The 143,628-nt window shown below is 47.0% G+C and overlaps 2 protein-coding genes across 5 annotated transcripts; one reads left to right on the top strand and one right to left on the bottom strand.

Annotated features, from left to right (window-relative positions):
- Positions 1–24,220: 24,220 nt before the first annotated feature.
- On the bottom strand, positions 24,221–33,116 carry Pnma2 (PNMA family member 2). Of its 3 annotated transcripts, XM_063274291.1 has the most exons (4): positions 32,995–33,086; positions 31,581–31,692; positions 28,811–28,939; positions 24,221–28,532 (listed from the first exon to the last, which is right to left on the bottom strand). In XM_063274291.1, exon 4 carries the CDS (start codon positions 28,187–28,189, stop codon positions 27,095–27,097), a length of 1,095 nt encoding a protein of 364 aa, XP_063130361.1. In that variant the 5' UTR covers positions 28,190–28,532; positions 28,811–28,939; positions 31,581–31,692; positions 32,995–33,086; the 3' UTR covers positions 24,221–27,094. The 3 variants fall into 3 exon arrangements, with proteins under 3 accessions (XP_063130361.1, XP_038949265.1, NP_001100742.1); NM_001107272.1 differs by lacking the exon at positions 31,581–31,692 and having other exon boundaries at positions 25,422–28,532; positions 32,995–33,081; XM_039093337.2 differs by lacking the exons at positions 28,811–28,939; positions 31,581–31,692 and having other exon boundaries at positions 32,995–33,116.
- A 379-nt stretch (positions 33,117–33,495) lies between these two features.
- On the top strand, positions 33,496–139,520 carry Dpysl2 (dihydropyrimidinase-like 2). Of its 2 annotated transcripts, none has more exons than XM_006252097.5 (14): positions 33,496–33,837; positions 75,546–75,634; positions 78,021–78,205; positions 108,536–108,700; positions 113,078–113,139; positions 113,591–113,671; positions 114,190–114,258; positions 118,877–118,997; positions 127,613–127,769; positions 128,097–128,238; positions 129,644–129,814; positions 134,360–134,539; positions 135,314–135,479; positions 137,002–139,518. In XM_006252097.5, exons 1-14 carry the CDS (start codon positions 33,496–33,498, stop codon positions 137,091–137,093), a joined length of 2,022 nt encoding a protein of 673 aa, XP_006252159.1. In that variant the 3' UTR covers positions 137,094–139,518. The 2 variants fall into 2 exon arrangements, with proteins under 2 accessions (XP_006252159.1, NP_001099187.1); NM_001105717.2 differs by lacking the exon at positions 33,496–33,837 and adding an exon at positions 72,208–72,470 and having other exon boundaries at positions 137,002–139,520.
- Positions 139,521–143,628: the final 4,108 nt, after the last annotated feature.

The following is a 143,628-nucleotide window of genomic DNA, read 5'->3' as shown; positions in this document are numbered from 1 at the left end:
TCGATCACTCATTCCTTCCTCCCTCCTTCCTTCCCTTCCTTTCTTTTTAAAAAATATTTGTTTCTTTATTTCGTATGAGGACAGGCGTTGTGAGAGCCAGAGGACAGCTTTCAAGAGTCCGCTCCCCTTCCACCCTGTGGGTTCTGGGGGGTCAAGCTCAGGTAAGCAGCCTTGGGGGCCACTGCCCTTACCTGATGACCGCAGCTGACCTTGCCAGCTCCTCGTTTTTATTTTCTTTTAAGACTGGATCTTGCCCAGGTGCTCCTCAAGCTCTATCCTCCTGCCTCCGGCCACTGCATGCTGGTATTACAGGCTTAGGCCTCCACACCTGGCTTGTGTTGCAAAGGCCTTTAACTTGTCTGAGCTGTGCACACAGTCAGGAAGTAGGAGCAGGGTCTCACTGCATCTAGGAGCTTGGTTCCAGGCAGAGCTGGAGTCTGGGGTCTCCCCAGTCTCTCTGGTGGGGCTCTGGAAAGATTTGGCATCCAGCAGTTCAGGAAGACTCAGCATCCGCCAGCCATGTGTGATTGTCAGACACTGAACCACCGCAGATAGCAGATTTTAAAACTTCTCACGTTTTGACAACTTGAGTCCGTGATGCCCTCCATGTGTGGGCCAGCTGCCGTCAGATAATAACACCCCCTGAGGAGAGTGCCCTCCCCATACACATCAGCCATGCCTGCCCTTCCTCTATGGAGCTCTTACACTTGAGGCCACCATTCTTCTAGCCTAACCACTCATTCACATGTGCCAAGCCTGCCCCATGCCTGCCTGCCTCTCCAAGTTTCCCCTCTGCCTCCCAACCCACCTCATGGCTGCTCTGCGTGGCAGTGGGGGGCACCTTCTTGCTGGGGACTGCAAATAGCAACCAGATCCCTATCTGTTGACCCACTCCTGGTTATTTTTGTTTGTTTTTATTTTTGTTTTTAAAGGTGATCTCATATAGCACAGGCTGGCCTCAAACTTGTGGGATAGTGAGAATGACTTTGAACTTCTGATCCTCCTGCTTCCACCTCCAGGTGTTGGAATTAGATGTGTGCACTACCATGTCTAGTTTACATGGTTCTGGGGCTCAAACCAGGGCCTTGTATGCTAGGCAGTACTCTACCACTGAGCTATATCCTAGCCCAAATCAACATATCTTAGAACAGCGAGCGTGGTGTATTTAACCCTCACCCAGGCGGGCAATTTCCAGAAATACGGCAGTGTGACCCTTACTGGAGGCTGTGACCTGGGTTATGCCATAGGCCCTTGTGCTGAAAGGCAGACTGTGAAGACCAGAAGACCAGTATGTCTTCTGTGAGATAATTTTTGGGATCTCCAAGATATCCTTTTTCCACTTCTGAAATTCCATAAAGAATTCATGCCACCTTATGCAGTGCTTGGCAGAAGTGAACATACCCCAGCAATCTACCTAAAGATGGGTCCAGACAAAGCCTAGAATCTGAGCCAAAATTTCCCCTAGAGCCCCAGGAGAATCTAGGGAGGCAAGTCAAGACATGAAGACACCATCATCTGCATTGGAGTGAGGACCAGAAGGTGCTTAGTTCTCATGCCTTGCAGGGAAAGCTGTGGGGCTCTTGTGGACATGGATAGACAACAGCCAAGTTTACACTTGGACTCCACAGTGAAATTCACTCTTATTCACTGTTGACAATGCAGCCCTCTCCCTTTCAGCTTTTTTCCTATTCAGATCCTCCAAGAATAGAATGCGGTGGTGCCTCGTGCCTCTGTGTGTGTGTGTGTCTGTCTGTCTGAGTATCTGTGTTTCTTTAATATGTGGTCTTCTGTTACCTGTTCATGTCTCTTACCCTTACTTGGGCCCCCCATCCATCTGGCCTGCTTAATGCTGCATATATAACCATGCCAAGCTCCTGACAGTGCTAAACCCCACAGCCTGTGTAGGCTCCAGTCTCTGCAGCAACAGTCTAGCTCTGCCACTCCAGCAATCGCCATTGTGGACAACACATTGGCATTGAGCAGCCCTGGTCCAATAAAACTTTATAGGGTACTGAAGTCGCTCAGTGCTAAGGCACTTGCCCGGCAGATGCTAAGACCCCGAGTTCAGTCCTTAACACCACAAAATAAACAAAGCTTTACTTACGGACATCGAAAGCCAAACTTCATAAAATTTCCACAGACCACAAAATATTCTTTTGTATTCTAGCAATTCAGAAATGTGGAAAACTTCCTTAGCCCATGGGATGGGCAAAGGGGCAGTCGGTTGGGTTGGACTGCACGACCCCTTGACTTTCTGCCAACTCTTTGGTTTCTAACCCTCTCCTATTTCTTCTCTTCTCCCCTCCCCCTGCCTTGGAGAGCTGATCTCACTGAGGCGAGAGATACAAGAGAATCAATAAGCCAGTGCTACTGTGTGGTGGGAGCTTGCAGAACAAGCCCTCAAGTGGAGGCTGGGAAGGCATGGTCCATACCCTGCAGCCATGGTGGGTGTTCTGGGTTCACATGGCTGAGCTAGAGGAACCCGCAGACTCCTGCTTGGTCTGCTTTCCTTCCCAAGAGCAGGCCTTTATTTCCTGACTAGTTTTCCTGGAAATACTTCATAATAAACCACTTAAAAAGTCCTTCTCCTCATGGTCTCTGTTATGGTTTGAGTGTGCAGTATCCCCCATAGACTCGTGTGCTTGGACACTTGGTTCTTGGCTGGTCTGGAGAGGTTGTGAAACCTCACTGCACAAAGTGGGGCACCTGTTGGGGCCTGCAGTGTTTATCGCTGGGGCTTACTTCCTGCCCTATTTTCTGATGGTGACAAGATGTGACCTGTTGTCCCATGGTCTTGCTGCCATCCCTTCCCTCCAGAATGGCTCAGTGTGTCTTCCTTTTTCATTTGCGTCAAGGTGCTGGAGAAATGACTCAGTGGTCATGAGCATGTACTGCTCTTGCAAAGGACCCAAGTTCAGGTCCCAGCATCCACATTTGGCAGCCTGTACTCCCAACTGCCTATACTCCAGTTCCAGGGGAATATGATCGCTCTGGCCTTTGTGGACCCCTGCATTTATGTGCACATATACATGGTTAAAAATAAATCTATAAAAAGAATTAAAACAAAACTTGAAATAGTAAACAAAAACATCCCCCTTTCCTCATTAATTTATTTATTTACTTTTCATTCAAATTGCTGTCCCCTCTCCTCCTGCCCCGCCCCCCCCACAGAGTCCCTACTTCTGTCCCCACCATCCCTTCTCCTATGAGAGAGTAGAAGCCTTCACTGGGTATCCCCCACTCCCGCCATATCAAGTCTCTTCAGGACTAGGTGCATCCTCTCCCATTGAGGTCAGACAAGACAGCCGAAGTTAGGGGAGTAGATGCTACAGACAGACAACAGCCTTAGTCTCTGCTCCAGTTGCTGGGGGCCCCATATGAAGATCCAGCTACCCATCTGTTACATATATGATGGTAGGGTAGGGTAGGTTTAGCCCGTGATCCCTCTTTGGTGATTCAGTCTCTGAGAGCCCCCAAGGGTTCATGATAGTTGATTCTCTCAGTATTCTGTGGAGCCCCTATCCCGTTTGGGGTCCTTAGTCATTCCCCCAACTCTTCCATAAGTCCCCAAGCTCCATCCGGTGTCTGGCTGTGAGTCTCTGCATCTGTTTTAGTCAGCTGCTGGAGCCTCTCAGAGGGCAGTCATGCTAGGCTGTCTGCAAGCATAACCGAGTATCATTAATAGTGTCAGAGATTGGTGCTTGCCCATGGGATGGGTCTCAAGTTGGGCTGGTGATTGTTGGCCATTCCCTTAGTTTCTGCTGCATCTTTTTCCCTGCATTTTTTTTTGTAGACAAGAAAAATGCATCTATTAAAAAATAAACAGGGGGTTGGGGATTTAGCTCAGTGGTAGAGCGCTTGCCTAGGAAGCACAAGGGCCTGAGTTCGGTCCCCAGCTCCGAAAAAAAAGAACCAAAAAAAATAAATAAAATAAACAGGATTATGAATTTTGCAGGCAAATGGATGGAACTAGAAAATATTTCTGAGTGAGGTAACCCAGAGCTAAAAGTATATACATGGTATGTATTTACTTATAAGTGGATATTAGCTCTAACTTTAGAGCTAATACTCTTATACTTTAAGAGACCCACGTGACACTCCACCTACCTGAAGGGGATAAACAATAAGGAAGGCCCAAAAGAGGGCTAGAATCTCACTTTAGAAGGGGGAATAAAACAGTCATAGGAGGCAGGTGGAGGGAGGAAACTGGGTGGGAGAGGGGAAGGGAGGGGGGTTGCTCAGGATCAGGTGTAGGGAGAGACAGGACAGAGGGCCAGAAGAGTGAATGGAGAGCTCCAGACAGCAGGCGTGTGTGTGTGTGTGTGTGTGTGTGTGTGTGTTGGTGTGTGTGTGTATGTATGTATGTGTGTGTGTTGGTGTGTGTGTGTGTGTGTGTGTGTGTGTGTGTGTGTGTGTGTGTGTGTGTTGGAGTGGCGGTGTCTCTAGGATATGTCAGGACCTGGATGAGGGAGGCCCCCAGGAGTCTGAGGCGACTTTAGCTGAGACTTACAGCAGTGGTGATTTGGAACCTTCTGTAGCCAGGCAGGAGCCCCAGGGAGAAATAAGGACACCAACCCATCCATAAAAACTTTCTACCCCCAAATATTCCCCCTTTTAAAGTTTTTGTCACACCAACAAGAAAGAGAACTAACATAGTCCCCATGGGGAATCCAACATGAAACAGATCTGAAGGGGTGACTGTGTCTCTGTGTTGTGGCAGTTTGAATGCCATGTGGACACACGAAACATCCCTGGATCCTGAAGGGGTGGAAAACTAGGACTTAGCCTCACAAGTTAGGACGGCTGCGCAGTCTAAGACACTGCATTCAGGAGTGAGACCTGGACCTTTAGGGAAAGACGGGGGGAGCAATGCAGAGGTGCTGGACTAGTCAGGGTTTCAGAACCAACAGAGTGTGTGCATGTCATAAAAGGTGATTTATTAGATTGGTTTATGTCCTCAATGGTCCCAATCTGATACTGAAGGCCTGGCAGTTCCCTGAGAGGTGGTGCTATGTTGGAATATTGAAGAAACTGGAGGCCAGTGTTAGTTGACTACCCCAGCCATTGTCATACTCAGAAGATGGGGCCTTGCATACTGTCTGTGGATACTGCCATCCTCCCATGTCTCCACGATGCCAGCCTGTTGAAGGATGCCACTCACAATTGGGGGGAGTGTCTTTTCTTCCAATTACTGTCCCATGTGTCAGTTGTCTCCAGAAACACCCCTAGAGACAGACATTCAAAAGTGAATGTCCATCGTGTTAGATATTAATTCAGTCACATTGGCATCCAAGACCAACCAAGCAATGTCAGGGAAAAAAGTGGGCATGAGGAGGAAGAGACGATCCCAGAGGCTCTGACAGCAGTTTCTAAGGGTGTTGGTCTCTGGGTGATGTGGGGACACCAGAATGGGAAGAATGTGAAGCTAGACGGTGGTATGAAAGGCTTTCTTGACTACGATAGTGGGAATAAATATGGGAGTGGAGGTAGACACAGGAAGAGGCTGACACCAATATTGTAAAAGGAAACAGGTTAATGAGCCTCCATAGAGGGGATGGAAGATGGCCGGATGCTGCACACGTAGAAGTGACAGGGCTCCTGAAGACGGATATGGAATGTGAAGAAAGACGGGTCTTGGGTGACAACCAGAAGATGTAACAGGAGACAGCATGGTGACAGTGGTTCATTTTACGTGTAGGTCTGGCCGGGCCATGAGATGCCTAGGTGGCTGGTCAGACATCATCTCTAGAGCTTCTGTGGAGAACCTCAGGAAGAGATTAGGATTTGAATCAGTAGACAGCAAAGGTTCAAGTCACCCATGGGGGGACACCATCCACTAAGCCAAGAGACCCAAACAGAACACAAAGGCAGAGGAAGGGTGGATTCACACTCTGCTGGAGCTGAGATGTCCATTTTCCCTTGTCCTCTGACTTCTGTTGACTGACACCATTGGCTCTTCTGGGTCTCTGTCTCTCAGGAGTCCTTCCTGCCACATGGGTCACATCTTTCAGATGATGAGACCTTTCCTACATGTTGACATGTCTGATACGGTTTCTATGTATCCCCTAAACGGCTCGCACTGAAAGCTGAGCTACCTACCGGTGATGGTGCTACTGAAAGATGGTTGGATCCTGAGGTCCATCGACAAGTTCAGAGCAAAATGGGCTCTTAGAAGGTTAAGGTTGGAAGGAATGACTCAATGAGGCCCCAACTCTAAGGTTGTGTCTGGTTCCTAGAGCCTTCCCCTAGCATTCTCCCTGGCCCCTGTAGCTGTGACACAAACAACTCACTCTAGCTTTCCTGCTGAGGCTCTGCCTCACAAAGGCCAGAAACAAAGAAGCCAAGTGACTTCAGACTGAAACCATGAATCAAAATAATTTCTCCTCAAAATTGATTTCTCCAAGGATTTTTTTTTTCCTCAGTAAGAAAAAACTGTGACAATGCCCCAAACCAAAGCCATGCCTTTCACCCCAGTCCTGGTCCTCACTAACCACCAGCAGCACTGGTGGGATCCTGTGGCTGCCCTTCAGTCTCCTGTCCCTCAGCCCCATACCCACTTGACCCGCATGTCCTGTCAGTGGGAGCTCACAAGTCTTCGCAGTTCATTTGCATCTCCCTACAGCCACCGCCCACAAAGAGCAGTCATCTAGTCATCCTCATGACCTGAGCGGCTTGTGGAAAGTGGGACCTCATCATGCTGTTGTGGTCTGTTCCTTCCAGAGCAGGCAACACCCCATCATGGTCTCTGCCCCTTTACGCTGAGTTGACTGGTGCCCCCTGCTTTTCCAGTCTCTGATACCACAGGCCTTGTGCACATTCTGGATCCTCCTGCTGCATCCTGTCCAGGTCTCCATTCTCGGGAAGCTCAATATTCATACATGGGCCCCAACATGGCTTATCAAGGAAGCTGACTCTGACAGGGAGAAAGCCCCCAGCCCAGCTTCTTCCTCCCATTGGGGCACAGGCCATAGTCATAGTTCCATGTGGCGTGTGGCACTTCTTCAGTGCACATGTCAGCATTAGCCTGCATTCCTGCAACTGCGTGGCAGTTCATACACTGTCAGCCTGTCCTAGGTGTTGAGAAGTCTGTAGATGAGTGAGTGAATGCCTGCCCAAACCACTTCCTGGAAGGACCTCCCACAAGGTGGGTGCTTCCGGCTGCCTTGTTCTTACACTGGCAGTAAGATGCAGAAGATGAACAATGGGAAAACACGAGTAACCCTGAAGTCAGATGAATCCTGCTCAGCTCTGCGGCAGAGCATGGCTTTTGGCTTTCTGTCTCCAGCACGCAGCTGCATCTCTAGCAAGCTGTGTCTTAACATTTTCCTGAGAAAGCTCTGGGTCTTCCACATGCCACGTGGACAGTCTTTCAGTTTGAATTTCTGCACTAGACCACATGACTGACAGAAAGTCCCTGAATTTGGCTCTGCCAGCCTTCCTTCACATATGGATGATGTGGGCATTTGACAACTCCGATGGGAATCCGGGTCCTCCAGGAACTGGCAGCAGTGTCCTTCAGGACTGGACCTATGGGCCAGTAAACCGCCTGCTAAGTACTCCAAAGACTTTGGGGCAAGTCCATCAAGGTGGGTTGGGGAATTAAGAAAGATGAAACTTAGGTGCTTCTGGTCTGTGGCCTCTCCTCTGAGAATCCCTTGTTAAAGAAGCGTCTAGCTTTAGTACCATCTCCATAAGAGCTCAGTAGAACAGGAGCACCTCACGAGATACGGCTAAGTAAGATGGCCTTCTTGGAACTGGCTGCCTGCCGCAGAGAATATCTAGTACATAACGAACAGGTCAATTTGGAGGCCGAGTGCAGTGAGAGCTGACCTGATCGTGGCTTCTCGATGCACACAGAGGCACAGCAAGCTGACATGCCACAGGGGACAGGCTAAAGTATAGAAGGCAAGAAGCCATGTGACCCTGATAAGGTAGGGTTCTTAGCCTCAGTCCATATTTCCTTCCAGTAGATTGTAATTTATCCCTAAGCTTGTTCCTTCTGCAGAGGCAGAGATGGGGGAGGGGGGTACGACAAGAGATAGTCTAAAGGGTAAAACAAACATCAGATCTCTCCACTGGCCAGAAGTCAGTATGAGAATGGAAAGGAGGAAAAACTGTGATTGGCTGGGTGTTAATTCTAGCCCCTTGCTGGAGACTGCTTACATGTCACCTGTTCTTTGAAAGAAAAGAACATTTATGCAGCAAATTTTATTATCTCCATCCACTGGATAAGGAAACAGGCTCAGAGAGGTACCTTGTCACTGACAGGTAGGTGCTGCAGAAGTGGGTATAGGATTACCAGAGGGAGCAAAGATGGCAGCCACACTGCCTCTCGCCTTCAACACCTACCTGCAGTGAGCCATTGTCTCCCTAGCCAAGAAAGCAGCAGCATGTGGTCTGCCTAGTTTAAGCCCGTTCACCACGTGTCCACACTGCAAAATGCATCATAGATGTCACCCCCGAGGAAAATTCCTCCTGTGCCTTCAGCCATGTCTTATTTCCCCCTGTGACATGACAGGGTGAAATTAACATTGTAACCTTTCTAGGTAGATGTCTATCTCACCCATCACCAAGGCCGGGAAGTCTGTGCTCAGGGTCACAGGGGGCTGGCACATTTCCCAGGAAGGGGAAGTGGCAGCTAATGGAGTATGGGGAGAAAGAAGATGTGTTTTCTGGCTGTGAGGCAGCAGATGTTTTGTGCCCCTGCCCTTTCCTTATTTGCAGGCTCCTACTTTGGGCACCACATTGTCTCAGGAGCCACGCCAGGCGGATGGTGCTTGAAGCTGCCCTTCTGTATGCATAGCACATGCATGGTTTCCATGGGAACATCTCAGAAGGAGGATGCTACATTTCCAGCTCTTGGTGGCCTTGGATAAACAATGGTGTTGGATGTTGCTGAGAAGTCCAGAACCTTCCTTCTGCCTCCTCTAGCAATATCTCTAAGCACCCCCTGAACCATACGAAAATCAGCTGAAATGGAAAATCAGGTCCATTAACCTCTTACTAGGTAGGATAAAACTTCATGTTTATTTAATAGCTTCCTCCCTGCACCCCCGTGTGTGTGTGTGTGTGTGTGTGTGTGTGTGTGTGTGTGTGTGTCTGTGTCTAAACCATGTCCATCAAGCTGGTTTATGAATACAAAGGATCTGAGGACCTTCATCCTGGTGAGGGGCTGCTGAGGTTTTTCTCGGTATTGGGGGGGGGGCCCTGCCTCTCTCTGGTGTGTCATCTCTGCAGGTGCCGTAGCATTGTTAATGCCAGAGCTTGATCAGTTTGGTCCTCAGCTCTCCAGCCCGCTCACTCGCTCACTGTCTCTCGCTCACACAGCCCTCTATTCGTGAGACACATCCATTCCGTGCTAGGTGCTGTAAGGCCACCTGAGAACACAGAGGACACACATGGACACGCTACGGCTGCCTTTCTTGTTGGAAGCAGTCAGTCCAGGAAAACCAGCTGAAAGCATGGGTGTAAGAATCTAGGGGCGCAGGGGCTGTGGGTACAGGACAGATATTCTCTAACGTAAGGAAACTAGTTAGAGACCATGGCGATGTTTGACCCTAAGGCCAGGAGGGTGACCTGTGCTCTGTGGAAGCAGTTCACAAAGGACTTGAGAGTAAGTGCCTTACTTACTTTTCCTACTGGGACAGAGTATCTGTCAAAAGAGTCTATTTTGGATCACACTTTGAGGGGACATCATGGTAGTGGGGCCTGAGGTAGCTGGTCACATTGTATGTGTGGAGGAAGCAGACAGAGATGACTGTTCAGCCTACTTTCTCCTTTATTTATTAGGGAACATAACCCATGCAACAGTGTAGCCTATATTTAGAGTGGATCTCCCCACCATAGCTAACTGAGTTTAGGTAATTCCATATCATAACTGTTCTGGCTAATAATGTCTTGAGAAGGAATGCTGTGCTCTCTCTGGCCCACAACCTTAATTTCCTTTGGGTATCACCCAGTAGTGGGGTCTGATGGGTGGGTGGATTGTGTGCATATTTGTTTTGGTATTAGGGATAGAACCCAGGCTTTATGCATGCTAGGCAAGTACTCAACCAGTGAGCCATATCCCCAGCGTGGAGGCCCCGCCAGTCTGTTTGCCATGATGGTTTTCAGTCCCGCATACATGCATTTTCTCCACGTTCTTACCCAGAATTATTTTTCCAATAATAGGCCATCCTTACAATTACAGGCCAGTATTTCGTTGTGTTTGCTTTTAGACTTTCTTAACTTTCTAATCATGTGCACAGATGCTTTCCGAGTCCAAAGGGGACTCAGATCCTTGGAGTTGGACTTTCAGGTGGTTATGAGCTACCAGCACATGGTGCTGGGAGTGAACAGGGTTTTCTGGAAGAGCAGTGCCTGGTCTTTACTGCTGAGCCATCTTTCAACCCCTTCATTTCCCTGAGGACGAATGATATAGAACACCCTTTATCTGTTGGTTCACCATTTGCCTCTCTTTTAAAGAACATCTGCTCCCATTTTAAAATCAGGTAGAATCCTCCCCCTTTTTCTTTTTCTGAGTCCCTTATATATTTTTATTATCAACCCTGGACCAATCTTTTCTCAAAGGGATATGTGAACAATGAGTGCCCAGATCTGCTGTCCTAATCTGATCCCAGGTAAAGTCCTAGGCCCTCAGTGATGAATGTCTGGGGTCTCAGAGTCTGTCCATTTAGAATGCATGTGCACACCAAAGAGGGCCTCTGCATGGGGCTCAGCCAACACTGCACACTGGCTTCTGTGGTCTCTCATTTCCTGAGTGTTTGCCTGCTTCCCCAGTCAGCTTGCTGGCCCTCCAAGGCTACAGAGCTCGCCTGACTTTAGCATAGCAACAGAGTCTAGCACAGGGCTGAGAACGGAGGTGGGCCTTGGGAACACTTTCTAGTTTAGAGAGGAGGCCTCCTTTGCTCTTTCATCATGGGTGCTGTGTGCCCCCCCCGCACCCCACAAGCCCCTGAGCATTGCAGTTGGAAGGGACCAGCTCACCCTCAGGGTGACTTCCATCAGATGAGAGCTTTCCTCCCCTCCCCCATCACCCATCACTGTTCATGTCACAAACTGAAGACAAAGCCACGTTTAGCAAATCCCCGCAGCAGTCCCACTCTGACACCTCCCGCACAGAAAAGCATTTGACAACTGGTTCCTATGGCAACGGGCTTTCTTTGAAATAATTTCTTGTTCACTGTGTGAACCCCCCCACTTGCTCTTCTTGAGAGTAAATGGCCAGTGTTGAAAATGTGACAAGGAGAGAATATTCTGCTAGCAAAGCTAGTGGTGAAGGTGGGGGGGTGGGGACTCTGACTGGCCTAGAGAAAGGGCTCATACAGGTTACTGTCCTTGGAGCTACGCTGGTGCTCAGCAACCGGGTTAAAGTCTACCAAAAGCGAAGTCTCCAGAAAGCTGACAGCAGCATTAACAGGCGCTATTTAGAGCAACACTGAAGTGTGGCGCACTCTAATTTTGGAGAAGAGCCATTTTCACACGTTCTGAGCAACAGTGCCTGTCCTGGAAGCTAATGGCTCCCCTTCCTGTTGCTTGCCAACCTCAGCACACAGGTGAGGTTCTGTTCTTCACAGGGGAGTTGACCTTGCCCCTCATCTTTGTCCCTATGGTGCCAAGCAGCAGAAGACCAAACTTCAGTTCTGTTATGGACTGAACTGCATAAACCCCATCCTGTGTTCAAACCCTGGCCACCCAGTACAACTGCGTATAACCGTGTGTGGTGAGCTGCCGGGGTTTTGAAGAGGCGATTAAGATACACTGAAACTGATAGGATGAGCCCTGATCCAGTATGACCAGGGACCTCAGAAGAGAAGATCAGAACACACAGAGACCCTGGGGACATATGTGCACAGCGAATGACCAAGCAAGCACAGAGGGGAGGACAGCTGTCTTAGAAGAGATCCTGTAACATCGTGTTTCAGGTCAGGCAGGGGCTACAGCTTACCTAGCACGCTTGCTTTGATCTCCAGCACTACATAAAAGCAGGCGTGGGATGCACACCAGTAATCCCAGCACTTGGAAGATGGAGGCAGGGGGAATCAGAGGTCCAAGGTCATTCCTAGGTTATATAGCAAGTTTGAGGCCAGCATGGGCTGCAGGAATGCTATCTAGTTGTTTTTTTAAAGCTAGACTGTCATAAACCACTAACATTTATTTCTCAAGCTTTTATAGGCTGCAAAATCCAAGATCAAGGTGCTAGCTGATTCAGCTATCAGTGAAGGTGCACTTTCTGGTTCATAGATGGCATCATCCCATGGTGTCCCCAGAGGACAGAAGGGCCAAGGGTGCTCTCCAGGGTTTCTTTTATAAAAGCCACTAATCCAATCCACGATGCTTCTACCTTCCTGACTTTGTTACCTCCTAAGGACCCCACATTCAAATTAATGCCACTATACTGAACGTTTGAATGGAAGAGTAAGTGAATGAATTTTTTTTCCTCCTCCTCCCCTTCCTCCTCCCCCCCCCCCCGCCCTCTTCTTTTGGGAAATGATCCTAAGTAGCCTGGGGCTGGCCTTTAACTTGCTACATACCCTAGGCCCTTGAATTCCTGGTCCTTCTTCCTCCAGCTCCCAGTGTTGAGATTACAGGCATGTGCCACCATACTGATCCTTGGAATTTCAACATAGAAGTTTGGGCAGAGGCTCAAACGTTTAGTCTTTGATAGTGCACAGTAAAGAGAGTAGGCTCAGCAGAAAGCGACTCTGCTGACCCCTTATCTTAGGCTTCCACCCTCCAGAATTGTAGGAGAATAAATGCTTCGTGTGGAAGCCCCTCTGTGGTGTTTCGTTACATCTGTCTAAGGGAAATAATGCAGCTTCCCCAGAAGCCACAGTCTCCATTTTCCAGACCAGCGTGTGGGACCATGTCTGTGGTCATTTTTACTTTTGAGTCCCTCTCAGGAATGGACAGTTTCTACCAGGCACTGGGAAAACCCATGGCCTTTGCCTCCTGATGTTCTGTGGCTTGATGTACTGAAAGGCCTTGTCCCATGAGATGCTCACTGTATTTAATGAAGCCACTTGCAGTCACCCTGCTGCTGACTACAATTTCATGATGCCTCTTAGTGATACGGGGCCGTGTGCTTGAGCACCTTCTACACACCTACCTCGCCACACTGTTATCATTATCTATCCCACACTGTTATCATTATCTATCCCATGTGGGGTCCCCTGAGACTGCGAACCACCTTGGTTTTCTTTGTATCTCAATCACCGGCTGATGTTGAATAAATATTTCTGAATAAATCAATATATTTCAACTAAGGGATGTTTTAAAAAGAAGACAAAGGCTTATTTGGTGAATTTGCCCAGCTAGGGTCATAGACCATGAACATTCAGGGCATATCCTTTTGTGGAGAGAAACCAAAGGTGAACTCCTAGGTGTTCCAGAGGCCATCACAGCACAGGGCTCATTTGCATTTGCAAGTATTCACCTCTTTCTTTCTTTACCCCAGTCTCCCCCTTTTTATTCACTTCTTTCCTCCCTTCCTTCTCTCCAGCAGGAATCTCTGCAGGTCCCACTGTCTGCAGCTTTGAGCCCAGAGCCGACATAGCATCAGCATTCAGCACATTTTTAGAAATGAAGTAATGAATAAATGAAAGCAGAAACCATTCTTAATTCCTACTTCTGGCGCTCAAAGCCTTCCACAATCTGGTCTCTTCGTCTCCACTGCTCTGAGATGTAACCCTTTACGGCTCATCTCTGACGTGTTTACAAAGACATAGGTAGCTTGGAGCTCAGCTCGGGCCCAGGGTCTGCTGCTCCACCCCCACTGTTTTATGTGCTGAGGTTGAACCCAAGCCTCATGCGTACTGAGCGCATACTGTGTCCCAGCTCCACTCCAGTCCACTTGCTCCCCTGTTGCCCATCATCTTTGAGTTTAATCAACCCTCCCTCTCTTGAGGCTGGAAGGAGTAGGCAACAGAAGAGATTGGAAAGAGCCTTCAGTGTGGGCTTCATGTTAGAAAGAAAACCTGGAGAGAAAGAAACAGAGGTTCGCTCCTTTGCCAACCACCATAGCCATGACTTAAGGTGAATCCCACAGCTTGAAATCCCTCCAGTTTTGTGCTGGGATTTCAGAGTAGATAGTAAGTTGCTTTCTGACCCGAACACTGAACATACATTAGCCCATGGTCTGCTGTCAATTTGTGTAGAGCACCCAATCCCTCTTCTTTCCTTCTGGTGCAGGAGCCAGAAACACAGTTCACCTTGTATATCCTCTGCTTTCCTCTCCAGTGTTCTTACCTGTCAGCTTTTAATGTGTTATTTATTTACCGAGAGACAGAGTCCTGTGAATCCCAGGCTGACCTCAAATTTACTGTGTAGGAGAGGCTGACCCAGAATATCTGATCCTCCTGCTTCTGTCTTCAGAGTGTCAGGACCACAGGCTCTGCCACTCTGATCGGTTTCTGTGCTACTGGGGACCAAGCCCAGAGCTCCTGCATGCTGGGTAAGCACTTACCAACATGGCCAGCCCAGTACTATTTTTATGCTTTCAAACCTGAAGGGTGGACTTTTACTTTGCCTATAATGGATTTAGAAGTAAGACTTGTCTTATTTCTGTAAACATGAACATACTGGGCAAAAGACAGGGGAAGGTGTTTTCTGGCCCAAGACAGCAGGCAGTGTTGGATTGTGACTCCTGATAGGAAGGAACACAAGCCTCATCTGTGCATTCGCTGTGGCCTGAAGACCCCCATCTTGACCATGGTGAAGGCTGGAGGTATCCAGTACAGACAATGGTATCTATTTCTGACTTAAAGGAGCACCCAGGGCACTGGATTTCCCAGGAAAGTGTAGGAGAACAGGAAGCTATGTAGGAAACAGAGCTTGGAGCATCCACTCAGGAGCTATGCACGTTCTGAGAGAACAATCAAGACTCTGAAAATGGTCATTCGTGCATAGGATAAATTTTCTTTACCAGACAAACCAGGGGAACTGAGGAGGGTTTCCCACTGAAAGCTGAGTGTGGGACTGGAGCTCACATGGGCTGATGATATTTGAAATGTGACTGGCCAGAAGAGGGAAACCTCTTCAAACATCTTCATTGCTCAGTTGAGACTATACAAGGATCATGTACAAATAGTAGACTAGTACTATATTAGCAGTGAGACTATTACTGTTAGTAGTAAGACGACTACTACTATTACTGCTACTACTATTACCATAATGATTAGTAATTAATCCCGTTTATCTCATTCTAATTCACCTTAAAAACAAACCACAAAAGGTTGAAGCTGTTTCACAAATAATTTAACCGTAAACTAGAACTAACCTCAACATTCTTTAGAGGAAGAAAACAACCCAAACACGTAACCTAGCGTTTACAGTGACCAGTGTCACTCCCAGGCCAGTCAGGGTTCAAAAATGGAAGTACATAGAAAATGAGAATTGACTTACGTAAATGTGAGAGGCTCACTAAGCAAACTCAAAGTCTATAGGGTAAAAAGTCATGGATCAGTCATGAGTGTGCTGCAAAGACAAGTGAGAGAAGAGACTCAGCACTCAGGAGAGGTCTGAATTATCTTTCCTTTCCCTTTTTCTTTCTCCTCCCTCCTCCTTTCCTCCATTCCTCCTCCCTTTCTCTCTCTCTCTCTCTCTCTCTCTCTCTCTCTCTCTCTCTCTCTCTCTCTCTTCCTCTCTTCAGGCTCTCACTGTGTATCCCTGGCTGGCCTTGAACTCACAGAGATCCACATGTCTCTGCCTTCCAAGTGCCCAGATCCTCCTTTAAAGACTTTCAACTGTGGCTGGATAGTAAGCCAAATTGTTAAGGTTGTGTACTGCTCTTCCAAAGGACCACAGTTCAGTTCCTAGCACCTTACAACAATTTATCACTCCCATTCTGGGGACGGAGGTCCTTCTCTGGGGTCACATACAGACATGCATATGCACATAATTAAAAATAAAAAGTTAAAATCATTGGAAAGACTGCCAGCTGATTAAGTCAGGCAGGCATACTTTAAATAAACTTCATTTCAGTAACTTGAAAACTGACATGTGTGAGGTTCTGAATTTGATCCCAACACTGCAAAAACAATCAGACTAAAATGAACTTAACTGGGAACAGTGAATTATGGACGTCGATGACACATGAAACAATCTCCAAATCTGCACATCAGCTTGTATCTGTTCACTACTGGGAAGGGACCCGTGCTGCAGAATGGCTTCTCCCTCCTCCTGTGCTTAGCTCAGACAGAGTAACTTTTGTACTTCACCTGTGATGGTTTGCCTGTGCTTGGCCCAGGGAGTGGCACTTTTAGAAGGTGTGGCCTTGTTGGAGGAAGTGTGTCACTGTCCGGGTGGGCTTGGAGACCTCCTCCTAGCTGCCTGGGGATAATCAGTCCGCTCTGGCTTCCTTCTGGTGATGATGGAGAACTCAGCTCCTCCCACACCATGCCTGCCTGGATGCTGCCATGCTTCCGCCTTGATAATGGACTGAACCTCTGAACCTGTAAGTCAGCCCCAATTAAATGTTGTCCTTTATAAAACTTACATTGGTCATGGTGTCTGTTCACAGCAATAAGGCCCTAACTAAGACATCACCCAAACCAGAAACACACTAGAAAGGGAATTCTGGGCTGCGGCGGGGCTCAGTGGTACAACATTGCCCGTGCATGCTCAGGCCCTGGGTTTGACCTAAGATTGTGGCGACAACCTAGAAAAGGAATCTGGGGCCACAGTTAGTGCAAGCGACACATCACCAAGTCAGCGCATCCCACATCTCACAGAAGACCATGCAGACATACAATAGAGCTGAGAAATGGAACCAGGGTCGGGAGCAAAGGGGAATAGACCGAGACTTGCATTAGCAGGGAAGAGTGTTAGAGGGGCATCAGAGTATGTTCTAGAATCCAGAGGAAACTGTGAGGATAGTAAGTGGATAGTGGGGAGCATGATGAGTAGCCGAGAGCGATGTTGGAGTGGGAACAGAATATCAGGACCAAGAAGTTCTCTAGGCTTCATTTCAGATTATGTTCCACAGCATAGCAACAACAGAAGCAAGGTCAGTGAGGTGGAAGACCCAGCAATAGCAACTGCCCAGGGCACACACAGAGAACGGGAGAGGAAGAAAGGAGCACTTCCCCTCGGGGATACTAGAACAGTGTCAAGCTGCAGGAACTGGGCATGACTGGCATCTCCTAACAAGGGCAACATCAGATAGTTATCTAAAGAGGAAAATATTTTCCAAACTTGATGAAAACTACAATCTTGATGTTCAAGAAACCAGTGAACACTAAGCAAGCTGTTAAAAGTCACACCAAGGTGTGTCTAACTTAGTGAAAACAAGTTAGGAAAAGAAATTCTAGAAAAATTTCAACTAGATAAAGACACAAGGTGTACAAAAGGATAAAAACTAGAACTGCACATATTTTTTCAGAAACAGTACAAGCAGAAGGATAAAACAATCTTTGGTGTTCAGAATTTTAAAAATTTTTGGTTGTAGCTGGGCATGGTGGCACATGCCTTTAAGCCCAGCAGTTGGGAGGCAGAGGCAGGCGGCAGATCTCTGAGTTTGAGGCCAGCCTAGTCTACAGAGCAAGTTTCAGGACAGCCAGGGCTACACAGAGAAACCCCATGTCTAAAAATTTTTAAAGGACAAAAAAAGAGAAAGTTTTAATTAATTTTAATTAATTAAATTTGTGGGATGAGGTATGTCTTTTGCCTTAGCATACATGTAGAGGGCAGGAAACTGCTTGCAGCAGTTCACTCTGTCCTTCCATCATATGCAAGTTGGGGACCAAACTCTGGCCACCAGGCTTGGCTGCAAGCACCTGCGGAGGTCTGACCTGTTGCTATGCATCATTGAGGAGGTCTGACCTGTTGCTATGCGTCATGATGCTAAGTGCATCCACCTCCGCCCCCTTCCCAGACCTGGTTGCCCTATCTGCACATAAGCCCAAGTGACATTTTGTGACCTTGTCCCCAAGTTATTTCTGGTTGGCGAATAAAGATGTCTACAGCCTATAGCTGGGCATAATTGAGATAGGCGAGGTTTGGTGTTCCAGGCGTTGGGGTGGGAGGAGAGGAGACAGCGGAGAGAGGAGAAAGAGATACCATGGGTTAGGAATCAAGAAAGCATGGCCAAGAGGGATTCGGTGTTCAGAGCAGCCCGGAAAAAACATAGTAAGTAATAAATAACTTGGCGTTATTGTTCGGAAAGTAGATTCTAATAGCATAGAGGGTGGATATCTGCCCAGCTCCAGTGCTGATTAAGGCTTATTGTAAATAATAAAAGATGTGTGTCTTTTATCCAGGGACTGGATTTAAAAAAAAGCCCCAGACTGAGATGAAATATTTTCTACAATAAGTAACCCGACCTGCTGAGTCATGTTACCAGCCCACACAGAGAACTTTCAAAAAGCCAACCTGGAACAACTCTGTATCCGGGGAAAATATCCTTAAACAATGGAGAGAAGTCAGATTCCACACAAACAGGCTGTGCTGAATCTTCGCCACAGTCTGTGAGGAGTTATCGAAAGAGTCTCTTGGCAGAGAGAACTGGAAATATTAAAGTAAGGGTAAATCTGAGGCACATTTGCTCGCATTTTCCAAGTCCTCAGAAAAAATCAACAACGCCAGAACACTTCCATTTCCAGCTATGGAGTCTGGTAGATTTACAGGCACACACGGATGGGCAAGTGTGGGAAAAGCATATTAAGGAATTCAGTATGAAGATACTGAACAATAGGCAAAAAAGCCTGTGATCTCCCAGACGGGATAACAGCGATAAGAGCCCTCCCCGGCTACTCCAGATTAGCGACTGGAGGGAACTTCAGCCACAGTGATGAGGAGGGGCTGGCACAGGCTGGCAATCCTGGCACTTGGGAGGTGGAGGCAGGGTAAAAGCAAAGTGCATGGAGGATAGAGATGATTTTTCAAAGCACATGAGATAGTTATAAAAATGAAGCAACAAAATATTAAAAACAAAATATTTATGTTTGCCAGATGTGGCGGTGCAGAAGGATTTCTATGCTTGGGGCCATCCAGGGCTGTATAGTGAGGTCCTGTCTCAAACAAGAAAACGTATCCATTCACTGCATTGCAACTACTTAGAACTATCTTAAATGATGAGGTGTAATACTGTTCTGTCCCCCCACTGAACACATATTTAATAAAGAAGACTACACAATATTTAACAGGCTAGAGAGACAGCTCAGCATTCAAGAGGGTTTGCAGCTCTTGCAAAGAACACAAGTTCAGTTCCCAGCACCCATTTTGACCACCTGTCAAACTGTAGCTCCAGTTCCGGGGTGTCTGGTGCCCTCTTCTGGCTTCTGCGGGCACTGCACTCACATGCATATGCCTGTTCACACAGACAAAGACAAACAAGTACAGACAAGAATTTTAAAACACATACAAATATATAAAAAATACACACATTATTTGATTACACACACCTCTAATGAGAAACTGGAGAGTGTTGCTCAGTAATAGAGTGCTTGCCTAGCAGCTGTGATATCCCAGGTTCCATCTTCAGTATTGCCAAGGAATTAAAAGGGAGATATAACAAATCCTGGTACCTCGACATACATTTCTGTGCTTAAATATATTCATGAAAGACAGATGATAAAGCCCAGGGTTGTGATGAAGCTCAGTGTTGTGAAACCCTGGGTCACTGTGATGGTGTGTATATGCTTGGCTGAGGGAGTGGCACTGTTTGCAGGTGTGACCTTGTTGAAGTAGGTATAGTCTTGTTGAAGGAAGTGTGTCACTGTGGGTGTGAGCTTTAAGACCCTCATCCTAGCTGCCTGGAAGCCAGTCTGCTCCTGTTTGCCTTTGGAACAAGATGTTGAACTCTTAGCCTGCCTGGGCACTGCCATGCTCCCTCCTTGATGATACTGGACTGAGCCTCTGACCCTGTAAGCCAGCCCCAATTAAATGCTGTCCTTTATAAGAGTTGTCTTGGTCATGGCGTCTGTTCACAGCAGTAAGACCCTAACTAAGTCAGTCTTATACCCAGCATTTAAAAATAAAAAGACAAGGAATTGTCCTAAAAAAGCTAGAAATGAAGTAGTGTGTTAATTATAAGCCTGATGAAAGGAAAGACAGAATAAAACTCAGAGTGGAAGTTAGTGCAGGGAAGATGATGATGAGACCGAAAGGGCTGGTTCTCCACAAAACATCAACAAAATAGCTAAACTTATGGAAAATGAAGAGAGAGGAGGGGTGGAGCGGGGAAGAGACTCAGAATGGAAACAAAGCTGTAGCCATAAAGTATTAACATTTTAAAACAAGAAAAGGAGACTGACAAGTGTATGTCTTTCCATTTGGAAACCTGTAAAAATGGTAAAACAAAAATCTGAATGATCAAAATTGGTCCTGAAGGACATGGAAAATCCTGAATGGTCCAGTAGCCATTAAAGAATCCATTCTGTAGGCCTCCTCCCAGTGTTAGATTGCTCCCCTGGCAAGCACCTCCGTGTCTCTCCCAGCTTCAGATGACTCTGAAGGCACATTTCACTGAATCCTCTGAGCTAATAGTCTTCCTTACCCGATGTCTTAATAGCATTATTGCCTGTCTTTTGCCTGCATGTGCTGTTATTATGTGATATTAGCAGTTGTTTCTACTATCATCCTTCTGTGTAAATACCATTTCCCCATGGCTGCTTCGAGGGTTCTTTATGTGCTTATGTGGATGGATGGGTGAGTGCCACAGCCTGCAGTGGGCATCGGAGGACAGCTGGAGAAGTGGGCTCTCTCTTTCTAGCACATGGATTCTGGGGCTTGGACTCGGGTCTTCTGGCTTGTTGGCAAACCACCCTTCCTTGCTGAGCAGTCTCATTGACCCTGTTCTTACGTTTTCTTGTGGTCTCTGGCTCTCTTCCGTTTTAAACTTGTTATTTGAGTTGTTCTTAATGTGTGTGCAGGATGTGTGTAGGAGTCCTTATGCCACAGTACATGTGTGGAGTTCAGAGGACAGCTTTGTAGAGTCAGTGCTCTTTTCCCATCATGAGTTCTCTGGATGGAGCTCAGGCTGTCACACTTGTGTGGTTGTCACTTTACCCACAGAGACATCTCCATGATCCCTGCCTCTCCCCTCATTCTTCAACGCATATCAAGTCCCATTCCTATCCCTGGGCTGGGCCTGGGTGCCTTTTCCACTGGAGACACTTAGCTTAGGTCTGTATAACCTGCTCACTCCAGAAAAACAGTCCAGCCCCTCCTGGGGAAGAGGAAGCAGCTGTGTCAACCTCCCTCCTTAAACAGAAGCTTCTAAATTGATCCAAATTATGAGCCACTGGAATGTTTTTTTTTTCTCAAAGATTAATTTGTTTTCATTTGATGTGCGTGGTTATCTTTCCTACATGTTTGTATGCCGTGTGTGTGCAGTGATCTCCAAGACCAGAAGAGGGGCATCAGATCTGATGGCACTGGAGTTAAGAGATGGCTGTGAGCCACCACGTGAATGCTGGAAACTGAACCTGAGTCCCCTGCTACTCTAGTTGGTCCTCTTAAGTGTCGAGCATCTCTCCCGTCACTGGAATACATTTTAGATTATTTCATCTATAACTTTGAAGCATGAAAGGACTTGGGAACTGTGATGGTTTGCATATGCTTGGCCCAGGGAGTGGCATTATTAGAAGGTGTGGCCTTTTTGGAGAAGTGTGTCACTGTGGGGGTGGGCTTGAAGACCCTCCTCCTAGATGCCTAAGGATGCTCAGTCTGTTCCTGGCTTCCTTCGGGTGAAGATGTAGAACTCAGCTCCTCCTGTACCATGCCTGCCCGGATGCTGTGATGCTGCCATGCTCCCGCCTTGATGATAATGGACTGAACCTCTGAACCTGTAAGCCAGCCCCAATTAAATATTGTCCTTTATAAAACTCATGTTGATCATGGTGTCTGTTCACAGCAATAAGAGCCCAAGACAGGGACCGGCTCAGACTCCATGATACATTATCCTGATTCCATTGTCTTTCTTTTGTTTAGTAACAATACAAAATGGGCTTTTGTGACAATGTCTGTTCAAGAAAGCTTTTGTTTCGGTAATAAAGTTTGTTTGGAAAGACCCATGAACACTGCTAGAGATTTGCACTGGGCAGACTTTCTGGAGGAGGGACAGGTCTGAGCAGGATGGGGTGGGGGGTGTACAACCTTCCCTTCCCTTTCTGTGGTGCCTCTCACAGTGACTTCCAGCCCAGCCCAGCTCATCCCACTGCATAGTTCGTAGCCTTTGCCACCCCTCCCCCTTAATAAGTATGATCTTTAAGGGGAGGAGTGTGGCTGGGGGAGTCTCAGCTGCTGTTGAAAAAAGTCCAGACAACTAATAGGCACTCCCAGCTGGTGTATTGAAAGCAAGATGGAAACCCTACACCTTTCCTTACAGGGACATTGATTTGGGTTTGTGCTCCTGAAGTTTCACTAATCTTTATAAAGATGACCATCTGCAATGTCAAGGAGTATTTGGACATGGAAAGGAACGATGTCACAGAGTCAGAGAGGCCTGGACCAGGGCAACACTCTCTCTCTCTCTCTCTCTCTCTCTCTCTCTCTCTCTCTCTCTCTCTGTGTGTGTGTGTTCGTGCACATGCACGCAAGATAGGTATTTACAGTATCCAACAATTCTGTGGGTGGAGTCCTTTTAATAATACTTGTCTGTGTCAGATCCTCTTTCTTCACTCCTGTTTCAAGCTCTACCTGTTCCCAGCAGCAGCTTCTGACCCCCCTGCCTTACCCAGGCTTACAGAACTGTCTTAGACACAGCTTAAAGTAATTTTTATTTTCTTTTTGCTTTGGATAACACCCATCCAGATAATTAGGTCTAAGTGGATAGTGGGTGGTGAGGGAGAGAGATGAACACATACTAGAAAGAAATGAGTATCTTTTTTGAGTAGAGCCTAGATGATACGGCATGGGCCCACGGGAATGCTGCTAACCTTCTAGTCTCTTTTGGAGTAGAAGGGACAGAGCAGCTTTTTACTGGGGCTACAAGGTCTGTAGAATCCTGGGAACAAGACAAGGGTTCAGTTAAAGATATGGTGACAGGCATTCAGTCAAGACTCTGCTGGTCTTGGCCACTTGTCTAGCAAACCATGGGATATCCAGAAGATCTGCTGAACATACTAGATATTTGATAAAATTGATAGGCTGATAACTCCAGTCTTGCGTGGAGTTAGGGAAGCAGAAGCCTGCAGGATACACAAGCCTGATGTGGTTGTGGGCGACAGATGACATCAGTGTTCTGAAGCATTCAGGAAGCCGATGGGCTGGTCTGCAGTTTGCATCAGGAACACCTACTCAAAAGGAAAGTGATCTCGAAATCAATGGTTCCGGAATCTTGGAATGCTCCATCCTTAAGGGTTAGGCGTGGGGATAGGACATGAGATGGAGGAATTTGCTCAAATGATGGGAGCAGAGAACCTCTCGGGGCGCTCACCACTCATGGACTGCTCCCCGTGTATCTAGCACAAAATGGGATGCTCTCCCAATGCACCTCAGAGAGGTGAAGCAACTTTAAGGCCTCCAAAGGCAAGAGCCGATTTCTCTGTATAGATCTACATGGAAAAGCTGATTCCATCTCCAAATGAGAGAGTCCACCTCTAGTTATCTCACCCATGGCCGAGCTCAGGCTGAAGAGCTAGTCTGAGACTTTACTTTCCTGAGCAAGTGAGTTGATCCATTTCTGGTCCTGTGCATTGATAAGGAAATCAATGGTGGGTGGGCAGAGCTGTTTTGTTCCTGGAGACAGCACACGAGTACTTACTTTAGGTCCCTGTGCTCAGGTTTTCTTGCCTAGAAGAGTTAAAGACCTTTTCTTTTACTTAACGATTTATTGATTTATTTAAGTTTTATTTATTATGTTTTTATTTGGTTTTTCAAGACGAGAGCTTCTCTGTGTAGCTGTCCCAGAACTCACTCTGCAGACCAGGCTGGCCTCAAACTCAGAGCACTGTCTCTGCCTCCCGAGTTTTGGGATCAAAGGCATGCGCCACCACCTCCTGGCTTAAAGATTCATTTTTAAGTGCGTGTGAATACCGTGTACATGCTGGTACCCTGAGAGGCCAGAAGAAGGTGTTAGATCCTTTGGAATTGGAGTTACAGGTACTTATGAGCCACCCTATGTAGGTGCTAGAAACTGAGCTCAGGTTCTCTGGAAGATCAGCAAGTGCCCTAAACCACAGTCACCTCTCCAGCCCCTTCAGTCTGCTTTGGTTTTGTTTTTTAGTAACGAAGCTCCTTCGATCACTCAGACATAGAGGAATCAGAAAATAACTCAGGATCTCACTCACTCAGATTTATTTGGTAACTTCACAGTGGTAACATTTAACTCTGAAGTCTGTTGGTAAATACAACGGCAAAGCCATTCCCAGGAACACAAGACCACACGGCATCAGCATAGAATGGTCAGGGACAATCACAGTGCTGTGGCTGGACAGTGTTGAGAAATATAGTTTCGAGAGATAAACCATCACAGATGATGACTTTAAAAAAAATACCACTCTTACAACTTCTTATTCTTCAATTAAACTCACCCACAACCCAGAAGAACAGGTCATTGTTTCAAAGTTAAGTCAACTAATTACCAACCACTTCTGGAACACTTACCAAAAGTATGGACAACCAGCTGTTGCACACTGATTTCCAAAAAGAACCAACATGCTTTCTGACTGCAGGAGCATCATGACTGCAACAGAAGTCTGTTACATTGTGACCTGTTTCCACCCGAGAACAGTCAGGAGACCATGCATTGAGCTGACAACTATCACAAAAATACCATTTGATCCTAATGGCAGCCCATTTTTTAGATAAGGAAACTGACGTTCAAAGAAGCTAAACAACTTGCTTATGGTGCACAGGGATCTACCACAGGCTGTACATTAGCTGTGCCTGAGCTCTGTCTGGCATGTTAACTAAGCAGCATTTGTGTATGGTGCCCTAGTGCACTTGACTTGGCACACACGTGCTCACGATGCTAGCTGTTCAAGGCTGTGCACAGCCACAGGCTGGTTGGAATGTGCACACCATTGCCAGCAGGCAGCTTTGTTCTGCAGCCATGGGTGAGTCTGGAAACAAAAGCAAGCCTGGTGAACACTGACATCCTGAGACCTGATACTAGCGCACTTGATACTGCCTGCTGGGTGTTCGAGACTTAAGGAGTTTAAAATACACTTGCCTAAAAATCAATCCTCTACAGAACTGAGAAAACACACTGGAGTGACACACAACGAAGGGTGGATTCCTAAAGTCTTGTTCGGGTATCACTTCTGAGCACTTTTGGTGCTGAGACCATTTAACTCAGTAGAGCTTTGCTTCTTTCTTGTTGTGAGGTGTGTCACAAGCACTGCCCCTCCTCCACACACACACACATGCATGCAAGCACACACACACACCCTATAACGAGTAGATTGCTGCACACAGGATATATGTGTTTCACGTAAGTTGTTGTTGTTGTTTTAAATAAGGTCAGTTTATCCTTCTGTGGTATGAGTAAACATTGGTCTACTTGGCGTGGTTTTAAAAAATTACATGGGGCTGGGGATTTAGCTCAATGGTAGAGCGCTTACCTAGGAAGCGCAAGGCCCTGGGTTCGGTCCCCAGCTCCGAAAAAAAGAACCAAAAAAAAAAAAAAAATTACATGAATGTGTGTGTGTGTATGTGTGTGTGTGTGTGTGTGTGTGTGTGTGTGTGTGTGGTGTGTAATGACAGCTTGCAGGAAGTGGTTTTCTTCTTCTACCCCATGGGTTATGGGGATCAAAACTGCCCGGAAGAAGGAATAGAGAAAAGGAAGAGAGAAGCCACTGTTTTTGAGTAGGTAGAAGGTAAGCATGTAGCCACATGGAGAAAGAGAAACAGCCCAGAATACTAGAGAGTGTGTACTTAAACCTGGGCCAGTGCCAAAGCAGAAAACGAAAAGGAAAAAGTGAAAATGACATTTCATGGTGGTTCTGTAGTGGCTGTATAGATAGCAGGGATTCTGGGAAGGAAAAGTATATGACCTCATTAAAGGGATAGTTATTCTTCCCATCTCATTAGCATAGAGAAGGTGAATCTGCCTTCCTGATGGGCAGTCCACTAGCCAGGCGATGAACCTGTCCAACTGGATTAACTCATGCTGTGGTTAGCCTGCAATGGTATGTCTCTGCTTAGACCATTCTTCTGACCAGAAGGCAACGGTTTTCTCTGAATGAGATTCAGAAGAGCCCTGACTAAGGCTACTGTAAATTCTCCCCTCTGATGAGGTAACCCTAAAATCATTTAGGAGATGGGCTAAAATTGGGGAACAGATATAAGCCATTTTATCATGAAAAAATCTATGGACCTAATTCTACAGCTATCCACAAATGGATTAGTGTCTGGCTAAAGGTCCCACCCTCAAGTGTAACCCTTAGGAAGGGGACAGGACCAGAGAACCAGGGATACATTGGGAATGCCTAGAAACTGCCCGGCCTGTTTCTTTCCTTCCTAAGGTTTTGTTTTTATTTTATGTGTCTGGTCTGCATGTATGTGTATGTGCCACATGTGTGCAGTGCTTAAAGAGACCAGAAGAAGAGGTTGAATCCCCTGAAACAAGAGTTATTGATAGTTGGGAACCACCGCATGGGTACTGGGATCCCTTCAAAAGAGTAGCAAGTGTGTTTAGTTGCTGACGAGTAGCTCTTCAGCCCCTGCCTGGCCAGTTTCTATCTCCTGTTCACATTATCACTCCGTCTGAAGAGACTGACAAGCAACTTGACCAACCAAGCTGTCTGGCCAACCCTTGTGTAGGAAACTAAGATTCAGGAGTTTTAGGTATTGGAACTTAGTCTTGTATTTTTTTTTTTTTTTAACAATCTAGTTAGAGTCCCTCAAACTCCAGGTTTTTTTTTTTTTTTTTACCTCAGAAAGAAAAACAAGATGGAGCTCTAGTGGTAGTATATTCCTCTAATCCCAGAACTCCAAACTTGGAAGGCTGAGGCAGGAAGAATACCAGTTCAAGGCCAGCCTGGGCTATAAGGTGAGAACCTATCAAAACCAAAGAAAAAGGAAAAACAAAAAACCCCAAAACCTTCATTCCTAATGCTTGACTTCAGTCCTGCACTTTAAAGCAAAGTGCACTAGAATGGGATTAGCCTTGTCAAGCATTACCAGATCAGAAATGGAGTAGGGATGTCTGTCAGTTGTTCCTTGAATTGTCCCAGCGGCCAGAGCCCTCCCTTTCCCCTGGCTCCTCTCTGCTCTCGTGTTCAAAGTAGGCCTCTTCTTCTTCCTCCTCACGGACCACCTTCATCAGCTGCAAAAACGTGGGCAGTGGGCCCTGATCCTTCAGCTCCCGTAGCCTGCACCAAAGAACGTTGCTAAGGTTGGCTCCAGCCATGACCTGCTCCAGACGTACCTGGTCAGCAATGTTCCGGGGGATGGCCCTTTTTTCCACAGCTCTCCGGAGCAGAGTCTCCAGCCGGAGCACATAGGCTGAGATTTTCTCTCCTTCTTGCTGATAGGTTTTTAGGTATTTGACCTGTGAGGTTCTACGGCTCTCCATGCTCCCAAACACCTGCTTAAAGGCCTCCAGACATTCTTCTGCACTGATAGAAGGGTTGTCTGCTTGTACTATGTGCATGAGGTCCAGGGCAGGGCCACGGAGGCTCTCTGTCACCCACCTTTTCTTTTCTGTCTCAGGGATGGGCCACTCTTTGGCTATCTCAGTGGCCTGTTCCAACCAAACCTCAAAGGGCTCCTCCTCTGGGGCAGCTACTGTGCTCCCAGAGAATACTCTCAGCTTACAGTACCTCACAGGCAACAGAGGCCTCTGGGCGTGAACCATTGCCTGCCCTACCAAGTGGGCCAATAACTCGGGGGATGTGCAGGGTGTGGTGGCTGGAGACACTCCCTCATGCTTCAGGGCTCGGAACATCCCTGCGACCGTCTGCCCTTCTTTTTCTAGAAAGAGGTTCAGTCTTTGGAGAAACTCAGTGTCCTGATTAGGGGTCTTGAAGATCACTTTCCAGACACCTCCCTTTCCCTGCACCTCACTGGGAACCACAGACATATCCGTGTCCTCCATAAGTTCTAGTAAGACAGCACTGGTATTGTCTTGCTTCTGGAGTATTTTGCCCAGTAGCCGGTAGCTGCCCACACACTTCAGCGCCTCCTGTAGGACTGTCTGGACCTCAAGCTCACCACAGTTCACAGGAATGCCAATCACCAGCAGGGACTTCTGGACATCCACACCCATGATCTTGCACCACTCCTCCAGCAGGGCCACTGCCATTGTCCCAGGGTGTGCTTTTGCACTTGGTCTCCAAGCCGCTCAAAGTCTTGTGGACCAAATGCCTTGTCTCTTCACCCAGTAGCAAGAACCAGACGCTCCCTGTCTGTCTTCAGACCCACAGCAAGGCTGATGGTAGGTAAGGTGGGCTGTTGCTCTGCAGTACGTTTGCTGCTGTTTCCGAGGGTTTGTTGTAGCTGTGTGGTGTTGACTCTGGTCACTGTGAGGCACCTGGAACAACAGTCTCCTGGTTTCTGTCACCTCACCTCTCTCTCTAATCAGTGGGTAGGTGGTGTCCACTCTAGCACCCGACGCTGGGGACTCACACAGCAGGAAGCAAGGACTCCTAGGGAAACAGAGACTCACTTTATACATAGCCCTCTATGTCCCAGGGTACACCCACACTCTAGTGTGGGGTGAAACTAGGAGTGGACCAAGGGCTCTAACTCCCACTGTGCTTGTGCCTACCCCACTCTGGTGAATCCCCTTTTTTGCCGACTGTACTTTTTCCCTGTGTGGACCAGATAAAATCCAGTCTTTCCACCCTGAAAACCCCGTCAGTGAGCAGGATTCAAGACCTTCACCCTTCATCAAAAGGATGAATTAGCAGATGTAGTAAAATACCTGTTTATGTGTTCCAGAATGTTCTTCAAGAGTCAAGGAGCCACGTACTCAGCTTCCAGATCAGGAAGATGTCACACACCTCTATACAGTAGTATACATGTGTCTTACCTTCAGCCAAGTCAAGCTGTCCTGTTATACAAACATGAATAACATGTTTTTAGGCCTAAAATCTAGTAACAAAGATTAATGCCCTTATTAAAGACGTAACAGTTCAGTAAAGGATGAAAGAAATGACCGTCCTCTGAATTTAAAGGAGCAACCTAAACAGGACAGTGTCACTACACTTCTTTGAAGAAAGAGTTGTTCAGGGGATGCTCCTCAGTTAGCAGAGTGCTTGCCTGGAAGAAGCCTTTAGGCAGCCTAGAGTCCAATTTCAGCACCATACAAATTGAGCAATCATTGGTAATACATCCCTGTAATCCCCACACTGGAAAGCTGGAGACAGGAGGATCAGGAGTTTCAGATCATTCTTAGCCACAGGGAGTGTGAGCCAGTGTGGGCTACATGAGAACCATCTTTAAAAACAAATCCAACCGAATTGTGTTTGGTGGCACTCCCAGCATTTGTGAAGTTGAGGCAGGAGGATTGCAAGTTTGAAGTGAATCTGGGCTACATAGAGACATCATGTCTCAAAAGAAGACACAAACAAAACTAAACAGAATCCATTCAAACACTTAAGACTAACTAAACATGGGTATAGCAGAGAAAATTCAAATCTCAGAAAAAGAAGTACACTTTGGAGTTACAAGTCAGTCCTCTTCAGGTTTTGTGTCTAGCCAGACTTTTTCAAGGGCCACACATGGAAAGTCACCCATCCAACTCCCCCTGTGGTGCTTTGAATGAGAATGGGCCCCATGAGCTCATGTATTCAAATGCTTGGTCCTTAGCTTGTGGAACTGTTTGAGAAGGATTTCGGAGGCGGTGCATCACTGACAGTGGGCTTTAAGATTTCAAAAGTCCATACCATTCCCATGGTCAATCTCTGTCCCATGCTTGTGGATCAGATATAAGCTCTCAGCTACTGCTCCAGCACTGTACCTCCCTGTCTGCCATACTCCTGGCCAGCATGGATATGAATTTCCCCTCCGAGACTGGAAGCCCCCATTAAACGCTTTCTTCTATAAGTTGCCTTGGTCATGGTGCTTTAGCAAAGAAATAGAAAGGTAACTAAGATGTTTAAATTTAACATTGTCATTTAAATTTGACTGGGCCATTGAGAAAAAGACAAAAGGCAGAAAACATATTCACCACTAAGTGATGTGTGCCCCATGCTTGCTTTGAAGGGCTGGGGAGAACTAGAAGTGTAAAAGGGGATGCTCCCAGTGACAGTGTGACCCCTTAGCCACGAGGATGCCTTCAGAGAAGCAGCTTCCTAATTGGCTAAAAGTCACAGAGTGCCAACACTAGACTGTGCGTTCTTATGGGGCCCATGTGGTATGCTACCTGATATGTTGTAATTTGGAGCTTGGCCGTGCCTCTCAGACACTTGTAGAGGGTATGTTAGGGTGCTACAACCATCCCCCTTTGGCCTGGACATTTCCCATGACTCTGAAGGAGGCCATATGCCATAGATGCTGGCCTTAACTATGGCAGCAGTAGGAGCAGATCCACTCTTCCTGGAAGGTGCTGAAGACTGGGCCTCTGTGCCAAAACCGGGAGAGCAAGGTGCTACCTCACCCTGTGTCTGACAGAATGGGGGCCCAGAACTTCAGACCAACCCAGGCCTGAGATCTCCTTGTAAAATATGGGAATGAACTTCCTCCCCATATTCATTCGCTTGGAGTCACTTGGAGGAATGAGAGATGAAATGAGCACTGCAGGGGTAAGACTGTAGCTCAGTTGGTCGAGTGCTTGTCACTATGCACAAAGCCTTGAGTCGGATCCCCAGCACTGTGCAAACCAGACATCGTGGCGTATGCCCATTACCCCAGCACTTAGGTAGTGAAGGTAGGTGGATCAGAAGTTTAACTCACTAGGCTACATAGGGAGTTTGAGGCCAGCCTGGGGTTACATAAAGGACCTTTTCTCAGAAAGAGCAAAAACAAAAGAGACATACCAGGCAATGGTGTCATGTGCCTTTAATCCTAGCATTTGGAAGGCAGAGGCAGGTAGAACTCCGTGAGTGAGTTCCAGGCTAGCCTGGTCTACAGGGTAAGTTCCAGGACAGCCAGGGTTTTTACACAGAGAAATCCTATCTTGAAAAACTGAAACAAAACAGAAAACGAACAAACAAGAAAGAAAAACACAGCCAACCAATGGCACTGGATGCCCAGATCCAGAAAAAAATTGTCACGTGAAAATCCACTAGTCTTAAAGGCCCCACGTGTCTGGAGAGACTGCTCAGTGGTTAAAAGCACAGGTTTGGTTCCTAGCACCCACATGTTGGCTTACTCTGTGACTTCAATCCCAGGGCATCTGGCACTTTCGTCTGGCCTTCAACAGCCCCGGGCATGTACACGGTGCATGTGCATATATTCCAGCAAGATACATACATACATAAAATGAAAGTTAATCAAAAATAATTTTAAAACCATAAGTGAAACACCCTTAATGTACAAAGAGCCACTAAGGAAATATTCGGGTATGGAGGAAGAATGCAAGGATTTTGTATTTTTCTCACTAAAGGGGCCTACAGGATAACCTGTTGAAGGAACCAGGCTGGGGGGGGGGGCAGAATTACCGGGTAGTTCAATTAGACACATGACCATAGGCATAAGGCCTCCTACACTGGTGTTCTAACTTGGAAGGCAGAGAGGTTGAAAGACCTCACCTCAGGACTTTAGTGCAGCATTGACAATTCCAGTGGAAAATTTCTATTAAAATGTCAAGCACATCTGGTGCTAAGGTCCATCGGCTCTCCTCCCATGGAGTCCTTTCAGCTCCTACAGGATGGTGTGGGGCGTGTGTGTGGTGTGTGTGTGTGTGTGTGTGTGTGTGTGTGTGTGTGTGTGTGTGTGTGTGTGAGAGAGAGAGAGAGAGAGAAGAGAGAGAGAAGAGAGAGAGACTCCATCCATCAAGCTATCTCCAGCAACAGGGGGCGTTGGTATCCGCATGCAATCGTTCCCTAAGCTAAGGCTGACAATGGGTCTGATTTCTTGGTCACAACGCCCTGTGAGAACATGCTGCAGTAAACTGCCTCTCCTAGACCAAACCCATCCATCTTCGTGAGCATGCTCAGATCTCCATCCAGAACCCCTAAAGGATGGGCAACACTTCTTCAGGTTTCAGCCACTCGGGAAAAACGGGAGGGGCTTTAAAGCACTCCAGGAGATGGGACTAAGCCTCGAACCTGGCGGCTGTGGCTGAACCGTGTGCATGCACACACACTCCGAATCCCCACACTTTGGCTGCCCCACAATTCACAACATGTAACCTTCCCCAAAACAGCGGTCTACCTCTACCCTCCATACAGACCACTGCGGCCCCTAGAGAAGGATCATCGGGCAAACTCGCGGGGCCTCTGGCGCAGCGTGCAACAGGGGCTAGGGGAGCCAGACAGGCGACTTGAAAAGCAAGATGAGTCCGAGTGTGCTTCGGTCTGCTTAGACCCCAACCATTTTGGGTGGGAGTGAGGGTAACCAGGGTGTGTGTGGGGGGTGGGGGGGTGGGAGATATCAAATCCCGGACTCGTTGAACCCTTCCTGAGTCAATGGGCTACCTGCAGGACATGGCCCTTTCAGATAATGTTGAGGGTTCCCAGTCTCTATGCTGAGGCTCAATCCACAGCCTGCATTCTTTACTATTCCCTCTAGCACTACAGGGTTGCTGCTCCCCCCACCCCCACCCCCCACCCCCGGTCATCGCTTCCATTTGCTACGTCCCTCTGCTTTTTTGCCCCCGCCATGTTGTGAGCCCCACCTCCCAACCACAGCGTCTGCAAGCGGGAAGAACATTCTCCTTTCCTTTTGCTTCTTGCAGTGCACGCCTCGGCCCCTAGATCGTAGGTAAACTTAAGCATTGGTGCCAGAATACTTGGATGCCCTTGCTGTTTCCAGGGTCACCCCTCCCCAGCTTCCCAGAGCCTGCCGGCTTGGCCCTTGGCTCCCCCAACCCTCAGCCCTCACCGAGGCTAGGTGAGCTCCAGGGCCACCTTAGCAATGCAGTGAGGCAGGTTGGGGAGTGGGACTCTGGGCCAGGATCTGCTCTTTCCGGTCTTTGCCCAGCTGTATCTCTCGGACACTCACCCTGGCGCCGAGAGCGGTTTCTCCGGCGGCTGCTGTGCGTCCATTAGCGGGTGGAGTGGCCGCTTCACTTCCGGAGCGCGGGCTTAGGGCGCCCCCCACCCCTTCGTACCCTCCCTTCTCCGTCTCCTCCTTCTGGGTCCCCTCCCTTCTTGTCCCCTCCCTTCTGATCGCGCGTTCCGCCCGCCCCGCCCCTCCCCGCGCTGCCGGGAACTGGCATCCTCTGCCGCAGCGACCGCCCAGCTCAGATCCAACTTTGCTCGGAGGTGGCGTGGCGGCGCCGGGGGGCGTGGGCAGGGAGGGAGAAAGCCGGGTCAGGAGGAGGGACTGCGAGGGGTGGGTCGCCGGTTCGCCAGCCCTCCATCCTTTCTGTGCACCTTGCGGTAGGCAGGGAGTAGCAGCCGCGGCAGCAGCAAGAGGCTAGTGCACACCCAACCAGGGAGATTTAGGGAACCACGGACGGACGGACAGACAGACAGAACCTTCCCTAGCGCACCCCCAGCCATGGCCGAGAGAAAGCAATCTGGGAAGGCAGCAGAGGACGAAGAGGTCCCTGCCTTTTTTAAAAACCTGGGTTCGGGCAGTCCGAAGCCGCGGCAGAAATTCTGCGGCATGTTCTGCCCCGTGGAAGGATCCTCGGAGAACAAGACCATCGATTTCGACTCGCTTTCAGTGGGCCGGGGCTCGGGGCAGGTGGTGGCTCAGCAGCGGGATGTCGCCCACTTGGGCCCGGACCCGCACCGGCAGAGCCGGCGTGCCAGCGGGGAGCCATCTGTTGAATCGGGCCGGAAGGTGGAGATCCGGCGGGCCTCGGGCAAGGAAGCTCTGCAGAACATCTACGATCAGGTTGGTATGGGGGGTGGGTGGGAACAGAGTGCGGGGCTGCACCCTGGCTTGTCGCGGAGGACCGAGCATCCCCGCGTGGCAGCCAGCACGCGGCGCCAAGAGCTCTGCCTCCCGCATCTGCACGCGCACCGCGCCCTGCCCACCCCTTCACCGCGCAGGGTGCGGCGAGGCACGGGTTCGCCAGTGGGCGTCTGAGCGCCCACAAAGGCTGCCCTCATCTTCTTGTGCCTGGGAGGTGGGAGACCCGCGTCAGGGACCAGCTGATCCCCGGGCTGGAGGCGTCGAGTGGCGATTGGGGTGGACCACTGTGCTGTTCTTAAATCCTCCCGGGCGGCATCCGATTGCAGCTGCGTCTCAGTGCCCCACCCTTTTTTGATGCAGCTCAAAGAGAGCAGTGCAAGGCTGCAGTGAAGGCTAGAGGGCTCCCTTGGGGTCTGTAGGGACTGGGGCTTACATGGCTACTCTGTGTGGCAAGGTCTCCGCCTTGAGTGCACTCAGCACCATGGTTCTGAGCTCGGAGGTCAGGACCACGGCCAGCGCCCGGAGCCTCTAACCATTGCCTGGACTGTATTCTGCAGCCAGTGAAGAGCCTGGGAGGCTGTGATGTCACCGAGGAAAGCTAAATAGTCCATGTGGAGAACAAAGTTCTGCTAAGTGTCTCGGCAAGGGCTTCCCAGAGCGCTTCCCCAGCGCTGCTTGGGAGGCACTTTGGGAATGGGGAGAGACCGCACGGATTATATTCAAAGAGCCAAAAAGGAAAGGAAAAATGAGGGTGGGGAGGGGAGGACTCACATTTGAAGACAAGACTCCCCGATTGTGTTAATGGCGAGACAAAGAAGGCTAGCTTGGTTATCCTTCGTCATGGGAAATGTTTGACATGCTCCAGTAATTCCCAGCAGTGCACGTTTCAAGTCCAGGGGTCTTTTCACACACATTTCCTTCAGTTTCAGGGTGACGTTTATGCTAGTATAACATTTTTTTCACAGCTTTAATGCCTCAACTGATCGTTTACAGTGCATATGTCTTACACGTTGCTGCTTCAGTCCCATGCTCGTGGTGAAGATAAGAAACCAGTCTATGAATGACTTTATATTGAATCCTGTGTGCCCTCCCTTCTAGGGCAGGAGGAAGGTTAGTCCTAAAGGCGCTTCCTTTCAGACAGCCACTGGAGAAGTTGGGGATGGTCTGCACATGCTCACTGGGGGCTTGCCCAGCATTCAGGTTGTATGCTACAGAGAAAGCCTCCGGGAACAGCTCTGGGGGCAATGATTGGGGAAACCTCCCTCTTTCCTGACACAGCAGAGTGTTCCAGCTTTTGACTCTCCTAGGATCACTTCTCACCAAAGGAGGTGGCAGGGGTGGAGAGACTATTTCCTTTTATTTTTGAAAGATGAAGCAAGTAATCATTTATTTTACACCCATTCATCTTCTAATTTTTATATTTATATTTCACTAAGAGGCAACTGGAATCTAAATCCAAAAGGCTTGCTTTTTTTTTCAGGTGGTCAATTGAAGTAAATGTTTCTTTTTTTTCTTTTTTCCTTTTCTTTCTTTCTTTTCTTTTCTTTTCTTTTTTTTTTTAAGATGGAGTCTCACTCTGTAGTCCAGGCTGGACTTGAATTCATGACAATCCCAGTATCTCTTGGGCGGTGGCATTATAGATTTGAGCCACCATGATTACCAGTTTGCTCTGTTTGTCTCTCTGTCTGTCTGTCTATCTATCTATCTATCTATCTACCTACCTACCTACCTACCTACCTATCTTTCCTTTTCTTTCTTTTGTGGTGCTGAGGCCTGAACTCAATGGCTGTGCTTGCTAAACAAGTGTTGTATCGCTGAGCTACAACCTTAACCATATATTTCAATGTTGTACTAAAAGCTGGGTAAGTATAAAATGAGTCCGTATGGGAGTATGTTGGTGACAACCAACATCACATAACACTGAGTTTGAGTGAGCACTCTCAAGTAGGCAAGGTGTGAGGGTCATCCCAACAGCCTGGAAGGAGCAGGACCACACCTGGAGAATCTGTAAGAGAACATGCAAAGGTGGCAAATGAGGTGACCTCAGTGCCACAAAGGCAGCATGTTAATATTCTAGCCTGAAAGGCTGGAGAATCAGGAGCAATTGTTGGAACACACCCTAAATTTACAGAAACTCTAAATTGCAAAGCTGAGGCACTTGGAAGGGAGGGGGCAATTTGCAGACAAAAGCACCAGACCAGATCCTTAGGTAGTTTTAACCCTGGAAAGCCATCTCTTCTCAGCTTCCTGGTCATTAGTTCTAGACATTGCTTCTGGCTCGGCTGCCTTTCTACAACCCTCTCTGGTTCATTTATCACAAAAGGAGCATTCCTGCGGGGTTTTGTCATTCATAACCAGGGACATTTACCCAGCTTGGTGCTTACAGTATATGAATTTTTCATGTTTCACAAGAGGCTGTGCATATATGTATAATGATGGTGACTTCTGAGAGCTCAGCTGGTTCACTCTTTTGACAGAATTAGTGATTATTGCTTGTATTTAGCACATGACAAGGTGTCTTCAAGCTTTTGGAGCATTCTTCTAGAAGCCCTGGCACAGAGAAGAGTAGATGGAGTGGGTTATGTTCCCTTCTATCTTGAACCTGTGCTTGTAAGGAATCTTAAGGGCGGTCAGAGTTGCTGAGTTTACTGGCACACACCTTTCATCCACACCGTGGAGGCAGATGCAGGTGGAGGTGCAGGTGGAGATGCAGGTGGAGGCAGATGCAGGTGGACCTTGATGAGTTCAAGAGCAGCTTGAACTACACAGTGAGCTATAGGTCAGCCAGAGCTGCATGGCAAAATATTGTCTCAAAAAAAAAAAAAAAAAAGAAGCAGCAATTTGCTCATTTTCCACACCCCACCATGAATCCCACTGTTCTAGAAAGGCTTAGAAAGGGCCAGAACAGGGTCCTCAGCCACATCACTACATCACTTCTGGGAGATGAAAGGGGCTGGTGGATATATTCCCAAGGATGATGAAGCACCATGTGCAGTGTGAGCAGCCCATAACCAGAAAGCACTAGGAGTGGTTTGCCCTGACAGAGCCAATGGAGGGGTTGAGACTAAGGAAAGCTTCTTCTGTCTTGTTGCTTCTTTTTCCCATGTGTTTCCCAGGGGCCAGTTTGGGATGCAATGAAATTATATTGATTCCTAGCTGGGAAGGACCTGAGCCTTTTAGGATAAAGAACAAAAGGACAGCTGTTTTAGAGTGTTTGTAAGCCTCACACCACTGTAACAGAAAAACTGAACTGGGGTACTTATGAAATAAATAAAGATAGATTTGTTCAATCTCATGGTTCCAGAAGTTCAGGTCCAAGATCAGTTGCCTTATGGGTTTGGCAATGGGGGCAGACATGGGAACGAGGGGGAGAAAGAGAGAGAGAGAGAGAGAGAGAGAGAGAGAGAGAGAGAGAGAGAGAGAGAGAGAATGAATAATCCCCCATACCCACAATGACATTGGGACTTCCTATGAAATCCTACTTCTTAAAGATCTGTAGCACCTCCCCAGGGATCCAGACTTCACACACATACCTTTGGAGGACATTTAGTGCTTAACCACTGCACTTGTCAGTGAACATGGATCTTTGAGCTCCATCCACCCTTTCTCCTGGAATCCCTGTTTTCCATTATTCCATTAGGTCAGAATAATCCTCTCATCCTAGGATACTGTATCCTGAGCCTTTTTCAAGGATCTTTCACCCCATTTAACCATGAGCAACCTGTGCAGACTGCTACCAAGCTGGGGAAGTAACTGTCCCCTGGTCTAGGACAGGAACCAGTGAGTGGGCTCTGCAGAGCTCTGCTGAGCTTGGCAGCATCATGATGTGGCTCAAAAGTGTTCCATAAGATATTTACAGGAAACTTAAATCCCACTGTAGTGCTGTCTTAGGAAGCAAGGCCAATGAGCGCACCCTACCCTTACATTGTCAACATTGATGACACAAGGACCTGAGACTCTTGAGTTGTGTAGCATTTCCTCTTTGCCCATATGATGCTTTCTACCATGTCATATGGCAATGATGAAGGCTTATGGTGTAATCTTAGACTTCTCAGCCTCTGGATTCAAGCACCAAATGTAATTCTCAATCAGGACTGGGAAAATGGAATGGTTTAGTCAATAAAGTGCTTGCTGCACAAGCATGAGGACCTGAGCTGATCCTCAGTGCCAACAGAAAAACATGAGTGTGGGTGAGCATCATGGTGTATACCTTTAATCCTAACACTTGGGAGGCAGAGGCAGGCAGATCAGCTCTGTGAGTTCAAGACCAGCCTGGTCTTTAATATGTTCCAGAACAGCCTTAGCTACATAGTGAGATGGTGTCTCAAAAAAAAAAAAAGTAGTGGTTTATGGTGGTGTGTGCTTGCAATCTCAGAGCTGGGGAGACACCGCTGGGAAGATGTGTCTCATGGGCAGCACCCTAGTCAAAGGAGTAATCCCTGCGGCCCAGGAAGAGACTTTGTCTCAAAAGACAAGATGGATGTCCCCAGGAAGAATACCTAGGGTCAACCTCTGGCTTTCGCACACATGTACATACATGTACAGCACCACATACATAATTATGCATGCATATCTGCACATATGCATACAAGTAAATATATAATAGAATAAAATAAAGGACAAGGAAAATGTCCTTGTTATAAGTTATCCAATGTATGTATTCTTTTTTTTTTTTTTTGGTTCTTTTTTTCGGAGCTGGGGACCGAACCCAGGGCCTTGCGCTTCCTAGGTAAGCGCTCTACCACTGAGCTAAATCCCCAGCCCCAATGTATGTATTCTTTACAGTAGCATAAATTGGATTGAGACAATGACCACACCTATACAATGCCTTTTAATATTCCCTTCCATTCTAGGTCCACATCTCTTCTCCCCAAGTTGACTATCCCTCAGCTTTAGGTCCCCATTGACCCATGACAGCCTCCCTACCCCATTCTCTCTACTCCTTTTTCCTCTCAAGGGCACTGTGTTTTAAATTCCTTCTCTTCCCGTTTGTTCTTGCTTCTTCCATTCAACATCCCCAAATGTTGGCTACAGAGGAATCCTGGTGGTTCAACCTGCACCTCCGTGTACTTGGCTAATACCCAAGTTGTCCCTTGAGATTCTTGTGTGAGAATGGATGTGTGGTGGAAGTTTGGCTGGGAGCCTAGATCCAGGTCAGTAACTTGAAACTCTTAGTGGTCCTCCTGCCTCAGCCTCCCCAGTGCTGTCACTACTTCCAACTTTTGACATGACTTCTGAGGGTCAGCTTGCAAGGTCAGCACTTAACCAACTGAACCATCTCCCAGTCTTTTTCTTTTTTAATGCTTAACAGTAATTTTATAATTTTTAAAATTACAACACATCATTAATAAAAAGCTTGTTCAGTTAGTAGATGTGCAATTAACTAATTAATTGTAAGAGGAAGAAGTAGGATTCGCCAGCCTTGAACTTGAGGCCAAAGTTGAAGAACAGCCTGCTGGTGAAGCAACCACAGCTATCTCTCCAGTGTAGCTCAGGAGGAAGGCTATTACCATTGGCCCACCACCAGCAAGACCTGCCCCAACCGTTTGAAAATTGAGCAGTGTACAGATTCCATGCTAAGGAATTAAGGCTGGGCTGAGCCACCATTGTAACCAAGACAACAGTTTTCACGTGTCCTTTGACGCAACAATATCTTTCTAATTCCTTGAGAAAAGAGGGAAAGTCAGAATTGACCATTGTCTGAGCACTATAGGTGCTGTCTTTACCTTGAAGGCCAGAGCTCAAATGAGACTTCATCATTTAAGCAGGAAGAAAGGGCTTCACCCCTGAACCTCAGTTGGCAGTCCTGTGACTAGGGTAGAGGCCTCTACTCTTGGTCACACTCTAGCCCTAGCCTTGTGGCTAGCCAGATGTTCTGGCACATGCCTGCAGTCCCAGAACTTGGGAAGTGGAAGCAGGAGAATGAGGAGTTCAAGGCCAGCCTTGACCACATAGTAAGTATGAATGTAACCTGGGATTTTTCAAGCCGGTGAGGTGTTTCACGGGTAAATGCACTTTTCTGAGTTCAAGCCCTAGAACCACACACATGGGAGGGAAATCCAAACTCCTCCACGTTGTCACCTGAGTCCCATGTTACTATGGCTTACACACTTGCTCAACATTAAATAAATAAATACGATTTAAAGGTTTTTAAATGATCTTATCTTAAACAAACCCTAGTTCTTTGGCTTATGACATTAATATATTTCAAAACTAGGAATATGCTCCGAAAAGAGAAATGGACAAGTTCTTAAAGAAAACAAACAACCTCTCTCCAACCCCACCCATTACTTATGAATCATGCCTTGACTCTCGACTGTGACCTTCCACTGTTGAGTCTCCGTGGCAGCTTGTTGCATCCACATGACTTCAAAATCTTGCCTTTGATAGATGTGTTGTCACCATGTTGAAAATCAGGAAGGGGAGATTCACTGCTGTCTATTTACCTGACCATGAAGGCCTTGTTAATCTGGGAAGTGCATGGACAGGGCTTAGAATGGAGCTGTCCTAACCACCCTGTGAGTCTTCCGATGCGTTCTGCAGCTCAGTTCTGTGGACAGTGGTGTCATGAACTTCAAGGTGTGAGACAGTTCTCTTGGCAGAGTCCTTACATCCCATTGAGCACCAAAGCTTTATGGTGCAGGTCCAGGGGCAATGCTTGGTGCTTTCTGTTTTGTTAATCCTACACTGGTTTTATGAAGCCTGTGCTATTGTGGCCTTTAGTTTCTAATGGAGATATCTGAAATTCAAAGCAACTCCCAATGGAGTACAAAGGGTGGCATTTGAACCCGGGACTAGGCAACTGAGAACTTCCTAATCACTAAGATGCATTGAGCTGCTTCTGTCCCCAGCTCTTTGAGACAGTCTCTCACTGTGTAGCCCTAGCTGGCCTGGAATTTACTGTGTAGACTAGACTACCCTTGAACTCCTGGTGATCCTCCTGTCCCTGCATCCTAAGTGCTGGGGGTAAAGGTGTATACCGTCATGCCCGGCTCTGAGCTACTGTTTTTGTTCTTCATTTCTTACCCATCTAAAAAATAATAGTTACTGCAAAAATAGTCTGAGTGACAACATTTCTTTTACTAGTCACTCTCCAATGTCATTTATCAAATGGATTATTGATTTGTCTTTATGAATGTGCCTATAATGGATGATATTCTGTCCATTTATTTTAAACACCAGAAATATCTTCAACTACCCCTGGGACACAAGCCAGGACTGAACAGCATGAATGACAACCCCTTTCTAAGATTAGACACTGGATGACAGTCTGCCCTTTCTAGTTGTTGTCAATCATAGTCTAAGGGCAGCTGGGACCGCTGTAACAGATTACTACAGACTAGGCTTCTCGAACACCAGGCATTTATTCTCACAGCTTGAACAAGATTAAGCTCTTGAAGTCCAAGATTAAGATGCTTGCAGATGCCCTACCAGGGGAGAAGTGCTCCATATTCCTCACGCGGTGGAGCAGGTTCTCTGTCTGTTATAAGAACATTCATCTCACTGGGCAGTTCCACCTTTATGATCTAATGTCTTCCAGAAGTCTCATCTTGTGAAGCAGTCTTGCAGATTAGGGTTTAACACGTGGATTGTTGAGGGACTCAAACATGTAATCCTTAGCAGTCATGACTGATAAGTGAGCGGCAAGGGAATTGTTGACATTTGAGTTTTTTTAACCAATGAGAAGTATGTTGGCATAGGCCGAAAGCCACACCCAGGTGGTTCAGTGAAAAGGTCAGAGCCTTGCAGTTGAGGGAGAGAACCTGACACTGAAGGGCCTGGGTAGCCTTGAGGGGAGAAAGCGTGGCCTTGAACAGTCAAGCCTGGTGTAGAGGAGAAGCATGCCTTGAAGATGCTTCTAGGTTTGCTTTTGAACAAATACACACGACACATGTGGGTTTGGGTTCCCAGAGAGACCTGCCTACTAGTGAGAAGGCTGCATGAAGGGCCCTCTGCAACCTCAGAGCTGTGTGACCCACGGTCATGACCTCGTGTTGCCACTGAGTGGGCCTCTGTCTCTAAGGCTTCTTATCCATCCCCACTAACAGCCATGCCATTCCTAGCTGCTTTTTATAGCATGCAAGTTGCATTTTTACTCTTCAGTGGATGCCACCCAAACGGCCCAATTCCAAATGCTTTCATCACCCTCAAACTAAACCCTGTGCCCAGTAAGTGGACACTTCCATTAGACCCTCTGCCAACCATGGATCTGCTTTTATGTCTCCGTGGATTTGCCTATTCTGCACGCTTCTGTGTTCACAGAGTCAAACCGTGTGTGGCCGTTTGTTTCTTCCTTCTCTTAGTGAGTTCAGCATTGTTAAGGTTCATGTTGTAGTGTGCAGGGGGCTTTATGCCTTTTACTGGCTGAATAATAGGCCTCATTTTGCATGCTTTCCCATTTGTTCCTTAATGGGCATTGGGGACATTTCTGCTGGGTGTTTGTTTGTTTGTTTGTTTGTTTTGGCAATTTTGAATGAATTGGTGAGTCGCATTCTTCTCAAAGTAGAACCCATTCTCCAGTTTTTGGAGTTCTACCTAGGAGTGGAGCTCCAGGGCTCTGTGGTAATTCTGGGTTAGCTATTTTAGGAACATCCACACTCCTTTACATTTTAGGTCTACCCAAGTGTGAGAGTTTCCATGCCTGTGTAGTCTCTCCAACACTGGTCATTTCTCTCTTTCTGTGGAATCTCTTGGTGGTTTTATTCCCACTCCCAATAACATACTGTTGTGTTTGCTGGGTGTTCCATTGCCTGCTTTTAAGTTTGACTCCTTGTCTTGTTGTTGAGTGATATGAATTCTTTATATATTCTGGATCCTGCCTCTTCATTGGATGGATAGAGGCTGTTGTTCAGTGTTAGTTCTGGCCAACAAACCTAGGACTTTGCACATGACAGTCAAGCTCCCTATCCCTCAGCTGTCCCTTCAACCCTGGTGTATGGTTTCTGATAATATTTTCTTCCTTTCCTGGGTTATTTTTTACTTTTTGAAGGTTTGTTTATTTTATGTGCATGCATGTGCTTGTGTCTCTGGGTTTATGTTCATGTGTGCAGGTGACCTTGAGGTTAGACCTCCTGGAACTGGAATTCGAGATGGTGGTTGGTTGTAAGCTGCCCAGCATGGTTGCTGGGAGCCAAACTTTGGTCCTCTGGAAGAGCAACCAAGCCATCTTGACTTCTGAGCCATTTCTCCAGCCCCACTTTTAAACCTTTTTCAAAAATAGTGTTCTTGGAAGCACACAAGTTTTAATTTTAATCAAGTCCAACTTATCTCTCTCTTCTTGCTTCTGGTTTTGCTGCATCATCCTTTGCTGTCCTCAGGACTACAGAACTGCCTGATACCAATCTCTGGGGAGCCCCTCCTGCAATCACATTCAAATCACTAAGTCCTCAGGGAGACTTGAAATTCATTTACAATAGCTGGGTGCCCCAGTGTTGTGTGTTTTTGCTCTGCAAAATGAGCCTTCCACCTTCTGGCCCTGCTCATATAAAGAAGACTCCTTCATTATCCCTGCATATATGAGCATCTAATTACATAATATATGAAAATATTTAATACATACAATAGATTAATAAAACTGAAATATTAATGTGTGTGCATAAACTATACACCTAATAATATGGAGAAAGACTGCTTTCCAAACAAACAACTGTGGAATACCAGGGGTGGAGCTGAGGAAGCTGGTGATGAACAAGAGGAATTTAAAACTATTCAATTTGGAAAACTGCATCCAATCATTTTTTCTATTGAAGTAAAACACATATAACACAAAATCCATCATTGTAATGACGTCAGTTTGCAGTGATAGTTAGAAGCACATTTGTTTATTCCTCAGAACTCCTTGCAGTTTGCAAATCTGAGTGTTTCTGGACTGGCAGCCCTAACGTACCGCTGGTCTGCACAAATCTCAGCACCGTAGGCGTGTCCTAACTGGGAGTACGTCACATTCCTGTAACTTGCTGCTTTCACTCACCCCGACAATCTCAGGGGACACTCGTGTTATGATGTGGATGGAGCTGCTCTCTTTTGTCTGAACACTAACTACCTCACTGCTAAGACTACACGCTTTCTCTCCTGGTGCTAGGATCACAGTCAGGGCCCTGCCTGTGCTAGGTAGGTACCCACCACCAAGCCACACCCCCAGCCTCAAACCATATTTTGTTTATCCAGTCACGGACCTGTCAACATGACAGATGGTCTCGTTATGAATATGGTATCCAAAGTGTCTCTTTGTGCTTCTGGTTTTAGTTCTGACTCTCTACCCAGAGGTGGAATTGCTGGATCATTTGCTAACACTGCTATACTTAAAGTTTTCATTTTTTTATAAGACAGGGTCTCATAGAGTCCATAATGAACTTCGGACTCACTATGTAGCTGAAGATGGCCTTGAACTTGGGGATCCTCCCGCCTTTACACTCTGAGTGCTGAAATTACAAGCACACAGCATCACATCCAGTGTTTGCAGCTGGGGACTGAACCCGAGACTTGGTGTGTGCTGGGCAAACACAATTGTGCCATGTCCCCAGCCCTGCTTCAATTTTAAAAGATATTTATTATTATTAAAATAAACCTACTTGGTCTGTATGGGCATTTTGCTTGTCCACATGTCTGCACTATGAGCATGCCTCGTGCCCTTGGAGGCCAGAAGAGGGTGTCTGAACCCCTGGGATTGGAGTTATAGGTGGTTGTAAGATACGGTTTGGGTACTGGGAGTCGAATCCAGGTCCCTTAAAGAACAGTCAATGAAGTTAATGGATGAACCATCTCTCCAGGCCTTTATTATTTTTCAGATGCTTATCTGTCTGTGTGTCTTTCTGTATGTGGGTATGTCCATGTGAGTGCAGTGCCCAAAGAGACCAGAAACAACAGATCTTTAGATCTAGAAGTTAAGTTTTGGGTGGGTCCACTCAATACCTGTGTTACGAACCAAGTTTAGGGCCTCTGCAAGAGGAGTAGATGCTCCCAACTGTTTAGCTGTCTATGTAACCCCTGTTCTTAGTGAGACCACCAATGGTTTCCACAGGAGGTATGCTGTTTTGTCTTAGTAGCAGGTAAAAGGCTACTAAGTATAGCTTTTAAAAAAATCTTCTCCCTCCTTTTTCTTCTTCCTCTTCTTCCTGTTCTTCCCCTTCCTCCTCCTCGTTTGAAACAAAGACTCATGGTGTCATCAACTCTAGCCCCAAACTCTTGGGCCCAAGTGATCCTCCTGCATCAGCTTCCCCAGCAGGTGAGAGTACAGCTGTGCACAACGACATCCAGTGGTTTTGGTTTTGTTCTGATAGTAGCTATCCTGTGGGTATGGCATGGCATCTCATTGCTGGTTTGATCTCCATTTCCTTAACGACTTGAATGGCAGTGTCATCATCTTTTCACCTGCTTCCTAGTCATTAGTATATGTTCTCTGGAGAGATCTCTGTTCACTGCTGTGGCAGTTTTTGAGTTAGATTGAACAATTACTATGTTATAGAAATGTGTCCATGTACCTAGTATTAGTGACCATTTAACAGACACACGATTGGCAAACATTTTCACCTCTTCTATGACTTTCTTGTGCACATGTTGATTATGTACTTTGGTGAAAGGGAGCTTTAAAGACAATTTTGATTTTGGAAGCTACATGACAAGAGGACCTTAGATGACACTGATAAAGGCAGTGGTCAGGTTTGAATGCCAACTTTCTGCAGCATAGAATCTCCTGGAAGGAGAGCCTTAATGAGGGATTATCTAGATGTGGTTGGCTTGTGAGCACGTCTTTGGGGGTGTCATGATTGTTAATAGATGTAGGAGGACCCAACCCATTATAGGCAGGACCATCTCCTTTGCAGAGGGAGTCCCTTCCTCTCTTGTTCTCCCTCTCCCTCCAAGGTCTCAGATAGCCCGTGCTGGCCTTGGCCTAGCTATGTGGTTGAAGGTGATCCCGAACTTCTGTCCTGATACCTTTCACTTCCCAGGTGCACACCATGCCTGACGTACAGTTTTCATCTCCATAGAATGTTAAGATCAGGATTGGTGTGGGAGAGCCTATTCTCTAGTGTTTTTTCTGTTTCTATTTCAGAACAATCTTTTGTCTTCCGTTGTGAGTCATAGTCCATCCTTACCCTTTTCCCCTTCGTGTCCCATCTCCCTTCAAGGCCTACGTGAGATTTCTGTTCAGGAAATGCTTTACTTCCCTGAGCTTGTCCATCAGCAGAGAACTCCGCCATCACCACTCAGAAGCCATGGCCGCACGCCAGCAAAGACAGCTTTAGAATGGCATTCTTTTTACAATAACCTCTGTGGTATTTTTGGTTGCTCCTAAGTGGGTATAGTTTGAAGTTGCATGGAACACTCAGTAACTAGTCCCTGAATAGAATTGTCCAGGTTTAAAAGCTTCTAGAGCAATATGGAAACATTGTGAAGCTTTCCAGGCCGCCTCAGTCAGTCAGCAATAGAAAACACGCAACCACAAAGCAAGTTGATAGGAAAGTTGGGCTTATGTATCCACATTGTAGCATATCGCTGAAGGAAGCCAGGGGAGGAGCTCCTGGGGGCAGGAGCTGATGCAGAGGCCATGGAGGGGTGCTGCTTACTGGCTTGCTCTACATGGCTTGTTCAGCCTGCTTTCCTATAGAACTAGACCATCTTCCCAGGACTGGCACCATCTACAATGAGCTGGGTTCTCCCTCAGTGATCACTGATTAAGAAAATGCCCTACAGGCTGGTCCACAACTGGATCTTATGGAAAATCTCCTTTTCTCAATGAAGATTTTGTCCTCTCTGTTGACTATAGTTTGTGTCATGTTGACATAAATCTAGCTAGCACACAGGACAGATATCTCTGGCCACACCCCCTCCAACCTTTCAAACTCAGTCTGAAAATAATGGGTTTCATAATGACATTGTCATCCATATGTACCGTGTCACCCTGCTTATATTCATGTTCCCGCTCCTCTTTCTGGCTTCTAGATGTTTTTAGGATAGCTAAATTATAAAATCAACGATAAAGCCTACAAATGCAAATCCCTTACATAAATGATGTGTGTGCATGAAACCTGCACACAGCACACCTCCTTCACACCAGCTGCAAATGAACTGCAGTGCCTGTGACAGCTTCAGTTGTCGTGATGTACTATTTAGGGGGTCCTGCAAAGAAGGCCACGCCATAGGTGTTCTGTGCTGACTTGGCCACCTTAGCTTTACCTACATGGTATACATGCTGAGTCATACTCTGTGTCCCAGGGTAAGGACAGTTAACACTATTATAGATAGTGTCAGGTGGCCCTCGTATGTAACCGTCCATTTCAGCTTTTTAAAATTAGACCTTTATTTATTTATTCTCTGTGTGTTCCCACATGTATGGTCACCTATGCCAAGGCATGTGAGCATTGGGGGTCAGAGGCCAGAGACTTGGTTCTCTCCTTCCACTATGTGTGTCCTGAGGGTTGAACTCAGGTGGTTAGAGTTGGTGAAAGTCACTTTTAAACTGCTGACCATCTAACAGACCCTCGGACTGGTCATTTAGATTCCCAAGAGCCATTCCTGAGGAGACCCTTCTCCCATGGCTTCATCCCAACATTTGACAGGAAACTTTAAATACTTGCCAGTAATATGGGATAATGAACTCTTGTAATTTTCTTTTCATAAAAAGACTTATTTTAGTGCTTTATTTATGGGTTCATCTGTGTGTGTGTGTATGCGTGTGTGTGCATGTGTGCATGTGAGTGTGTGCGTGTGTGTATGTGTGTGTGTGTGCGTGTGTGTATGTGTGTGTGTGTGCGTGTGCATGCGCATGTGTGTGTATGTGCCCACAGAGGCTGGATCCCTCAGAGTTGGAGTTACACATGTTTGTGAGATGGGGGTGCTGGGATCTGAATTTGCATCCTGTGATAGAGCAGCAAACACTCTTAAGTGCTGAGCATCTCTCCAGCATCTCTTGTGAATTTTGTTTGCCTTTTGCCTGGTGCCTGTGAGTTGAGGATCTTTTCATATGTCGCTTGGTTACTCATGGACTCTCTATTGTGAACTGCACATTTATAACCAGATTCCATTTTCCCAGGGAGAAGACAATTGTCTTTCTATGTTGGTTTGTAAGAGCTGTGCATATATTTTGGGTACCACAGCCCACTCTTCAGCCCACTCCAATGTGGCTAGTGTCCTTACCCTGTCAAGGCCGCAGTACTCCCAAGTGGTGAATTCAGCAGCCCTGACCTGCCATTATCTTATTGGATAGCCTGGTATAGTGTGACCGTGCAGTACTGGTTAATTTCCTCATTGCTGTGACATAATCCCTAACAAAGCAATGTAAGGAAGAAAGGGACTTGTTTTGACTCACAGTCTGGGGTACAGCCCATCACAGCAGGGCAGGCATGGAAGCAGGAGTTTGAGGTAACTGGTCACATCGCATCCACAGTCAGGAAGCAGAAAGAATCTCCCAGTGCATGGGAAATGGTACTCCCATTCAGGGTGGGCCCCACTTAAACCTTTGAGGAGATGTTCTCACAGACAACCTCCCTCCTCTTTCATGGGTGTGGGAAACGAAGAAAGAGGAGCGAGACCCAACAGAAGAACTGGTGGGATTTATTGAGGGGCTGGCATTTTGAGAAACCTCCTGAAATAAGAAGTCCTTCACAGCTGGAGACCTGCCGGACAGAAAGGTGGGCCACCACCCATCCATAGAGGACAGGGGACTTCGTCTGGGTTGGGATGAGGACACATGTCTAAGTGGGTTCCTGAGCCAGCAACCTTTGGAAGGTGACAGCAGCAAGGCCTTTATGGTGACTCAGCTTGGTTCATTGCTTAGCTCTGGCCAACATACGCTGGGTGTGACTTTGTAGAGGGAAAAGCAGGTAAGCAGGAAGGCTTGGAGTGGTGTAAGGTGCTCATTAATGTGCTGTTGGGCGATTGGATGTGTGAAGCTTTCAGTTTGGTGTTGGCAAGCTTGGAGCCAGCATTCCAGTCTGAATAAAGAAGAGAAGGACCCAGGGAGTAGTGTGCAACCTCACCTCCAACCACTTTATACCTTTTAGAAACATGATCCTGACTTCCACCAAGCCACACAATCCATCTTCTGCCGGCTCTGTCTCTTCTATTTCCCTGCCTGTCAACCTCTCAGACCTTTGGGTCTCAGGGTTTCTTTACATCTTTAAAAGTTATTGAGGGCTTTTTCCACACTTCATATCAGAAAGTAAGACTTGGAACTAAGAAAGAATATTTATTCATTTATTAAAAATAATCATAGCCAAACAAGAAGGCCAAATAAGCCAAAGAAGAAGAATACATTCATTAAAATAAATAATCAACAATATGTTGAATTATTTAAATAATAATACTAGAAATAGTATTTGAAATGAAAATTGCTACAGTGTCCTACCATTGTGCCAACTTCATCCTCTCTATCTTCTCTGGATGCAGGCTTACAGCTGTTTAGAAACTGAGAGACAGATGCTATTGCTATCCTGGGAAAAGATCGGAGGGCCCTCAAACATTACCAACAGAACTACCAGAGGGAATAGGGTGTGGCCCAGGAGGCTCCCTCACTGAGAAGGTCTGAGTTGTATGAAGACTTGAAGGAGTTAGCTAGGAAGCTCCAGAGAGGAGTCCTAGGCAGAAGGAAGATTATCTCAAGGAAGAAGTCTTTAGAATACTTGAGCTTTAGAGGGCCTGTGTGTCTGTCGAGGGGAATGAGCTGTTGGGAATTGCATGGACAGAGGAATAGACAGAGTTTTGTTGGACATCCTAAAAATCCCGACTTTGATTCTTCTGGAAGTGGGAAGCCAATGCAGGAGACTGGCACAATAGACATGAGGTTCTCATAGGGCTTCTGTGGACAACGGTGGAAGCAGGAGGCTCTGTAACAGAACACCTATGAGATGGTGGTGACCTGGACCTGTGGGGGAGAGGGCATGGGCTCCAGATGCAGTAAATCCTGGAGTGGAAGAAGGTGAGAAAGAGCAGGAGGGTGTGGTAGTCTCTCTGTTCCTCGTTTGGATAAAGTGAGATTCAGAGCCACAGGAAGCAGGATAGGGGAGGGGTAGCCCGAAGAGAGCAGATTGATTTTGCTATGGACATTTTGAGTGTGAGGAGCATTTATGTGGGTTTTACATACTGGCTTTAAGTGTGGGAGGATGATTTCAAAGCCAAGGATAGCTCCAGAATGAGAGCAGTCAAATAGCAATCTTAATGTGTGTGCATCAAGAAGGGAAGAAAAAGAAATTCACTTAGTACAAAAATTTAAATTCAGGGCTGGAGACATGGATCAGCAGTTAAAAGCATCGACTGCTCTTCCAGAGGTCCTGAATTCAATTCCCAGCAACCAAACGGTGGCTCACAACCATCTGTAATGGGATCTGATGCCCTCTTCTAGTGTGTCAGAAGATAGTGACAGTGTACTCGTATACATAAAGTAAATTAATTTTAAAAATGCCAAGGCTTTAAATGAAAGGCTAAGCTTAAGTAAAGTCAGAACTATCTTCCAGGCCTGTCTCAGGCCTTACATTACTGTAATGGAATAGCTGAGGCTACATAGCATTTGTTTTACATTGTCTCTTGAGACAGGGTTTCTCTGTGTACCCCTGGCTGTCCTGGAACTCACTCCATAGTCCAGACTGGCCTTGAACTCAGAGATCTGCCTGGCTCTGCCTCCCAGGCCACCACCACTTGGCCTCATGTAACATATTTTTAAATTTGTCTGTTTGCTGGCATTTTTGTTTAGCTATTTGTTCAGTGAGTCAAGGTTGTCCTTGAATTTACTGTATCCCAGAGGCCGGCCTCAAACTTCTGATCCGTTTCTCCATACCTCCCAAGTGTTAGGATTACAGGCAAATGCCTACCACATCTGACTTGAGAGACTTATGAAAGAACACCTTCTTTCTCTTAGTTCTGGAAGCTGGAAGTCAAACTGACCCTTAGCTAGGTGTCAGTGTCTGCTGAGGGCCCTCCTGCTGTGCCTTCACAGAATGGCAAAGTGACCTCTATAGAGTTAGCCCTGGCTAACAAAACAAATGATTGTCACCAGACATCAACACCTTCATGAATGTGGGGCTCTCTCTCTTCAGTACTGCTGCATTGGGATGGGGGGGTTAATTCTCATCAACTTTGGGGACACACACTCAGGCCACAAGAGAGACAGAAAACAAAAAAGGAAATGCAGAAGGAGTTATGGAAGCTGGTGGTGGAGGCTAAGAGAGAACATAGGACTGGTCCAGTGTAGGTTAGTGGAAGACTCTCCAAGGAAGTTTAGGAATTGCCTACTGATCTGCCATAACATTCAGGACACAATCCCAGGAGCCATTTGGAGACTGAAATGGAGAAGGATGGAGTATGGAAGGGCTACCAGGAGCCCTGGACAGAATAATCACCCAGAGTTAGCACAGGCTGGATGAGTACTGCCAGGACTGAGGGAAACATGCCATCCTTAGTTGGAGGGAGGGAGGGACAGTGCTGGAGAGACCTGAAGCAAATCGTTGAAAGCACAGAGTGCAAGAGATACTGAAAGTATCTGAGGCAGAGTAGGATGAAGTAGGAGGCTCCACTGACTGACTGGCTGCTCTGTGTGGGGCTTAGTTAGAACTGTCTCCACAGAGCACAAGGGTGATGGCAGCTGTCATGTGCTCAGAGTAGGGGCAGGGAGAGACTTTCGTGGGCACTGGGGAAGGCAGGTAGGTTGTCAGGGAAGGTCCTATGCATTCGTGTATTCTTTTCTTTGGGGGAGAAGATGGGATTCTTCGTCATGTTTTATAGTGAGGAGAGATCTTGGACACATTAGATAGTAATAGACGTACCAGTAGTGGACAGGACACTGGGGATGAAGATATAGCCCCCTGACAAGGAGGAGTCTGCTTCTACTGCAGAGATAGGCACAGCTCTGAGGATGAAGAAGGCATGGCAGGGGGTGGAGTCGGAGGACAGAACACTCAAGTTGCATCTTTTTTGGTCCCATCTTTCTGTAAAGAAGAAGGGTAGGGACTCCTTCAACGGCGAGTTAGAGCAGAATGGCTTCTAGAGATAGCTGAGTTTTGGCAAAAAGCATGTTTCAATTGAGATATAATCCACAAACCTTAAAATTATCCTTGAGTGCTAGTTTTTAAAGATTATTTCCTTATTCCTTGAATATATAACTTTTCCTCTTAATATCTATCTATCTATCTATCTATCTATCTATCTATCTATCTATCTATCTATCTATCTATCTATCTATCTATCTATATCTACCTATTAAGATAGGGTCTCTCTATGCAGCCATGGCTATCCTGTAACTCTCCAGGTAGACCAGGCTTACCTCAAACTTGTACCTGTCCCTACCTCTCAAGTGCTGGGATTAAAGGTGTGCACCATCATGCCTGGTCTCCCTTTGAGATATTTAAATTAGCACACAAGGCATGAGTTATTATGACATCTTCAAGCAAAGTAAGGCTTAATGATTCTCCTTTCACATCTCTGATCCCTCCAATGCCTGCCTCATGTACCCCCCTACACTGTCTCTTTCATGTCCATGGTTTATTTCCACCCCTGACCCTTCTCTATTGCCTACTTCCATCATCTCTTGGTTTCCTTAATAGTTTTCTTGGCTTTATCCACATTTATACCCTTCTGTGTATTATGGTATGGGAACAAAATATGAGGGAAAACATATGGTTTTGTCTTTTGGGGGTTGGGTCATGTCAATATTATACTTCCCAGACCTAGCCATTTTCCTTCAAATGTCAGAATTTTATTTTCCTTACAGAAATGGATACAACTATATTCTTTACAGCTGACTGCCATTTAACTGTGTAGATGAATTTTCAGTGTTCATTCATTAGTAGATGGGCATCAAGATGGTTTCCAGTTCCTCGCTGTCACAGAGCAGCAATGAACACAAAGATGTATCACTGCAATAAGATATGGAGTCCTTTGTCTATCAAACTAACCTCTTTTACTTGTGTGGCTCAGTAGTTTTATATATAAATTATATATAAATATATAATAATTTATAGTATACACACAAACACCCCCACACCACACAAATACCCACACACTATTTTTTGAGACAGTGTTTCTCTGTGTACCTCTGACAGTCCTAGAACTCTCTCAGTAGACAAGGTTGTCCTGGAACTTACAGAGATCCACCTGCCTCTGCCTCCTCAGTGCTGAAATTAAAGGCGTGCAACTACTGTCTTAGTTAGGGTTTTACTGTTGTGAACAGACACCAGGACCAAGGCAACTCTTATAAAGAACAGCATGTAATTAGGACTGGTTTATAGGTTCAGAGGTTCATTCAGTCCATTATCATCAAGGCAGGAACATGGCAGTGTTCAGGCAGACATGGGACTGGAGGAGCTGAGAGTTTCACTTCTTTTTCTAAAGGCAACTAGGAGAAGACTGGCTTCTAGGCAACTAGGATGAGGGTCTTAAAGCTCACACCCACAGCGACACACCTACTCCAACAAGGCCACATCTACTACAAGGCCTCACCCACTCCAACAAAGCCACACTTCCTACTCCCTGGGCCAAGCATATGCAAACCATCACAACTACCACCACTGGGTCAGCGTTTTACTATTTTCATAAGCTGTAATCACTATCAAATATTTACTAAGCATTTCCTCTGACCCCTACCAAAAGGTCTGTTTAAAAACCCTCCTTCCTCTATTGGTGCCTTGGACAGTTTCTAATTTCCTCTTTGCTACTGTGGATTTGTTCATTCTTGAGTGTTTCTTTTTGTTGTTGTTGTTTGTTTGTTTTTTAATGAAAAATACATGATGTAGCCTTTAATGAAGAGCTTCTCTGTGAGTATAATGTTTCAAAGGTCACCTGTTGGGGATTTGATATGTGTTTTTATGGGAATTTGTACATCCGCTGTGGGTCCCTGTCAACAGTTGGTTTTTTTTTTTTTTTTCTTGATGGTCAATTAAAGAGCTAATGGCTGGGCAGGGGACAGAGGTGGGACTTTGAGGCTTTCTGGAGAGGAAACGCTGGTCAGAGAGAAGGAGAATCTCCAGGGCAGAAGGAAGGAAGAGGATACAAGCATGAGAGCTGTAGAAGACAGAAAACCAACCGTGTAAGAATCAGGGAAGAGTAGCCCCAGGGGCCACTCCCCTGAGTGGGTCTGGGATAGCAGAGGTAAAGTATAAATTTTAGAAAATAATAACTCAAGAATACCGGAGGAGAGTGTGTTAGCCACATGGAGGTTCAGGAGTGGCCCAACCATTGAGCTAGCTTAGGGCATATTAAAAATAATGCTACACATTTATGTCTTTCATTTGGGGACTCTAGAACACTGGGGCGGGCGGAATGGTGCTGCTCCAGCTGGGAAGTAAGAAATGGATTACTCCTTCACTGCCCATGCAATGTGTGTCACTAGTCCATTGCTTCCTTCAGGGAGCATCTACATTGTGTGAACATACATGACAGAGTTTGGTCTGAGAACTCCGTTGCCAAGTATATGGTGGTTTGAACAAGAAAGTCCCATAGACTCGTGTATTCGAATGCTTAGTCACCAGGGAGTGGCACTGTTTGAAAGGATTAGAAGTATTAGGAGGTGTAGCCTTGTTGGAGTAGGTGTACTTTGTTGGAGGAAGTGTGTCATTGGGGGTGGACTCTGAGGTTTCAAAAGTGCACCCCATCCCCAGTTAGTGCTTGAGCTCCCTCCCTGATTCTCTTCCCCCCTTCCCCTGTCCCCATGGCTGTGGATTAGAGATGCAAGCTCTTAGCTAGTGCTCTAGTGCTGTGTGCTTGCCTGCCTGCTCTCATGTGAACTACCATGATGATATAGTACTGTTCCTCTGAAACTATAGAAACTATAAGCAAGCCCCCACTTAGTTGCTTTTAAAGAAAATAAGGATTGGTGTGGTTGTAGTATCTCCTCACAGCCATAGAGCAATGACTAAGATACCACGTGAACTTGTGACGTTGCCGTTGTAGGAATATTATAGAGCAGTATTCCTATGAGCAACTCTTCCTCACTACTTAGGATTAGAACAGTGTGAAAGATGGCCTGATTTGGGCTGGTAGAACCAGGTAGTACAGAATCATGGCTTTAAAATTGAGCATTTACTTCCCATGGTTGTGCAGCCTGGATGTCTCAGACCAGATACCATGACTGGGTTCTGGTGACGCCATTCTTCCTGATTGCAGGCAGTCAGCTTCTTGTATGCTGACACAGCAGTTAGAGTACATGCTGGCTGTATATTCTCTTTTTTAACACGAGAGTGTTAACTCCATTCAGGAGGGCTCAATCCTCATGAAATAATGACCTACCAAAGCCCTCCCTATTAATACCATTACACGAGGGTTGGATTCCAATAAAATAGGAATCTGAGGGACAAACATTAAGTTTATAATATTAGAGTTGTTTGGGGAGAAATAAATGTATAATACTTGAAGTTTTTAGGTAAGGAGCTGAAATACAGTAAAAACTCCTACAATCCCAGTGCTGGGGAAGCCGAGGCAGGAGAATTATGACTTTGAGGACAGCCTGGGTGACATTGTGATACCCTGTGTCAAAAAAGAAAACAAGGATAAGGAAAAGCTAGCTTTTACCCCTGATTTATTTATTTATTTGTTTATTTATCTATCATGTCTGTATGTGTATTGTATATGGGTAAAGGCCTGCCATCATTGTGGAAATCAGAAGACAGCTTGTGGGAGTTAATTCTCTCCTTTTATCATGTGGATGCTGGAAATAAAACAGGTCATCGAGCTTGGTGGTAAGTGCCTTTACCCACTGACCCATCTCATTGGCACCTGTACTGTGTTTGTGTGGTTTTTTTTTTTTTGGTCTGTTTATGCAAAACAGAATATAAGATTTGGATTTCAGTTTCAGTGTAGAGGCACACAGACCATTTTATGAATTTGGGTAGAAATCAGTTATTTATTTACATGAGCTAGCCAGATGAGATTATTAACTTCCCAACATTGCTGTGAAGTGAACGTGCCAGCATTGGCTGCCAGCACACGCTGTCAACCAGAGGAATGTGGTTGGTGCCCAGTGCTACGTCCTTGTAGCACAGCTACATGCTCAGTGATTTCTCCCCATCTGAATTATACATGCTGTGTGAGTTGTAGTTTTAAAAAGTAAATTTTAGGTGGGTTGGGTATGAACAATGGATTTATGAAAGGGAGAAAATTATGTCTGAACAAGGGGGGGTTTGGAATTAAACCTAATAAAAGCAGTAGAGAAACAAAATCCAGTTAACATGAAATAGAGAAACGTGGTAGCTGTGATTCTGAGTATAGCCGAGTGGATGAACAACACAGAAGATGAGAGCTAGGAAGATGTAGTTGTCTCTGAACCTGGACCATGGGGCTCTGGGGATTGGGTGTAAAATCGGTAAACTCAATTATCTTTACAACTGAGTATGTGAGGGCTGGGATCCGGATCTGTAAAGAATACAGTTTTGATTGGCTCTCTTTCTTTTTTTCTTTTTCCATTTCTTTCATTTGTCTGAGACAGGCTTTCTCTGTGTAGCCCTGGCTGTCCTGGAACTCCAGAGTGATAGTCCAAACTGGCCTTGAACTCAGGAATCCACCTGCCTCTGCCTCCTGAGTGCTAGGATTAAAGGCTCAGGCCACCACCCAGCTGGTTCTTTTTCTTTAGCCCAGGCAGGGTTTGAACTCACAACCTTCCTATCATCTCTATCATCAACCTCGGTGTTGAGATTACATGTAATTACCATCATGCCTGTGATCACATGTAATTACCATCATGCCTGTGATCACATGTAATTACCATCATGCCTGTGATCACATGTAATTACCATCATGCCTGTGATCACATGTAATTACCATCATGCCTGTGATCACATGTAATTACCATCATGCCTGTGATCACATGTAATTACCATCATGCCTGTGATCACATGTAATTACCATCATGCCTGTGATCACATGTAATTACCATCATGCCTGTGATCACATGTAATTACCATCATGCCTGTGATTACATGTAATTACCATCATGCCTGTGATCACATGTAATTACCATCATGCCTGTGATCACATGTAATTACCATCATGCCTGTGATCACATGCATCTTAATGCTTGCTTACAAAGATTTCTGTGGGGCTGCATATGTGATGCCACCTTAGCTGTAAAGGCATGAGGACCCGAGTTTGATCTGCAGAATCCATAGTTTAGGGGGCTTTTTGGTTTTGCTTGTTTGTTTTGTTTGTTTTAAAAAGCCAGGCATGGTGGGAACAGGCCCGAAATCCCAAGAGACCAGTGGATCCCTGGCCAGGCCGATTGGCTGGAGACCCTATCTCAAAAATCAAGGTGGACAGCTCCCGAAAATATGACAGTTAAGGTTGTCTTCTGACTGTTACACACATGTGCACACGCATGTACCTGTGCACATATGAACACATGCGTATGAATAAATAAGAAATTCTTTTTGTGGAAAACTTTGTTTTTGACAAAGAGTTTATTTTGACTTGAAGTTCCAGAATACAAGAGGCCAAAGTGGTGGGAAGGCGTGGCATGCTGGCAGAAGCTGGGAGCTGGATGGTTATGTTTTCTTTATATATAATTTAAAACACTTAAATTTGAGTATATTTTGTTCATATTCTTCCTCTTTCCCAAGCTTGTCCAGATCTTCTCCTGCTCCCCGCCCATCCATGTTTAAGTTCCTCATCAAAACTGAAACCAAAACCCCAATATAACAACAAAACACCCCAAATCTAGAAAATGAAATACATTATTACCCAAAAGGAAAACACAAAACAACAACAACAACAACAACAACAACAACAACAACAACAACAACAACAACAACAACACAGGCCAGTGAGAGATCCTATTGCAAAAATCAAAATGGACATCTCCTAAAAAATGATAGCTAAAGTTGCCTACTGGCCACTACACACACCCGCACACACCTTCACACACCTGCACGCGCGTGCGCGCACGCGCGCGCGCGCATACACACACACACACACACACACACACACACACACACACTCTGTGGAGTCCATTATGTGCTGGTCAATTTCTCCTCAACACGAGGCCTGCCCTGGAATAGTTGATATTACCCAGTGTCACTCCATTGGAGAAATAGGATTTTCCCTCTCCAACAGGTACACATGACAGTTCAGTTGTCAACTTTTAACTTTGTTGCCTGGTATTCATTCATTCACTCATTCATCCACTCACTCGTTTTTTAAAAATGTAGCAATATAAAATATGATAAGAGAAAACAAAAGCTAACAGATCAGAGTTGGATGGAACAAACCAACGGAAGGACAAGAGCCCAAGAGAGGGCACAGGAATCAGAGACCCATTCGTTCACTCCCACAGGGCTCCTGTGAAAATGCGAACCGGAGCCGTAGTATAAGCAGAGAGGATCTGGCACTGACCCTCACAGGCTGTGTGCACACTGCTGTCGTCTCTGTGAGTTCATGAGCTTTGCTCATGTTTACTCGTGATGCCCATTTCCTGGCCTCCTCCATCCACCTTGGCTCTTACATTTTCTCTGCCTTCTCTTTCCCTGAGCTCTGATGGGAGAGATTGGATGGAGGCATCCCACTTAGGCCTGAGGGTTCCAAGGTCTAGTTGTGGGTCTCTGTATTTGTTTCCATCTGCTGCAGGGGAAGCTTCTCTGATGATGGCTGAAAAGGGCACTGATTTATGAGTGTGGCAGAATATACCATTAGCAGCCATTTTATCACTGTCTTCTTTTTCCTTCTCCCAAGTTTTAGACCAGTGTTATTTGGCTTTACTCTAGGTCCTTGGGCTATCCATTCTCAGGTTCTTAGTCACTCATTGAGTGTTGGGTATGGGTTCCATCTCATGGGTTGGGCCTTAAGTCAGATCAGTTAGTGATTGGTTCTCCCACAGCACCCCTCCCCCCCATTGCCCTAGCATATCTTACAGGCAGGACACTGTTGTAGATAGGGGTTTGTGGCTGTTTTGGTGCTTACTTTTCTCTTTCCATAGCATGCAGAACCTTTCTGTACCGAACACACTGGAAGATAGTGGTGAAGATTCTGTGTGGCTTGACATCTCCCCATTCTAGGACTTGCGTAGGACTGGTCTTCAGCGTCAGTTTCTGGAGAGCAACCTATAGTCTTGGCAACACCTGGCCTTTTTGCTGATTCCCATGGGACCCATGGAAAGATGTTTTAAATTAACTTTCTAATGAGCAACTTAAATAAACTGAGGGGGGGGGCAAGACAGGGTTTCTCTGTGTAGCCCCCGGCTGGCTTAGAACTTGCTTTGTAGACCAGTCTGACCTTGAACTCAGAGATCCGTTGGCCTCTGCCTCCCAAGTGCTAGGATTGAAGGCAGGAGCCACCATCTCCCGGCTACCTAAATAAATATTTCATTATTAAATTAAGGGTTATAGAAATCCTAGGTCATTCTTATTGATCTCATAACTGTTGTATAAATATTTAGATAATTAGGGCCAGGTCTCAAGATCTGGGGGAGGAACCTTTATCCACTGAACCATTTTGATGACTCACCTAGTAGGTTTTTGGTCTGTTTATACACAAGGGACTGTGTTTTTCTCTTAGCTTCCCTGATTGCTGACCTTTTACTACATTTCATCCATCTGCTCCCCTCCCCGCCCCCCCCCCCCCGCTTTGCCCAACTATATGTTTTTTCTGCATCACTTGAGAAGCTGCTGATCTGTTGCTCCAGCATTGTTTAATACTTCAGTGTGCACTCCCCCAAACACAAGATCATTCTCCTCTTGACCAAACTAAACCATCAAAACCAGAAACTTAACATTATTACACTGTTGTTCACTGACGTCCTTTGGTGAGTCCACTGTCCAAGGCAACATTTACACTCAGTTCTCATGCCTCTCTGCTATTTTCAACCTGGAATAATTCATCTTTGCCTGGCCCTTTGACTCCAGTACCTAATGGAGATTACAGGTCACTTAATTTGTAGCCTGCCATTTAGGTGAAATGTATCAGGTGTCTCTTTCTAATCTATGTGCTTATCTTTAAAGTGATTCCAGGTCTCCTCCAAGACCTTCCCGTATCTTGGGGTATAAGATGTCAGTGTGTTCAATTACTAGCCAGTTTGCCATCACTGGCTGTGGTGGGGCTGCCAGATACAGTTGTAAAATTAATTAGTAAACATATGCTTATTGAGGAAGTGTGTCACCAGCAAGATAGCATGCTAGGATGTCCCGGTGATCAATGTCCCAACACAGAAACGACAAGCAGAGGACTGAGTGTAGGAAATCTGGAAGAGTTCTAGGGCACAGCAAAGGAAGAAGTTGAAGGACAAATGAGGGCTGAGGAAGACCGCAGAGAAAAGTGTAGCAAACACGAGAACCTGTGCCATCCCCTCCCGATACACACTCTAGCATTGTGTCTGCTCTGAGTATCCTCATGCTTTGTAGGTCAGCATTACCATGGCAGTTCATGTGGCTATGAACCCAACCTAGAATGGTCTTGTTGACTGAAACTTTGACATACAGACAGAAGGAGATGACGAGGTCTCTAATGCCACAGTGAATATCTTGACTCAAAGAGTTGAGGCCTTCTTAGACTCTTCCCCAAACCAAAAAACAGGGGACACTTTGCCATCCATTTCATGAATCTTGACAGTTTGCCTTGATTTCAAAACTAGGCAGACACTACTAGAAAAAAAAAGTCATCAGACCAACATTCCTAATGAACACAGATACTTACCAGCACCCTCAACCAAATTTAACCTCACTTGGTTGCACAGAACAACAAGGTAGGGGTTGCTTTGGGACTTCAGGGAGACTTTACCTCAGGCAGACCAACCTACAGCACACAGGCAAGGTGAAAATAAAGCCCATAGAGCCATCTGAGGAAATGAAAAAACAGCCTCTCCCAGAGTCCAACAGTTGTTCATTAATGAAAGTCTCAGTCAAGCAGGCATAGAATGTCTTAAAGCTGGGCAGTGCTGGTACATACCTTTAATTCCAGCTCTCTGGAGACAGAGGCAGGTGGGTCTCTGAGTTGGAGGACAGCCTGGTTTACAGAGCAAGTTCCAGGACAACCAGAGCAGACAGAGAAACCCTATCTGTGAAAACAAACAAAAAACAAACAAAGCAAAAAAGATGTTGAAGGTATCTTAGTTACTGTTCTACTGTTGTGAAGAGACACCATGACTAAGGCAAGTCTTAGAAAAGAAAGCATTTAGTTGGGGACTGGCTTACAGTTATCACTGAAACACCTCTTCCAATGAAGCCGGTCCTCCTCATCCTTCCCAAACAGTTCGACTAAATGGCCACCAAGCATTCAAATATATGAGCCTGTGAGGGCTATTCTCATTCAAACCACCACAGAAGGATTCTGCCTCATCACATGTACACTCACATCTGTGGCAGGGCGGAAGCTGAGTGAGCACGGAACCCTTGCTATGAATGCTTGAGGGCCTTAGTTTGAACCACTAGCACCCATATTACGAAATCCATTCATGCATGACTGTGTGTCTAACACCAGCATCATGGAGGGTGGAGACAGGAGGATTGCTGGAGTAAGTTGGCTGCCAACCTAGCTTTAGCTTCAGTGGGAGATTTAGCCTCAAGGGAATAAGGTGGAAAATGATAGGACAGGACATCCGGCTCTCTCCCTGAGTCTTCTTCTACCTACGAATATGTGTGTACACATCACAGACAGCTAGCTGGGGGCTTCCAAAGCCATAACGAATGGAGAAATCTAAAAATATTCCTTTGAGTTTGGTAGCAAAGCAAGAATGCCCCATGCCTTTTGAAGACATTTTTTTTTCCTTTTTTTTCGGAGCTGGGGACCGAACCCAGGGCCTTGCGCTTGCTAGGCAAGCACTCTACCACTGAGCTAAATCCCCAACCCCTTGAAGACAATTTGACAAGGAAAAGAAGGAAAAGATGACTGTATTACTCTGGGTTCTCTAGAATAACAGAGCTAGTGGATAAATTGTCTGTCTGCCTGTCTATCTATCTATCTATCTATCTATCTATCTATCTATCTATCAAATCATCTACCCATCCCTATATGTTTATCATCCCACTGAGCTATCTTATGGCCCATTTCCCCTCATATCTTAATTTTTTTAAAAAGACTTTTTTTTTGAGACAAAGTCTTATTATATAGTCTAAGTTAGTCTCAAACTTGTGATCCTTCTGCTCAGCCTCTCTAATTCTGGTATTACAAGCATGGATCACATGCCTGACTTCAGTCTTGTTCTGGTATGCCACAAAGTATCCTTAAAAGGAAATTTAGAAAACAATCTCTATTTGTATGGGCCATGGAACAATACAGTATGTCCAGATACATATGACTGAAGAAGTGAAAGATGTGTGTGTTGTGGTGTTAAAAATAGCAAACTATTCATAAAGGAATTAAGGAAGACAAAGATGGGCTGGAGAGATGGCTCAGCGGTTAAGAGCACTGACTGCTCTTCCAGAGGTCCTGAGTTCAATCCCCAGAAACCACATGGTGGCTCACAGCCATCTGTAACGGGATCTGATGCCCTCTTCTGGTGTGTCTCACAGTGTACTCACATATATAAAATAAATAAATAAAATTAAAAAAGAGGTCAAAGATAAATAGAAAGAAATTCCATGCTTATTTAAAAACTTAATATGTTCTTAGCAGGGAAGATGACTTAGTGGTTAAAATGCTTGATCCCCCCAGGAATATGAGGACTGGAGTTCAGATCCCCAGAAATCCAGATAAATGTTGAGTGGGTGTGACCAGCCTGTAACCACAGCCTCTGAAGGTGAAAATGGGATCTCCAGAGCAGGCTGGCCAGAGGGACTGGCCCAATCCGTGAGCTCTGGCCTTGACTGAGAGACCTTAATGCATAGGGTAAAGAGCAATGGAGGGTGAGTCCTTTACATGCGCACACACAAATGTGTACTCACATGTGTACTCACACACATGCAAGAACATGTGTACACACATAAAAACAGAAAAAAAGGAAAACAAACTATCCACATTACCAAACTAGCAACAGCTTAGCGTTTCCTTCAGATCCCCTTGGCCCATTTTACAGAAATAGAAACCAGTCTTAACTAATTCGGAACCACCAAGGAGCAGGACTCATCTAAGTGATTTTGAGCAAGAAGAACAGATCTGGAGGCATCAAAGTTCCTGACTTCAAAATATATAGTGGTAAATACAGGGTAGTAATGGCGTAACGACGGAGGCACAAACCAATACTACATACACAGTGCTCAAAAATCAAGTCATGTCTTATGGACATGAAGGCCTGTGGTGGAGTACTTGCCTAGAAGCATGAAGGGCAGGTTTCAGTGCCAGCAATGTAAACAACAAAATCTCCCAAACCAACCTTTATTTACAAAATGAAACGAGCTGGTGGTGCTGTTCAAAGGTGTGAACCTTTGACAACAACAAAACAAAACTGAAAAAGGAAAAAAGCTACCCACCCTATGTGGTCAGCTAATCCTTGTGGAAGACGCTAAGAACTCACATGGGAGGTCAGACGGCAACAGTGTGCACAGCAGCTGCACCTCTCATTTATTCCATGGCAGGAATCAAAAGCAGAACAACCAAGTCGGAACACAGTTAAGCAATTATTTTTTTTTTTACAAAATTAAATAAGCTCTTGCTAGGTGGTCCAGGGACCCTACCCCTTGACAGGATGAAACATATGTCCAGACAAAAACTCTGAATGGAAATGTTTACAGCAGCTTTGGTCATAATTGCAAAACCTTGGAAGCCACCAGGATGTCTTTCTTTTTCAAAGATTTGTTTTTTATATTATCTTAATGTGTATGTGTGTTTGCCTGCATGAGTTTATGTGCATGCAGCATGCAGTACTCTCGGAGTACAAGAGGCCACCAGATCCCCTGGAACAGGAGTTACAGGTGGTGGTGAGCCACCATGTGAATACTGGGAACCGAACCTGGGTTTTCGCAAGACTAGTAATCTTCTTAACCGCTGAGTGCTCTCTAGTCCCCAAGATGGATGTCTTTCAATAGAGGAGCAGATTAGCAGTTTATCCACCTGATAGGATAATTACTGATAAAACTAAATGAGCTATCAGGCTGTGAAAAGGCAGGGACAACCCTATCCATGTATTGCTGAATGGAAAAAGCCAATTTTGAAAGGCTACCTGGTGTATGACTCTGAGGATATGATGTTCTCGAAGAACCAAAGCAAGAAGATTGGTTGCCAAAGGTGTGCTTGTGTGTGTGTGTGTGTGTGTGTGTGTGTGTGTGTGTGTGTGTGCACGCCTGTAGACTGTAGAGGACTTTATAGGGCCATGAAACAATTCTATATGATGTTGTACTGATGGATGCATGTCACTGATCTTAATAACCCATACACTGTATGTTCAAGTGTAAACTTGCTGGATATGGGAGTGTATGCCTATAATCCTAGCACTTGAGAGGTAAAGGCAGAGGATCGAGAGTTCAAATACATTCTCAGCTACATGGTGAGTTGGAGGCCAACCTATACCATATGCCATCCTGTCTCAAGTTCCCAACACCGCAATGAAGAGTGAACTCTAACATGAGCTATGTTTTTGAATTAATAACGTGTCACAGTCGGCTATGCTGACTCTCACCTATAACCCCAGCACTTGGAAGAATAGAGATAGGAAGATCACCACCGGTTTGAGGCTAGTTTGAGCTACAGAATAAATTCCAGGTCAGCCTGGTCTCAGAATGAGACCTTGCCTCAGTTATATCTACTTAGGTTTGCTGGTGGTAGCACATTTATTACAGGACATAAGATGCTAGCGTGTTAATAGGAAGAGAAACTGTATCTGTGGGGAGGACATATGGGACACTTGCTACTTTCTGCTCATTTTTTCCCTGTGAATTTAAGTGCTCTCAAATCAAGTTTATTGAGTTTTAAAACTGGGATCGTAATATATAATAGCACACTGTATCTTGCCTTTTTTAATTTTGTAATATGCGTGGACACTAAAAGGCTAGTGGTTGCCTGGCAACACTTGGGAGGCAGAGGCAGGAGGATCTCTGTGAATTTGAGGCCAGCTTGGTCTACAGAGTGAGTTCCAGGACAGCTAGGGCTACACAGGGAAACTCTGTCTTGAAAAAAACAAAAACAAATGAACAAAAAACAAACAAAAAGCTAATAGTTGATGAAAGAAAGTATGTAAAGACAGCAGTTAGGTGTCACAGCCAGGTCCCTTAGTGTAAAGTCTACAAAGCAATCCTGAGGTTGACCAGTTGCTGACTCTGTTCAATCTCCTTCAGTGGAGCAGGGGACGAAGCCCGTTGTCATGGCTTGAGAATCTAATAGGAATGGAAACCGAGGATGTAAGCACCATGGGAATAGACTACACTTTGCCAGAGTGGAGCCATGAACAAAGGGCAGTGACGGGGCAATAGCTGCTGAGGACACAGAGCCCAGGCTGGTGAGAGCGTGGGAGCATGTCCCCAAGTTCAGGGAAGCAAAAAGGTAGAGAGGAAGAGGCTGAGATCCAGGAGAGAGAAGGAATGAGAACAAATACAAATTCTGGAATAATCCTCAGTTGAACAACCTCTTCCCCTCTGACTGTAGGGAAGAGGAGACCTGTGCTCTCGAAGCAGTGGTGCACACCTGTGATCCAGCACTTGAGTGTCTAAGGCAGAAGGACCAAGAGTCCAAGGCAAACTGAGCTATAATGGTGAAATCCTGTCTCAAAAAAGACCAAGTTGGCAAGGGATAAAGGGTAGGTGTGTGTGATTCCGTCCCAGGAACTAGGTACTCTCCAGTCTGCATTACTTTCTTGGTGAGCACTGGCCTTGTTAGGTAGATAGTGAATTCCCCAGGGCCAAGACTGAGCATGAGCCACAAAAATGGTCAAGTTCCGTTAGGTCCTGAGAGAGATGGGGGCAGGGTGACAGAATCAAGGACATCCATCAGACTGAGTAACAGAAGTATGCTGTGCAGACATTGGACCATGGGGTCCACCTGGGAATGAAGGGATTCTTTTACTCTTGGTGACATATTGAGGGAATGAAGTTCAGACAGCTCTGAGAATGGTCAAAGTCACTGAGGTCAAGAGAATGAAGGAGAGAGGGGGACAGAAGGAGAAGGCATTGAGGAAGAAGGGGAGGAGACAGAATGTATATGTATGGATTCCATACAGATCTGAATTCTAGACACTGTGATAGCAGTCAGTGTAGCAAGAATTTTGCTGCTATAACAAACAGACCTCAGGTTTTATGACTTAAGCATAGGAGTGATTGGTAAGTGCCTCAGGTGGGTATTTACATGAAAGTCAGTTTAATTTGGGTGAAATAAATCTAAAAAACAAAACAAAATGAAACCAAATCTCAATCTCTCTAGCTATATCATAGGCCTCCCAGCCACATGGGGTGAGAATTACCTTGGTTGGGCACAGCAAGTATAACATGTCTCTGGTGCTGTAAAATGTCTATTGGCAAAACATCGCTCCCTGATTAGAAGGGGTGTGAGAGGCAGACTGTCTCAGTCCAGGAGAGGTTTGCTCTCAGACATGGCCACATTCTGCCAGTGTTGCTTTGTGAAGCGTTGCTGTGGGGCCATCTGATAAGACTGAAGGTCAGGGGAAGCAACTCTTGCAGAGGCTCTGCTTCCTTGCATGCGTGTAAACGCGGGCCAGCTTCTGGTAATTCAGTGTCTGGTGAACAGTGGAGATTTTAGAATGTTGTTGGGCCAGTGGGGGGGGGATTTCTCCATCTGATTTGGTCCACTGTGCCCCGAAAGTACAAATAGATATACCCACTGTGCATCTAGATCTCCCCATGCCTTTGAGGTAAACATTATTCTTCCAGTGGGAAGGAACACTAAGCACTTTCTCATTTAAACTCCGATATTCGTCTGTGCTGGTTCTCATGACAGGAAGTCCAGGGCTGTCTGGAGAAACTGGTTTCAATGGGGGGGGGTGGGTGGGGGAATAAGGCAGGAAAGGGATGGATGGATTTGGGGAATGTGGGGAAGTGTTTTGGAGTAGGGGGTCGAGGATAGAAATCAATGAAGACAGAGATGGTAGGTAGATCAACCACACCTTCCTTGCATACAACGCAGGGCCTGGGGTCTACAATCAAGTTCTTTATCGTGAAGACAACAGGTCTGCTGAACTATGGGGTTCTTGGATTTGAGTATTTCTCTTGTTCCAGCAGGAAGCTGTGCCTTACTGGAGGCCTCTTTGTGCCTTCCTTTCTCCATCTATATGATAGGATGCAAAGATACACCTCGTAGGGCTTGTGGGAAGATGAAAGAATTGTATGGGGTGTGTGTGTGTGTGTGTGTGTGTGTGTGTGTGTGTGTGTGTGTGTGTGTATGTATGTGTGTGTTTTAAATATTGAGTTTTAATTTTGCCAATCTGGGGATCAAATTCAGGACCTTTCATTTTTGGGGAAAACTCTCCCACTGAGCCATACCTGCACATGGAATATGTGTTCAAGCTCTCAGCACCAGGACTGTATCAGTCTGTGCTCCATAGACGCCGGTTCCTACCTCAGTAGCTTCACAGCAGCGCTGCAGCGGACTGGATGGATGGTGGAAAGCACACAATTTGAAAGCTGGCGGTAATAGTTAGCCCTGTTTTGTACAATGAAAGTGCAGGCCACGTGGCACTTTGGGGAGCAGAGGGAGCTCAGTAGGGGTAAAACTTCCTGCTAGCTCATGCTTTTTTGGTTTCCTCTTTCAGAAATAGAAGGTTTGGTTCTGTGGCTTAGTGCACAGAGGAGAATAATCTTGCTGAACTAGGCCGTGGGAGACTCAGGCTCTGAGGGTGGAGGCAGGACCAGATAATTCTGGTGAGCAGACAGGCTCATGTCTCCTGGACAAGTAACATAAAGGCTCTCTCCTAGTGTGAAGCCCACTGCTCCAAGATAAAGGAGCGAACTATATGCATACTCTTCATTGGCCACCAGGGGGAAGACTTGAGTCAGGAAGGCCGGCTAGTTCTGTGTGTCTCCAGAGACGCCAAGGACAATCTGTATTCACACGTTTGGGGAGCAGCGTGTATAATTCAGACCTTTGGGTGGTATGTGTGCTAACTGGAGGCTGGAAGAGAAAGCTTGATTGTTTGCTTCTATGGAGTACCCTGATTTCCTCTGTGCCCCAATACCCGTCTTGGACTCATGTAGTCACGGGATCTTCAGGACCCTTTCAGAGCCCACAGGGGACAGTTCACATAGGCCCAGTTCTGGTAAAAGCAGTGTATGACTGTCTTGATGATCCTCACCGGCCCCACCCAAAAGATGCATCCTCGGATGGTGGTAGCCATGCTGGTGTCATGTGTGGCTGCTTAGCTGTCCTTTGGCAATCTGTGCCCTTTGGGGTTCCATAGTCAAAAAAGCAATCACTATTGCCTGCACCCATCTGCAGCAGAGCATTTGGTTTTGGCACTGCTGGATCACTGCTCCTTCTCTTGGCTGCTGTGTCATCCTAAGCTCTGCAGACCGCATCGGAGGCTGCTGGCCTCCGTGGCTCAGGGATTTGTGGTTTTCTTCTTGGCCACATCTAGGTTCCGATCTTCCCGTCAGCATTTTGTTTCTGAGTGTCCCTTCCCTGTGACATTCTCAACGTTGTGCTTCTGCACACAGTGCCTCAGAAGCAGAAATGGTTACTTTAGCTTTCCACAGGGTAGGAAAATGAAACTAAGAACCTTGGAGGGCTGGGCCTGGACAGAGATCATACTGGGCAAACTCCTGAGGAACTGAGAGCATCTGGTCACCCTGGAGCATCAGAATGACAGACTTCGGCTCACCGCCCCACTTCCTGGTATAAGCATCTTATAAAGCCCCCGTGGGTGTTCTCTCTGCTCCACCCATCTCCACAGACATCTTTTCAAAACGTAGAGCCCTCTTGCTACATTCTTTATAAGGGTGAGCCATCAGAAAGACTTTGTCACAGGTTCTTAGCTCTGTGAGTGCAAAAGAAAGAAAAAAGAGAGAGAGAAAGAAAGAAAGGAAGGAAGGAAGGAAGGAAGGAGCTATCTTTCCCTTAGGGGCTCGGTGCTGAGTTGCATCACACAGTATTTGGACATTGGACAAAGGTTTGGGGTAAAGGAGGGAGAATGAAGAATGATGGAGAGGAGGAACAGCTTCAGAGGATGAGGGCGTGGCTACACAAGAGGGTGTTTGCTGAGCAAGCACAAGGCCCTGGGTTAGAGCCCTTCTTCGACTACTCTTCTCCAAAATAGGACATCAGAAAATATAGACATGGGAATATTTTTCTAGGGGCTCCTTGTATGATTCTGAGGTTCACCTCAAGATTAATGAGGTTCCCCATTACATGCAGTTTGCTAGGAGGAACAGCATAAATCGTAGGCAGCTTTTCTTCCCTGTCCCCTCTTCCCACAAGAATAAGCTTTGCCAACAGAATCCTGCTGAGGTTCCAAGGACCTGAGGGGCAGAGGAGCTGTGTGGCTGGAACCAAGACCCAGCACAGTGACAGTGCCAAAGAAAGACCAAGTCTGATGTGTTTTCTGGCATGGTGGTAATGTGGAAAAGCCTTTTGGTTTTACCTTAACAATGAAGCGACAAAGCCAACTTATTCATGTACCAATCATTAGCATATGCTGTGGGTCAGGCAGTGTGCTGTACAGCATCTACTCTGAATAAAAGCTCGACCAAACAAAAAACCAGAAGTAAAAGAAAAGGAAGCACACTGTGCTTTCCTGCCCTTTTTTATTTTGAGATACAGTCTTGGTAAGTTGGTCAGACCAGCAGTGAATCCTGAGTTTCTCCTGCTTCAGCTTCCTGAGTAGCTGCGGTTACATGGCTATGCCACCAGGCCCAGCTAAAGGCCACTGGGCTCTGAGCAGGCTAGGCAAGCACTCTACTATTGGGATGTATTCTTTTCTTCTCTGCTAGGAGAGGTTTACTTTGAAGCTCTGGGTGGGGACTGTGTGGGAGTCCAGGGGGATGGGCATGTAGTGGAGGCTGAAGTCAGTCTCTGACAGGTCTCCTCAAATCTCCCCTCAGCTTTCTTCAAGACCGGCTGCCTGGGGTCTTGTCTCACAGAGACACCAGTGCATGCCCTCTCCTGGTGCTCGGTGAGGAATTGTAGGGAAGTGGGTTCTGGAAGGGACTGAATGCAGAATAGACAGATTCATCCTTGTTGTCGAGCATTTAATCTTTAAACACACAGAAGTCTGACTGGAGGCTGGCTCCAATATCCTATTCCCAGATAATGACTTCCTAGGGATTGTCCATTGAGTGTCTTTAAAGAAGAGCTATCAAATACAGCTCATCCTAACCGATCACTCGGTGCAGATGCTTCATTCCCTTTTTATTTTCCTGCACTGAACTGAGCAGTAAGTTTGCTGAGATATGACGATTACAAGTACTTTCCTTCATTAATTAAAGTTGTGTTTTTTTTTTTTTCTTTTCTGGGGCCTTCTATGTGCTCTTAAGCTCTAGTTAGAGCAGATAAATCAGTTTTAACCTTCTGTCTCTGGACATTTATGGGCAGAAATGTCAATTACCATGGGTTAAGACCCTTGTATATATGGCTGTAGGAAGGGGTTTGACACTAATAAGATGGATAGATAGGACAAAACAAAATATTCCTTAGCAAATTAGTAAATAACAAGATGTGTTTAAAGCCATTAAGATCGGGAGCAGGAAAGTGCAACAAAAACAAACAATGTAACTAGAGGCAATTTGGTCTAAATTAATTGGAATCTCATTAACCTTGCCTGACAAGTAGTTACTCTTCCCTGTGATTTAATAGGGCCCTCCTCCTGCTGACGTCTAGCTGAACCTTACAGTGAGCTTTCCTGGTAGGTCTTGCTTTATTTTCATCTATCCATCTGTTTGTCCATCCATCCATCCATCCATCCATCCATCCATCCATCCATCCGCCCACTCAGCTGTCTATGTATGTAATTGCTCAGGCGGGTCTTGATCCTTCTTTCTCTGCATCCTGAGTGCTTATATGAGGATTACAGCGCCTATCTAGTTGCTGACGCCAGTGCTTAGGTATCAGCTTGGCCAGCTAGTGCACATTGTTCAGTTGGAACAAGATATGGGGACTGGCCTCTGTTTTCAAAATGCACAGCTTTAATCGGAACTTGAACGAACTGATTAAAGTGAAGACTGCCTCATACCCCTCCCTCAGGGACTGTTAAATTTTTAAGGCAGGGATTGAAATTTACATCTCCTTTGAAACTAGAAAGGCAGAAGACCCCTACCTTGGCCAGGTGAACAAAAGACAACAAACAAATAAACAAACGAACAACAAAAAGACTGGGAAACCCAGAATAATTCTGTCTTAGAGCTGGCTAATTCTTGTTTAGGTGTGAACCAGTTAAACAGATAACTCCTTTTGCAAAAAGGTGCCCAATGTCCTAGATTAAGCAGTGTCCACATGCATTCTTTGATCTCAAGGTGAGAAGGTCAAAGCCATGCCTCAGCAGAAGTTCTGTCATCTGTCTGGAGAACCTTCCCTTGACATTGTTAGGATACAGCCTGGTTTGATACAGTCAAAGGCTCCCAGGTCTATTTTACCACTAGGGTCATTAAGGGAGGCTTAGTGACTAGAGCTTATGTTTCTCCATGACTCAGTTTCCTCTTCTGTGGGATATAACCTCTCCTATTACTTGTTATAGCTCCTTCATAACCATTTTGTTGCTTCTGGCCTCAGGATGTCCCAACAGTTTTTCCTCCCTAGATTTGCACGCGCCGCAACCACACAAAGGAGTCAGTCTTAGCATGCTAGCCAGGAGGGCGGCCAGGGTGTTAAACTGGGGCTTTTTTGCCCCACAGGAGCTGGCCTCCATCTCCTATTCTTGATAGCGGGCAGTCACAAAAAACCGTTCCGGGTTAGGGGTGGGGGTGGGGCGTCCGGTGCCCGGCAGCCCAAGACCTTCCCGGATGCTGTCCTTGTTCCTCCAGCCGGCAGTCTCCTGCCGCAGCAGCCGCTGCAGGGCGGAGGCCGCGCCTGGCGAACAGGGCGGGGGAAGCCGCGGTGCAGTCGCGCGCTCGCCGCTAGCGAGGCCATTGGCTCTGCGCAGTCACCCCACGCGGGGCTGCAGCGGCCGCCTCCGCGGATTGGCGCGCGGGCAGGCGTGTGCATGCCGCCCGGGCTGTACCGAAGCCCCTTAGTCGCGGGCTTGCGCCCCCTCCTCACCCTCCCGGGATGATCACCCCTCCATTGTGCCCTGCATTGCAGATGAAGCATCTGGGGCCGCTGCCAGCCTCAGTCCCTGCTCGCCCGCCGGGGCACACAGAAAGGGCGCGAAAGGCGCGCTCCCAGCTCGGGCGCACGCACCGCGCCCTGCGCGCACTGCAGCAGTTGCTGCCTGGGCGCTGAGCCCCGCCCCGCCCTTCTTATTTGCATATCCCACGATTCGGACCAATCAGTGAGCGTCTCTCGCGAAGCGGATGGCTTTTGCCTGGGAGGAAAGGGAGTGGCTGGCGGCGCATGCGCGGTGGGGGCCGACTGGAACCAAGGCTTTTATTGCTGTAGTTTATTTCCACCCCCTTCCCTCCTGTTCTCTCTCCCTCTCTTTCTTTTTTCCGCCCTAGCTGGATCTGTGTTGGAGGAGAGAAAAAGAGACAGAGGATTGCATCTGTCTCTTATAGTTTTGAAATCTCCTAATAGCAAGACCAGCTAAGGGATTGTACCTTTTTCCTACAAATATAAATATATATATATTTTAAACCAAGTCTTTTTTTCCGGCTCTCTTTGCTTTAAAGCTGTCCTCTTGAAATTACTTCCCCCCGCCCCCCGGAGAGATGTCTTATCAGGGGAAGAAAAATATTCCACGCATCACGGTAAGTTTGGTACTTGGGAAAGGCGAGCAACCTATTGTGACATAGAATATCTAAGAAATGCATTTTAAAGAGACTCAACTTTTCCTTCTTGTTGCCAACGGAGGCGATGGTGGTGAAGGTGGGGGTTGGGGACTAGAGATGTAATAACAGTTATAAGGCAGGCAATTTGCAAGGCACTGAAATAGGCGCGAGAGTGCATGGAGGTAGCCTTGGGTAGCGCGCCAGATCCGCTGTATCTTTCATTGTCAGCACGAGATGCTGCAGCGCTGCCCGCGGGGTGCAAGCAAATGGATGCCAGATTGAATATGCATGGTCGACGCTCTGATATTGTTCTCCGGCTGCGTGCGGCGAGGCTGGGATCCGGGAGCTTGGTGGTGGGGAACTGGGATAAAAGATCCTCCCGTGTCTTCCGCCCTCTCCAGAAAGAGCTTTCTGGAGCCTTCCTCCTGTGAGAAAGAGCGAGTTACAGCCTGGAGGCGTCATGACAGGGAGGGATGCTGGAAAGGGCAGGGTGTACCGGGATGATGCGGAGGGAAGGGAGGATCGGGACTCGATGATGAGCAGAGAAGGGCAGGAGCTTTTTGTGGACGCGGAGGACCCTAGGAACCCTCTGGTTTGAGGCTGGGGTCTTGGCAGGATTTCCTTTCCGGCTCCTGTTCTCATCTTTTCTGCTCCTTCCGCCACCAGGGAGGCGGCCGTGGTGGCGCATACAAAGCGGTCTGGGCGGGTGGGCGCTGGGGACAGCAGCGAGCAAGCTCACGGAGGTAATGGCGCTGGCTGCGATTGGCGCAGATGGCCTGGCCGGTTCCAGACAATGATCGTCGTGGCCGAGGTGCAGTCCTCTTTCAGGGCCTCTATCCGGGACAAACACCTCTGCGAGGAATTCACGATGTTCCGGGATGCAGAGGGTGGTGCCCTGCCTCCCCCGCCCCCTCGCATCTTTTACTGAAAAAACAAAACAAAACAAAAAAACAAAAAAACAAACAAACCTCACCGATCTAATTTTCTACATCCTCGAAGGAGATCCCAGGCAGGGAGGATCGCCAAGAAAATTCATTGTTATATAATGCTAGGACCCAGGGTTACGCAGATTCAAAGGCATCTCAAATAGGGAAGATGGGTTTTAAGGCCGGATTTGAGAAGGAGCTTTTGCTCTGCTTGTCTCTGGGGCCCTGGGACCCTGGCCTCTTTTTCCTTGGTGCACAAGGACACACCCATCTGCAGAAGTAGGAACTGTTGCCCAGAGGAGGGGGCGTGTGCCTGGGGCTTTTAGCTTGGGCTGAGTTGTTCTTAGGAGAGGGTGGGTACTAGCCTTTTCTCAAGGCACCCCATCTCCCAACCCCCGCCCGCAAATCTTCGGTACCAGATCCCAAAGGGCTGACACACCGGAGGCAATGGTAAATGTTCACCGCGCTGAAGAATGGCATATGGGCAGTGGGGGGTTGGGAGATCTCTACCAAACCTCACGATTTGCTGTTTTCGTGCACGATCAAGACAAAATTGTTTTGACAGTATGGAAGGGAAAAGAGGCAACCGACAAGACCACTTTTTAAAAGAGCGCCCCCTCCATCCTTTAAAGTTATCTAGGTCTGTGCCCTAGGACCTATTGGCTCTCTCCCTCTGTCACTGTGGCCAGCTTCTAGAAGGCTCTAGATTGAACAGACTATAATTCCGACCTCTTCTCCCGCCCGTTGACTGGGGGATTCACAGTTATGTTTTGCTACAGGTACTGCTGTGAGGAAGGGGAGGTGGTAAAGGGCAGGACTTCTTGCCTCCTAGACAACAGACAATCCCCTCAGGGGAGAAAAGGAGGGATCCTTGCAGGCTTAAGCTCACTGAGCCTCAGTTTCCCCACGGTAATAGAATTTTGCTCCATTCACTTCTGAGAGGTTCCAAGGCTCTGATAGCATGATATAAAGATTAGGTTTAATAAAGATTTTTGGTTAACCCTCTGCATGTTGACTGTTTTCAAGGGCTTTCCCAGTCCCTTCACCTGAATGGATGACCCTACAGTGTAAAACTAAACTGATCTTGCTTCTCAGTGTAACAGAAACAAAAAATATTTTCCAAGCTCAATAGTGGCTACATTTGTGTGTAACTGTATCTTGTTTTCTTTGTTCTGTAGCAGTATATGGATACTTTAAGGAAACTATAATTTCCTTTTCTTGGTAGTTGCAAAATGCAAGTGACACTCGCTGAGATTAGTTCTGGGTTAACTGTTACGAAGATGAGTGCTGTTCTGAAAGGAGCAGCGTAATAAACGGGCACTGTTTGTACAGTGTATATCTCTTCTGAAATAATAAACCCGTACATCCACCCAGCCCGAGCTGGTGACACTGCATACATCCCGCCCACGAGATTTTGGATAGCTGTGCATCAGAACAAAGCCTTTCTTCTTTTACACACACTAGGCTTTCTCAGTTGGATTATCGTTTAATATTTTTTTTTAACCTAACAGTGGATCAACCATCTGTAGTGGTATTAGACTTAAAATCCCCCGTGTCTCTAATCGATCATGAAGCTCTGTTCTTTACCTGTTAAATGGGTGTGTGTTTTTAGAGTCCTTCCCTTGCACTTGCTGTGATTCACCCCACAGATAAATGAGCATGGAGTGGATGGGCCGAGCTGAAGACTTGCTGTGGCCGGTGATCCTGTGTTTGTGTAGCATATGCTATGACAACAGACTTTTGGTCTGTTTTCCATCCCCCCAACCAAAACTTTGCCAAGACATGACTTTCCTAAATGTGGGTGGAATTTTCTTTAATTATTTATTTTGTAAAAGATGAGGTTTAGCCAAAAGTAATTTCAGAAGCATTGTCTTCTTTTGCTGAGATGCTCTGTAATTGCCCTTTTGCTTTCAGGTCTGAATTGTTCTTTAAAAGGTGGTTGTTTGTCAGGGGTGAGCATTGCCAGTGGCTTCTGATGAATCAGGCAACGAACAGCTTGCCTCCAGTAGGTTCACCTTGGTTAAGGTACCTTCCAAAAATCAATGTGCCCTTTACCTCCCTCTCCTCAGGAATGACTGATGCTTCTAGGGCAGTTATGCGTCTGACTTTGTTCCCCTCTCTGTTACAGAGCGATCGTCTTCTGATCAAAGGTGGCAAGATTGTGAATGATGACCAGTCCTTCTATGCAGACATATACATGGAAGATGGGTTGATCAAGTAAGTACAATTCATGGCTATGGGAAGGTATATATGTGCAGGCGCGCGCGCGCGCACACACACACACACACACACACACACACACACACACACACACGAGTGTTCCTGAGCTTCAGCTCCTTTCATGTAAATAGTCTCAAGCTTTGATGACTCCAAGAGTCACTGGGCTTGAGCTGGGAATGTTGTAACGTTGGTAGAATGTGCATCTGGCATTGGTCAGGCACTGCCAAAAACCCCAAAGTGACCAATTTAGCATATTTTAAGCTTGTTTTTAACAGTGGTAATTAATAAATTTGGGAATTCAGATTCGGAGAATTCCAAGTCATGGCACACACAAACACCCAGGTCTTATGTAATTTACTATTTTTAACAGAGGCGACACAACAGCCTCTTGTTGCCAGCTCCTATTCTTGGTTTGTGAGAAGCTCCACTGTAGTTATATGGGATGGAGTACTCAGGCATAGGATATAAATGTGAATGCAGCCTGTCCTGTTAAGATGTATATCTGCTTGCTTAGTCAGGAAGGGTCACAGGACACTGAGTTAATTACCAGCAACTCAGACAAATGATTGCCTAATCCTGGAAGGATTTTAGATTTTATTTCTTTATTTTTTTAAGTTTTTCCTTATAGATTTATTTTATGTATATGAATATGCTTCTTCTATGTATGTCTGTGCACCATGTCTGTGCCTGTTGTGTCTTTGAAAGTCAGAAGAGGGCATTGGATCCTGTGAAACAGGATGGTTGTGAGCCGCCTTCTGGATGCTGGGAATTGAACCTGTGTCCTCTGGAGGAGAAGCAAGTGCTCTGAAGAAGCCATGTCTCCAGCCCTACGTTTCAATTCTTGAAGTGGTTCCCAGCACAAGTCAGGCCACCCGGTGTTGCTTGTGCACTGGGTTCTGAGTTTGGGTATCCTGGGACTCTGGAGGGTAAATTGAACAGAGGACAACAATATCTTTATGCCTTTCCTCTGGGGACAGCTCACAGGCTCTGGAGAGAGAGCACAGCTGCTCAAAGACAAACATCATGCCGAGTGACATCTTTTAAATAAGCAGTGTTCCTCAAACTCCAGCAGCAAGTGAGTCTGGAGGAGGGTGAGCTGGGCTGGCTCTGATTGCTTGGAAGCTCACACCCTGACTTATGAAGCCAAAATGGGTCTTAACGTTTCCATAGTTAATGCTTTCTCCATGTGTGTTTGTCTGTAACAGTCCCAGCTCTGAGCAATCACAGGCTATGACTTTCTTATTCCTTTGGCATCCCAATCATAGGAGAGCATGATGGGTCTGGCTGAGGGACACTGGCCTGGAGTGGAGCAGCCCGATGCTATTTTTAGTATAGTTCATTTGTCTGAAAAATTCAACTCCTCCTTGATTAATTTTTCTTTTTAAAAATTGGTGAAAAGATGAGGTAAAATTTAAAAAAAATTTTTTTAAAAATTGGATGATGAGATCTTGACTCAAAAATAAAGCCCTACAGCCAGGTGTAGCGGCACACACTTTTAATCCACACCTAGGAGGTGTAGACAGGTTGTTTGTGTGAGTTTGAGGTTAACTTGGTCTACATAGTAAGTACCAGGACAGCCGGGGCTCTGTAGAGAGACACGGTCTCAAACAACACAACCCAGCACAGAAAATCCTCACAAACAAACAAAAGCTGCCACAAATCCCCCTCCCCCAATGGATGTGATTCGTGTCCCCACCATCGTCATATTTGTTTTCCTACCTTTATCTGAAGCCATAGCACCTGCTTCCACATTGCAGTTGCTGGAATTACAATGCTATACTTTTTCCTTTTCTGTTTTTCCCCTTGTTTTGCTCTCTCTCCCTCTCCACTTGTCCACCTCCGTTTTTCCCACAATGAAAAGGAAAATAGGGCAAACAGATGTTGGGAAAGAGAGTGGGCTCTAGAGGGAATTGTTATTGGAAAACCAGCTGAATGGGGGCTGTCAGGAGAATGTTAATACAAGTGTTTTGGGGGCTTTGTCATAGTCTTAGAGGTTTCTGATGACTTGTCACCAAATGGGGAGTTTGCTGCCCCGTGTCAGTTCCGTTTAGGCACAGGGACCTCATTCTTTAGTTCTATAGTTCAGGTGGGCTAGGAGCTCACTCTGTAGCCAAGGCTGATTTTGAACTAGACACAATCCTCATGCCAGCCTTTCAAGTGCTCGGATAATATGAGCCCTTCTGCCTAGTTTCCTAGTTCATTCTGCATCTGCTTATGAGGATGAGGAATGGGTGGGGCTCCCATGAAAGATTATAGCAATGACCCAAAAAGTGCTCATCGTGCAGTGAAGGTGTGCTTATAGCTTAATGAAGACAGATAGATGTCAGACCCGATTTGATCCCACCTTTCCCTGGCACCTCTCTCACCACCTCTGCTTTCTTAGGCAAATAGGAGAAAACCTGATTGTGCCAGGAGGGGTGAAGACCATCGAAGCCCACTCCAGAATGGTGATCCCTGGAGGAATTGACGTGCACACTCGCTTCCAGATGCCAGACCAGGGAATGACATCAGCTGATGACTTCTTCCAGGGAACCAAGGCAGCCCTGGCCGGAGGAACCACCATGATCAGTAAGGCTTGGACACCATCTCCTTTAACCTGAATTGGGGCAGTGTGGAAATGAGTCTGTCACTAGAATCTGCCGTTGGTGAACTGATCAGAGCTTTGACTTAACCAATAGGGAGGCCACTGAGAGTGAACTGTCTTATTTCCGGAGCCCTAATTTCTGCTAAACTTCACTGCTACAGTTGAGCTTGAGGACGGGCTTGGGGGAATTGTAGAGACGGGAGGAGGCCTGGTTGCTTTATCAGCTTTGACACTTTTGTCCTTCTTCACTTCAAAATGTGCCTGGCTTGTGAAAATATGGCATTTGAAGTCATAAATATTAGATTATAAAAATTCTAAGGATTCTTCTCAGAATGAAGACAGAATAAAGGAAGGGTTTTCTGTTTGTTAGTTTTTCAGACAAGGTCTTAGGTAGCCCAGGTTGGCTGCAATCCCTCTATGCTGTACCTGAGGCTAGTTCCTGATCTTCTCCCTTCATCTTCTGCTTCCCACATGCTGGGATGATAGGCATATGCTACCATACTCAGATGCATTGGAGTGTTCGCCTGAAAGCTCCGTTCCAATGATAGGAAGCCGTCAAGGGAGTGCTTTCTAGCCTGCTCTGGACACTGAATGAGTTAGGCTACTGTGCTCAGAACAAGAGACACTGATAGGAGTTGTCCATGAGATAGGAACGCTGTAGGCACCCACAGTGGTGCCCTTTTACGTCATCCCTCTCAGGGTTTTGTGTTCTTGGTTCAACCAAGTCTAAAGTGTATTCAGCAGACACAGCAGCTGTGTTCACGCTTCGCCCGTGAGTGGTTTGATTCCAGTGTGCCTTTTGACTGGTGGGTCGGGGGAGGTGGGGCAGCTGCATAGTGGCCTATCAGAGTCCTTTGTTAGAAAGGGGATTTTATCCAAAGGCAGAAGTCAGTACTCAGTACTGTGGGGCTGGGATCAACACTGAAAGAAAGAGCCTCACAGTTTGTGCTTTTTGAAGCCTGTCTTTCGGGGTGCTTTTCAGTGATGACTGTGGCTTTCGGGATCCTATCATTTCTCTGAAACCAGATGAACAATGTCCTGTGTCCCCTGCATTTTAAATTGTACCCAGCTCCCTGGTGTTCCTGCCATCCTGGTTTTCAATCTGAAGTGTTGGGAAGACAGCCCTCTGTTCCCAGACAGACCCTCCAGGGCAGGTCCTTGCTGCCCTGTTTTGCTCCAGACTTGGGGTGATGTTCTTGGGAGAGCCCTTCATGGACACCCCTACCTTAGCTTGCTGGTCTTTTTGGCTGCTCGGGACTCTACTGGCTGAGTGGTCACTTCCTGAGCCCCCACCCCTTTTTCTGAGTATCAAGAACCAAAAGAAACCCAGACCACTCAGACATCAGCTAGAAAGGCCAAGTCAGGGAGGTAGCCTGCCTCAGCCTTGAGTTGAGGTGGACGCCCGAGGCCTATGCTTTGGTCTCTGAGGATTAGAATTCCACAAACAACATTTCCCCAGGGGGTGGTTGGTTACAGGAAGCATCACCATGCCTCTGTGACAAAAAGTACCCATCACTAGGAATCAGGAGTCTAGGGATTGGGTCTCTTTTCAGCACGAACTTGCTGGGCATTAGATCTTATCTGTACAATAAGTATTTACATAGCTAATAAAACGTCCTTCCCATTCTTACACTGGCAATGCACTAAATACATATATAATTTATATAAATTTATGTACAAATATAATTATGTATAAATATATTTATGTGTAAGTTATGTATAAATATATTTAAACATAAACATAAGTATATGTCTGTTTTCCTGTAGCCACCTGTCCTTTGCTCTGCAGGTGCAGAAGGGCTTGTTTCCTCTCAGATTCATCTAGAAACCAGAGGAGAGCCTGACACGCACCATCTATCACTTCCTCCTGTCTCTGCCATTGCTCCTTCTCTCCTTGCGCTTGACTTGAGCCACAGCTCCAGTCTGCTGCAGCTTGTCCCCTCCCAACCCTCCCCTGCGGCAGGCCATATCCCTTCTTGCTACCCTGACGTCTCTTTGGCCTTCTCACTCCCTCACTCAGCACCTGTGGGCTTCCTTCCTTTCCTAGGTGGAGGCATCGTCCTCTTTGATGGCCACTAGGGGAGAGGGTGCAATGGCTGGCTCTGTTTCTTTGGATGGGATGTGGTAGTGCTAATGGGGGTTCAAGATGCAGTCCGTTTAGTTTAATAGCAAGGGGGTTTGATGAACAATCCTAGAACAAGGGCCGAGCACATCTCTCAGCAATAGCACTTGGCGTATTCAAGGTCCTGAGTTTGAATCACAGGTTGTAAATCCTGGGTAGAACCACACCTTGCAGAAGGTGGAGAGGGGGAAAGTCTGAGTGAGGGTGATCAGGTGGGCCCCGAGTTGTCACACCCAGCCTCTGTCAAATTTGGTGAAAAATGCCATGACTCTTGCAAAAATCATCATGGCTGCCAATGAGGACAGGGTTCCCAGCAGCTCACTGCCTTTCCCCAGGAGAGGAGCGGTAATGATGCAGGTGAGAAGTCGGGGTGTTTTCTCTGTATTCTGCTTTCTGGGTGCACATACATTCTTCTTGGCTAAAGTGTGTGGCTGAAGCTTGCTCTGCCGGGCAGGGGCATAGCTTCATGTAACTCAGTGCCTGCTTCTTTAGAGCCCCTGGCTTCCTGAATACACATTGAGCCAGAAGGGGAGCTTTGGGTGTTTTCGGTTGCAAAGGTGATGAGCTTCTGCCTATGGTGGAAACAGCCGTTGGGTAGATTGGCACAGAGACTGCCTGCCCCCTTCCCTCTCTTTCTCATACCTCCTCTAATCTAATCCCTGTCAGCTGTACAGCTGTGCGAATCTTCACCTCTCTCCTTGCTGGCTTTGGTTTTCCTGTCCCTGGAGGTTCTTTTTCCACCTGGCAAGGCTCTAGTTGCTGAAGAAAATGCAGCCGAATGTTCCCGTGTAAAGAAGGTGACACATCACCAGATTACTAGCAGAGAGTGTTGTTACCGTAAAGGCAAGCTGCTGTTGGGTCTTACACAATGGGATCTTTGTGAGGGACCCAGTGTGGGGTGGTAGGATGCCCTTTGCCCTTTCCATCCAGGGATGGGTGGGCAGAGACCCCAGACATTGCCTGCTGGCGGCATCCAGACTGGCCCCACGGTCATGGTGGTGGCTGGAGGTGGCTGCTTGTGGGGGTGACTGGAATGCTGCTTTGGAAAATGGGGATTGGTTCTGTGACCCCCACAAGGATACTAACATTTGAGAGCACACTGTCTCTTATGTAAGAGTGGCATAGTATTTACATGTCTCCTACACACGACTTCCTGGAGACTTTGAATAACCTCTAAATTATTCATAGCTCCCAGTACAATATAAATGCTGGGGGAAAATTGTTGCCATGCTGTGTTGTTTCAGGGTGTGTTCTAGTTTGCTTTCCTGTGACTGTGGTACACTGGACGACCAAAAGCATCTTGTGGAGGAAAGGGGTTATGTCAACTTACACTTCCAGGTCACAGTCCATCTTTGAGAGAAGTCAGGGCAGGCACTCAAGCAGAAGCTCTGGGGGAATGCTGCTTCCTGCTCCTTTCGGATGGTGTTTAACTAACTTCCTTACATAGCTCAGGCCTGCCTACTTAGGGATGGTGCTGCCCACAGTGGGCTGGGCCCTCTCACATTAATCATTGGCCACAGGCCAATCTGATGGAGGCAATTCTCTAGTTGAGGCTCTTTCTCCCCAGGGGATTCTATGTTGTCAAGTTTGCAACAAAATAGCCAGTACAAGACTTGATGACAAGAAAAGTCCACCCATGTTCAGTAAGATGAAAAAAAGGGGAAAAAAAGGACCCGGAATTAGTTGACTTATCAGATTTACTGTGTGGATACAGAGTGCAACTCTCTGAAGCCTTTGCTGGCTTCTCAGGCCAAATCTCCAAGGACAGAAGTTGCTGTTGCTGACCTAAGTTCAAGGCTTTTCCTGGAGGTATGGAACCTGGGCTCAGTGCACCCAGTGACTCCTCTGCTGTGTCCCCAGTGCCCAATTCCAGAGCATTGCCTCATGGTCACGCTGGCTTGTTTCCCAGAGCCTTCTTGGATCTTTGGTCATTCCAGTGCATTTTGTCTCTATAGCCAGCCGATTTCAACGTTTCCTTTCTGTTCCTGTAATTTGGCCACAGCCCTCTGTGGCTGGAATCTTTCTCTCCAGGCTTTGCTCTTGCTATCTCCTTCCTCTGAATCCTTCAGTGGGCCCCTCCTGCTCAGAGAAGGCAACCCACGTTGTCTGCACTGCGGTGCTAACCTGCTACCCAGCCTCGACTCCCATTAACTTCTTGACTGGCCTTCCATCTGCCTGTGAGAATCCTCACTTCCTCTGAGGTTGACCTTAGGTGCCCCCTGCCTGCAGACTATAACTTCTGTATCCTGGCAAAAGATGGACTTTTATCTCATACTTTGTGACACTTTGTTTCTTGTAGTGAGTCCATTGAGATACTTAGTTTTGTTTCCAAGTTTCCCACCCAACCAGTGTTAGTGCTAAGAGGGATGGATGAGCCAGCTGGCTGGCTGAGTAAATAAAAGAAAACTCCGAGGAGACTTGAGTGATACTGTGTGACCACTAGGTATGTTTCAAAGACATTTGCGCATCTAGTGCTCACTTTGATGACAATGGCAGTTTTAGTCACCCCAACCAACACCAGTGCTGTGGTCAGCTCTGCTATCATCTGGGCGTGTAAGCCTGTGGTTGTGCACTAGGAAGGTTCTTTCCCTGAGCTGTTCTTGTGCCTGAGCCGGAGACTCTCTTGATGGTCCCATGGCAAAGAGAACTTTCTCTCTGAGGACAGTAGCTGTAGGGGAAGTCACATGTCCCTAGAGACCTCGATGGACCCAGAAGCCTTTCCCAGATGCTTTGGGCCTGTCCTTGGTCTTTCTGTGGATGGAGGAAACTTGAGAGGACGTGGCTCAGGAATGCCACTGTGGTATATCCATTGCTTGTCATTTGTTCATCCATGTGGCATTTGGGTTTGCTCCCCGCCTGTGGCCGGCCTACGTGTGAACACACAGTGTAATCTGGATGTGTCTGTAATGGATACTTTGATTATTCCCTTTGTAGTGCTCATTTGATTCTGGTTAGAAAGTGTTTATAAAACGCCCAACCACATCACACTGAAGCTTCTAAGTCCAGGACCTAAGTTGTCACCACAAAATCTGCCTGTGGTCTGGTGATTAGAAAGCCACGTTATCCAATGTACTGTCTGAGTGGCACACCCTGCTCCCTCTCAGCTTCTTATCTGTCCCAAGTTTCACATGGATTAAGTCACATGATTCACCTAAGGACGTGAAGGCCTTTTCTAGACCTGCTCAGGTGTCACTGGGTGGCTGGACTGGAACGTTTCGTCCATGGCTGGGCCAATCACTTGATACCTGTTGCAGAGGACAGTAGTGAGAGAAGTATCCTGGGGGAGAGCAGAAGTCTTCCCAGTGGTCTAGCCATCGTGTCTCAAATGGAGTCTCTCTTGAAGGGGCCCAGAGTGTTGGGCTTGACCAGCCTGCTGGATAGGATATTGGAATTCATTCATTAGGCTATTCCTGTATGCCTTGCTAGATCTATTTCAGGGTGTTGTAGGAATTACCACGATTCACCAGGGTGTCTTTCTTGTATCCTCTTTTGATCTGGCAGACAGCCTTAAAGATCAATCCCCCTTAGGAAAGGATGATCTCCATCTTCCTAGATCTCAGTCTCTACTCTGTTCATAGAAATTACACACAGATCTGGGAGAGTCTCAGTTTTTAAATGCTACCAAAACTCCCCAGTTTTCCCTAGAGTTTTCAGACTGTTGGGAACCTTCCATCAGTTCCATTAGTGAGAATGACGATTGGAGCCAGGAGTTAGTGATGGGGCTGCAGGGAACATGTTGGGGCTGGGGCTACAGCCAGGTCTCCCCAACCTTCAAATGTGAACAAGTGACAGGCTTCTATGATTCAGTGTCCCAGCCTCAGAGTTCCTGTTAGTAGTTAAGAGCCTCCGCCACCCAGATCCCGTGTTCTATATCCTGGCTGAGTAAATGGGGCAGACGCTTCTGGAGGGCCGGGCTGAGCTCTGACCATTTCTGCCTATCACTTTTTGGGAGTTGGCTACTCTGGCTTGACTCCTGCACTTTGTGTTACTGTGGTCCTGGACAGCCCGTTGTCGCCCATCTGACAGAGGACCAATAAGAGCAGTTCTAGTGGGGATGGTGGATATTGATGGGCTGTGGAAGACCTGGCTCCTTGCCTCCATTTTCTCTTTCTCCGGTTGGTAGCTGTCCCTTCCACAGATTCTGGACCCTCCTAGAGTTTGGAGAAGGGCAGCATGGAAATCACACCCTTCCCTGAATGCCTGCATTCTTCACTACCTACCTTCTATAGTGTGGGGATGCAGCTGGCCCTGGTTAGCTTCCATACTGAGTCATAGGGTAGAAGGGTTTCCTTCTGAAATGGACAAGGAATGTGTAGTCACATCAGAAACTTCACTCTACTTAGTGGTCAACAGATACCTTTCCTCCCCTCAACACGGCCTGAGGCCTTGCACTGTTTAATCATTTAAAGTGCTTACTATGCAAGCATGAGGACCTGAGTTCATTTCCTAGAACTTGTACAAAACAAAAGGAGAAGAGGAAGAAGGAAGAGGAGGAAGAGGAGGAGGAGGAGAGGAAGAGGAAAAGGAAGAAGAGGAAAAGGAAGAAGAGGAAGAGGAGGAGGAGGAAGAAGGAAAGGTGGAAGAGAAGGAAGAAGAGGAAGAGGAGGAGGAGGGAGAGGAGGAGGAAGAAGAAGAGGAAGAGGAGGAAGAAGAGGAAGAGGAGGAGGAGGGAGAGGAGGAGGAGGAAGAAGAGGAAAGGTGGAAGAAGAGGAGAAGGAAGAAGAGGAGGAGGAGGAGGAAGAGGAGGAGGAAGAGGAGGAGGAGGAGGAAGAAGAGGAAAAGGTGGAAGAGGAGGAGAAGGAAGAAGAGGAAGAGGAAGAGGAGGAGGAAGAGGAAGAGGAAGAGGAGGAGGAGGAGGAGGAAGAGGAGGAGGAGGAGGAAGAAGAGGAAAAGGTGGAAGAGGAGGAGAAGGAAGAAGAGGAAGAGGAGGAGGAGGGAGAGGAGGAGGAGGAAGAAGAGGAAAGGTGGAAGAAGAGGAGAAGGAAGAAGAGGAAGAGGAGGAGGAGGGAGAGGAGGAAGAGGAGGAGGAAGAGGAGGAGGAAGCAGCAGCAGCAGCTGGGTGTGGTTGGAAGGTTCATACTTGTAATCTCAGTACAGAGGAGACTGGGCAATTCCTGGGGTTTGCTGACCAGTGAGCTGAACCTGCTTGAGCTGCCCAAGGCCAGTGAGAGACTCCATCTTAAAAGCCAAAACACCCCCCCACCCAAACCACACACACAGACACATGCATACCACAAACCACACACGCAACACCACACACACACACACACACACACACACACACACACACACACACACACACACACAGGATCCAGAAGTTCCCTTTGTCTTCTGTGTTGGCTACTTTCCAGTCACCATAATAAAATACTGTGACCAGTGCAGCTTAAAGGAGGAACATCTTATTTTGTTTTATGGGTCCAGAGAAATAGTGTCCATAGTGGTGAGGCCTGGCAGTAAACAGGCATGGTGGCAGGAGAAAAACTCCTCAGTCATCAGCACAAAGCAGAGAGAGCAAACTGGAAGTGGCCTGAGGATTTCAGTTCTGAAAGCCACACCCCAGAGACATAGTTCCTCCAGCAAGGTTGTAACACTTAAACCTACCCAAACAGCATCACCAGCAGGGGACCAAATGTTCAGATACCTGTGACTGTGGGGAACATTTCTCATCCACTGTAGCTTGCATACACACCTGCTCAAGCAGAACACACACACACACACACACACACACACACACACACACACACATACACAGAGACAGAGACAGAGAGAGAGAGAGAGAGACAGAGAGTGCTGCTCATGTAGGATATACACACACACACACACACAAACAATAAATGGTGCACAATACTTAAAAAGTAAAACTGAATGCCTTGGGGAGTGGTTGGCCAGGAGATGTGTTTTTTCCTTCTGGTTAATAGCTCTGGCCCTAAGTCCTTCCCTCGAAACTCTGTATCTCCCATTCTTTACCTCTTTGAGTAGCCGTTTTTCCCATTTCTTCCCAAGCAATGATACAATCCCTTATTTCTTTGGGTTTTAAGGGCTCTGCCTCAGATTTGCTGCCATTGTTGGGTGAAGTTGTTCATTTTGATTCCTTGCCACTAGTAAATCTCACTGCTGTGGCTGATGATAAAGGGGGGTTATAATGAGTAGAAATTAGAGTTCTTTCTGGCTAACCCATTTGGGAGACAGCCCTTTCAGAATGTGACTGAATGTTCCCCTAATGATAGAGCAGATGCTGCCTGAAGTTGGGTCATGGTGGTCCAGGCCTCTCCAGCAAAGAGAATTTTGTAGTGATCTCTGGCCAACACTGAAGAGTATAACTGCACATTCAGACCCCCTGGGGAGTGTTCTTTTTAACTGCAGGCACAGACTTTTCTGATCTATTTCTAGGTGGGTTTAGTATTTTGAGTTTGGAAATTTCCAGCATCTAAGATCTTGTCTCAACAGCTGGGCTTCTGGTGAAATGGGGTGAATGAATGCTCACAGAAGTCTGTAGAAGCTCTGTTTCCTGCTCTACCCTCGCCTCTTTGCAAGGGGAGGGGCTTCAATGCTATGAGCAGGTTGGGGGTGTGGCTTCAAGAATCTTAGGAAACCACTAGGACTGAACCTCCAGGTTCAGTTGCTGTCCTTGGTGTCTAAAAGATTTTGCTTGGCTTCTCCCCCAGCACTAGTTAGGACTGGGAGTGAGTGGGATAGGCACTGAGCAGGGAAGGGGGTAGGAGTTGGGATAAGAGAAGCACATGACAGAAGTGCCTCGCCTTGTGACTGCCATCCCCAGCCCATGGGCCACCCGCTGTGCCGTGCTTCTGCTGGAAGCCTATGTCTTAGATTGACTCAGTAGTGTTTATGACCAAGTCTCCCTCTAATGATAGGTCAGAGCTGGAGTCCTTGCTTGTGGGGAGCCTGTGTGCAAGAAATCAAACGATCTTGGTAATGACATAGAATCAGGGTACTCCGGGCAACCATTGAGATCTATCCTAGCTCCGCTCTTGTGGCTAGGTGGAACACATTGGGTCACTTCAGAGGATGTCAGCTTCACATGACAGGCAGTATCAGGAAAGCACCAAGAACCGGATCTGAGCTGGTTTTCCCTTGTAGTACTTACTGGATGTTTGGAAGCCACCGTCCTAATGTCTTTCTAGGTAGCAATTTTACATCTGTGAGAATGCCAAGGCTGCTCTCTCTCATGCTTATGTACAGAATCAGTGAGAATGTGGATTTTCTTTAAACCATGATATTTAAAAATGGTTGCTGTGATATTTCTGCTGTGTGTGACTCTCATGTAGTTTATTCATCTTTATCTGTCAGTCTATCCAGTGTCTCTAAGCTATGTATTCATAGCTGTCTATGTCTACCTATTGCCTGTCTATATTTACATGTCTTTTTCTCTGTCATCTATGCTATCATATATCTGCCACTTATCTTAATCTGTCATCTACTGTCTGTCTATCTATCTATCTATCTATCTATCTATCTATCTATCTATCTATCTATTCTCTGTGTGTATATATATATGTGTATATATATATATGTAGGTATCTGTCATCTATTGAATCTATAGGGAAATTTTGTTCTCTCTCTCTCTCTCCCTCTCTCTCTCTCTCGACCTACTTACCTACCTACCTTGGGCTACTATGACAAAATATCATATGGGGCAGTTTACAAACCACAGAAATCTACTTCTTACAGTTGTGGTTGCTGGGGAGTCCAGCATCAAGACACTAGCAGATTGGTGCCTTGTGAGGGCCTGCTTTATGAGTTACAATGTGTCTTCACTTGCTGGAAATTATTGTGTGTGAGTGTGTGGGGGGGGGGCGCAGTTCATGGACTTTTTTAGTGAAAATCCTAAGTCCATTCAGGACTTCCATGATCTAACCACCTCCCAAAGCCCCACCTCCTAATGCTATCCTCCTAGGGGTTGGGATTTCAACATAAGAATTTGGGGGGGGGCACTACTGTTCTTCAGGTCATAGTTCACTCTGTGTCCCATCCATCTACCTCCTGTCTGTCTCTTCTGTCTGTCTGTCATCTATTCATCTTTAATTAATCTGTCACATATGTATCAGTCTAATGTATATATTGGCATCTCTGTAATTTACTGCAGTATTAAATGTGTCTACCTATTTATAATCTATCGAATTACCCCTCTGTGTGTCTTGTCTGTCATTCATCTAACCTGTCTCTCCCATCAGTCATCTGTCTGTCTCTTCTGAATGGAGGATGCAGTCACCTACTGCTTGAATGTGTGCTGTGACACAGTATTTGATAAGATCAGGAAGAGTTCAAAGTCTGTTTTGTGTTTAGGCCTATGTAAAGCAGTTCCTCTTTTGAACACAACAAGAAAAAAAAAACGATTACAAACTAAAGTAAAAAATGTAACTTTTTCTTTTTTCCATTCAGGGGTCTAGATTTTCTTGTCAGTAAATCTGGTTTTGTAGATGTAATTTGTGCCCCTAGGACACTGTTCTCACTAGATCTCAGTTCTCAGTTGTCTTTGGAACTTAAAGGAGGCCAGGGCTGTGCCTCTTCTGAGCTGCTGTGCACACTGAGCCCTGTTGCTTTCATGGTGGACCTGTTACTCGGTCTGCCTCGCAGTGTCCATTCCATCCTGAGCTGGCACTAGCATCCTCTGCTCGACTGTCCTGTACTGCAGCTTGGTGAGGATCCTAGGGTACAGCAGAGTCCTTCCTCTGCCAGCCTTAGTGACAGATCCTTTCTGGTGGGTATTTTGACTAAGGAACCATTTAGTCATATAGGGCCTACAACTCAGGGAAGTGGACTTGGGAAGGGCGTGACAGAAAGCAGAGCTCTGTCTCCTCTGGGTGGACACTGTGAGCTGTGTCTTCCTGTCTCATAGCATCAAACCAGCCGGTGACACCATGACTCCCATGGCGCCATGAGTGGTTGGTTCAGGAAGATGCTTATGGCTGACACCTCTCCTGTTCCCCTTTAGCTGGTTATCCCTACTGTCATTAAATCACAACGGATAAAAGCCAGGCTGAATATAGCCACAATTAAACCTGGGAGAGTATTCAGAGCCACCCTGACACCTAACTGTGTTGGGGAAAGAGGTGTGGGCAGTTAATAATTTTGGAGGACAAGAAAGTTTTGCTTCAGGGTTTGACCTGGGAACCTAACAGGAAGTCACAGCTTAAGTGGTCTTGGTCATGTGTTAGGTCATTTTGTGCAACTATGTGGAACTTCTTTCTCTAAGGGCAAACAAACATTTAAGGTCCTGTCTGATGGGTACACTTCGATTTACATCCTGTTAATGTGACATCGGGGCAATGGTGCAAGCCAGACGGATCAAGCGAAGGAAGGCATGTGTGGACTATTAAGGTGCTCCCTGTTTTGATCCCTTGTCCTCTGATGAACTCTGCCAATGACCTCACAGATGCTTTCTGGACCCCTCCATAGACATCCAGCAGAAGTCAAGGACAGGATTCTGTCCATTCCAAGACCCAGGAAGAAACTTTATTTGCAGGTACAGATTATTGATTCTGTGCTCTGGGAATCTGCAAACCCTGGGTCCTCATTTCTGGTCCTGTCCTCCTTTTGACCTTGAAGGTCAAGAGCTGATTATCCAGCTGGGACTGGAGGAATGGGAGGAAGCCCAGCTTCATGACTCTGAGCCTAGATAAGGTTCTGATCCAAGCTCTGAGGCTGCGCAGGTTGGAGTTAGAGTCGTGTGGCAAGGAAGCTAGGCTGCCAGCCCCAGAGGTCCGCATATCTCCCCATCTCCGGGTGCTGGGATTGTCAACGAACACCATCATGCCCAAATTTTCTACTGGGGATTGATCTCAGGTCTTCATGTTTGTGAGACAAGCACTTAATCAACTAAGCTGTTTCCTCAGCCCGAAGGGTTTGTTTTGTTTGTTTAACAACTAGAATGTGCATGAATGCCACAGGAGCCCTGGCATAATACCTACCAACTTTGAGTGTGTCCTCAGGGTCAGGCTTCTGTCCACTCCCCTGATTCCTCAGCAACCAGAAGGTTCTAGTGTTCAGGGTTTATCCTGCATTTCCAACCAACCATCTCTTCTAAGTGCCTTTGCCTTTTCTGTAATAGAGAGAGAGACAACGACCAGTTATTGTACATCTCCCTCTAAGAGGGAGGCTGCAGCCATGGGGAGAGGCTTGCCCACCACGGTGGTCTGCAGGGTGCCTCTGGTCTCCCCACAGAAGCCCTGACTCCATGACCTAGATTTCTCTTGCATTCCTAAAGGCTATTTGGACAGGAGTCCCCAGTAGTGACTTAAGTCATGAATTCACCAGCCTAAGTGAAATCGCACTTGGGATGTTCAATGTCAGGTTGAGCCAACTGCCCTCAGAGGCTCCTTGACCTTGTCTGGGCTCCTCTTTCCCAAGTCTCAGTGAGGTTTATCAGCTCAGCCCTCCCCATACCTGCTGGTGAAACAAACAACCCAGGAATGTGGTGTTTTGCTGATGGGGGTGGGGAAGGAGAATCCACAAGGCCTGGGCTTGGGGCTGTTGCTCTCAGCATTGTTTTTCCCTTTGTGTAGCTAACCCAGGATTCACCAAGGAAACATGAGGTGCAGTGGAAAGAATTTGAGGCCTTTATCTCTCAAGGATGCATCTTCTTGGAAGGAATCAGGAGACCTTAGTTCTGGGATAGACTGCTGCTTATTAGCTCCAGCAAGAAGCTCCCCACGCCTGCCTAACTTCCCTGGCTTATTGGAGGCCCTTCATGTCTCCTGGCATTTAGGAGAGGGTTCAGAGTGTGGTTGATTAGACAGAACTGGGCATGAGTGGGGGAGGAGGGCGAGCTACAGGGGTGGAGGGTGGTAGCCCATCAGCTTCCCTTCTGACAATGCAACTGGTTTATAAGATTGTCTGACTCTTGGCAGATTTAGGGGTTAAATTTGCTTTGTGAACTGATTTCTGTGTTGTTGAGAATTGTTTTTCCACCCATTCCTCATGCTTAAAGTGCTCCTCACTGTCCTGAAGTGGCTTTTGTTCTGTTTGTTCCAGAGACACATTCTTGTCACCTGATTTTTTTTTTTTTCTTTCTCCTCTTGTTAAGAGCATTCAGCCGTGGATACTGGAGACTTCTTGTGTTCTGCCACTTTCTATGGCTCTAATTAAATAGCACAGACTAGGTCATTTAAAAAGAACAGAGGGTTTGGGGCTCATTGGTAAGAGTCTAGAAAGTCCAGGAACACGCGATGGCATATGGAGAGGGTAGTAGGGCTAGGGCAAAGCGCCCAGGAGGTGCTACGTGGCATGGTGTGGTCACGCTTGGTCTCTCCTCCTCTTATACGATCACTAATGTCATCATGGGGGCCCATTCTCCTCGCTCTAACCACTTCCTGAAGTCCTTGCCTCTGATACACCATTGACATAAGAATCTAGGATGAAAATTTAAGCACATTAACTTTGGGGAGCTCAGTGAGCTTTGAGGTACCTGTTCAAATCATAGCAGCGCTTGCTCCCACTCCCACCATCCATAGAAACAGCTTTTCTGTCTTCCTTTGAAGATGGGATTTGCTTTTCTGAGCTCTGTGCTCCCCGAGGCAGTACAGCCCGAGTGCCATGTCTTTCACCACTCTGGTGGGACATCTCTCCTGTGAGACACAGCCTCCAGCTCAGAAGGAGAGTCAGCTATCCTAGATCATAAGGGAAAGTACTTATAAGTCTCGACTGTGACACCCGTGTTGTTCTGTCCCTTGAGGATATAGTGAGCTGGATGCCAGACTTACATTACAGTCTTCATTACAGTCATTTCTTACATGGTGCTTGAAGAAAGGGGGCTTGGCCTTATGCCAGGGCTGAGGTCACCTGTGTCTTTCCCTATCCCCCACACAAAAACTATGAATACATTTTCTGTCTGTATGGATTTGCTTATTTTGGGCACTTCATATAAATAGACTCATAATCCCAGTGCTTTGTACGTGGCTTTCTTCCTTCAGTGTATTGTTCTCAGGGTTTACCTATGCTGTGCCCTGTGCTCCAATCCCCACCCCCAGTGCTAGGCCATGCACTTGCTCAGTTGACAACTTGGGTTTTGAACCCTGATGTGATAAATTCAAGGTGGTAGATAGAAAACAGGTGGATTATTGGAACTCAGGGTCACCCTAGGAATGTTGCCTGCACAGACAAAGAAAATACAGTTCCTGAGGTATTTCTTCAGTGCATTCCTTAAATATTCAAAGGGACTGATGGAAGAAAATATTTGCTAGAAAGAGAAGTTTATTGAAGTGATCAGTTTGAAAATAGGTACTAAGGCTAAAAGCTTCTATAATAAGCCATTAATGACCAATGGGAAAAATATAATTTAAGTATCCTTTTTACAGTAGCAACAGAAAATTAAAGATTTTAAGAACATAATGCTATATATGCTACCTAAGAAAAAGGTTTAGTAAGTGGAAAGAAATGCATCATTCATAGAAAAACTGTATGGTGTAAAGAAAGATTATTCTGCAATTGCTTGCTGTAGACTCAAAATATCAAAAGGCGGCCCCGGGGAGATGGTTCAGTTAAGATATATTGTGCCTGCGAAGGACCCGAGCTCAGTCGCCAGCGCCTATGTTTGGTGGCTCTCATCTGCAGGCAACTCCAGGGCATCCAACACCCTCTCTGTGTACATCAGAATTCATGTGCAGGCACTCTATCCCTCCAGATGGATGGACACACACATGCACATGCGCGCAGGTACACACAGACACACACACACACACACACACACATAATTAAAAATAAAAATCTTAAAAGAAATCTCCAAAGGGGTGTGTGCGTGCGTGCGTGCGTGCGTGCGTGCGTGTGTGTGTGTGTGTGTCTGTCTGTCTGTCTGTCTGTCTGTCTGAAGGTCAGGTGGGAGATTAAAATAGGTGGTAAGAGACAAGAATATTCTAAAAGGTCATGATAGAGACAGGAGATTACAATTCGGTAGATACTAAAAGAAGCTACAAAAAGGTCATAGTAAAGATAGTATAGCAGTACTACTCATTGTACCAAGTCAACCACAATGACCAAAGCTACTGGTTAAGTAAAGTAGGTTACTTCCTCTCTAGGAAAAGGTAGTGTGTAGCCACCACAGACTTCTGTGGAAAACTGCTCCTCATGTGGCTGGATGTCTTCACAGTGTGTCTATGGGAGGGAGACAGTCTGGTCTGTGTGGTCAGTTGGATGTTGCTTTTTCTTTTTGGTCCTGGGTGTTGAACCCAAGACCTTGTACCTGTTAAGCGTATTTACTAATTAATTACAAACACCAACCCCCTTTACCATAAATATTACTTTACTAATTTAAATGTAATTAGTGTGTGTGTGTGTGTGTGTGTGTGTGTGTGTGTACTTCATAGCATGATATGAGGTCAGAGGAAAAGTTGAAGGAGGTGGTTCTCTCTTTCAACCATGTGGACCTGGGGACTGATAGCCATTAGGCTTGGCAACAAGTGTCTACCTGCTGAGTCATCTTAGCAGCCCTGGTTAACTGATTTTTATTTTATTTGTTTGCTATCAGATCTCTTCCTGTTGCCTAGAATGGTCTTAAAACCATTCATAGGCTCAAGAGAGCTTCTGCCTCACCTCCTGAATTCTAGGGCTATAGGCAAACAGCATTGTGCCTAGTGGATTCTTCCCTCCCCCTTCATTTTAAAGAGAGAGATTTGGTGAGGAATAATTTATGTATGGCACTATTTTAACACCATATTTAAATTATATGTATGTGTGTATGGATGGGTAAGAAGGTGATATAGACATTCATAAAAATAACAGACCATTGAGTATTTTCTTCAGCCAGTTGGATGGATTGCGTCCGTGGTTCCCCAAGCTTTCAGTTTTCAGGTACTTGGGAGCTGTGCTTCGCATCTGGGTTGCCCTGTTATTCCTGACAATGGGTAACTGGTAGAACGCACTGTGAGCCTGCATTATTGTGAGCACACGCTTGTGTTTATTATGTGTGATGGGTGTCACCTGGATGCTAAGCTTTGGCTCCTTATCAGGCTTCCACAGCCTTGTCAAGCGCTGTCCAGATTGGCTCCTGGTCAGTCTTTCTAACCAACTGGGGACAAAACACGCACACCAAACCGTCATCCCCAGTGGAAGAGGGAGACACTGGCCAGTGCAGTGACTGTGTCAGGCTCCAGTGAGGCGGTGATACGGTTTGTGCTGTACTTTTGAATCCAGTCCAGGTTCCTAGGAAGAAAACACCCCTCCCCACCCCCCCACCCCCCCCCCCCCCCTTTTGGCTTTAAATTGAGCCCAGTCAACAGATGACCTCACCGAGTCTTCCTTCCCTGCTGGACTTCGTTTGGAGGGGATGTAAGAGGCATTGTGCAATGTTGGAACAAACAGTGGAGGCCGGCTTTTTTTGTTTTTGTTTCTTAGTTTAGCTCCAAGCCCAGAAAACCAATCTATTCCTGACTGTACAGGGAGCCGTCCAGCAGCTTTTGTGTAGGGGTGGGATGTTTGCCTAAGTACCGTTGGGCTCCCGTGCACCCTGTGGCTAGTATTTCAACTATGTGCTCTTTCCTTTATGGTAACCATGCATTGTCCATAAGTTATGTCTTCACACATAGGCCTGAGCTACTCTTTGTTTCAATCCGTGTTGTCTCAGACGAGTTACTGTCATCAGGTCCTATAGTGTTTCTCTGTGGACATCCAGGGACAAGTAAACATGACACTTCTTGTTGACTGGCACATTGTTCTTTCCTGCTATTGTCTGGCCTTTTGGGCGTCTAGGAGGATTTGGACCCAGCTTTGCATAAGTAAATGTGTGTGTTACCGTTAGTCCCTGCTAAGCGGAAGTCTGAATCCACAAGTGTGTCCTTGGATTGTCTTCTGGACCAGGGACCTGTGCAGTGAAAACTGAGTTGATTCCATTCTTTGTACATAGAAGCCTCATAGCATGTGGCTGGCCTTTCTCTCCTTCTTTCTTCCCCTCTCTTTCTTTCCTTCCTTCCTTTCCTTTCCTCTCTCTTCCTTTCCTTTCCTTCATTCTTCTTTCTCTTAGGATGTTCCATCATGCCCCATAATCTCTTATTTTTGGCAAGCCAGCACCAACTGTGTGGCTCTGTAGCCCAGGGCAACTGAAAACTGAGACAAACAGAGGAAGTGTCATGAATGACATATTTCTCCAGCCACCTCATCTGGCCAGCCCAGACACATAGCCCTGTCTCAGTACTCATGGTTGTTGGTGCTCACAGCTCAATCTGCCCAGGGAGGGTTGACCTAGCCTTGTGTGGAAAATCTTTAGGTCGTCCTCAGTCCCCAGACTTATCATGTCTCTTGATTCTTTCTGTAATTTGCTCATCGTCTGGAATTTATTTCTGGCAGACTGTGGTGAAAATTGGGAAGTGTCTTCTATTTCCTGTAAGCAACCCAAAGGCCTCTTTGTTGCTCAAACACAGGCCTTATGTGCATGCACGAACTTCCATATGCGTGCATGTACATTCACTCATGGGCATATGAGCACACACACACACACACACACACACACACACACACACACACACACGCACACGGGAAAGGGAAAGAACCAGGCATCCAGCCAGCCTGGGCTTCCTGTGTCTCTCGGGGTTTGAAAGTAAGCATTGCTATAGCATTGTCAAAGCTTACTGTGAGTGGGACTGATGTTTGGGGAGATCTCTGGGAAGCTCTGGGATCGGGTTGCTTTGTTTTTTATTGGCATGACAGAGAACCCTGCTAATGAGGCCAGTTTGCTATCTGCCCTGATTGGCAGCTTTCCCCACATCTGAGTCCTCTTAACATTGGAAGTGAGTTTACCTGATCCGAACACTTTCCATATAGGAATGCTTTGTTTTGTTTTGTTTTGCTTTGTTTTGTATCCTGGTGTCCCTGTGGTAATGGGTAGTGCAGGGAATTTCCTTAGGAAATGAGAAGTCTCCTTTTCTGACAGCCCTCAAGAGGATCTCTCTGACTTACCCGCTTGCCCTGTAAATAGGACAGCTTCGTCTAGTTCCTTGGGTCTTGGTCTGTTTCTGCAGAAGCCTGTCCCTCTGAGGGGATGATTCATAGTTTCAAGTCTTTCTTGTGGTGCCGTGGCCTTGGCCTTCCCTCGAACGGCCTTTATCCAGTTCCTCCCCACACCCTGTTCTTCCCTGATGAAACTCCCTGCTCTCAGCCACCCTCCTTCCCATCCCTTCTCTTGTTGCTGGGTGTGTGTGGCTGGTCTCCCCGAGAGGAGCTTTACCCTTTGAAGATCACAGTACTGGCTGAGAATCGCACAAAACAGCTTCCTGTTCTCCCGGGTTCCATGCTATTTCACAACAGCCCTATGTGCAGTAATTAGAATGAAGTCTATTTTTACAGATAAGAAAACTAAGGTCCAGAGAGGGTCAAGGACCCCGAGGTTCTACAACCAGATGAGAGAAGTGGTACTGGGCTGCGAACCCAGACACTGTGGTTTCTGTCTCCCTCCTAGATGCTCTTTTTATGCCTCTATTGCAGATGGGGAAGTTGAGGCACTGAGGAGTTAAATCACTTGCTCAGTTTTCTGGACCTCATTTCTAGGGCCACGACTCAAGGCCAGACCCGTGACTTGTCATGTCCCTTTTTCTTGCAAGCTCTTGGACAGCTAGAACGCTGGTCCCCAGACATTTCTTTGAATGAGCAAATATTTCATTCCATCATTTCAGGTGAGTGAGTCCCTGTGGTCTGACGGAGGATGTGAGAGCTGGCGGGTTGGAGGGCTTGCAGTGTCTGAGAGCAGGGTGCTGGCAGGGCTGGGCAGTCACTTCTCCAGAAGAGCTAGAGGAATTCCAGGCTCGACACACCCTTTGGAGTCAGAGTGTTCCTCTCTCCACTGAGGGGACGTAAGCTGCTGTCAATGTGGCTTTTGTTCAGAGTCTGATCCAACATCCTTGTCTAATGACAGGAAACAGGAACCTCACCCCTCCCTCAGCCAGTGACTTCAACATTTCTTGGAGAAAACCTGCGCAGCTCGGGCAGAGCCTGCAGCCTTCCAAGTGGACGGGTTTGGCTAGGGTGTTTGTTCACCTATGGCTCTCCTTGCTCTCTCCCGCAGGCCACAGTTGTTCTCCTGCTGCAGGCATGTTGTTTTGATGAATTGTCTGTGCTATGACATGAGCATGGGGTAGAGAGGAGACAGCTTTTCTCAGGGCTGGGAGCTAAGGCCTGGGGCTGTCCTACCGCGTGGCCTTCGAGGTGCCGTCTGATGTCAGTGTTAGCTGGGAATTGCCCTGGGTGCAGGTTGGTAGCTGAAGGAGGGCCGGACAGGAGTTGGAATTAAAATGGCAAAAGTGGCCACTGGTCCAGGCTTCATGAGACTAGGAGTCTGTGTATGCAGCATGGTCTACTAGACCCTCCATGGCTTCCTCTGTCCTCCTAGATAGGTCTTGGAAAGCGGCCAGTTTTCTAAAACAAAGGCAGCTGGGAAGGGTGAAGGGGGTGTGGTGTTTGCCCCTTTAAATAGCAAACATGTTAATTGAATACTAGCGTTATCTGGAGTCCATGGAGAGGCAGAGTGAAGCCATTTTGATCATCTGGATTGAGAGCTTTAGTCTATCCATGCCATGCTGACTTCAGCATCCTCTCCAGGGAGGACTTCCAAGTAGGGGACCAGTTAGGGTCATGAGTGTGTTCCTGAGAACATTGTGCATCACTAGAGGGATGGACACCCACCTCCAAGGATGATTTTCATTAGAACATGGACCAAGAAGATGGTAGCCCAGCATGCTCTTACGATAAAGTGAAGCTTCCTCCACCCAAGTAAATAGGAGCATGGCTGTGATTATACCCTCATTAAATATATGTATCTGCATGACAGATTAGGATGAATAGCTATTAAAAGGTGGTAGGATTATGGGTAACATTTTCCTCTATTACAGTGTAAAAGAAAAAAGAGAGATTCAGGGTTCAGACCTGAGTTAAACTCCAAAACTATTACGTCTGGTTATTCAGCTTTTAAAAAATTATTGTTTTATTTAAAAAATCATACACATATTTATTTAGTGTTTGGGGGTGTGTGCATGCACGGTGAGGGAGTGCCACAGTGTGGAGGTAGGAAGATAACCTCTTCTTTCTCTCCTCTACCATGTGGTTCTGGACAGCAAACCTCAGATCATTAGGTTTGGGGCAGGCACTTCCACTCACTAAGCCATCTTGACAGCCCTGATTAGGTAACTTTTAAAACTTGCCCAGAACCAGGATTTTTTTAAAGTGGTAGGTGGTCCTGGTGAACTTTTGACATCCTGATTTTAGTTGCAAAATCTTTCCAGGGAGAGCCTACCTAGCTAGCTCATGTCAGTTGGCTTCTTGATCATATGTAAAAGTCTTTGAAGGGCCTCTGTGGTTAACCTTGGCTTCTGCAGATGCACTGTCAGGGCTCAAGGTTTTTGGGGTGTGTGTGTGTGTGTGTGTGTGTGTGTGTGTGTGTGTGTGTTCACCTGTGTATGTGCATGGAGACCAGGGATTGATATCAAATGGCTTCTCCATTGCTCTCCAGCTTGTTTTATGAAGTGGTCACTCATTGCACCTAGAATTCACTGTTTTAACTTGACAAGCTGGTCAGCAAGTCCCAGGGACATGTCTGTTGCTGTGCTGGGATTACGTTGCATGCTTGCATTTTAGTGGGTGCTGGAATCTGGACTCCGGTCCTCATACTTGTACAGTAAGTGTTTTGCCCACTTTGCCCATTGATCCATCTCCCCAGCCACATGGCTTGTCGTAGACACAGTTCTGTTGCTGTGGAGAGACATGGTGGTCAAGATATCTTATAAAGAAAACATTTGATTGAAGGCTTGCTTACCGTGTCAGTGGGTTAGTCAGTTGTCATCATGGCAGGAAGCATCGGAGCAGGCAGACAGTCACTGGAGCAGAGCCTGAGAGTTTATATCTGATACACAACCATGAGGCATCTAGAGAGGGCAGGGCGGGGAAGGGGGTTGAGCTCAAGTACTAACTGGGGATGGTGTGACTTTTGAAATCTTAAAGCCCACCCCTACGGTGGCATTCTTCCTCCCACAGCCCAGACCAATCCTTCCCAAACAGTTCCACCAACTGCAGATCAAGCATTCAAGATAAATACTTGAGCCTGGGGAGGAGGGGGTCACTGTCATTCAAACTACCTCTTGGCTCATGGTTTGATAAAACTTTCAGATATTTAAACCATGTTCAACCTTTATGAGCAAATGAGCTCAAGTCATGGAGCCCTTGAAAGTCAGTAAAGCTGCTTGTAGTGGAGGGGGTCATTCTGGGCCTTCTCTTCCGGTGCTCGACCCATGCCTGGTAGTCGAGTCTAGTGGGCCTGCTCCTTGGACCCTGGCCTCTTGCTGTCTGCAGATGGTCTAAGGGCTCTCACCCCCTCCATGTCTTCTCTCACCCCTCTGGATCTGCTTTTGATGACTCAGGGAATTACTGGTCATCAATTGGCTCATCACTTTAAGGGATTTGCAATGACCCTTTGTTACAGCCCACTGATTTCATTAGCTTGGCCTTTGATCTAGGTTACCAGGAGCATGGGGTGAGTTGCAAGGAGGAACAGGTATGAGGGGCTGACATTCGTTGCTCTTATCATGATGCCCCCCAATCGACATTCACCCACACAAGGGGGATATTTGCCTTTTGATCCTGGGGTTCCATTTAGAGCCACGTGCTTTGGTGAACCTGCACATGCTTGGAAGGCAGACAAGGGTGTGGGAAGGGGCAATCACTCTGCAGCACCGAAGATGCTTGTTGCTGGAGGCTGGAGGAAAGCAAGCTGCTTCACATTCCCAGTTTGCATGGATTACCATTCTGTGGTATGATAAACCCCCGTGACCCAAGCAACTTATGGAAGAAAGAATTTTATTTTGGTTTACAGTTCAGAAACAGAGTCCATAATGGAGGTGGGGTGGGTGGTGGTGGGGCATGGCAGCAGGCTGCTGGGGCCGGAGACAGAGAGAAAGATCATATCTCCACCCACATGCAGGAAGCAGAGAGGGTGTAGAAATGGAGTGAAGCTAAGAACTGTCAAAGTGATCCACTTCACTCAGCTAGGTCCTACCTCCTAGTTCCAAACCTCCCCAAGCAGTGACACCAACTAAGGACCAAATGTACAAATACCTGGGCTTCTAGGGGGCATTTCTCATGCCAATTACTATAGCAGATAGGCAACGTGGTGGGGTGTGTGTCCCCTGCTGTGCCTGGAGAGCCATATACCCACCCTGCCTGCCTACACTGAGTATCAATCAAAGGAAGGTACAGGACACCACTTTGTGGGCAAACTGTCACTGTCTTCAGACACACAGAAGGGGGCTTCAGATCCCATTACAGACGGTTGTGAGCCTCCATGTGGTTGCTGGGAATTGAACTCAGGACCTCTGGAAGAGCAGTCACTGCTGTTAACCGCTGAGTCATCTCTCCAGCCCCATGACATCGATTTGTGATGAGCTCAACACAGGATGCCCATGAGTTGATAGGATTGCTGTGAAATAAACACAAGCTGAGGTGTCACACAGTCACAGGTGTCACACTGTCACAGGTGTCACACTGTCACAGGTGTCACACGGTCACAGGTTCATGGTCCCCTCCTCACCGGTGGTGGGTGATGGCTGGAGAGGACAGGGGGTGTTTCTTGAATCAGGGGCTGTGAATGTGTGTGCAAAGCGGGAGGTGCCTTTCTCAGGGCTTTAGCATTGGACATCACTGAGCTGGCAGTGCTGACCGTCTTTCTGCCTTGCTCCCAATGTCCATCTCTGGTTGGTCTCTAGAGTCATTTTCCTGCAGCTTGTAAAAAATTGGTCACTTCCTCCCACCAGGCACAACCCATGGGAAGGGAGGTTCGGTGGGTGGACTTTGGAGGCAGGCAGCTCCATGTATCTTGTGACAGGGAGTTCCCTTGGTGAGGTGGGGACCATCACTAGTGTCTCCCACTTAAGCTGTTTACTGGAGATGGGGGGAGATGGGGGAGATGGGGTGGATTTTGCCCGATACTGAAGAGGGAGCCATCCCTCAGCACCACTGTCTGGCAAGTGCTAGGACCAAGACAGGCTCTGAGGGAGACTGAAGATAGATGAAGGTCAGGGGAGAGGGGAGGAAGTAGGGAGTCACAGGTAGCGGCCCACTGTTCAGCTGTTCCGACCACCTACCGAGAACCTATCAGAAATAGGAATGGAAGACAAAATTTCGAGAACTTGGATATAGGGTGAAGAGCGTGAGTCATCTTTCTGCACCATTTTTAAAAACTGCATGTGAAGGCTTGGGGGAGATGGCCCAGTGGGTAAAGTACTTGTCCTGTGAGAGTGTGGGTTCCCAGCCTCCATATAATGAGGTAAACATGGCGGCCCACCCCTAATCCCAGCACTTGGGAGGTGGAAATGGAAGCCCCAGGCTGGCTGGCTTGCTGTCCAAACTGGTGAGTTCTGGGTTCAGACGGAGGAGCCTGCCTCAGCGTAGAGTGATTGAGCAAGACATCTGACCTCAACATGGATGTAGATACATGTGAACACACCCACCCACCCACCACCACCACGCAACACACAAATAAAAACTGATTTGAGCCTACAAGGATCTTAAAAGAAAAAATAAAAAATTTGATGCTGCAAATTTCAGAGGGATTTTGTATTTGGGGTTTTCAAGTCACCATTTGTTTCTTTGTCTCTTTAAGATTTTGCTCACGTCCCAAAAGCATTAAGTATGGGCTAGCAGAGCCGCTGCGGGTCCTAACGAGGAATAAAGTGCTGACTCATGGCAGTGGCTGCTTCAGGATGGGTGGAAGGAAGCAGCAGGGGAGACACAGAAGACCACACTGTGTGCACTTCTGCTTTATGCTAAGTGACAGGGATCAGATTAGTGGTTGCTTTGGCTGGGGCTAATGAGTAGGAAGGGAAGGGACTGCAATGGTCCTTCACTTTTTTTGTGGGGAGGTGTTTTAGAATGAGATGTGACGATGCTAGTATAGAAAGGTGAATACACTAAAAATGTCGGGTTGTGCCCTTAACTGGGCGAATTTTGTGTTATATCTATTCAGTAAAGCTCCTAAAAAGAAGCAGGAGCCTTTGATGGGTTTTATAGAAATAGTACAAGCAATAATACAGGTCCAGCACCCTTTATCTGAAGTGCTTGGGACTGGAAAAGTTCTTTCAGAGTAAGGTAATTGGATATTATTTTGAAGATGGGGCCCAGGTCTAAAGATGAAATTCCTGTGTAATACTAATTATTGACCTTATGTAATATCCAAGGGCTTTTTTTTTTTTTTGAGACACAGTCTCATGTATCCTGTATCCCCAGGCTGGCTTTTAGCTTGCTTCGTTCCATCAACTTCCTCTAGCTCCTAAATGCTGGGCATACCGACCTAATTTTTTTTCAGTACTGGGCATGAGCATGTTAGTAAAGTCATCTACCAACCAAGCTCCTTCCCTGGCCCCTTGAGAGCAATTCTGTACAATTCATTAACATGCCTGCAATGTGAAGTCAGTGTGGAACTTTCCGTATGTGGCATGATATTTAAGATTCGGGAACATTTTGGATTTAGGACTTTCAGAATTAAGAGCTGACCACTTGAAGTCGGTCATTCTCTGGAAATCCTGGGATTTCCATGGAAGGCACATCCAGATTCAGGCCACGGTCGCAGAGCATGCTCTTAGCTGTCATACAGCAGGTGAATGGGTGCCTACGCTCTCTGTGGCAATGCTCTGAGGAGGGAAGAAAAGCTGGCGCATTCGAGGCATTTCACAGAGATTTTTTCCCTTATGAGCCCTCCTCAGCTCTGTGTGGAGGGGAGCTTTGTGCCTGTTTAGTAGACAAAGCCAGGAAATCCCAAAAAGCAACTGCAAGGAAGGCTACCAGAGGAAATAGACCCAGGTCTTGGGGCGCTTTGACCCTAATGTTCACCCCTTGCCATTGCTGGCTGCTGGTGGGTGGCTGTGACTTTCTCACAGGGCCAGCTAGCCCAGGATGGTCACCACACAGATGTCTTTGAGTGATTCTTTCCAGATCGCATCCTCAGCGAGGACCGGCGGTCCCTCCGGAAATTATTCTGACCTTCTGCCCTGTTCCCGAGGAACAGCTCTTCCCTGGAGACCTTCCATGGAAGGAAAGTGGTGGGAAAGCTTAGGGAACACAGGCCCTTCAGGGACATGTTTGCAAGTGACATTAACTTAGAGAAAACATGTTTGTCTCTCAGACATGCTGGGCATCATGTGGCTTCCTAATCAGATACTAGCTTCGGATGAGGACGGAAGGCCTAGCCTTGTAACCAGGGAACCTGGCTGTGTTTTGATGGTGGCATTACCACTGTGTGGTGAACAGGCCCCTCGTAGGCCCGAGTAGGTGGGAGTGGAAGGAGGGGCAAATGGAAAAACAGTCTACACTCAGCCAGATTTAGAATGGCTGCTTATCAGAAACTTCCTTCCCCAGGCCACCGCATGGACCCATGATCCATGGGCAAGGAGTGAGGCCATGAATGGGTGTGTACACCCAAGGGGCTTCTCATGTCCCTTGAGGATGGAGAAGCATGGCGTCACATTGTCTGAGTGGGTCCTGTTACTGGTCTGAAGGTGTCCCTGGCCACTGTCCCTACTGCCTTTTGGAGGGGCGAGTGGGGGCTGAGCCACAGCCTGCTCCTTGCTTGAGCTGCCCTGAGGAGCAAGCACCCTGTAGACTTAGCTTCCTTAGGTAGAGAAAGAAATCAGACAGACCTTGTGGAAAGAAGTGTGCTGCTGAAAGGAATGGTTTTCTCTCACAAAAATCAAAGGCCCAACCATGAAGTTCAGTCGTTCATAGAGGTCTTGCCTACCATGCATAAGACACTAGGTTTGATGTCCAGCACTGGGGGTGGGGGATAGGAATATTCGTGTGTTTAATGGTCAGGAACTTTTACCACCAAATCTTAAAACATAGTGTTTTAGTTAGGGTTTTACTGCTGTGAACAGACACCATGACCAAGGCAACTCTTATAAGGACATTTAATTGGGGCTGGCTTACAGGTCCAGAGGTTCAGTCCAGTATCGTCAAGGTGGGAGCAGGGCAGCATCCAGGCAGGCATGGCTCAGGCAGAGCTGAGAGTTCTACATCTTCATCTGAAGACTGCTAGTGGAAGGCTGACTTCCAGGCAGCTAGGATGAGGGTCTTAAAGCCCCACCCACAGTGACACACCTACTCCAACAGGTCCACATCTATTCCAACAGGGCCATATACCTTCTCCCTGGGCTGAGCATATACAAACCATCACACATAGGACTTTAAAGGGTATCATGGGGGTTGGAGAGATGGCTCCATGTTTAATAAGCACTTGCTGTTCTAGAGAACCTAGGTTTGGTTCTCAGTCCCCTCACAGGCACCTAACTCCAGTTCCAGGGGTCCAGTGCTCTCTTCTGGTTTCTGTGGGCCAGACTTTCGTGGAAGGCACCATACACATAAACTGAAAATAAGTCTTAAAGAAGAGTATCTCAGAGCAACTCGGTTTCCTACTGACAGGATAAATGGAATGAAAAGAACCAGTCTAGGGACAGAGCGTGTTCTTTATTCTCTGAGATGGGCAAACCAAAACATTCACTGTGGAGGTGTAAATTATTTTATCCAATCCTATATTAAGAGACTTGAAATAATCGTCATACTCCCTGGGATGAGCATTATTAGTCCAGACTGAGCCGTGTTGCATTCAGTGTCCTCCTGAGAAATGACTGGACTGTTGGTCCCTAAGGAAGGAGGAGATCTGTTCCATGTCAAGCTTCCTGGGTGTGGGCCTGACATGAAGTCCAGCTGATATGTGAGGCTCTCAAAAATGGTGTTTATCTACAGATGCATACACACATAGAAGCAAACATGCATGCATGCATGTATACTTGTGCATAGGTGGAAACATGCATGGATACTAACAAAGCATTTATACAGGTCTGCACATGTGTATATATGAACACACATGCATTTGTATCCGCCTTCACATATATAAACACATAACATGCAGCCTTGTTTTTTATTTCATTTTGTGGTCCACCATTTTTTTCTTCCTTGTCATCTGTTTCTCTTCTTTCTATTTGATGGGATCTTATATTTTAAGGTTTTATTGTGGCTCACATGCCTTTTTTAGGCAGGGTGTCACTACGTGTCTCTGGTTGACTTACTATGTAGCTTAGGCTGGCCCCAAACTTGTCAAGCTCCCCCCATCTTTAACACCTGCATGCTGGGATTGCAGGTGTGTCAGGAAGGACTGGCTTGGGTATCTTTTTAAAGCCACTTTTAAGCTTTTAGGAAGGAGATAGACTATAAATAAGGAAATAGACTAAAATACAAGCAGGAAAGAGATATGAAAAAAAATGTACCCGATTGAGTTGGTTGATTTGAGGGAGGCTGGTGGTGGTAATTGAGTAGATGTGATATTAACTTTACTTAAAATTACTTCTATTTTAGAAAAATCATCTTTGAAGAGGGCCGTTTTCCATTGTGCTCCATGCTTTCTGGTGGAAGGAACATTCCTTGTCCAGCAGGACGGGGCAGGAGGGTCTCTAGGCTTCATTGCAGCCCTCTGGGTCGCATGGGAAAGCTGACCCTGTCACCAGGAAAGCATAGTTGACTCATCGGATCCAAAGAGTCTGTATCTTTGGATTCAGTTAGTTCTGGGTTCAGCCAAACCGCAAATAAAAAAAAGAGTTTGGTAAACATTTCTGGAAAGTTTCAAAATGTAAAAATTGAAATTTACTTTTATGTTAGTACTCATACCAGGTCCTCTCAGGTGGAGTGCTATGTGGCACTGCACTGGGTACTGCAGGTAAACAAGACAGAGAGGGTACAAGGTATAGAGGGAGGGTCTGGAGTGGAGCCCAGGTGTAGCATGCTGGGATCCTGGGATCAATTCTCAGCTTCCCCACAAGAGTACACAGTGGGAGACACACCCTGTGCCAAAATTTATGCAAGGAACTTGGGTATCTATGGATTTTGGTATCCTAGGGGGTGTCAAAAATGTTGCTCACAGATACTGAGGGGCACACCTGAACCCCATTTACATTTTCAACTGGATGAAAGGTGAGGTTTGAGTGCCCAAGGGATGATTACATAGGGCACGCATTGCGCTCCTTCTGTATCTGGACATCTGGGCACTGACCCTGCTCTGAGGAGCTTATGCCTAAGCGCTCTCTCTCTCTCTCTCTCTCTCTCTCTCTCTCTCTCTCTCTCTCTCTCTCTCTCTCGTGTGTGTGTGTGTGTGTGTGTGTGTGTGTGTGTGTGTGTGTTGCTCAGAAACTACTGCAGATGGTAGTGAGACCCAAGATGGTGACAGTCTCATGAGCTTGGTGGGGAGGTGGTACCAGGTAAAGAGCAGACGGCATGGATTTGAGCTCCAGGGGGCACTGCCTGAGCAAGGAATGGAGGGTGGTCTTTAACAGGGCGAGTCAAAGGAGTAAGAAGCCTACCGGGTGGCCATGGTGGTGACCATGCTGGGGACAAGAGAGTATGATGGAGACTGGACACATCTGTTGGGTCGCATCTAGCTGGGCTCAGGGGAAATGCTTGAGTCTGCCCTTCCTGGCGGATGTGCATGGGGACTGCAGCTGCAGATAGAGGGTATTACAAGGTCTGTGTGGCAGTCTGGGAACAGAGGTTGGAGGAGAGTGAGGGGTGACAGCTGTAGCCACGAACAGTCTAGAGTGCTTGCTGTTAACAAAGTGATATTTTTGTTGTTGGGGGAGTGGGAGGGGGGAGTGGGGAGCACAGTTTAGGGAGAAAAATTGGAATTTTCTTGACAGAGTTTCTAGGGAAGGATTTTGCTTAAAGCCTCCATCAGCTGACACCATGTTCTAGATACTAGGCAGCAATGGGTCCCTTCACTACGTAGCAGGTTCTTTATGCCTCTGCCTGGGAAGACCCCAGTGAGTGAGAGGTGCAAAAAGAATTCATTCAAAAGAACTTAGAAGCAGGTTTTAAAATATGTTTATTTGAATTGTCATCTAGTAATGACGTGGGCTTACAGGGTACAGTGTGACATTCAATACAAGTATGTAATTTATAATGATCTGCCAAGGGTAACTGCTGTATCTCATGACTGTTTCTCTGATATGTATGAAGCCCAGTGAAGCCAATCACAACTTAGTTGTATCTTCCCGTTTTGGTGAGTATAGGAAATCTAATATTTCATTTGAAAGAATAGCTCCTGGCTTCAGGTGTCTAGAGACCTGAACCCTTTTTCCTTATTGTTACATGAATTTGATTGAACAAACAATATGATTGGACAACTCATTTTAGTGCTTTCCTCTGTGTGTGCAGAAGATGGGTGGCAATAGTTCCACAAAACCTCATGTCATCAAGGAAACCAGGCAAGAGCCCTCCAGGAACCTATGAGAGATTATAGCATATGCAAAGGCCCTGGGGTGAGAGGAACTAGCCTGATGTAACGACTGAGATGGCCTGCAGATAAAGAGTATATGGCAGAGACTCCACAGGGCTGGGTTGTGGAGGTTAGTCAGGATCTCACAGAGCTCGTTGGGAACTTGAAACAGTGTCTGCAACATGAGAGGAAGGCACTGGAGGATTTAGACTGAGGAGCAATGTAAGGTTGATAGACTTTCTGTCTATGTGGGATCTTCATAACAAAGTCTGTAGGAAATACAATCCCCTTTAAACACAGCACCGAGACTTAGGGCGGCAGAGTAACGTACCCAAGGGTACCTACAGGTGACCACCGGAGCCCGGGAACAAACTGAGCAGGTTCAGTCCGTGCCCATTTGTCCAAAGTATCAGCTGACCTCAGTAATGATATTACAGCAAGCTCAGCTTCAAAATGCTTTGAACTCTTAAGATGAGAGATTGTCCTTCAATTATGGAGTGGAATTACACTGGAGAAACCTGAGTGGCCAGGAGTGAGTGGGCCTGCTGGGTGTTTTGGAAAGGCCCATTGTGCATGGCTCCACTCCAGCCTCTCGGAGGCCCGGCTGTCTACTGGGGCGTCTCACAGCAGCTAGCAGCACAAAGAAGGGTTTGGCTCCTCTAGCTGGCCCTCTGACCCTGCCGTTGTCCGTAAGGACTCGTTGTCCTCGGAATGTGCCCCAGGTCTCAGATAAATCAGATCTGAGTGGTTCATTCGTGGTTTCACTTGCCGACTGTCCAGTGCCAAGTTTTTCCCGGTTGGGTACTCAGTTGACTTAAGTGCATTCCTAGACCTTGTTGGAGAGAGCACTGTCTCCAGTGGGAACCCAGGGGGCTCGGTTCTGGGTTCAAGTGGGTAAACACCTGCTCATGAGTTTCTTATGATGATGAATGGCAAATGTCTGTTTCTTCCCAGTCGACCATGTTGTTCCTGAGCCCGGGACAAGCCTATTGGCAGCCTTTGATCAGTGGAGGGAGTGGGCGGACAGCAAGTCCTGCTGTGACTATTCGCTGCACGTGGACATCACGGAGTGGCACAAGGGCATCCAGGAGGAGATGGAAGCTCTGGTGAAGGACCACGGTAGGTCATGCTTTGTTCTAACCCAATGCCCTCCTTGTGCAAGCAGATGGGTGGGCACTTGGGGCTACAGCTCATGCTGACTGTAGGGGCCCTAGCCCAGCCTAGCATGGGAGCAGGAACCTTTATGACAGCACAGTGTGGCTTTCCCCTGGGGTGCCTTCTTGGTTAAGAGCATCCTAGAGATTACTGAGGGACTGGTATCAAGGAGTGATTAGTCCTCTAAGGCCCAGTGAGGCAGTAGTGTTGGTCTTTGGAGTTTTGAGACAAACATATCACACAAATCTGGACGATTGAGGCCAGCTGAGGAGGTGTTGAGCCTTCAAACCTGAGACAACGTGATGGGCCTTTTCTGCTTCAGAGAATCCTAGGAATTGGGTGGGGAAGGGTTCACAGGAAAGCCAGAGGGGTCTTCATTTACCTTGGGGTGCCCCAGGACTCCTATCCACACGAGTTGTTATGGGGTGCTTAGGAAGTGGAGCGGAACCACATGGTTTTCCTGGGTCCCCTTCAGTTTGCTATGGATTAGGTCCCAGGAGTCACTCTTTGATATCTCAGGGTCTTGATTTGTGGGGAAGTTTACTAACTTTGTTCTTAGAGGTTCAGAGACAGAAATAATATATGCTGTGAGTCTAAAGGCAAATCTCTAGGCGTGGGAACAGATAGGGGAAACTTCTACGGAGGCACTACAAAAGGCTCTGGAATGGGAAGCCAGCCTGTCACAGACTATGTGACCTTGGGCAATTGATGTAAACTTTGAATTCTGATATTTTGAAAATCTGTCTGGGAATACTGCAGTAAGATGGAGTGCCCTCCTAACATGGCCCTGAAAAGCCTTTTCTTTTTTTTTTTAAGCTCAAGGATCATTTTAATAGAGTTTAAAAGGAAAAACAAAACAAAGCAAAACAAAAAACAAACCCCAATGGCAGGTACATAGCCTGGAGGAGGGAGGGAGAAAGACAAGAGAAAGAGAAATGACCATGTTGTTTGAGTTAAGCTGGCATGAGGTCAGCGACACGGCAGACAAGCAGCCATCAGGCAGGGATGGGAACTGGAGAAGCAGCGAATGCCAGAGTGTTAGAGAAAGCTCAATTTGAAAAGGGGAAGGAAGGGAGGGGGAGGGGGAGGAGGTGGGGGAGGAGGGGGAGAGGGAGGAGGGGGAGGAGGAGGAGGAGAAGAAGGAGAAGAAGAGAAAGAAGAAGAAGAAGAGAAAGAAGAAGAAGAAATTACTCTTCCCTGAGTAATTCAGAAAATTGGGCAGCTGTCTGAAGCCTCGGGGCTATGAGGAGCCTGGAGCCTGCTACACTAGGGAGTAGAGATATAGGACAGAAAGCACACTGCCTCATTTAAAGGTTCATTATTCCTTCCATCTTTTTAGCGTGACCTAAGGTGGACCTGCCTTCCAGAGGGGTGGTCCCTTGGCCAGGTGATTCATGCTCAAGGGCGGTGACAACTATTCATCTCCATCCAGAAGTAGATTTCATTTTAAAGAGAGGAGGCAACAGCTTTCCCCTAATGACCAATCTGTGTTATTGTAAACTCCTACCTCCCAAGAAGTGACCCTAAAATCACTTAGGAACCAAACCAGGGTCTACAGCCTCCAGACACACTTCTGGCATTTTTGGCCTCCAGCTAGAACCATTCTCACATCTTGAGAATCCCCAGATGCTGGTGGATTTTAACTTTCAATCCTTAGGGCCAGTCTATCCCAAATCAGGGCAGGTGGGTTACCATAGCAACCGTTGCCTGGCATGAAGTGAAGAACCGGGATGCCCGGAGGCCTCCAGCGTCCCCAGGTGGCTTGAATTAAGCTCCAAGGCTCCCCGAGGTTGTCAAGATGATTGTTTAGAATTGTGATGGATCTTGGAAAGGGATATTTTGGTCTGGTGCCTTGGAAGGCAAGAACTCCAAGATGCTAGGATGGACAGCTGTTTGCTAAACTAATGGATTTTTCCCCCCTTATTTAAAAAAAGCTTCATAGAAACCAGCGTGGCTTGCCAAGGAAAAGACAATTTCCATGGCCAGAAGTTTGTAATTCATTTTCTTGTCTAAGTCGGAATAAATGCTTTGAGAAAGTTTTTTTTTGAAGAAAAAAGTGTAATAAATGATATACACACAGCATTAGATTATTTTAAAAATACTTTAAAAAACTTTTTCATTTATTTTATGCATATGAGTGTTTTTGCCTGTATGTAGATCTGTGCACCATGTGGGCGCCTGGTACCTGCAGAAGCCAGAAGAGCCTATTAGATCCCCCTGGGACTGGAGTGACAGACAGTTGTGAGCCACTAGTGAGTGGGTGCTAGGAACCAAACCTGGATCCGCTGGACGTGCAGCCAGTGCTGACCCTCCGAGCTGCCCTTAGCCTAAAATACACAATTTGAGTCACTTCTAAGAGTGCGGGTTAGTGGATTCACCCGGCCTTCACCTTGTGTTTGATCCTTCAGTAGGGGCCTCTGAGATGGATCGATAGGGAGTGCTGCCAAGCTTGATGACCTGAATTTGATTCTCAGTGTCTGCATGGTGGAAGCAGAGAACTGACTCCCCACAAGTTCTCTTCTAATCTCCATGTGCATGCTGTGGCATAGGCACATTCACACACACACACACACACACACACACACACACACACATTCATACACTCACACATTCACACACTCACTCATACACACACATTCACACACACATTCATACACTCACACACACATTCATACACTCACACACACATTCACACACTCACACACACACATTCATATATTCACACACACATTCACACACTCACACACACACATTCATACACTCACACACACATTTACACACTCACACACCCTCATACACACATTCATATACTCACACACATTCACACACACATTCATACACTCACACACATTCACACACACATTCATATATTCACACACACATTCATATACTCACACACATTCACACACACATTCATACACTCACACACACATTTACACACTCACACACCCTCATACACACATTCATATACTCACACACACATTCACACACACATTCATACACTCACACACATTCACACACACATTCATACACTCACACACATTCACACACACATTCATACACTCACACACACATTCATACACTCACACACACATTCACACACTCACACACACACATTCATATATTCACACACACATTCATATTCACACACACATTCATACACTCACACACACATTTACACACTCACACACCCTCATACACACATTCATATACTCACACACACATTCACACACACATTCATACACTCACACACACATTCACACACACATTCATACACTCACACACACATTCACACACTCACACACACATTCACACACACATTCATATACTCACACACACATTCACACACACACACACACACTCACTGATACCCAAATTCTCATATACACATACACACCCATAGAACTATACACATACACAACACCATACTCTCCACCTCTAGGATGTTTCATCTTGCTAAAATGAAAATCCATCTCCACAGTTTCTCCTTCCCCTCACTCCAGCCCAGGTATCCCCATCCTACCCTCTCTGTGACACTAACCACTCCACATCCATCTTGTACACGGGGTTTTTCAGCACCTGCCTTTGGGACTGATGTTTTTACCTAGCAGGATGACTTCTGTGTTTGTCCCTGTTGTCCCATGCAGCCAAATGTTGTTCCAGCTTCACAGAGACTGTTTGGTGTATCTGCTCATCCACTGGTGCTTACCAGGTGGCAAGAGTGGGGGTTCCACCTTCTGATTATTGGGGTTACCATACTACAGACAGGAGTCTGTACTGTTAAGTAGATATGGAGGGCGAGCTTTTAATTTTGATAGATCTGTAAAGTTCCCAAACAGGAAAATCCTAAGAACCCTAAAAACAATTTCCAGAAATTCTGTTCCTAGCTTCTCATTTGCTTTGTCATTCTGTCTGTTGTCTGTCTGTCTGTTGTCTGCCTGTCTGTCTGTCTCTGTCATGCTTTTCTTCTTTTATTCTGTGGTGCTGAGGATTAAATCCAGGGCTTCATTGTGCCAGGCAAGCACTCCATACTGAGCTCTATACGTAGCACTTTCTGGTTTGTATTTTCTAAGCTTTACACAGCCTTGAACTCACCCTGTAGCTTAGACAGGCCTTGAACTATGATCCTCCAGTTTCAGCTCCACAAGTAGCTGGGATGACAGGCATGTGGCTGTGCCATTGTCCTCATGGTGTCCATCTCCTTCTCTCTTCTTGATGAACACAGATGTGCACATGTGCACACACATGTATGAACAGCATTATCACTTTCTTCCTTCTAGAGTGTTTGCTTTGGGTTTGTGTATTTAAAGTCACGTGTCTACCTCTCTTCTTTGTCACCAGGGGTAAACTCCTTCCTCGTGTACATGGCTTTCAAAGATCGGTTCCAGCTGACGGATTCCCAGGTGAGAAAGTCAGCCTTTCTGAGTAGTCTCCTGACTTCTGTTTGCTCTGTTCACGGCTTCTTTCTTCCATGTCTGGACAGCTCACTCATAGCTTAGTGGGACATGGATGGCAGGTTTGGGGTTTAATGAAATTGGTCTTTGATGGGGACTTGTCTCTCCAGACTCTGGCGTTAAACCGTAACCTCTAATCAGGATACTGTGAGGCCTAGTGGTAGTGCCTTGGTCACACTGGTGCAGAGCTGGGTGTTATCCTTGCATTTCATACCCTACTCCTGTCCTGTTGGTTGGGTTGCCTCTCTGAGTCTGAGTGACCAGAAGCAGTTCTCTTGAGCCGATTGCCAAACTAGGCCTTCCAGAGCAACCTGGGTACCAATTCTCCCCTACCCAGGGGATTTCCTTTGACCAGGAAGATGCAGGTTTGGGTCTCTGAGCTTGTCCCCCTCTTCCTCAGATCTATGAAGTACTGAGCGTGATCCGGGATATTGGTGCCATAGCTCAAGTCCATGCAGAGAATGGTGACATCATTGCAGAGGTAAGGGACCCTTCCTTTCACATTTTCTTCATCTCATGGAACGCAAGCTCAAGAATGTAGGACAGCTTTGGAAGCTGAACACCCGTGTGGAAATCTAGAGGGCCTTATGGTCTGGTACTAGGGCTCTTTCAGTGAGCTCCTGCTAATGTTGTTAAAGCATATTGCTGGTTCCCTTTATAGAAAGGCCCCTTCTCTTGGCACTGCAGTGTAGCTCTTCTGGATAGAGTTGAGGAACATTCTAGTCACACCTGGATATCATCATGTACTGTGCTGTGGGCTAGAAGTGGCTTGGCTCTCAGCTCCCCAAGGGAGGCTGAATATGTTGAAGAGCTCTAGAGGATCTGTCTTGCTCAACTGGGACTGCGGTTAGTGTAGTGACCCCTTCTCTTCCTGAGGTCTGGCATGACACTGGGTATCCAGCAGGGCCTACTGTACTTCTTGCTAGGGAGCTTTTTGTCCAGGTCTCTTGACATCAGCCACCTTCTCTGACCACTTGGCTTTCTATATACACATTACAGGAACAGCAGAGGATCCTGGATCTGGGCATCACAGGCCCCGAGGGACACGTGCTGAGCCGGCCAGAGGAGGTGAACAGCTGGGACTGGGAAATGTGACTTGGTGTCTTTCAGATTCTGTGCAGGGCCCCTTCCCCTCCACCCTGTACCTGTTAAACGTGGGGCTTTTTGGATGTACACTGGTCTTTCAAAGAAATGTGTGTGCATGTGCATGCATGCACTTACCCATCAACATTACCACCAGGCCCCAAAACATAGGATGGAACCACACCCAAAAGTAGGATGTTCTTTTACGTTGCTAAAACGCACATGTTGAGTCCTTGCTGCAGCACTCTTAGTCGGCCCTAGTGGACAGAGCCATTGAAACCGTACACAGGATTAGGCCAGACTGAAAAGCACAAGGTTACCACACTGAACTGTGGAGCTTGTAAGTCAGAAGGCTGCAGGTATCATGTATTGGGAGTCAGAGCTTCCACCACAAGTGTTTTAACCTTATGTGCTTTTCAGAGGCTGGTCCTTCAGTAAAGGTAAAAACGGCCTGTGGAACAGCAGTCTTACAGCTCTGAGGGAAGAAGATGATGGAGGAGTTCTGCAAGGAACCTTCTAGACTATAAAGATGTATTAGAGGCAAGGGGAGACCCTCTGGGACCTGGGCTGGTGGAGGTTCAACATTTAAGGCATCCCTTCCAAAGACAGGTCAGAGGGGGATGTTTGGTACGTGGTCTGTGAAGGAGATGGGGCCACCAGAAACCCGAGCTTGGCCAAACAAAGCACAGAAACAGGGAGAATGCCCATGCGGCTACCAGGAGAGAGCGATCAGAGAGCCACTGTTGCGGTTGACTATGTAAGCAGTTACATCAATTTGTATGCAGCTCAGCACAGGAGCCTTCTCTTTGACCATTGTCTCACAAAATTAGAGTGCTGAGTGACCAGTTATGGACTGAGCCCAAGGCTCAGCAGGGCTTAGGATCATGGTGGGAGGAGGCTTTTCAGGTGATAGGGAGGAGCCCAACTTACACCAGGCACTGAGTTCGATAATGCTCTGAGTAATTTCACCCCATGTCAGTCCTACTGGTAGGAGGGATGGAGGGAAGGAGGGAGGGAAAGAGACAGGAAGAATAGTTAGGACTCCAAGCCCTTCACCCTTGCTGTTTTTCCTGATGATAGTTGTTTAGTCTGTCAAGCTGAGTCTTCCGTGTGTTAAACTCGAGGGGGTGACACAGAGAATCAAACATGGAGCCATTCTGAAAGGACTTGGCTGTACGGCTCACTTAGGAAGAAACCCCCAGCACACAGGAGACAGCATTAAATAATGATTTAACTCCGTGTAGTGTCAGGGTCTTGCCCATCAGTAGCACCACGATGACCAGCTTGTGTTTGAACTCCTGCAGCTTCCTGCCACTGTGAGCTGCTCTTCACCACCTACCCTGTGGGCGGGCGACTCAGTAGGATTTGCCCAGGGTTTTAGCTAAGAAGATGGGGGAAGGGGAGACTGGTAAGGATGTCAGGTTCTAGGGACCACCTGTCTGAGGTGCTGCAGGGCGATTGACACATGTTCTGATCACAGCAGTACTTGGCCATATGTGGCAGTGGGACGAGGAGGGGATGGTCCCCACTGAGACGTTCAATGAGCTAGTGACACAGTGGCAGATGGGAAGTATGTATGTAGGCCAGAATGTGACTGGCTACTAGCAATGGGCCTAGCTGTTAGAGCCTGATGTCAAAGAAAAAAGTGGACCTTCAAATCTGTACAGCAAAGCCGTCAGAGACACAAGACCGTCCCGCCTGGGCCTCACAGGATGTATGTCCAGGGTGTGTAGCTTGTCACGGCAGAGGGGCTGTCCAGAGATCGTCTGGATTCTGCTAAGGATAGGTCATTTCCCTGTGGTGTTTGCTCTGGCCCATCTACAAAATCACACAGACAACTCCCAGATGTTCAAGATCTCTATAATGAGAAGAGGTTTTATTTTTAAGCTATTTATTTATTTATTCATTCATTTATTTATTTTTACACTCCAGATTTTATTCCCCTCCTGGCCCCCCCCCCCCCACACACTTTAAGCTATCATACCCTTTCTACAAGATGTAGAGATTTTGGTCAGGGCTCAGTGCACATATAGCAGTATCTGTTGCGTTATCAGAGGCAGAGGCTAGACTGTTCTGGCTGGAGAGTGGAGAGGGAGGTTTAAATACTCTCTTCTTCCAGAGAGCTAGCATTTTAGTTGGGCCTCTGTCCAACTTCAGGCCACTCTGTGGGGCCAGATGGAGCCTGGATTCCATTCACAGTGTGTATGCAAATCTAGACAGACCCCTGGGACCGGGATTCTTCCTCACCAGTCTTAGAGGCAGCCAGTCCCATTCGGCTTTTTAATTAGAGGCACTGTACACCCTGCCGTACTGAGGGCAGGCTTGCAGCTCCCAGACTTTATTTATAGCCTGTCTGTCCTTTTGTAAAGGGTCTGTGCTGGGAAGTCAGTAGAGCTCTTTCTGGCATCCCTGTGAAGTGTTGAGCATCTTGGCATCCTCTTCATTCACACTTCAGAGACTTCTGAGCTGACAGCCCAGCAGGAGGCTCCAGGGAGGGGGAGGAGGGCAGGGAGCAGGAGGGAGGCTCCCTTCAACTTTCCCTGGAGAGGGAGATGGTTCCATGTTTGGTGAGTGTTTCTGAGGGCCGGCTGGTTGCTTTCCTGTAGATCTGTAGACTCTCTTCACACAGAAGCTGGGTGTGAATGAAGGCCAGTCTCCATCACTGGGATGAGAGCATTGAGAGTAGCAACAGACCCCAGCCCTGCCGTGCTCCAGTGGAAACTGGACTAGCCAAGGCAACTCTGTAGGTGTGTGGCTATCTCCTGTGAAGAGTGACCGCCTGGCTTTTTAAGATACATTAATGAGATGAAGCCATTTCTGTGTGCAGCAATGGGTTTCGAGCCTCTGCTTGGGGATGTTGGGAGTGGGGTAGTCTGGTGGATAGAGAAAGAGTAAGACTGTCTCCCTTCTTACCTTTAGGAGTTTACACCACAGTGTTTTCTTAGGACTTGGCAGTGGCCTTTTGGGATCCGGTGTGGATCAGTTTCACCTGTTACGATAAACACACGTTATTGTACATAAGATGTACCTCTGTAACAAGGGGGCTTTCCTGGCTGTGTATTCAGTAGACATGATGTGGAGTCTGAAATTCCATTCCCTGAGGCTCAGATATAGAGTCAAAAGTTCCACTTGGGCAGTTCTTCATCTGTGCTGAAGGTCGTATCAGGCTGTGGCTGGCCAGACATACTCTTGGGGGAACATGGTGGAGCCCAACTCTATTCTCAACCCCTATGAAGCTAGTTTTGTTTTGTGGGTGACGCTGGCTTGGCCAACTCGGCTCTAGAGTCACAAACATTGAGTGTCTTCACTCCGGATCATAAGAGCAGAATGAATATCTACATTGAGATCAGCCAGGGGCTGGGTATTCTCAAATGTGAGCAAGTGAGATGGTTACCAGAATGTGGGGTTACCAGAGTCTTTGCCCCTAACAAGACTAGGCCCTAGCAGCCCTAGCAAGCATTGGCTTGACCATCCACAGGCTAATTAGAAAAACAAGCAGCAGGGCTGGAGAGATGGCTCAGCAGTTAAGAGCACTGACTGCTCTTCCAGAAGTCCTGAGTTCAATTCCCAGCAATCACATGGTGGCTCACAACCATCTGTAATGGGATCCAGTGCCCTCTTCTGGTGTGTCTGAAGATAGCTACAGTGTACACATACGCATAAAATAAATAAAAAAGGAAAAAAAAAAGAAAGGAAAACAAGAAGTGGTGAACAGCAGAGAAAGAGGCTGGTTCCGCATAGTTACAGTAGGAAGAGGAACAGAGATCCAGTGGTTTCCTCAGAGTCCTGACATAAAGTTCAGATTTAACGAGTAGACTGCTGGTCACGGTGGTACACTTGGTGGCTCTGATGAAGACACGAGGAAGTATGATCAGGAGTTCCTGCTAGCTTGGGTCTTTTATGGCCTGGAGATATGGCTCCGTAGTTAAGAGCGCTGGAGAGCTCACACCGCTCTTGCAAAGGACCCAGTTTTCGTTCTCAGCATCTATGGTGGGCAGCTTACAACTGTCTGCACCTCCAGCTCTGGGAATAGTCAATGCCACTGATCTCCATAGGCACCAGCGTGCATGTGCACAGACCTAAGAACAAAGCAATGAGAGCTTTTTAGAGAGAAAGCACAAAAGCACGCTTAGACAAACAGTCCACGTCATGGTGCGGTCCCTCCCACCCATCTCTGCCTTGGCCTTCGCTCTCCTGGAAGGTGTTCTGTGTCCTCAGAACTGTGTGAGCTGTCTTTCCTGGAGACAAGTTTCTCCTCTGGCGGGCACCCAGCTTCAGGCTCTTCCTTCTCCCACTGTGAAATTTCTCCTCAGAAAACTCCTTTCTTAGAGGCCATTGTTTCAGTTCTTTGATAACTAAAGGGAGTCACAAAAGTTATCTTCAGAATATCTTGTTTTCTGCCAGTATTCACCCATGGTGGTTACAACCCACTTGGCTAGGTCCTAGCACAGAGTTACTGTGGGTCTAGTTGGAGCCTGCGCATCTTTCTCCTGGATGCCACGTAGGAAAGAGCCTTGGGAATCCGCATGTGTCTGTTGGCGAATAAGGACAAAGATGGGCATGAGGGTAGGCGGGGTTTTCATGCTTATCTGCCCTCCCATAGGTCGAGGCTGAAGCTGTGAACCGGTCCATCACCATTGCCAATCAGACCAACTGCCCGCTGTATGTCACCAAGGTGATGAGCAAGAGTGCTGCTGAAGTCATCGCCCAGGCACGGAAGAAGGGTGAGCCTCGAGGGCCTTTCAGACGTACCCTGGGCAGGTGGAGGGAAGGCGGCGGCTCATGGAGGAGGCTCTTTTTCCGACCCTCATGCCAACTGGGCCACTTTGATCAGGTTCCAGCATTAACCTAATTGCAGCCCAGCAGAGCGGGCAGCGCTAGTTTCCTCCCTTTGTTCCGTGGCTGTGGCCTTGTTCGTATCTATTTAAAGCCAAGGCCACGTGGGCAGGTATCCTCCTCTTTGTGTAAGTTGATTTTTCAGTTTGATTCTGTGTAAACAAACTAGTTACATACATAGGTTACATCACTTTTCACTGGCTACACAACTGGCTACATTCGCCTCTGGGGAATGCTATTGTGCAAACTGGCTACATTCCCCTCTGGGGAATGCTACTGTGCAAAGTGTGTCTTCCTTGGGCGGGGATTTCTACCTGGAATCAGTCAGAAGCTTGTGTGGGACACACGTGTTTATTCACCTCAAATTACTCGTTGCAGGTATACTGTGGATGTATACCGAGTGAAGCCCCTTCTCCCGAGACAGGTCTTGGAAGCTAATTTACTAAGTGTGGCTTCCAGCACTTTCCCTGAGGGAGCATCTGTTTCATTATGCATAAGCGTCCGTTGCCACCTGCCGCACTATACCAGGTTGGCTAACCATACTTCGTGCTTTATGTATGCTTAGGGCGTCAAGCACAGCATAGAGAGCTGGAAGTCATAGCATTGGCCTTGATGGGAACCTTGTCCTGATCTGAAGTGAGCATTGCAAGGGGATCCCTATCTTCCTTCTTGCCTCCACAACCTGCTTGTGTATCTTTCCATCTCCATTTATCTGCTTTTCTCCCTGGCTCACTGGTGCCTCTGCCTCTCTCTGCCTCTGCCATTTGGCCCGTAGGTTGTTTGTACTTTGCTGCGTGATCCTCCTGAATCAGTAAGGGCTGTGGGATGTTTTCAATGATGGGTGACTTGGTACAAGCTCCAGAAGAAATTGCTCAGTGACGACTCAGTCAGCCTGCCCCAAGAGACAGTGGCTTCCAGAACATTCCAGTAATTTCTGGCTCTTGCTCTTTGGAACTTTCTGGGACTCAGTTTTGACCAGTTGCTATTAATTTTTGAGAGCCTGCCCTCTCCTGGATGCTTGAAGAATCTGCCTTTTATTTAGTATTAGCAGCAATTGGCAGCAGCATTTTGATGTTTTGAGACATGGTTCATATAGCCCAGGCTGGCCTGGAACAGCCTGTGTGGCTCACCATGGAGCTTCTGACCCCATTCCCTCCACATCCTGGGTGCTGGGAGCACAGGTGTGTACTACCAGGCCATACTGGGAATGGCATCCAGAATCTGTTCAAAATTTGCTTTGCGTTATTTTCTGAAGAGACCCTGTAGGTGTTGACTGAAGTCTGTGGTCCTCTATCATCCAGGCACACTTTTAAGGTGGCTGGGTGTTCAGCTTCAGCAGTGAACACCCTTCCTGGTACTTCCTTTCAATGTAGCACAGGCATAGTGGGTTCCGTGTCTGAAAATGGGACCATGGCGGGTAGCTAATTTTGTGTATTTTACTGGTCATTCAGCACCTATGTGATTAATGAGAAATTAGTTAAGGGAAACAGTCACATGATTTTAGATTCCTGTGGCCTTCCTGCCCAAAGTGTAAAATACCATAGGCTGGCCTTGGCAGAGGGCGGGTGTCAGCCCCTTGACAGACCACAGCTAGGGCAGAATTGTGAGCAGCAATTCAGCGGCACCCATGCTCTCTCCCAAGCCTCTGGCCACCCCTGAAGGGTGGGGCTAACACGTGCTTGTGTGGCATACAGTTTCACTTCGGCATGCTACCTCAGAGTTGTTTCTTTTAACTTTTGAGTCTGCTCAGAAAGGGAAACAATTCAGTCAGTTCTGTTCCAGAACCTTCCAGCTGTGCCCACACCATGCTTCTCAGGGTTGCCCTGCCATCCTTCAAAGTCACTGGGGAATTCCACTGTCTTCCAGTGCTAACAAGAGCAGCAGATGGCTCTGGCCCTCCAGAGAGCTGTGAGGGAGGCTCTTGTCACCCAGTTGGGATTTCCAAACATCCTCAGGATGCAGTCTGGGCGCAGCCTTTGTCTTTTGTTTCCCTCTGAAGCTCAGAGCTTGGGAAGAGTAAAGCTAAGCTTGATGACTGGGCCTCTAACTTCAGGCTTCAAAGCTCCCTCTTAATGTTTGACCAACTCACCTTTCCTCTTGGAGGTTATTTTGGTAGAGGAAATTCTGTGTTCTGTACGGGTTAGGACTTAGTTCAGGGAGAACCTGGACCCTGACCGTCAGCATAGACCCAGGTAATAAGAAACAGGTATTCTCAGACAATCAAGAAGGAGACAGTGGCAGGCTGTATTAGGATTCATTCCTTGGAATTAATAACACTGTTCAGAAGCAGACCCTGTTCATGGGACTTTGGCTGTATAACTTACTATCACTTATCTGTTTCTCACTTCCAGAGGGAAGGAAGTGGTAGTTACTCTTCTCACAGGGGGACACTTGTATTTAAATGAGATACTGAGAGTAGAGATGTGTCCAGTAATCAGGCGTCCTTGCCACTGAAGGATGTAAAGTGATGGTTTAACCTGGAGGGTGTTCAATATGCCAAGCCAAGGCAGAGACGTCCACATATTTTTCCTATGTGATGCTTCAGGCCTCAATGCCAGGAACAAAATGTGGTCTTGACCTCCAGCATCTGCCCTTGGAGGGAGGATGAGGGGGAGCAGAAAGGCACAGGGGAGTGGTCTGTGCTGTTGTGGCCAAGCAGGGCTAGCATATAGGAGAGAGAGCCTGTGAGGTTCAGGCTGTGGGAAGGACTCAGAACAGCAGTTATCTTAGTAAACATTGGCTGGCTTTTCTTTCCATGTGCGTTACATTTCCTTACACACCCACAGACCCTCTGGTCCTGTGTCCAAGGTGGGAGACATTAGGGCGGATAGCGAAATGGGATGGATGTTAGAGTATGGGGTGAGATGTCTGTGAGGACTGTAACTGCATGCCAGCTAGACCCAGCTCAATGGCAGCCTGTATTTTCTGAGTGACCCATGGCTACCTTGTTCTGTACCATGCAATAGCACGCCACTTTACTAACCTCACTGTGTACAGAGGGAAATGAAACACAGCCACGACTGGAATATACTAGCCAGATTTTAATTTTTCCTGAATTTTCTTATTTTCTCTTTCATTATTGTGCATTATTGGGATTTGAACCCAGGGCCTTGCACATGCCAGACAAGTGTTCTTTTTCTGCACTCTATCCTGGTACCTCATCTTACTTTGTATTTTGGGACAAGGACTCTATGTTGCCCAGGCTGGCCATGAACTTGTGATTCTCCTGTCTCAGCATCCTGAAGAGCAAGGATTACAGGCCTGTGCCATCAAGTCCTGACTTGGGTTTTAGTCTTAAGAAGAATCTGGACAGTGGTTGATTTGGTCAGCTTGTGCCACAGAAGAGGAATTAAAATGCAGAAAATGAACATGTTGTTGCCAGTCATTCAGCTTGTGGGAAGAAATGGGCATGATTCCAGACACCTGCCATCTGTTTGTCCTGTGTGTCCAAGGTGGGGACTTCTCCCTCCACCCTTTCTCAGGCTGCCTTTTGTTCACACAAGGAGCCTTGTGTGGCAACAGAGGCCTTCCTGAGGGAATGCTGACCTATGGGCAGTACCTGCTGATGTCACTCATGGACTCTCCTTCCCTACCCTTAAAACTAAGGAGTAGCCACATTCAAACAACCATGGCTATGGAGGGACACTAAATCCAAAGCCAAGATAAGACTTCTGTTGATCTACAGGTCAATGGGATGTTGAACATCATGAAAATCTCATGGTCGTGTCATATATGAAGATCAATTCACCTTGGGGATGAGACCTTGAGGTTGAACTAATTAATTTAACACATAGTATTCTTGAACCAGACTTGAGATTGAGGGTGTCAGGTGGATTGGGTTGTGAATGTCATAAACTCCCAGCAGAGTCCACTAGCCAGAGAAACAGCCCATTGAAGGATGGGGAGGGGACAGACAGACAGAGGTGGATTTATTGCAAGGCATGGGCTCATGCGGTAACGCTGCTGGAGTAGAAATCTTTAGGGAGGGCTGGAGACTAGGTAAGAGACGACGGTGCCCCTCACATCGTCTGAAGGCTGTGTGGGGACAGAATGCACTTCCTAGTCACTGCTCCCATTTGAACAGCATGTGTCCCAGAGGCTGGGAATTCAGATTGCATTGTAATTCAGCCCAGTGGGATAAGATCCTGGGTTTTATTTTCAGCCACCTGTGCTCTCTGTCTGTAACACATTCTCTGGCTCTTTCAGGGCAGATAGAGCTGGGAATTTGAATCCTTAAATTCATTCTTTCCATTTTGTCTAGCACTATTAAAGGCAACCAACCAGTGTCTTTCTGTTAATTTGATTTTTAGAAATGTCCCCTGGCATCAAATACAACACCAGACCCTTGCCTCATACAAGTATTTGACTCAAGGCTCCCAGTGATGCCTTGTGTATTTTATCACATCATTGTGGTGTAGATTACATATGTTTTCCTTACTATAAGAAGAATCATTAGAACCAATGAATTACCTCACAGTAGAGAATCAATTCTAGGAACTCAGAAAATGTATCCTGAATATTTTATTTCCTATCTCCTGAGATGTATATGCCTATGATGCCAGCACAGGGATAGGGATTAATATCATGAGAAGTCTGATCATGAAACTATGAGGGATTATTCTAAGGCTAGGTAAACAGAGGCATAAAGGTAGGATTGTTAGTTTAAGGCCAGGCTGGGCTATATATTAGCATGATCCTGACTCAACAAACAAACAAAACAAAACCAAAACAAACAAAAACAGAGCTAGGGAGAAGATAGAGTTGCAAACAAGCACAGGGACCTGAATTTGTCTCCTAGAATCCACGTAAAGAAAGTTGTGTGTGATGTATACCTGTAATGCGAGTGTTGGGGAGGCAGATCTCTGGCCTCACTGGCCAGCCAGTTTAGCTTACTTATAGAGATCCAGATACACTGTCTTCTAGATGGGCAGCTTCCTACTCCACGTGTATTATATGCACGTGCGCACACGCGCACACACGCACACACACACACACACATGCACACATACACCCTCACACACGCATGTATGTATGCATGCACAGTTTGTTGCTATAGAATGGAACCATCCTTGCTCTCAGATCTGCATAGATCTCAGGCAGTTGGGGTTGTGGCCGGAGCACTTTAAGAAAAAGACAAGAGATGTGGGTCTGCCTGCCTCATTTCCCTGGGCTTCCGTGACTGTGCATTGAGTTCCCTACATGTGATTTTCCATTGCTCTTGCTTGGGATTTGTCCTGCTTCTCGTTCACGGGAGATGACGAGCTGTTGGAGCCTGAAGCTGTCAAACATTTCCCAACCCCAGCTTGCAGTTAACCAGTCTTCATGAATGTGTTCAGCCCTGGGGCTGGTTATGAGTAAACATTACCCTCCCCATTCTCCCCCATCCCCTGCATTCTTTGCCTGACTAGTGTGCCTTCCAGAGTCTGGCTTGGGGTCACATCTTTCAGTTTAGACTTTCCCTGGAGAAGAGACTCATGAAACTACAACAGCCGCCAAGAAAGCATCAGCAGTGTATTTAGAGAAGCATAAAAAGGACCAATTAAGCTGTTCGTGGTTTATTATTAGTAGTGGTAATGATTGCTGGCACACAGCAGCTCACTGGGGTCTGTGGTCTGACTGAGCTCTGCAAGCCAGTCCAGGGCTCCCTCCAGCCAGGGTTTATAGGAAGAGGAGCCTATGGTAAGGCACTGAGCCACTGAAGTGAGTGAGTGTGTGTGTGTGTGTGTGTGTGTGTGTGTGTGTGTGTGTGTGTGTGTGTTGGGTATAGAGACCAGCGTCTGAACCATACTCTCCTGAAAAGTGGGAGGCCTTGGACATGATGGGCCCCTTCCTAATTTGTGGAGCTAAAAAAGTAGAAATAAAGGCGTGTAAGGGCCTCTGATTCCCTCAGGAGGGTTAGCTGGAGCAAAGCAGGAGCTGGAGACATTGCTCAGCTTTTGCAGAAGACCGGACAGAGGTCAGTTCCTAGCACCCACATTGGATTCCTCATAGCCACTTGTAACTCCATGGGGGTCTAACGTTCTCTTCTGGCTGCCCACACTCATTTCTCCGTATTTGTGTGCGCACGCACACACACAAATAAAATTTAAAAAAATTTTTTGAATAGAGCAAAACAAGGAGGCCATAGTTTTGGACACCCTCATTCTTCCCAGGTCTCTGCGTGACTCCAGCTTGGGTTGGGACCTCACTCTGTCTAAGGAAGGAAGGTCCCCAGTGATCTTGGAAGCTCTGAACTATCCTGGGGTTTCCAGAGGCCGAAGGCTTTTGCTACAGTAGCAGAGGGCAGGGAATCCAGCCCTTGTCAAGTAACGCCCCTCCCACTCGGATCTTAGGTGAAGCCCATCTGTTTCTAGTACCAGCCTCCTTCAGTCAGATTTCCAAAGCTGGGATGGAGCTGCAGACTCAGTGACAAGATAGAGGATGGCAAATTCCAGGGCATTCTGGGAATGCAGATTTCCCACATAGCTGAGCTGTTGATTTCTCCTCCGAGCACCATTGCTCTTCTGAATTTTTTATGGTAACCAAACCTGTATACCCTGCGGGCTGCAGGTGCCGTGTGCTCAGGTGGGCAGTGGGCAGCAGGACTCTCAAGCCCGGCTGGATCGGGGGTTAGATTTCACCAGATGTGTTGCTGGAAGTTCCTGCAAGAACTGCTGCTGCCCTGCTCTGCCGCTGCATCTCAGACTGGCCTGGGGTACTGCTGACAGCTGACCTCAGCTTTATGAGGTCTTTTTCCATTTGCTTGTACAAACTTCTACTGAGAGAGTCAGGAATGCTGGGTTCCTCTCCTGGCACTTTCTTTTAGGGGTTTCCTTCTGGGCATGCTTGCCCCCAGTTCTAGAAGCCCTCCTCCTGCTTGGAGACTGTTACAGGCTGGCCTATGGATGGGAGGCAGCTGCGTCTGTGGCTTCCCAACATCCTCTCACTGAACAGCTACTTCTTTGTGACATTCCTGAGGCAGGAGGGGGCAGCTCCCTGGAGCCAGTTTTGAGTGTCTGGGCAAAGAGGGTGTTGTGGAATAGTATCCAGTGATAAGCTTTTGCAAGGACTGAAGAGGAAGGGAGACACATTCCTGACTGAGAAGGGTTTGGCCTTGAGGGCTGTGTGTTTGGAGAAGAAAGAAGCTTGGCTGGGTGACAGAGGAGAGGCAGTTGGATTTGGATAACCTGAGGGAAAGTTCCAGCTCTCTGGTCTTTAATTAGTTGAATGTTAAGAGCACTGAGTGGGCTTCACACATGTTCGTTAAGTGCCTACTGTGTGCAGGTAGAAAAATGATTATCGTGTCTCCATCAAGAGTCAAAAAGTTCAAAAGTGGGTGAATGTTTGGGCGTAGAACACAATGCCTAGGGGTGCCATGATGTCTGGGCCGTTAAAGGGGAGGCTGAAAGGCCAGGCCTGATGGCACTCTTCTGTAATCTCAGCTCTCTGGAGTCTGGGGAGGGGGATGAGAAGATCAAGGTCATACTCTGCTACTTACATAGTGGGTTCAAGGCCAGCCTCGGCTAGGTAAAAGAGAAGCACCTGGCTTTGAATCATGAAAGATATGGATGTTCAGGGAATAGATGGTTTTTCGTTTGTTTTAAACCTGGAAGACATGGCGTAAGAGGTTCTTAGATGGGGTGTGGAGGAGAATGGTATGTGGAGGGTGTTCTGTGAAGAAAGCTCTGCTGCGTCACAGAGTGTGGTTGGGGAGCCGAGGAAGCAAGCACAAACCTAAAACCTGCTGGAATGCATAGGAGGGGGAGGAGGCCTGGTCAAGAGAGGAAGGCATTTAAGGAACACAGGACTGACAGCCGCCAGTGTAAGTCGTCCCCGCTTGTGTGGCCTACTCTGAATGCACAGAGAAGACACCGTTTGAACTTCAGGGGAGTTGATATCTTCTCTTGGACATTGTAGAGAGTTGTCCTGGGCTTCTGAAGATTCTGAAACTCCAGTGGCCTACCATAGATTCTCATAAAGTCAAATGCCACTCTGATGGATGCCACTGAGGGCAACTTCCTCATCTGGGCGTCTCTGGAAGATCCTGGCACTGCTCTGTGATACCTCGGCTCTGTGATTTTATTTGTGACTTCTGTTCCCTCTCTAGAATTAGACATGATAAAGGGCAGGGGCTTCAGGTATGAGCAGGGAGGCCAACTTCTGCATAGGAAGGTTAAACCCGTTCATCATCCAAAGCGGAAGATTCTGGATGGTTCTGAGGCTTTCATTTTGGAGGAAACTACCTGAGTTGGAGATCGTGGCATGTAACATGTATAATGTTTAGGATTGCCTCAGGAGAGGGTGGAGTCCACAGAGGAGGGCATCTTAGGACATCTAGCTGAGTGGCCTTGACTGCCTAGGGTTCTGGATTTCAGTCATCAGTGTTGTCACCTGTGAGGTGAGGCTGTATTCTCAAGAAGGGAGTGTTGGAGCCTTCTATAGTGCCAAGCATGTCCTGATGCCCGCTAAGAGTGGTCTCTTGTTCTTAGTGTGTCAGACTGAGCCACCTGTGTTCTGTTCTCAGGAACTGTGGTGTATGGTGAGCCCATCACTGCCAGCCTGGGGACTGATGGCTCTCATTATTGGAGCAAGAACTGGGCCAAGGCCGCTGCCTTTGTCACCTCTCCACCCTTGAGCCCCGACCCAACCACTCCAGACTTTCTCAACTCGTTGCTGTCCTGGTGAGTTCTGTTGACTTGCTCACATCCACACTCTGGATCTCCTCAGACCAAAATGAGTCCATAGGTGACAACATGGTGGCTGGGAACAGGCTTAAAAACAGACCCCTGTTGACGAAAGTTAGGGTCACTAAGTGAGAACAAGGGATTATTTTGTTGCCTTCTTGGCTGGGACTTCCTGATATAAACCTGGGTCATTCTGACCAGCCAGCTGAAGAATCTGAGGGAGTGCTAGTATGGTTGGTGAGACATCACCTGTGAAATACCTCACTAAATAGATGGAAGTTTGTTGCCCTGCAAGGAAGCTTTATATCATGTGTTTCCTTCCAGTGGAGACCTCCAGGTCACTGGCAGTGCCCACTGTACCTTCAACACTGCCCAGAAGGCTGTGGGGAAGGATAACTTCACCTTGATTCCAGAGGGCACCAATGGCACTGAGGAGCGGATGTCTGTCATTTGGGATAAAGCTGTGGTAAGGACTGATGGCCTTCCTCGTGGCTGGCCCAGGCATGTCCCTGTCTCTGGATGTGAGGCTAATGTTGGCCAGTTGAGAGCATTCTAGAAATTAGAACTTGGAAGATGGTATTTCTCCTGTATGGAAATCAAGACGATTCCTAAAAGCTGATTTCCTTCTAAATATTATACCCAAGTCCTGCATCGAGGAGGAAATAGCTTCTTTAGTCCCTTGGTGACCTTCCCAGTCAACAGTCCTCACTCCATTTTCTTGAAGAGTGTATTTGGTGTTCATACCCACCATGGGCTTCTGCTCAACCTGTTTTGGACAGATACTGACCTTGGGGGTTTGGAATCTTTCCCCTCCTCAGTTTGAAAAGGCAATAACAGATTTTCTGATTCTTAATGAATTCTTTACATTGTGTGAGTGCAAATCACCTTGTGTCAGAGGCAAGCTACAGCAAATGGGGAATGTCTTCAGGTTTTGCCAGCACTCATGTGCACAACATGTCAGCATGTAGGTGACATTAGCATCTCACACAGCTTCACAGCCTGTCAAAGCAATTCCTGATATATCATGCTTCATTCTTAAATCCACAGGAGAAATAAGAAACTTATTTTTATCTCCTTTCCCCCTGACCTGAGACAGGGTCTCACTATGTGGCCTGGATTGGCCTAAAACTAGCAATGTAGACTAGGCTGGCCTCCAATTTACAGAGATCCACCTTCCTCTGCCTCCTCAGTGCTGGGATGAGAGGTGGGACCACCACACTCAGTAAAATGCTTGATTTTCCCCCCTCTGAGATAGGGTTTATCTGTGTAACTTCCCTGGCTGTCCTAGAACTCACTATGTTGACCAGGCTGGATCTCACAGAGATCCACCTGCTTCTGCCTTCCCAGTGCTGGGATTAAAGGAGTGTTAAAGACTGTGAATACATGTTAACATTCCTAATGTAAAGATTACAACATCTGACACAGTAGATGGCACTCCTCAGCCGGTTTTAGGAGTAGAAGTCCAAAACATTACTGGGTTGGTGAATTTTGTCTTTGCTATTTGATAATTTCTTTGGTTGCTGATTGGAATGAATTTTTTTAATATGCTTTTTGGCCATTTAATTTTTTTCTTCTTTTTTAGTGCACATTCATTTCCTTGGTCTCTTATGTTTAGAATGGAAGGATTTCAGGAAATGATTGGCCAATACCTTGGAAAGCCGGATGCTGGGCTGAGACTTACTGACTAGAAGCCCAGACATGTTGGGAACTTTGTTGGAAGGGAAATCTCAGGGTGCATTGCATGTCAACATGTGATCCTTTATGACTGTTCTACTTCAGCTTTCTAACCCCACGTGTGTGTGTGTGTGTGTGTGTGTGTGTGTGTGTGTGTGTGTGTGTATACATACATACATATATGCTTTGCCCCTCAGGTCACTGGGAAGATGGACGAGAACCAGTTTGTGGCTGTGACTAGCACCAACGCAGCCAAAGTCTTCAATCTTTACCCACGGAAAGGTCGTATCTCCGTGGGATCTGACGCAGACTTGGTCATCTGGGACCCTGACAGTGTGAAGACCATCTCTGCCAAGACGCACAACAGTGTAAGGCTTGCCTTGTCATGAGTAGACATGTGTGTTGCAGGGACCAAGAGACAGGGCCAGTCCAGGGATTCAGGAAGGACCTCAATTGGACAGGAGTAAAGTTTCCCAGGATGTGTTGTTAACTTGCAGTGTCCCAAGGGCCAGAATATCCCTTTTACTTTCTTTATTGAGATCTATAAGACTAAGACTCTTGGCAATGTTTCAGAGACAATAGCCTCTGTCCTTACACCTTCAAGGTTCCTAGAGGAGAGGATTTTAGCCCCTGGATTGTGACACCTTTGTGGGTTGAATGACCCTTTGACACGGTTCATATATCAGATACTTAATTACGGTTCATAACAGTAGCACACTACAGTTATGAAGTAGCAGTAAAAATAATTGTATGGTTGGGGTCACCACAACAGTAATATGTTGTCTCAGCATTAAGAAGGTTGAGAGCCACTGGCTCAGAAGCTTCTAGAAGTCAGGCACCACTCCATTGTCATGGTTTGGGCAGCACCTTGTGTCCTGTGCTTACTGCAAGGGACCTAGCTAGAGCAGCCAAGTGTCTGCTCCCGAGGCAGCCATTGGGCAGTGTCACTTCCTGTCAGTCCTCTCTCAGGAGTGATTGACAGCTATGCTTCTTGTTCTAAAGGAAATTGGCTTCTCTTTTCATAGAAGAAATAATGCAGGCGGTGGGTCACAGTTTAGGAACTATAGAATTTGGGGAAGCTCTTGGTCACAGAGCTGGGAGATGTTAGTACTCATTAGTCTGTTAGCATCCTGGTGTTTCCAACTGAGAGCCAGGGATTCGGGTGTTCTGAGATTTTGTGGACTCAGTGAGCCTAAAGCAAGGCTGTCAGACACCAGCAGCTCCTCACAATCTCAAATTCTGATGTTCCGGGTGGGGCATGCTGGGCTCAGTGCCAGCTTCTTTGGTACCTGTGGGTGCCTCCATGGTGGGTACTTCATGGGGAGACTGCTGGACTCCATCTTTATAGCTGGTTTTGCCCTGCTGGTTCAGCACAGCCTTAGTGCCAAGCCTGCTTTAACTTGTATATCCATCTTGGGCTCCTCAGTGGCGTCCTCAGGGCTGACCTTTCTGTGCGTACGTCTATCATTTCATAATCCCACTATTCATCGGACCTTCTCACTAAAGGGTCTGCTGTGATTATCTCAAGCAGGAAGATAAATAACCGAGAGGTGCAGAGAGCTTAAGTGACCAGTCTAACGTTACATAGTGATCTTGCGGTTGAGCCAGAATTAGAAGCCTTAATTTTTCAACATTCTTCCATACCAGACTGCATATGCATGCGTAGGGTAGGGTGGGGAAAGTGTCCTCCCCAGAGGGAATAAAAAGGGATGCCAAGGCTCATCAAAGACACAGGTGGCTGGGCTGCTATGTGGCTTTGGGACCTCCCTGCCTAGACGGGCAAGAGAGCAGGGAGGAGTGAGGGTTTGCGGGGACTGGTTGCCACTTGCATGACATTTTTATGTCACCCTGTTCTGGGCAGTATCCCGTGTGGCTCTGCCAGGCACCTCATTGTCTCCCCCTGCTGTAGGGGCTGGCATTAAGCACGCCTGTGTGACACTGCCCATTTGGTGAAGTACAAATGAGATTCTAGGTTCCGGCTTCAGTGTGAAAAATCTAACTTCCATATTGCTAATCCTCCGTTAGGGTTTGCACTGTAAGTTTTGGAAACTCACGTGGGTGAAGTTAAAATGCCCATGCTTAGTGGTGGTGCGGCCCTCCCACCTCAGCCACTGACAGGAAGTCTGAGATCCCATCTTTGAACATCTTTAAATCACTTAGAGCAGAGGTTCTCGACCCATAGATCAAGACCCCTTTGGGGGCGTGTCCGATGACCCTTTCACAGGGGTTGTATGTCTGCTATCCTACATATTAGATACTTACACTACAATTCACAACTAGCAGAATTACAGTTACGAAGTGGCAACAAAAATAATTTTACAGTTGGGGGTCAGCACAACATGAGGAACTGTATTAAGTGTCACAGCCTTAGGAAGGTCGAGAACCACTGACTTAGAGTCATGGCATTGGTTCCCTCTGTATTTTAAGGGAGAGGGAACATGGCTCCAAAAGCCGTACCGTCAGCTCCTTCCTAGACCACTAGCCCCAGCTCGTGTGTTATCCAAGACCTCGGGTGCCAGGGGCCAGTGCTCATGCAAAGGGAAGGGATCAGCCAGCAGTGGACAGGGGACTGGGTGCTTTTGTGACAGTATCCTTTCATAGGTTAGGCATGTCAGAGAAGTATCTAAGGCCACTCCATTGATAGATGGCAGACCTGGCATGACAGGGCCAAGGTCAAGGCTGTGTTTGGGATGGATCATTAGTTTAGGAAGTGATAGGGAAGTGGTAGGCTTCACCTTGATCTTAGAGGATGTTTATCCCTTCCCAAGGTCATTTCGGAGGAGACAGGATCCTCTCACCAAGGTTCTTTTTTTGTGTCATTGCCACATATGTCTGGGGAGGGTGGCACCAAGGAAACATAAGTTCTCAGGCAGGCTTTAAGTGACACAATCCACTGTTATTCAGCACCCATCTTTCGCCATCTCCAAGACAAAACTGATCGTGAGAGATCGTGAGAGATGTTGTGAAGGACAACCCTTGAGATGCGGTCTCTAGTTTGGGACTGGGTAAAAAAAGTGCAGAGCTGGCATGTTCTTCATATGGGATCAGGGCGATGGAGATCTGTCCTTGGGGAGATCATGTGAACCATCCCAGCACGCCTCTGCTTCAACATTAAGGAAGGTCCCCCAAGACTCTGAACTGAAGGCTAGCACTCATATAGCCTTGAGGTTTAAATTCCCACTGCCGTCAAACCGGGCAGGTTTGACAGCCTTGAGCTGAAAATGGGCTGTGGGATACCTCAGAGGTGATGCATCCCAGGTACCCCAGGTACTTGAGTACCCCCTGGAGGACCCGGCTCCCTTTGGCTACCGTGCTCGTACACAGATGGGAGATGTGATGGCGCCCAGAGTCTTTCAGTCCTTGTGAGGAGCCACTTGCTAGCAGCTGCGCCTCTCCACTTTTGTTTACAGCAATCCCATGATTCTCTGTGCCGCTCTGAGCCGCTCTGGCAACAGTCACGGCAGTGCTACTTTCCTCCATTCTGCTCAGCCACGCGTCCTTTCTCTGTCCTCTCCAGCCGCTGCACCGAGCGGAGATGACCTGTGACCCGGGTGTTGGTGTGGCTCTGCCCTCTCACAGAACCTCAAGGGCAGTGGTTCTCAACATTCCTAATGCTGGGACTCTTAGCTACAATTCCTCATGTTGTGGTGACTCCCACAGCCATCAAGTTGTTTTGGTTGCTCCTTCATAGCTGTAATTTTGCTGCTGTTATGAGTCCTAGTGTAAACATCTGTGTTTTCTGATGGTCTCAGGTTACCCTTCTGAAAGGGATCTTGACCCACAGGTTGAGAACCACTGCTCTAGGTTTTTTCTTTCCCCTCCCTTGGCAGGAGTTTTCCCAGAAGCACATGCTCTGTGCCACATGTTACTCTCCAGCTGTAGCCATTTGTGCCTGCAGACAGTCATAGGAAAGAGCCGTAGGCATTCAGCCTGAGCTGAGCCAGAGTTAGGGACACTACTCTGACTTATGGAGCATTCTGTGTCAGAAAGTCTCTTGTTTTTCTGTTGCTTCTGACTGACAGATGCACAGGCAGGCAAACCGCCTGTTTCCTGAGAGGGTGTGCCAAATTGCCTGTTTTCACTCTCAGTGACATGAGCCCCTAAACATGGGTGGGTCGATTAGGAAACTAAACCTCAAGCCTGTCACGGGCTTATTGTCTTTATGTACCACCAGTTGGGGAGGCTTGGTTTAACCACAGGCTGCTTACAGACTGGAAATCCAGGCAGGTCCATGAGAAAATGGCCTCATTTCACAATTAAGTTTGGTCCTTGTTCAGAGGCACGCCTTGGGAATTCAGTCTGCTCAGGGGAGACTTGGTGCAAATGGGAAGACCCCCCACCCCACCCCATTATTGTTTCTCTTTTCCCTTCTTTGTATAGTACTGTGGATGAATCCAGGCTCCTGTGCATTCTAAGGGTTCAATCACTAAGTTCTACCACTGAGACACACATCTCCATTCTACTTTGACCTAAATCACTCCACTAAATCACCCAGACTGGCCTTGAACACACTATATAGCTAAAGGCAGGGCCTTGACCTGCGATCTTATTATCCCAGAATCCTGGGTTTATAGGTCTTCCCCACAAGACCCACCTGGAATAATTAAGTATTCACACATACTCTCTCTCTCTCTCTCTCTCTCTCTCTCTCTCTCTCTCTCTCACACACACACACACACACACACACACACACACACACACGCACATGCACACGTACACGCGCACACACAATTATTCTCTTCAGCTGTTTTCCCCCTCAGATTTGGAGATGTGGGTGAGATAGTCCACATTCTAGGCAGAGAAATCAAGTGTTCCTGGGGTGGCCAGCAAGGACAGCCTTCTTCTCTGGGGTTTGTCAGTAAACTCCATCAGTCCAGTCCAGGACTGTTCTGAGCGGCTTGTCTCCTCCGCAGGCTCTTGAGTACAACATCTTTGAAGGCATGGAGTGTCGGGGCTCCCCACTGGTGGTCATCAGCCAGGGCAAGATTGTCCTGGAGGACGGCACGTTGCATGTCACGGAAGGCTCAGGACGCTACATTCCCCGGAAGCCCTTCCCTGACTTTGTGTACAAACGCATCAAGGCAAGGAGCAGGGTGAGTGCTTTTGCTAACTTTTAAACATCACGGGTTGAGTTCCACTCCACAGATGGCCATTAGGCACATGAGTCAGAATACTGAGATGGGGGACATGAGGATCAGGAAAACCTGACATTTTCATCCGGAAGGTTAACTGCCCCTGGACGAGTCAAGGATGATCAGAGCTTTGTTGCAGAGTGTGGGGTAAGGAGCCAGAGGAGGGAAGAACGGCTCTCGAGTCATGGAGGACAATGATGTGGAAGATGTCAGTTGGGTTTTGAAGGCTGAGTAAGAGTTTCTCAAGCCAAAGGGTGGAGATAAAGACACTAGAAGACGGATACGATCTGTGGTGTACAGTGTATTCAGGGCAGGGTGAACAGTGCATGGCTGGTGGTCAGGAACTGCGAGGTGGAGAGGGAGTGGAGCTTTAAGGGAAATAAGAGAGGAGTGCTATTGGGAAGACACCTTCATTCTGAAAATGACACAAGACCCTTTTCACAGTACGACCGGGGGCTTCTTGGAGGGTTCAAAGGTGATGTTGACGTAGTGGGGAAAGTTATAAGAAACCAGTTGAGTAACTTGTTGTAGGGGAGTCACCTTGGGAGAGCTTTTGGCCTAGAACTTTGGGGGCTGGTTGCACATCTGTCTCTGTTGTACCTATCCATACTGGGGAGGGGCTTATCCCCACACATCACAGGCCCGTCTTGGCTACCATTCTATCACACTGAGAAGGTGCAGGGAAGATGTCCTCTGTGAACATGACATAGGCTGTGGGACGATTGTGTGTTTCAGCTGGCTGAGCTGAGGGGGGTCCCTCGTGGCCTGTATGATGGACCCGTATGCGAGGTGTCTGTGACGCCCAAGACGGTCACTCCGGCCTCATCAGCTAAGACATCCCCTGCCAAGCAGCAGGCGCCACCTGTTCGGAACCTGCACCAGTCTGGTTTCAGCTTGTCTGGTACGGCTGGGGGGGTAAGGTGGGGGGTGGGGGGCGTTCTAGGTAGGTTCAGCAAGCTTTGTGGAGCCATTCCGAGGCTTTTGGCTCCACCACTGCAGAGACGGAAAGACTATACATGACAACGGAGTTTCAGCATCTTCTGATGGGCCATGTGGTGCTGAGACACTCCCCGTGGGTGACCCCTTTCAGACTGAAGGGACAATCCTTGATCTGTCACGTCCATTGTTAAAGAGGAACTGTGCTGGATGAGTGTGGAGCCTGGAGTTTCAGCAGCCTCACCTTGCTCAGGCCTTCTGTGTCACAGCAGAGCCCCCTGTAGAGTTGTTGTGACAGCCACACCTCAGTGAGTGGAGAAGAGTAGATTTCTGTCTTGGAAAGTTCTGCCCCTCTTTCTCCTGGCCCATAACAGGTCCTTTCCACTCTCCACTTCCTTAGCTTTAGACAGATATCTAAGGCCTTGTGACCTGTGAACAGCATAGTTCATTACAGACTTTCCTTTTCTTGTCCCATCTGCCGGATTTTAGAAAATACCATTTGTGCCGGTGATGAACGAGGACCGTGTCATGGTGCTTTGGGTTGGCAGACAGGCCCTGTTGTCCTAAAGTGTGAGATTGGTCACAATGTGTATCATCTACGAATCGTTCACATAGACAGCACAGGTTGCCAGTCCGTTATGTAAAAGAAATGGTTGGGACTGGAAGCTAGTCTGCCTCTTTAAAAACTGGAAAAATATGTAGATAATGAACCCTATGTTGTGACTAAGACCCAAGTCCAAGCACAAAGTGTGGGCAGGGACAGATGGCTCAGCAGTTAAGAATGAACTCCGATCTTGTTGGGGACCCAAGTTTGTTCCCAGCCCCCATGTCAGCCAGCTTACAACCACTTGGAACTCTAGCTCCAGGGGATTTAGCGCCCTCTTCTGGACTCCGCAGGCACTGCACTTATGTGTATAACTTCCCCGCACTCATACATGTAAATACACATAATTAAAAATAGAAATAAAATCTTAAAAAGCCAGCATGCCATGCATCTGTGTTTCATATGCATATGACACAGTCTTGGAGGGGATTTGATACAGGATTTTTAGTACCTCAAGTTTGACTACAGTTAGTCATATCAGGTCAAGTGTGGAATCTTCCACTGGTCACATCCTGTCAACCCTAAAATAGTTGTAGAGTTTAGAGCATTCTGGGTTTGGGAATTTCAGGTCTGGGATTCTTTACCTGAACCATCCATACTCCTCCTGAGTGAGAGGCATGTGTCAGAAAAGCCATATTCACTAGTACTTTGCATCAAATTTATACTTGCCCAGGGAGAGATGACCTGTAGGCTGCAGGCAGGTCCTCCTACTTCCTGTAGTTTGAACTTACCGTAGTTAGTGAGGTTTGGAGAAAGGGGTGGGGATATGTGTGCTTGGCTCAGCTTTTCCCCCAGGAGTGTTCCTGGGCTTACCGCAAGAGTCTGATTTTATTTCTGAAGACCCTCACACTCTTTTTTTTTTTGTCTCTTCCCTCTTCTCTAGGTGCTCAGATTGACGACAACATTCCCCGCCGCACCACCCAGCGCATTGTGGCACCCCCTGGTGGCCGCGCCAACATCACCAGCCTGGGCTAAAGCTCCTAGGCCTGCAGGCCACGTGGGGATGGGGGATGGGACACCTGAGGACATTCTGAGACTTCCTTCCTTCCAATTTTTTTTTCCTTTTTTTGAGAGAGCCTGTGATAGTTGCTGTGGGCAGCCAGTTCCTGGGGCTTCCTCTTGGGCCCCCTGCACTCGGTCTCCCCTGGAGTTTCTGAATTCGCTCACCCAAGTCCCTACACAGTCATGAACACCACACCCAAGCCCAGCCACCCACCCCACACTGAGCTGCATCCAACATGCAGACATGCGCCACCATGCAGATCCCAGCAAGGGTGCCCTTATCACATCCTTGGCTGTGCAGTCAGCACCTTCCTGTCACGGGGAAGATTTAGTGAATTACCCTGAGCTGCCTTCTTTTCTTTTGAAAAATTTTTAAAAATGGTTTTCTTTGTGGGACTGGGGAGGGATGGGGGGGTGGGAGTGTTTTTTTTTTTAATACTAAATTGAAAGTCTGATTCAATATTAATCCTTGGGTCTTGAACTGGACATCCTAATGATGCAATTACTTAACCATTAAGCTGATTCCGAGGCTGGCAGGCTACCGCCGCCCCTCTGGAAAGGTTCCATGTGTCTGTATCACCCATCCCTTACTCTTCCGGGTCAGCTGTTGAGAAGAGACTGGTTTTCTTCTTTGGCCTAGATTTTGCAACAGATTAGACCTTTTGAAGGTTCTCTACCATTTTTCTGTGTCTCCGGTCTGTTCTGGCTTTTTCTTCTGCACTCTTGGAGAGATTTAGATGTTGGTCTCCTGGTTTGTGTTTCTTCGAGACAATGTGCTTTTTTCCCTGGCTTTTTGTTTGTTCTCAAAGCCAGGCATCTGAATTTGGCCTCAGACACAGCCTGAGCGGACCCTAGTTTTGACCCCCACTCCATAGTTTTGTGCTAGCCTGGTGTCTGTTTAAGATTGGTGCTAGCTGATTCCCGTCACTAGGAGGTGGCTGAGCTTGAGGCTTGCCAGACACAGGGATGGTCCTGATTATGTCACCAATATTGTCACATGTGGGCCCAGAATAGAGTCACTTGTGGTGGAAAGAGATGGGGGGAAGAATTAGACTGTAGGAGTAACAGTCTCCAGTTAAATCTGTAAACCCAGTTCCCAAGCTCACATGAGACAACCAAACTGGGACCAGTCTCTCTGTGGAGGAGCCCTGCCCAGCCTTCGCCAGGAAGCGTTTTTGGGGATTCTAGAATGTTGGGATTTCTCATTGTGTGAGTGTGGTGGTCGGAGGAACATTTTCTTTACAGTTTTTTTTTCAAAAGGTCTAACATGATGGGGGAAGGCTTTGCAAAGGTAGAAATCTTTGGGATAATTAGACTTCAAGTCTTTTTACAAGAGGGGCAACCCTATTTTAGGAAATAATATGTTGTGGGAAGAAAACTATACAAATGGAACCGCATGACCCGCTTTAGAGATCATGTCGCCTCTTAGAGACCATGTCACCTCATATCTATCACCCTTCCTCTTCCTGTTATAGTGACAGGCTTTCACTAGCTGGCTTCTTTCTGTATTTGCTGATGTCTGTCATACTCCTTTCCAGATGTGTTTACAGGTCCCTGTAAGCAGTGTTAGGTCTGTAGGCTTTTATGAATCCAATCTGCTTGTGTAAAACAGAGCATCAAAAATTAGCGATACTTTGAGTGTCCACACATTTTGTCTTTGGGGTTAAGGGTCGGTATTTTGGGTTTGTTGTTAATTTTCATTGTTATAAAGGTAAATTGCACTTTTAAAAATTGGTTGACTTAATATATTTGCTCTTTTTTTTCTTACCTGCGCTTAGAGAGGAAATTTGAACATTGGAAAACACATTTTTTTATTTTATTTTATTTTTTATTTTTTTTTTGGTTCATTCCTTTGGATTTTGAGAAACTTGCAGCTCTTCAGTATTCACTCCCGATGTTTCTTGTACGGGGCCGCGGGCCTCTTGGTTGTTTTCGAGCATTTTCTTAAAAAAAAAGAAACAAGACAAACACAACAGTTTTAAACCGGAAGATTTCCGCAGTCCGTGTAAGCATGTTTACCTGTTGGTTTGCTTTCTGTGTCTGTGAAATGAATGTCATGTGTAAATGCTAACCTAAGGCAACAGCGTCTCAGAACTGAGTGACTGCAGTGACTTGATGCTCTACATCATTGTAGAATTTACTGCTAGACGGTTTTAACCCTTGAACCTGTGATTGTGACCCACGAGGGGGGACCTTTCAGTGCTAAAGCTGATCATGTGTGTAGCCAGAAAGGTACTTCTTTCTTTTTTCTTTTTCAAATTTTTGTTTTATATTTTGTAACCACTGTCTTAATGGCAAGATAATTATGGTAAAATACAAGTCTCGTGTTTATTATTCCTTAAGAAGTCTGTGTTATATGACCACGGAACACCCAATAAAGCAGAGTGTGGTTGTTTCAGAGGTGTGTCTATATTCCTACAGTGTGTCAGCTTCCCCTCTGAAGTGATGCCTGGGGAAGCCCTAGCTTGGGTTAGCCTTGGACTGTGGACCAGCCCAGGAGTGCTCACCCCCATGCCACAGGTTCCTATGGGTATCCTGGCTACGGGATGATGTCTTAGTCCAGGAGATGCCAGACCTGGGGGATATAAGGGTAATGGAGACTGAGGATCAGTGTCTTAAAACCCCATCCCAGCAAAGCCACCAGGAGGGCCAAGCCAAATTTGAGCCTGGGGTTCGAGTGGGACCACATGGGGCAAGGTTGGGTTTCAGTGGAGATGATGGGCTTGCTTCTCACATGTTTACCCTGGGAAATCGTCTGACTATGTGGGTGCAGGGGAGAAAAGAGATTGTCGAGAGTGTCCTGACACTTCCGTGGAGGTTCTGTCAAAACCGGTACCCTCAGCTCAGGGCGAAGGATGCTGGTGGGGGTGAGAGTCATGCTGGGTTTCTGGGTATCAGTTTGCAGATCCTTCCTTTGGGTGGTATTGGTTTGAATGAAGAAGGTGTGTGGTTTGGGCACCCTGTGTCTATCATATGTTAGGACTGGTTTAACCCCAACTTCACAACATCTGATCATTATCACACTATTTATTATTGTCTAAACTTTATATGAGGCAACATGCAGAATTACATAGGCCTAGCCTGGTGGTTCACTGGGGCAAATGCCAAACACTCAGGAGGCTGAGGCAAAACTGGGTGACATAATAAGATCATCCCTTTAGAAAAAAAAAACAGTGAAAAGAAAAAGATGATGTCATCATTAGAGCAAGAAAGTGCAAGAAGCCCCAGTGGCTTAGGCCAAGAGATACCTGCTTGGATCCTTTACACCCCTCAGCATGATCTACTATGGCCAGTTACAACATTGACCCTGGGTAAGGGTGAAATAAAAGAGACTGGATTCAGAAGGAAAGGCCTGGGCTCCTCTGGGAACCATAATGCAGAGTGTAGGACTGGCTTTGTGATCAAGAAAGTCAAATGTATGTGGGAAAGGGGAGCACGAACTCTTCCTCAGCCATGAGGAACCTGTGGGAGAACAACAAAGATCTCGGGTCCATCCCATCATCCCCTAGACTCCATCCATACCAAGAAGGGCCGGTGCACCCTGTAGCTTACAAGTCTACAGTCCCCTCAACCTTTTGGAGGTCGGTTTTTGCAGGATAGACTCCAGAGAGGCCCATGCAGGCACTGGGAGTTGGATCTACTTGAGCAGGGACTTAAAGTGATCCAGGTACCCTAGTTTGAAGTCCATGCTCTGACTGGTAGTGTCTGATCCACTATCTCCTATTAACGCCTCTTGAATGGCACAAGGTGAGCTGGAGGAGGCTGAGTCTGAAGGTGGACCAGGTAGCTGGTGGGATGGTTAAGTCCAGCCAGCTATGTTACTATTGGTATATTTTAGCCTAGACACATGCATGAAAGCCCAAGGAAGCCAGAAGGGCAAAGTTAGGAATGTCTGGGGCATGCCTTGCTTGGAAGACATGCTTAAGTCTCACACTGCCCTGAGCAGAAGGCTCCATCCTCAGGCAAGGTTCTGTAGCATGCATTCTGTTAGAAGAGCAAGGCTGCCTCTTCTCCCTTCGGCTGTGATGAGATCCCCTCTATGACGCTACTGAGCAGGAGTTGTTTAGGAAACATAGCTCTTCGTATGGGATCTGGCAATGATTTCCTGGCTCACTCCTTTGCTTTCCTTGCCCTTTGGGGAAGCACAAGTCAGGAGAGAAGTATGGATGCAGCAGAGAGGTGCAAAGGGACACCAGGAAAGCCCAGCAACAGTGTCCCCAATGCCTCTCCTAAAAACTAAGCATCAAGAAATGATTGGTAGTCATACAAGGTCTTTGGTAGATTGCAGAGACTGTTGGAGATGGTATCCATTGTTTCCAGACAATCTGTTGGTTAAAGTCACAAGGCTGACAGCTAACATTCTCTATGACACACCAGAGAGTGCTGTCACTGTGCTGTGTAAGAGCTTTGTGCCCATTAACTGACCTAATCTTTGTAAAAAATCATGAAGAAGGTGCCATTGTGCTGGCAAATAGATGAGGAGGTACAGCTCAGAGTCAAGTCAGTGTGTGCGTGTGTGTGTGTGTGTGTGTGTGTGTGTGTGTGTATATATATTCATGTAATATAAGATGGTTATTACTAATAATATATTTATACAATATATTATATTGTATAATAATTATTAATATTATAATGTATAATATATTTATAATTTAATATTGCAAAAATGCCCAAGAAGGCCAGAAGAAGGTATCAGATCCCTTGGAACTAAAGTTACAGTTGATTGTGAGTCACCATGCAGGAGGTGCTGGGAGCCATACCTGGGTCCTCTGTAAGAACAACAAGTTCTCTTAACCACTTAACCACTGAGCCATCTCTCCACTCTTCAAATACATTTGCTTTTTGGAAGCACTGTTTCCCTAGGTATCTCAGCCTAGCCTTGAACCCATGATTCTTCTTCCTCAGTTTCCTAGATGCTGAAATTACAGGCACATGGCATTCCATCGAATCCAGAACCTGTACAGAAAAGAAAATTGGAAAATGCAGACTGGATTTTCTAGATGTAAAGCCTCAGAAGTGACTCATTGAGAGAGAGAGAGAGAGAGAGAGAGAGAGAGAGAGAGAGAGAGAGAGAGAGAGAGAGAGAGAAGAGAGAACGCAATATAAAGTGATAAAGTGGTCAATGGAACAGATCCATAATAATACGGAAAACACACCCCTCTGGCTACCCTTCCGAGAAGCACTCAAGGAGGGAAAGGCTGCATCATAATGCACAGAGCGAGCAACAGGTGTATCTCCAATCGCCATTAACCAGGATCTCTTCTGAGAATGTTCCTGCTTGGAAGGGTTGGGGTGAGAGGGTGGAGAGCATCCTGCGTGTCATCCAGTGTGAGGAAAACATGGGCCAGCATAGAGTGTGTAGGATGACCATACCGTACACATTCACACATATGTAGATGCTAGTTAAGAGACCAGACAGTGTGTGCTACACACAAAAGTCCAGGGAAAGGGCGGTCTAGGAGATGATGAGAATTGTCAGTAAAGTAGTGTTTTGAAGATGTCCAGTTTCATAAAGACGCTTTGGGAAAAAGTGTGTTGGGATGGTAGGAAAGGACCGATGTATGTATATACACAAGTTACACGTAATTAATTCTTACCAGAACCTTGGGCTGTAAGTAAAATAATGTCTGTGAGAATTCTTCGCAAAAACAATCTTTTGAAAAGGGCAAAGTGACCTAGATACTAAATGCATTGTTAGTGGATTAAGCCTTGGTACCAGGATAAGGCTGGTGCCATGGGGTGACAGATGAGGGGAGCTATGAGCACTGGGAAAGGGCTGGGGTCAGAGGGTGTCAGACAAATGGAGCTCTGAGAACCAGGAGGGGGTTGGAACCCCCTGAGTGACAGACAAGGAAAGCCCTGAGCACTGGGAGAGAGCCAGTGCCTACAGGAGGTAAAAGATGATGAGGGCCCAGAGCTCCAGGGTTTTCCTGAAGCTGGAGGAAGCCCAGCTTTAGCTCAAGGCTACACTCAGTTTGAGGGCTCATGAGAGGAACACTGTAAGGGCTGAGGAAGAGCAAGCGCCAGGGTTTATAAAGTCTTGTGAGTAAATAATGCATGACAGACTCATGTGATGAGCTTTGACTGTTAAGCCTCATTGCTGTTACCGACACAGAACCTAGCTTTGTCCGAACGAACCCATCATTCCACACAAGACCTTCAGCCATCTCGGCACGTTCAATAGGAAGAGATGGAGGGCAGAGAAGACAGCTATGGAGTCCACCAGCCATGACCTTGCCTATGGCCAATTGGGACTTAGTTCATTGCTATGTGATCAAATGCTAAATTCTGTATCCCAAGATCTGGTGGCCCAAAGATGGGCAGATTCTCAAGTATAAAGCAACTATCCCCAATTGGTTAATAAAAGTAGCTGGGCAGAGGGGACAAAGGTTCCCCAGGCTTGCGGTCTCATGTAGGGACCACAGGGGAGAGAAGAGGGAGGAAGAAGGAAATCACCACGGGGTAATGTGGACCGTGAGCATCTGGCTATGAAGGCTGGTCTTACGAA

This window comes from Rattus norvegicus, chromosome 15 (genome assembly GCF_036323735.1).
Source record: "Rattus norvegicus strain BN/NHsdMcwi chromosome 15, GRCr8, whole genome shotgun sequence".
Lineage (NCBI taxonomy): Eukaryota > Metazoa > Chordata > Mammalia > Rodentia > Muridae > Rattus > Rattus norvegicus.
The sequence above is the reverse complement of the archived record's forward strand: the minus strand, read 5'-3'. Positions and strand labels throughout refer to the sequence as shown.

Coding starts and splice junctions, on each gene's coding strand:
- Dpysl2 (XM_006252097.5), top strand. CDS start 33,496: ATGGCCGAGAGAAAGCAATCTGGGAAGGCAGCAGAGGACGAAGAGGTC. Junction 113,140..113,590: donor TCCAGCTGACGGATTCCCAG/GTGAGAAAGTCA, acceptor CCTCTTCCTCAG/ATCTATGAAGTACTGAGCGT. Junction 113,672..114,189: donor ATGGTGACATCATTGCAGAG/GTAAGGGACCCT, acceptor TACACATTACAG/GAACAGCAGAGGATCCTGGA.
- Pnma2 (XM_039093337.2), bottom strand. CDS start 28,189: ATGGCAGTGGCCCTGCTGGAGGAGTGGTGCAAGATCATGGGTGTGGAT.